Source organism: Balaenoptera borealis (genome assembly GCF_965194805.1).
Source record: "Balaenoptera borealis genome assembly, chromosome: 8".
In the NCBI taxonomy this organism is placed as follows: Eukaryota; Metazoa; Chordata; class Mammalia; order Artiodactyla; family Balaenopteridae; genus Balaenoptera; species Balaenoptera borealis.
Genome location: NC_138865.1, coordinates 113,685,197 through 113,826,688, shown reverse-complemented (window position 1 = coordinate 113,826,688; position 141,492 = coordinate 113,685,197). Strand labels below are relative to the sequence as shown.

General features: G+C 53.8%; 2 protein-coding genes across 7 annotated transcripts; one reads left to right on the top strand and one right to left on the bottom strand.

Moving 5' to 3' along the window:
* Positions 1-23,951: 23,951 nt before the first annotated feature.
* LMX1B (LIM homeobox transcription factor 1 beta) lies at positions 23,952-107,999 on the bottom strand. Of its 2 annotated transcripts, none has more exons than XM_082403329.1 (8): positions 107,704-107,999; positions 106,673-106,859; positions 33,660-33,892; positions 31,211-31,392; positions 30,941-31,018; positions 30,732-30,798; positions 28,554-28,718; positions 23,952-28,240 (listed from the first exon to the last, which is right to left on the bottom strand). In XM_082403329.1, the coding sequence occupies exons 1-8, from the start codon at positions 107,840-107,842 to the stop codon at positions 28,083-28,085; spliced, it is 1,209 nt and encodes a 402-aa protein (XP_082259455.1). In that variant the 5' UTR covers positions 107,843-107,999; the 3' UTR covers positions 23,952-28,082. The 2 variants fall into 2 exon arrangements, with proteins under 2 accessions (XP_082259455.1, XP_082259456.1); XM_082403330.1 differs by having other exon boundaries at positions 28,575-28,718.
* LOC309633920 (uncharacterized protein) lies at positions 107,079-140,445 on the top strand. Of its 5 annotated transcripts, XM_082403311.1 has the most exons (8): positions 107,085-107,187; positions 108,765-108,890; positions 133,164-133,313; positions 133,838-133,955; positions 135,175-135,303; positions 135,478-135,748; positions 135,865-136,059; positions 137,174-140,445. In XM_082403311.1, exons 1-8 carry the CDS (start codon positions 107,138-107,140, stop codon positions 137,506-137,508), a joined length of 1,374 nt encoding a protein of 457 aa, XP_082259437.1. In that variant the 5' UTR covers positions 107,085-107,137; the 3' UTR covers positions 137,509-140,445. The 5 variants fall into 5 exon arrangements, 3 of the variants coding, with proteins under 3 accessions (XP_082259437.1, XP_082259436.1, XP_082259435.1); XM_082403310.1 differs by lacking the exon at positions 107,085-107,187 and having other exon boundaries at positions 108,251-108,890; positions 132,616-133,313; XM_082403309.1 differs by lacking the exon at positions 107,085-107,187 and having other exon boundaries at positions 108,251-108,890; positions 130,975-133,313.
* Positions 140,446-141,492: the final 1,047 nt, after the last annotated feature.

Genomic DNA, 141,492 nt, shown 5'->3' with positions numbered 1-141,492 from the left:
AAAGTCTCTTAAAAAACAAAAGAAATACGAGGGGTAGGGAAAAAAGGAATAAATCTGACACTTTTGTAAGAAAATCTATTGAGCTAAGTCCTGGGGGATACAGAAGTAAGCAAAACAGTTTCTACTCTTACAGAGTTTACATCCCAGTGGAGGAGGCAGACAAAAACAAACCAATTTATAGTACGTCAATTCTAAAAAGAAAAAAAGGGGGAGAAAGAAAGAGCACTGTGTGTGTGCATGTGTGCACACAGGGGTCAGGGAAGACCTGACTGATTAGATATTTGAGCAAAGACCTGAGGTTGTGAAGGAGTAAACCAGGTGGGATAAGGGAGTTCCAGGCAGAGGGAATAGAAAATGGCAAGTGGAGGCAACTTTTATATGTTGTATATCCAAAGTATACACATTATCAGAACTAATAAGAGAATTTAGCAAGGTTGCCAGATACAAGATAAATATTCAGAAACCATTGGGGTTCCTATATAGCAGAAGCACCCAATTTGGACATAAAATGTGAAAAGGAAAAAGATTTCATTCACAATGGCAACAAAATCAACATAACTATGACTAAAAGTAACAGAAGATACACAAGACCTATGTATAAAATAAATTATATATCTTTATTGATCTAATAAAATCTACCAAATAATATCTAAATATATGGATTATGTTTATGAATGGAAAAACTCAATATTGTAAAGATAGTAAGCCTCCACAAATTAATGTAGAAATTAAATGGAATTCCACACAACATTGTAAATCAACTGTACTTCAATAAAAAAAGAAAGAAAGAAATTAAATGGAATTCCAACCAAAGACACAGCAAGGTTTTTAAAAGGAACTTGGTAAACTGATCTTTTTGGATAAGGGCCAAAAATAGCTAAGACAGTTTTGAGGAGGAAGAACAAGGGGACAGGGAAGTACTTAGCCATACAGTATTAGGATGACACTAGCTGCTGAAACAAACCTCAACATGTTTAAGGCTCAAATGTGATAAAACTTTATTTCTAGCTTGTTTAAAATCCAGATCTGATGTTCCTGATCAGTGGGCAGCTCTCCTTCAAGCAGCAATTCATAGACCCAGGCTTCTTCCATTTTAGGCTCCCATTTTTCAAGGTCATCATGCATATTTGCATCAAACTGGCAGAAGGGGAAAGAGAAGGATCATGCATGGGAGGTTTTATAAGCAATGCCTAGAAATAGTGTACATTGTTTCCATTCACATCATTGGTCAGCTTTCACCCACCTACTTGCAAGGGGGGCTTGAAAGAGGGTGCTGTGAGATGGAGCCCAGCTGTCATCCTAAGAACAAGAAAAAAGGTGTAGCAAAGAGTGAGCCAGTCTTTGTCACATCTGCCATGTATCAAGATTTCTTATATATAAATATAATCATCAAAACTGTGTGGCACAGGGATAAACGAATAGATCAATAGAACAGAAAGCAGAACCCAGAAACTGACTTACTTATGTTTAAGAAGTCTGTATATGACAGTGCTCACTTCACAAATCAGTGGGGAAATGGGAAACCATGTAACATAGGGTGCTTGAACAACTGGCCATCTGTATAGAAGCCAATAGAAAATAATATATAAATAATAATAAATCTATGGAAGGCCATATATAAAAATCTAGGTGACTTGAAGGCTAAATGTAAAAAAGTAGGGACCTCCCTGGTGGTGCAGTGGTTAAAAATCCACCTGCCAATGCAGGGGACATGGGTTTGATCCCTGGTCCGGGAAGATCCCACATGCTGCGGAGCAGCTAAGCCCATGTGCCACAACTACTGAGCCTGCGCTCTAGAGCCCATGAGCCGCAACTACTGAGCCTGCGTGCCACAACTACTGAAGCCTGTGTGCCTAGAGCCTGTGCTCCGCAACAAGAGAAGCCACAGCAATGAGAAGCCCGCCCACCACAACGAAGAGTAGCCTCCGCTTGCTGCAACTAGAGAAAGCCTGCGTGCAGCAACAAAGACCCAACGCAGCCAAAAAAAAAAAAAAAAAAAAAGACAGGCTAAAAATAACTGGAAGAAAGTCTTAGAGAATATCTTGTGGTGTTGTTTAGGAAAAGATTTCTTAAACGTGGGGGAGAGAGCAAACGAGGGGAGTGTGGGGGGAACGAGAACTAACCATGAAGGAAAAGAGTGATAAGTTTGACTGTCCTTTCTGCTCCATTGTTTTGCCTATTCCTGTGCCAAAACCACCATATACAAAGGCATCCTAAGTTTAAAAGATTTAAAAACCACAAAGTGGATGAAAATATTTTCGAAATAAAAATACTGTAAAGGATTAATATTCAGATTATATAACTTCTTCAATTCAATAAGATAGAAACAAACAACCAGCAGAAAAGTGGACAAAAGACATCAACAGCTAATATACAAAGGAGAAAATGGAATTTCCCATAAAAATGAAAAGATGCTCAACTTCACTAATAATTGGGGTAAAACACAAAAATGATCATCAATAAGACACCGTATCATATCCATCAAATGGGCAAACATTTAAAAGTCTGGCAGTACCAAGTATGTATTAATAAAGATGTGGGGAAATGACTCTTGCAAACGGCTGGTGGGAGGGCAAATTAGTAAATTAGTGCAACAACTTTGGAGAGAAATTTGGAAATACAGCTTGACAATGTACACACCCCAGGACCCAGCAATCCCACTCACTGCTTATTAATCAGAGATATTTTGCTCTTACAAAGAGACATGCACAAGGATGCTCATTGCAGGATCATTTGCAATTGCATAAGAAATAAGAAAGTAATCTGTACATCTACCAATAGTGGAGGAAATAAAAAAATTACGGTGTTTTCATACAATGGGTTACTCTTCCTCAGGTAAAATGAATGGACCAGGGCTACATGTATCAACATAAACAAATCTTAGAAAAGAATGTTGAATGAAAGCAAGTTGAAAATGATTCCATTTATGTAAATATGTACATAATGGTATGTGAAACTTATTTAAATATTAAAAATATATAAAATAATACTATATTTTAATGGACACCTCTATAGTAAAAGTATAAAAATGTGAATAGCAGATACACACCAATTTAGAATAGTAGTTACCTATGGGTAAGTAGCAGTGAAGAAAGTAATGAAAATGGATCAGGAGGAGGGCAGAATCAGATAGACATAATACTATGGCAAAATGTTAATGATTGCTAAATATGGGTGATGAGCAGAAGGTATTTATTATATTACTGTATTCTTTCATATATATGAAATATTTTATATTTTAAAATTTAATAAAATAACTTTTTAAAATCTCAGGGAAGGAGTCTAATTGGCCTATCCTGGGTCAGCTGCCCATTTTTGGACCAATCAACTGAGTCATGGAAGAACATGGCTGCTCTTGCTATAGCCATGTATTGGAAGGAGGCTGGGGATGGAGATAATGTCCTTGAGAAGGGAGGGGAGCTGCACAGACAGAACCAAAGATATCCACTGAGTGCCGGTGCTGGGGGCATAAGCAGCCAAGATATATGGGAAATTAACCAGGGTACACATTAGAATCCCCTAGGAGCTTCTTTCAGGACTCAAACCCAGACCTGCTGAGTCAGAATTTTCAGGCACTTACATTTCAAAACAGCCTTCCTGTTGGTTCTGATGGGAAACCCTAGTTAAAGAAAATCACGTAAGGCCTTGGGTTCAAACCACCAAGTTGAAGCCCCTGGCCCAGGCGAGTGGGCCTTTATGCACAAGGTAAAATAGGGACTTCTTCCCTCCGAGAGTCAGCCTGTGGACAAAGGAGAGGACGCACACAGGTGGACTGGTTTCTAGGAAAGCCCCACTCCCAGGCTTCATCCTTCAGTAAGTAATACCCTTGGCCTGAACCACCTGCCTTGGTTCCTCTGGGGTTTGGCTTTAGGAGGTAGGTTAGTGAGGAGAGGGACTTGAGCTTCCCTTAGAGGCCAAAAGTGTTAATGTTGGTGATTTTCCAAAGCCCCTTTGCATGGTTTAAAATGACAGTAGTAAAAACAATGACTTGCTAATTGCCAGACACTGTGCAGAAATGATTCGTCCAAAGTCCCTAAGCAAGGGGTTGGCAAAGTCAGGACTCAAACCCAGGTCTGTCAGACTCCCAGATCTGTGCCCCGGGGAATCTTGGGTCACTGAAGATTCTTCATAGTGTGGCAGCAACTGGCCTTCTCTCCTTACTGCCTGCTCTTGACACCCCAGAGTACACTCATCTCCGAGCACACCAAGCACGACCTGGTGGTGGGGACGATGCTGTCAATGGCTTCACGCCCTTCTTATTGTTGCCTTCTTTGCATGGTGTCCCCTGAGTATCCTTTCTACCAAACCATCTATGTGGCAAGTCCTCATGGGTCTTCAGGGCTTTGCAAAATGTATTGGGTAGACCAAAAGGTTCATTTGTTTTTTTCTGTAAGATGGCTCTAGTAGCACTTAGTGGTCTTTAACTTCATTCAAAACAATTTTTTTAGATTGTATGTGACAGCTGTCGTATCAGCGTGCATTTAAAAAAAAAAGACTTATCAAAATTGTGAATTTTTGTGTAGCCATTTTAATATTGAAGATGGAAGAAAACATTTTCAGCATATTATACTTTATTATTTCAAGAAAGGTAAAAACTCAACTGAAACGCACAAAAAGATTTGTGCAGTGTATGGAGAAGGTGCTGTGACTGATTGAACGTGTTACAAGTGGTTTGCGAAGTTTTGTGCTGGAGATTTCTCGTTGGACGATGCTCCACGGTCGGGTAGACCAGTTGAAGTTGATAGCGATCAAACTGAAACAATAATTGAGAACAATGAACATTATACCACGCGGGAGGTAGCCTACATACTCAAAATACCCAAATCAAGCATTGAAAATCATTTGCACCAGCTTGGTTATGTGAATCGCTTTGATGTTTGGGTTCCACATAAGTTAAGTGAAAAAAACCTCTTGACCATATTTCCGCGTGCGATTCTCTACTGAAATGTAATGAAAACATTCCGTTTTTAAAACAAATTGTGACGGGCTATGAAAAGTGGATACTGTACAACAGTGTGGAACGGAGGAGATTGTGGGGCAAGCGAAATGAACCACCACCAGCCACACCAAAGGCCCATCCAAAGAAGGTGATGTTGTGTAAACGGTGGGATTGGAAAACCAAACAATTAATTCCAACAAGTACTGCTCCCAGTTAGACCAACTGAAAGCAGCACTCGATGAAAAGGGTCCAGGATTAGTCAACAGAAGACGTATAATCTTCCATCAGGATAATGCAAGACCATGTGTTTCTTTGATGACCAGGCAAAAACTGTTACAGCTTGGCTGGGAAGTTCTAATTCATCCACCGTATTCACCGGACATTGCACCTTTGGATTTCCATTTATTTCAGTCTTTACAAAATTCTCTTAATTTCAATTCCCTAGAAGACTGTAAAAGGCACCTGTAATTGTTCTTTGCTGAAGAAGATTAAAAGTTTTGGGAAGATGGAGTTATGAAGTTGCCTGAAAAATGGCAGAAGGTAGTGGAACAAAAGGCTGAATATGTTGTTCAATAAAGTTCTTGGTGAAAATGAAAAATGTGTCTTTTATTTTTACTTAAAAAACCAAAGGCACTTTTTGGCCCACCCAATACAATACTGTTGGCTGCTTACCTCTCATCTCCCCCATTCCACTGTGCACTCCCAAAAGTGGGCACCGACTTACTGATCTCTGTATCCCGAGTTGATGAGCAGAATGTGAGGGGATGAGTGAATACGCAAGTGAGTGAATGAATCAATGGTAATGGCGATGGCAAGCAAATGGTAGCAATGCAGAGGAGGGGAGTGCGGGGCCTGCAACCATAGTAACAATGATGTTGCTGTGTGATAGTGCTAGGAAGATGGTAACCATGGCAACACTGATGGTGAGGCCTATTTAGACAGTACAAATGCTGCCCGCTGTCCATGCCAAACCTGACCCACTCGGTGGCCAAACAAGATGATGAGTACAAGTAGCAACTGTTGTCCTGCTCCCTGCTCTAAGACCCCCGCCCAGGGCTGAGTTTCACAGTGGTCACACCCTCTTCTTGAGTGACCCATGAGACTCTAGGAACACTGTGTTGGGGGCAAGGAGGTCCAGCCTGCCTGGGTGTGGGTATATGTGCACAGGCAAGAAGCAGTAGAATGGGCAAATGTATAAGGTGTGATTTGTGCTAAGGACAATCTTGTTCATGTGTGCACTCGTGCCTGCTGTGAGTGTGTTAGGGGAAGAGGGACAGTTCCATATATGTGTGTGGGGCACGGCCAGATGTGTAGAGGGCTAAGTGTGTGGGAAGGGGGGGGGGGTCCAGTCTGCCGCGTGTGTGGCTGCAGCGCGGTGTTTCTGGGAGGGGCGCCGTGGGGGGGTGGGGGTATGCCTGCTCGCACGCGCGCTAGCTTGAGCTCCATCGTGGGGGGCGGGGTTCCGGGGCTTCGGGCCGGAGGCCCTCTGCCCCATAGCGTACGGGGTTGGGGGGGGTTGGGGGGGGTGCTCTGCCCATCCGTCGCCCGGAGCTCAAAGAGCGAGGCGGATATCACAGTGTCACAGGGGCTCGGCTCGCAGATCTTATCCTCTTCATTTCCGCCTGAGCCAAGCCGGCCCGCACTAGCTCCCTGAAGGCTCCATCCATCATGGGGGGAAAGATGAGGGCCGGACGGGGGTGGGGGTGGACTCTCAGATGGCGAGGAGAGGCAGGGGGTGGCGGGAACCAGAAGCACCATCGGACACCCGAGAAAGGCATCGGCACAAGTTGGCGGGGGTGGGCATTTCTGGATCTGCCCTTCCCCGTGGGGGAGGAGATGCTCTCTCGGTCCTGGCCGGGGTGAGGGACAGCGGCCGGACTCAGCCCTAGCCTGGAACACCCCGCAGGTTGCTGGGGTCCGGATCCCTGGTGCCTGGCCTCGCTCTCCCAAGCTGGGGGGCAGTGTGGGGAGGGAGCGTTTCTCCATACCAGCCGTGGGGAGAGGGGTGTAGTAAGCGCGGGGCCGCACCTGGACCCTCCGAGGTGGCTCCGCGCTCGGGCGGCGCAGGCGGGGGCGGGCGCCCCGAAGGGAGGCCTTATTTCATTTCCCCGCACTGCTGAGGTTTCTGCGAAGTGTCTCTCTCACCTCTTTAAATTTTACGGTGTTTGGCTTGTGGCCGCAGGCCCCGCCCCGGGCAGGAAGTGGGTGCTGGGTCTGGGAGCCTCCCCGGCCAAGGGGTGACTCCACCAGGCAGGGCGTGGGTCAGGCCCGGGGCACCCGGACTCTGCGGGGCGGCCAGCCTGCGACCCCCTCTGGTTCCCCCGGCCTTCCTGGAGTGGGTCTGGATTGTCTGGGCCCAGGGGTAGGGTTTGCCTCGTAGCGGCTCAGGCCTGGCCCCGCCCCCTTTTCCAGGCTCCTTCGTAGGCCACACCTCCCTCCTCCTGCTCCCAGTGAGTGTTGGGGTGTGCGGGGTCGAGGAGGGATCCTGGAAGAGGGAATAAGAGGAGCAGAAGTGGATATCAGCTTGGGGCCCCGATCTCGGTGAGGTACACCAGTGCAGTCTGCAGATGAGGCAGGTAAGCTCTGGTCCCTGATGGACGGGCCTGGCTCCTGCTGGGAGATCAGGTTGGGGGCTGGAAATGAAGGGAGGGGGCGTGGGGAGGCAGCTGGGCCCCAACACTTCCCTCAGGAGCCTGCTATGACTCCTTACCAGGATCAATTAGTGGGGGCGAGAGTGTGGTCTTGCACTGGAGCGGATGGAGGGGAACAGGAGATGAGTGTGAACAGGAGGGGGGCTTGAGGGAGGAAAGAAGTGTGAGCGGAAGGGCCTGGAATGTCTGAGGATCCAGTTAACTGGGGGAGGCACTGCCCATAGACACCCAACCAGTTAGAGTCAGGATTTGAACACAGTTATGTCTGACTCCAGAGCCCCTTTTTAAGATTTGTAATCATCACCTTGATTTCTCTACAGTTTACTTCTTATTGATACAACCCCAGGCTACCCAATCAAGCAGCCACAGACATAACTTTGTGACAAGCACATAACCAGAAGGAAACAAAAAGCACAAAACAGAAATTTGGCTCCACTGGCCTGGGAGATGTGGAGCCAGTGGCCCAGCAGGGAGAGACACCAGCTTCCCAGACTGCCCCTTGTAGGGGGCTCTGGGACACCAGGGCTGGTTCAGTTCAGAGCAGGGCATGGGAGTGGGGGGCAGAACTGCAGCTGGAACTGCCCGCCTGGTGGTTGAAGCCTGCTGAAAAAGGCTTTGAAACATTCTTTTTCTGCGTTGACCTGGAGAGGACATGTCCTGGATAGCACACTCCAGGGAACTCAACCACCAGCATCTGTATGAGGAAAATTGGTCACCTCCACATGACCCGGCAAGGGTCTGTTGTGGCCGCCCCTCCCCTACTCCCACACATGCTCCTGGCTAACAATCCTGTCTTTTCACACTCCTCACAGCCAATCTCTCACCGAGTCCTATGGATTTGCCCTTCTAAACATCTCTCAAATCTGTCCCCTTCTCTCTTATCCCCTCCACCTCAGTCATCGTACTCCTTACTGTGGTCTCTCCTTGTGTTATTGCAACGAGCTCCTATCCATCCTCGATACTAGATGACAATAGGGTCCTGTCATACCCTTTTAAAACCCTTTAAGGGCTGCCGGCTGCTCCCAGGATAAAGCCAAAGTTCACAGCATTGAGTTCAAGGCTGCCTTTCCTGCTTCCCTCACTTCGTTTTACTAAAATAACCTTACCCCTTCATGCTTCTGAGCCTATTGCATGTGGTTCCCTCTGCCTGGAATGCCCTTCCCTCCCTTCTGTACTGGGCTAAATTTTTGTCACCCCAGGCCCAGCTCAAGTACCTCTGCTCTGGGAAGACTTCCTGGAGCGAATCCCTCTTCTGTGCTCATGGCCTCTGTGCTCCCTTGCCCCCTGGTTATAATTGGCTGATAGGATCTGTCTAGATCTTGCACTAAACTAATTGCTCACAGAGGGCAGGACCCTTATTTCACATAGGAGCCTGAGAACCTGGCAGGAGGACTCAAGAGGGGATTGCTATTGAATGAAAAAGGGGAACCGGTATTGTTTGGGACCTAGCACCGGATGGCCCCCAGCCTGTTTCTGGACTTCCTTGGACATGGGACCCCGAGTCCATGATACTTGGGGTGTGGGTGAGGAGGAAGAGGCTGGTGAGTGGCATTGTGGGCTTGTTTGAACATTATCCCTTCACATGAATTCTCTTTCCTCTGAATCCCTCTCATACTGCCCCCAACGCTGCAGAAGACCTACCTGTAATGAGGACTGAAGATTCAGGAATGTTCCAATCACTGCCTGTGGCTTTTGCGTCTTATTGAATAGGGTGACTGGTTGTCATGGAAACCGGAGTGCAGGAAGCTCCTGCTGGCTCCCTTCCCAGGGTGGAACTGCGGGCTGAGTGCCCTCTACGGCCTCTGGCTGAGCTGCTGCCAAGCTGGCAGCTGGTGCTGGATGGCTGGGGCCTACCCACTCTGGGCCAGACTGGGTCTCATCATTCCTTCCTCAGTAGAAGTTTGTGGGTTCATCCCAGAGTGTTGACCTGAGCCTGTACCACATACTTCAAGGCTGCAACCCTATAAACATGTTTCTTCTCCTTTGGGGACCAGCAAACCTCTGGATAAACTCAGGTTCAGGTTCTGGAGTCAGACAGCATGGGTTCTAGTCTTGACTCTGCCACTGCTTGTGTTGCTGTGTAGTCTTGAGCAAGACATTTAATTTTCTAAGCCTCAGTTCCCTCATCTGTAAAATGAGGATAATAATAGCATCATGAGATTTCCACTTTTGGTAAGATGGTGAACTAGTGCTCTGAAAGGCCCTCCCACTAAAATACAACTAGATTCTGCATGAATTACAAAAACAAAACAAAATAAAACAAACCATTATTTTTAATGCATTGCTGGGTTTGTTAGAAAGTAAGGGAAATCTCTAAGGACTAAATATCCTCTGCCAAGAAAAACTCAACAAGACAATGAGTAACTAAAACTAAAGCATGGAGTCATCACTAACAGGTAAACAGGAAAGTCAGGCTAAATGTTGAAATAAGCACTGTGATAGGCAAATTAAGTCTAGGGCAGAGGCAAGGTGAGAGAACTTAACTTGAGACTCCTGAATTGTGCCAAGGTCTCTTGAAGGTGGCTAAAGTAGTCCCAGGTTAATAGCAGCCCTGACTAAATGCAAATGCCATCAGCATGAATGTACCTCCAATTTAGGCCCTCAGGATTCCCACAGATTAAATTAAAAATATGAGCTCACAATCAGTGATCACCAAACTACAAGGAAACAAGCCACTATGAGTGAGAGTCAGCAATACAATAAACAATACACTGAGGCAATATGCCCTTCCTGAATACTTTGGCTATTGGTATTACCAAATACAGAATATAAAACGATTGTTTGTATATATTTTATGTATAAAATGTTCAAAGAAATACAGGATGGAATTGCATCACAAAAAAATATGTGGAATAAAAACCTGTCTACAATTGCCAGAAGATTTGAAAATAAACCAAATAGAACTTGTATAAATGAAAATTATAATCAATGATATAAAAATCTCATGAGATGGACTAAATAGATTAGATGCAGCTGAAGAGAAAATTATGAACTGGAAAGTAGATCTGAAGAAATTACCCAGAATATAGCACAGAGAAAAAAAGAGATGTAAAATATAAAAGGAGGTTAAGAGAAATGGAGACAAGAATAAGAAGGTCTACTATGCAGCTGAAACCCACTAGGAAAGAGCAGAGAAAGCTAAGGTGAGATTATATTTGAAGAGATAATGGCTGAGGACTTTTCAGAACTTGTAAGAGAAGTGAATCCACTCCTAGATACATTGTAGTAAACTTGCAAAAGACCAAACATAAAGATAAGAACTTAGAAGCAACCAGAGAATAGAAACAAACTGGTTATAAAAGAATGGCATTTAGGGGCTTCCCTGGTGGCGCAGTGGTTGACAATCTGCCTGCCAATGCAGGGGACACGGGTTCGAGCCCTGGTCTGGGAAGATCCCACATGCCACGGAGCAACTGGGCCCGTGAGCCACAGTTGCTGAGCCTGTGCGTCTGGAGCCTGTGCTCCGCAACAAGAGAGGCCGCGATAGTGAGAGGCCCGCGCACCGTGATGAAGAGTGGCCCCCACTTGCCGCAACTAGAGAAAGCCCTCGCACAGAAATGAAGACCCAACACAGCCAAAAATAAATAAATAAATTAATTTAAAAAAAAAAAAGAATGGCATTTAGACTAACAGTAAAATTATTGATACTTCAATAAAGATGTTAAAAAAAAAATTATCGATAGCCACAATAGAAATCCATAAGAAATGGGAAACTATTTTCAACGTGCCAAGACAAGATAATTATTGACCTAGGTTTGCATACTCAGTAAAACTATCTTTTGAGAATGAGAACAAAATAAAGTCATCTTCACATGAACAAAACCTGAGGGATTTTACCACTGACAGACTTTCATTAAAGGAAAGTAAAAATGATCCCCAAAGGAAAGTCTGATATACAAGAACAAATGGTGAGTAAAGAAGTGGTAAACAAGTAGGTAAATTTAAACAAAAAGTGTCTGTATAAAGTAGTGTTAATAGCAATAATAATGTCTACTTTGTGGGCAAAAAAGAAAAAAAAGGTAGAACTCAAATACTGGATGTCAATCATATACAAATTGGGAGGGGTGATTGGAATTAACGTGGTTTAAAGTCCTTGAATTATCTAGGGATGGCGGGGGGACTAAATAATTATTAACCCTAGACTTTTTTTAAAGTTCGAAAAATAAAATTTTAAGGGTAATTTCTAAAAAATAATAGAAAAGGAGTATGTAACTACCAAATCTGTAGAGGAAAAGAAAACAAGAACCATGGAAAAGATGGGTGGATCAAAAAGAAAGTACAAAATTAGATGGCAGATACAAATCCAAATTTATCACTAACTGTAAAAACTGTAAATGTGCTAAACTCTTTAGTAAAAAGACAGACATAATATTTGAAATATTAAATATTTTAAAAATCCAGCTGTATGTTGTGTACAAAAGTCACTGCTAAAACATAAGGACACCAAAAGGCTGAAAATAAAGGCATTCAAAATGATACATGCGGGGACTTCCCTGGTGGTCCAGTGGTTAAGAATCCACCTTCCAATTCAGGGGACACGGGTTCAATCCCTGGTTGGGGAACTAAGATCCCACATGCCACAGGGCAAGTAAGCCTGAATACTCTAGAGCCTGCACGCCACAACTAGAGAGCCCGCGTGCCACAGCTACTGAGCCTGCACGCTCTGGAGCCCGCACACTGCAACTACTGAGCCCGCGTGCTCTATAGCCCATGTGCCACAGCTAGAGAGAAGCCTGCGTGCCTCAACAAAAGATCCTCCATGCTGCAACCAAGATCTCGTGTGCTGCAACTAAGACCTGACACAGCCAAATAAATAAATAAATATTAAAACAAACAAAAACCAAAATGATAATGAGAAAAAATATCAACCAAAGGAAAGCTGGAGTGGCTTTATTAGTATCAAAAAAATAGTCATTAAGTTAAATATTATAAAAGATAAAGAGTTCCTAATAATGATAAAAGTTTTAATGAAACTGGAAGATAAAACAATTCAGTTCATAAAATAGCCTCAAAATATACAAAGGAAGAATGGACAGAACTACAGAGAAAAATTGGTAAATCCATGATTATTATGGAAGATTTCAACATATCTCTTGTAGTTATTGCTATGTCAAGCAAAGAAAAAATTAAGATATAGAAGATTTTAGCTACACAATTAACAAACTTGAACAAATGGATGTAGATAAAATCCTGAATCCAACAATTAGAGAATACAAATGTTTTCATCCACACAAGGGAAATGTATAAAAAGTGACCACATACTAGAACATAATACAATTCTTAATAAATTATAATAACTGATATACAGATCATGTTTCTGTAACCTGCAATGCAACTAGGTTAAAAATCAATGATAAAACAATGAGTAAAAATTTTTCCATGTGTTTGTGAGTTAGAAAAAAATCACACTGGAAAATTTTAAAGCCATTATGAATGAAAATGTTGCATATCAAAACTTTTGTAATGCAGTGTAAGTGGTAGTTTGAGGGAAATTTAGAGCCTTAAATGCTTATATTTTTTAAAAAGAAAGCTGACAATTAGCTAAGCATCCAACTTACAAAAATAGGAAAAGAATAGAAACTCAATGAAAGAAAAGGAAAGAATATCATAAATTAATAAAATAGAAAAATAAAGATAAAGTAGAGGGAATCAACAAAGCCAAAATTAGTTCTTTGAAAGACTAATAAAGTAGATAAACATCTGGCAAAATTTAAAAAGAATTTTTTAAAGGCATAAATCAATAATATTAAGGATGAGAAAGGAAATATTGCTACAGCTAGAGCAGAGATTAAAAGGATAAAAAGAATATTCTATATAACTTTGTATTAAATAAATTTTAAAACAGGCAAAATGCACAGATTCTTTGGAACACATGACTTATCAAAACTGGCTAAGAAAAAAAAAATCCTGAATAGTCCCATAACCACTAAACATAATTAAATAGGTTGCTAATCCCACATAGAAAACATCAAGCCCAGATGATTTCAAACATTCAAAGAACAGATATTACAATTTTATACAAACTCTTCCAGAGAATAGAAAAAAGGGAACACTTATCAGCTCACTTTGAGAAATGAGTATAACTTTATTATTCAAATCAGGACAACCTCATTCATGTGCCTAAATGCAAAAATTAAGAAAGAGTAGAAGACTGAATCCAACAAGATATTTAAAAATCATGACCAAACCAGGTTTATACCATGGACCTAATGAGGTTTAACATTAATATATATTATATATTAATATAATATTAATATTATTACTATATTATATATTATATTATGTATAGTAGATATTATATTACATATTAGCATGTATTACATGTTCTATAACATTATTAATATATACTAACTTGTAAATATGTGCAGTGACATTAACAGGTTAAAGGAGAAGATCTATGTAGAAGAAGCATTTAATCAAAATCAACATTCTTTCATGATTAAAATTCTTACCTTCCTAGGAAAATAAGGGAATTTTCTTAACTTACAAAATTTAGCAAAATCGTACTTATTAATAAAAAGTAAAAAGGATTATCCTTAACAAAACAAGATAAGGATCTTAATATCCTCCTAATCAACGTTTTATTGGAAGTCCTAGCCAATGTGTTTAATATTTTAAAAAGAACAAGAAGGAGAAGAAAAGGAAGGAAAGAAGAACATTGATTAGAAAGAAACAAAACTATCATTTCCAGGTGAGATGATTATCTACATTAAGAAATCCAAAATAATATACTAAGAGATTATTAGGATTAATGAGTTTATGAAGGTGGCAGGATATAATATTCAAAACTAAATTGCTCGTCTCTACACTTGCTTATAAAACAGTTCAGAAAAAGACAACATTTAGAATAGCAACAGAAAGTAAGGAATCTAAAAATAAATCTAATAAAAGATGTGCAAGACCTGTTGCAGAAAATGATACAACCTTATTGAAAGATGTCAAAGAAGACCTAATAAACAGGGAGATTTATCCTGTTCAGTTCTCCACATATTGATCTATAGAGTAATTGTCATTCCAATCAAAACCCCAATAGGATTTTTAAAAGTACTTTTTACAAGGGCTTCCCTGGTGGCGCAGTGGTTGAGAATCTGCCTGCCAATGCAGGGGACACGGGTTCGAGCCCTGGTCTGGGAAGATCCCACATGCCGCGGAGCAACTGGGCCCGTGAGCCACAATTACTGAGCCTGCGCATCTGGAGCCTGTGCTCCACAACAAGAGAGGCCGGGATAGTGAGAGGCCCGCGCACCGCGATGAAGAGTGGCCCCTGCTTGCCACAACTAGAGAAAGCCCTAGCACAGAAACGAAGACCCAACACAGCCATAAATAAATTAAAAAAAAAAAAAAAAAAAAAAGTACTTTACAAGCTGATTCTAAGTGGAAGAACAAAAGCCCAAGACTAGCCATACCCTCCTGAAGAAGACATGGTGGTTAAACATGCCTAAATGCAATCAAGACTTAATATCAAGTGTTAGTTGTTAAGATCATGTGGTATTGGCATGGGATTAGACCAATAGACCAGTGCAACAGTAATAAAAGTTCACATGTGTAGAAAGCTGACATACGATAGAGTTGGCTTTTCAGATGACTGGGAAAGTATTAACTATTTGATGTAAGGTGCCTGAATACTTGATTATTCATATGGAAAAATATGAAATTGGATCCTTATCTCACCTGTACTCCAAAATAAATTCTTAATGGGTTAAAATTTTAAATGTGAAAGTCAAAACTTTAAAATTTAAGAAAAAATGTAAGATAATATCTTTCTGATTCAGGTAGTGAAGGATTTTGTAAATAAGACACACAAAAAAAGCACAAACCATAAATGTATGATGAATCAGGCTACATTAAAATGAAGAACTTCTATTCCACAAGCTGGAAGAAATTATTTGTAGCACATAAAACTAGTGAAGGATTTGTATCTAGAATATATATATTTTTAAAAACCCTAGAAATAAATAAGAAAAAGACAAACAACCCAAAAGAAAATTGAGTGAAAGATGTAAATAGGCATTTCACAAAAGAGAAAACACAGATGGTGAATAAACATATGAAAAGATACTCAACCTCACTAATCCTTTGGGGCAGATCCAAATCGATAAGTACTGTCAAGGGTGGGGAGAAATGGGAACTCTTCTTAATTGCTGGCGGGAGTGTAAATAGTAAAATCACCATGGAAAATACAGACTTTGTCTGAGACAGCTGACCCTGTGCATATCCTGGCAACCCAGCAACTCCTCACCAGGTTATATTCTGGAAAGACTCTGGTATGTGTGCATTAGAAGTTATGTAGATGGACACTCATTGCAGCATTGTTTGTTTTAATGAAAAATTGGAAAAACCCAAATATCTGCAATAGGAAAATTAAAAAATAAATGGAATATTAGACAGCAGTGAATAATGGTCACATGCGAGAATGTGGATGAATGTTGGCTACAATATTGAGTAAAAAATGGAACTAGTAGAAGACTATGCATAGTATATTACTAGCATAAAGTTCAAAAACATGGAAAACAGCGATAATAATTTTATGGGATCAGGAATTAGTTTTTGTTTTTAAAGCAAGGCAATGATAAACACAAAATACAAGATAGTGGTTATCTTCAGGATGAGGTAGGAGAGGGATGGGCTGGGATACTCAGGAAGACTCAGTGGTCTTGGTAGTGTCCTAGTTTCTATCTTTCGTAATGCTCTAGTTGGGTTCACAGGTGTTTATCTTATTATGCTTCACAACTTATATCAGTTATAAGTTTTGTGTATGTATCAAATATAACAAAAAGAAAAATGAACTCCAGTTACACACTTCAAAAAAAAGTAAGATATAACCAAAAAAGAACAAAGAAAGAATATAAAATAAAGGGCTGGACAGAGACAAAGATAGTAGGTTAAGGCACACACAAAAAAAACAATGTAGGAGCACCAACATTATTATCAAAGTAGAATTCAATACCAAAAGCACTGAACAGGACAGAGATAGACATTAGCTAATGAAGAAAGATACATTCCCTGAGAAAGATAAAATGATCATAAACCTTGTACCAAACAACACAGCAGCCAACTAATATAAAGTAAAAACTCCAGGGAAAAAAATCTCAGTAGTTTGTCTTAATATTCTTCCTGTTTGGTGGTAGCAGAGTCCTCCCTGCAATGGTGCTGCTGGCCAGGCCCCCTCTTGAGCAGTGCCGTGGCTTTGAGGAGTCACCTCTGAGACAGGTGCCCACCTTTCCCAGTGATTTGCAAAGGCCTCAGGGAGTGTGGCCAGGCTCCCAGGGGTCCCAGTCCAGACTTCCAGCCCAGCTCCTGCACCTGCTTCTATATCTGGCCTCCCCATGGGTGACGCCTACTTCTTCCTGCTTCTTCTCCTGACCTGCCTGATGTTCATCAACTTTCTAGGCTCCTAATCTACAAGATTTCTTCCCTGGACTCTCCTGGCCTGGGGGGCATTTAATCTGTGAAAATGGACCCACCCTTCTCTCTTCCCTTCCCCATCTTCCCATCTGTGCCAACTGGCTGTGTGAACTTAGCAAGTGGCTGGCCACCCTGAGTTCTGCTGTTCCCTTTGCACAAGGCAATGGTGCAAGAGGCACAGACCATGCCTGTGATAGACGGGGCTAGCCATGAGAGGGAGGGTGGCTTTCTGGCTGTCAGTCTCCCTTTCTCCCTGCTTCTCTTGTCCTGGCCTGTCTGAGCCAACCTGCTGGCCAGCACCTGGGTGGCAGCTTAAGATGGGCCACACCTCTCGGCCTTGCTGTTGAATCCTCACTCCTGTTGCCCTGGGATGCGGCCTCCTTCTCTGTCTCTCAGGCCATTCCAAGGCACTCCTTGGCTTGGAGCCTGGTCCGGTGAAGCCCGCTCCACCCCTCAGAAAGGCAGAGTTGCAAAATATTTGGGGCTTTTCCTGTCTGTCCTGGCCTTCCTTCTAGGCAGAGTTGCTTGTTTACAGCGGTAAGTTGCTCTCAGGGTCTGCCACTCACTAGCTCTGTGACCTGGAACAAGCTCCTTCACCTCTCAGAGCCTCAGCGTCTTCATCTGTAGAATGGGGATGATGGTACTTTGAGTGAAAATGAAATGAGATCATATCTGAAGGTACTAGTCTATGATAAGTACCCAGTACTCAGTAGCTATCATTATTGTCCGGTCGTCATCACTATTATCATTATTATTTGTTGTTGGCAGAGTATTTTGTAAGCAACAAGACCCCTTGTAGTAAGCTGCTTTCTTCCAGAGTTGCAGCTTCACTTTGCTTTGCAGAGCATGACTCCAGGTTTCTGCTTTTGTCACAGTCGCTCTGTTTGTGGTCATTTTTGTGGTGGGTATAACTTGATTGTTTGCTTATTAGTAACTCAGCACCAGTAATTCACTTTTTCAATTGACCTCTGTTGCTTATGAAGTACCCCACTGCCTGGCCCTGCGGCACTGCCTGGCCCTTCCCAGTTCCAGCTGTGTGTGAACTGGAGGGGGTTCCCCTCTGTGTGTGTGGCACCAGAGGGGACCAGGCATGTGCTCATGGCCAAGAGCTCAGATAGCATAACTACCAGCATCCCTGTAACTTGTGCCACGAGACTCAGGCCTGGCTGACTGTCTGTGCCTCGATGCCTCCTCTGGTATGGCCCCTGAGGTCATGGGAGGCCCAGGTGTCTGTCAGCCTCCAAGCATGGGGAAAGGTAGGCTAGTGTCACAGGAAACCCAGCTCCTGGAAACTTCCCTGGCCTAAAGGGGTGGGGGAGCCTTGCCATTGTCAGTGCTAAGGACCACCCCCCATCCACCGCCTTCAAGGCCCTTGGGCTCCTCTTGGTTCAGTGTTCTGGGCTGAGTTAGCTTCCTGCGTAGGCAGAGTGAGGCGCACCCATGAATAATCTTAGCCCCACTGTTTGAGCACCTGGGGTTGGCTGAATCCTGTGCCTGGTCCACTTGCTCATGTGACCCTCATGATGGCTCTATGCTTGTCCCTCTGTTTACAAAGAAACCAAGGCTTGGAGTGGTTAAGTGACTTGCCCAAGGTCACATGGCCGGTAATTGGCAGAGCTGGGACTGGAACTTGACATCATCGCACTTACCCCCATTCTCTGAAGCTTGATGGAATGGGGTACCCTCAGAGCCCCAGGCCCCCACCAGATCAGTTGCCCCCCATTAGTAGGCCCCAGGGATTGAAATGATCACAATGAAATACTGACCCGCGAATCTGGGGATCCCAACTGTGACCTGCATCCCCTGTTCTGGAAGCATCCACAAGGACCAGCACACACTGAGGGTGGAGCTGGATCTTGCACTGGTGAGGGAGGCCCCCTTTATGTGCCTGGGGAACGAGGCTTCTCTGGGTCCTGAAGGAGGGGTGGAGGAGAAGGGGCCAGGCGGGACTGTGGGGGGTGCCTTGCAGTCCTCTATTCACCCCTGCGCTCCTCCCTCTGGGCTCAGGGAGAGGTGATTCCCCAGGAGCTAGGGCACTGAGGATACGAAGCCTCCTTGAGCCTCAGTTTCCTTATCAGTAAAATGGAAGTAGTGCCATTAGCTGCCTCACAGGTGGGTGTGAGGAATCAGTGAGATGGACAGACAAGGCTGGAAGTCGCTGAAGCAAGGGCTCAAGGAAAGGCTGCTATTTCCCCCCTCCCACCTCCCCTTGTTTTCCTCCTCCTTTGTCTGTGTCTCTGCCCCAGCTCTGGTTCAAATCGCAACTTTGCCGTTTCCTAGCTGTGTGGCCTCGGGAATGTTCCTTAACATCTCTGAGCCTACTTTTCTGTTCTGTAAGTTGGGAATGCTGAGGAATGCATGGTATCATCCTCGTAAAGCGCTCACACAGGGCGTGGTGCACAGAAGCCTCCCAGAAGGAGAGTTTCTTCCCTCCTTCCTTCTCTGGCCATGATCTGAAGCCTGCCCCATCTCTGCATTGTTTCTTGAGCCTAACTGATGCTTCAGCTGTCACCTGCCTGACTCCCGGTCGCCACCTCGTGGCCTGATGGGTGACTGCAGGTTCAGAAGCAAAATTCAAACTAGCTTCTGGTCTGTGTTGGGGATTTAATAGCAAAGCACCCCAAGGGAGGTAAGGAGTGAAAGTGGGGTGCTGCACACAGAAAGGCGCCTGGATGTTCCGTGCAGACAGGAGATGCACGACGGGCCCCCGCCACTGGGCCCGTTCTTGCTAGATTCTGTGCTGAGAGCTTCCTGCACTTCACTTCGTTGCAGATTTGGCTCCGATTTGAATCAGAGTTTTTCAAATGAAGAAACGGGCTTCTGGGACCATGGTGGGGCACATCAAGGGCTCCAAGGAATTGAAAATGTACGGTTTTGGTACATTTTTGTAACCTAGGGAACGGATACAGAGGTTTTTGGTTTTTATTATTCCTCTTTAGGCCACAAATAGGTACTTTACATATACTCCTCTCTATTATTCAGAATCTCACAGTGTGCTCACTTTATTCTCAGCTAAATCAGAGTATGGGATGTGTCAGTTGTCCTGTCACTGCCAAGGGCCTGACTGACCCCTGGCATGCCCAGTGTGGGCATCTCACCTCCTGCTGTCTCTGGCCTTTGGACCCTGAATTTAACCTGGGTGTGCCCCGCCTCACTGGTCCTCTGAGGCTCCAACCTCTGAGCACTTGTTCCGGCTGTTCCCTCCTCCAGGAGGCTTCCCCTGATTTCCCAGGCACAGCTGATGAACCCCCTCCCCCAGCTTTGAGTCCTTTGTGCTTGTCTCGCAGCTCCTTCTTATGCTTTTCCCAGGCGGGCAGGGTTCTGGGAGGGTCTGCCATGCAGGGGATGAAGACCAAAAGGGATGAGCAATCCGGGGGCTGTCTCCATTCTCCAGTCAAGCCCCAGGGGTTGCCCTGCAGTCAAAGCCATAATAGAGCCCCCTGTCCATCCGTCAGTGTACGGGGTCAAGGTCTGCCTGGTGTGGGGTCTGGGACACTCAGAGGCCAAAAGGGGGCATCTGAGGCAGAGCAGCGCTGGTCAGCAGGACAGGAGGAACTGCGGAGGGCAGAGTCTTCACTGTCAAGTGGACATTACAATTGTTTTCGCCCCACGGGGCTTCGAGGAGAAAGTGGAACGAGATATGCAAGGCTTAGCACAGCGTGGGGTGCACGGTGAGCATCCCTGAGGGCTGCTCCCAGAGGCAATGGGTGGAACCCCTCAGCCACCTAATCCTCTGCCTCAGTGCCCGTCGAACCTTCCAGCAGGTCAGCCATGGGCGAGCAGGCCAATTGCATTGCCTGAGCCCAGGGGGCGCCCCTCTCATCACGGTGGGGGTCTGCAGGGCTGTATGCAGCCACCCTCCTTCAGACCATCCTCCTAATGCCTGTTGGACCGCCTGTCTAACCGCGCATCTGTCAGGTAGATTCGCATTCCACGTAGCTGCTGCAGAGACCTCACCTTCTCCAATCCAGCCTCACAGCCCTCAGTTTTCTCAGGGAAGGCAGCAGTGGTGAACTCCAGAGGCAGGACGGGGCCGGGCCTCAGACCCTCGAAGACAAGTTTCGTAGGGTGGGCTCAGAGTCACGTTCCTCTCCTGGGACCACCCCTCTTCTCAACTCCCACAGAACGGTGGTCTAGACCCTCTCCAACCCCAGGTTCCTGGGAGGAATCACCCTGGAGCAAGTTACTTCTCTCCAAGCCTCAGTTTTCTCATCTTTGCAATGGGATAAGAGCTGTTCTTAGTTGTTGTGAGGGTCAGTGAGCTAAAGTCTGTGACTGGCAGTGGCAGGGACTTGGCTACTATTGGTCCTTTGGAAAGAGGGGCCTGGAGGGAGACCTTCTCCCACACCCTCTCTTGTCTCCATACTCGGCCTACATTTCCTCCCCCTCCCCTGACTTCACTTTCTGGGCTGCGGGGAGAAGACAAGCAGGAGAGAGGGGAGCAGTGGATTAGCACAGCCCCTCCCCTCCACCCCCTCAAACATTTTTTTTTTTTAAATGAAAGCTTCTTTATTTATTTATTTTATTTATTTTTGGCTGTGTTGGGTCTTCGTTTCTGTGTGAGGGCCCTCTGCAGCCGTGGCGAGCGGGGGCCACTCTTCTTCGTGGTGCGCGGGCCTCTCACCGTCGCGGCCTCTCTTGTTGCGGAGCACAAGCTCCAGACACGCAGGCTCAGTAGCTGTGGGCCACGGGCCCAGTTGCTCCGCGGCACGTGGGATCCCCCCAGACCAGGGCTCGAACCCGTGTCGCCTGCATTGGCAGGCAGATTCTCAACCACTGCGCCACCAGGGAAGCCCCCCAAACATTTTTTAGTGACAGGATTTTGTCGGCAAGAGAGCTGGCAGCCCACTGCTGGGAGTGGGGTGGGGGGTCTGAGCTGGGAGGCTCCTCTCTCAGAAGCCTAGGCCTGGGGCTTGGTTAGAAGACCCAGTTTAGTCCCGCCTCTGTGCTGTGCAGTCTAGGCCAAGTGACTTACTTTCTCTGAGGCCACTCTGAAGGTAGGAGAGAGTTTCCTTGCTCCCTGGGTCCCTGGGCCCGACCTTGAAGGACCAGGTTGCAGGACTGGAGAGTGTGGGCTTGGGGAGGCATCCGAGGTGGTGTTGAGGCCATGGGTTTACAGCTAAACCTGGTTTTGAGCCCTGGTTCTTCTGCCTCTTGTTGGCTTTGTCATATTGAACTGGTCATTTCCTCCTTCTGAGCCTTGGGTTTCCCTTCTGAAACATGGGACCTTGACATCTGCCTCTCGGGGTTGTGTGGGATGTGAAGAAAGCGATGAATGGAAGGGCCTCACCCAGAAGCCCCTGGGGCTGGGAGTCACCCGAGACTGCAGGAGAGAGTGGGGCGGAGCTGCCCCCAGGGGCGCTGGTGCCCCTGGGCAGAGGGAGAGATGCTTGAGGTGGCTTCCAGGTGATCCCGGCTGCAGGAGAGGCGAGGAGGCTGAGAAGGAGCAACCAGAAGGTGAGGGAAGGAGGAGCGCATCAGGACTTCAGGTCTGTGGGCGTGAGACCTCCCAGATGCACAACCAGGCAGATATGTGCAATGATGTACCCAGGTGTGGTTGTGCAAACGTCTTCACCGACACACGGACAGAAGTCTGAGACACCCAACTCCATACACAGATCTAGACAGCCAGCTGCACACCATACACCAATACGTGCAGACTCCCAGCTTCCTACACAATCTACCCAGGCAAACTGCCCCACAGAGCTATTTCCATAGACACATGGACACGCACGCACACACACTGATACTCCCCAAGGTACCCTGAGGAAACCTGAGACCTCAAGGAACATACTTTGAGAACCACATTCCTTGAGTCTCTGCCATCTCCACCCCCCCGGCCCCACCCCCACCCCCATCTCCCCTGGATCCCAGGGCCATGTCCAGCCCCGAGTCCTCAGGATTCCTCAGGATTTGGCCTCAGCTTTATTCTCCCTGTCACATTCCCCTGGGTGAGCTCGCCCACCTTGTGCCTCAGTGACCATCCCCCTGGTTGTTGAACACCTGGATACTCAGATCTGGTCCTTTTGAGGCTCAGCCCTGTCCAGGACACCTCTTGGATGCCCCAGAGACCCTCAGCTCCACGTGCCCCAGATCAGAGTGCTCCAGGGACCCCATCACAGTGATCCAGGAACCTAGATGTTGCCCTGACTCCCCTCTCACCTGTATCTCCAGGATCTGCCCCCTTCTTTCTCCCCAATTTTACCACCCTAGTCAAAGCCATTGTCATCTGTCACCTAGGTGACCCAGTTGACCCCAGTCTCCAGTCCATCTGACCTAATTGGATCTATTCTCCACTCAGCATCAGGACCCTGGATGGTCTGCCCTTGCCTCCAGCCTCACTGCTTCTCCCCCAGCCCCAAACTTAGCTATTCTTGCAGTTTAAGAGACTCACAAGATTTTGCCAGCCCCTGAGTTTTTGCACAAGCCTGGAGCGCTCGCAGACACTCCTCCCCATTCAGTGCCCCCATGCCGGCTAACTTCCCATCTCAGCTCAATATGTTGCTTCTTCCAGGAAGCCTTCCATGATGCTCCACCCCTCCAGATGAGGTTGGGTACTCCTATAACAAGGCTGCACTGTACCTCAACTGAGTTCACATCACACTGTCTACCTCCTTGAGGCAGGGACCAAGCCCCACTTCTCAGCCTAGCGGCTGGCACTTAAGGGGCCCTTCATATTGGTTGGTTGAATGAATGATTGTGTTGGGGAAAGGAATGGAGTGGGATGGGAGGGATGCATTTGTTTCAAGGATGGAGATGGGTCGGGGTTGGGATAGGACAAGGTTGGGGAGATGACAGTTATGGGGTGGGACAAGGGAATGTGTTCGGCTAGACCAGGGACCCCAGGCTCTCCCTTCCTGACCTGCTGTCCCTGGTGCCCATTGAGAAATCTGCTGACGTCTCGTGCAGGACTGGCTCAGGCCCCGCACAGCCTCCCCCCAAGGAGAGGCACCACAGGCGTGTACAGGTTGGTTTATTTACAAATATACTGATGTCTCATCTTTTTTTGTTGTTTCCATTTTCTGCTTTTGTGGGAAGAGGCAGAAGGTGAGAGTGGAGGGCAGGGCGGGGTGGTGATGTGGTAAACGCTAATAAATAATTTAACAATGACAAGTTATTAAATAAAATGTGTCTGGGGATGGCGGGTGGACAGTGAGAGTCTGTACAAGGAGAACAGCAATGGCCGGTGGCCCGGTCCCCACACCTGGCTGGGCTGAGCTCCCGTGGGACCCTGGAGGGGGCGGGGGCGCAGCAGAGAGGCCCATTGGAAATGGCACCGTCCAAAGGCCAAATGTTGGAGGGTCCCTCCTGCTCCCCTGGCCCCCAGGCGGCGTGTCTACGAGTGTGGGTCCGTGAGCCTTCATGTGTGTCTGGGTGTGAGTGTGTCTGTGTGCGTGCCTGTGAGCGTGGACCCCCTTCCCCGTGGGGCAGAGTGAGCCCAGAGCTGCAGGTTCTCCCAGATGGGAGATGAGAGTCTCACCCCAGGTGGTGCCCAGAGCTCAGGCTGGGCCCAGGCAGGGGTCAGCCAGTTCTCCTTCCCCCAAGCCTCACTGCTAGGGCCCTGCTCATCTGGACGTGGTGGGCCCCCCTACCTCATCCTCTCCAGGAAGCCTCCCAAGATGCCCAGCCCACTGGCACTGGCCCCTTCTCTATGGGCTCTGCTGAGCCCATGGTCTGACCCTTAGAACCACAGTGTCCCCTGTGTGGCCTCCCTGGAAGGCTCCATGGGGTAGGTGGTAACACTCGCTGTGTTACCTGGGGCATATTCCTTCCTCTCTCTGAGCCTCAACTTCCCCAAAGGGGAACAGGACTCGGCTTTTCTCCAGCACTCCCCCTGCCCACCTCTCACTTTCTCCCTCTTCCTCCGGAGACCAGACTGTCACCTCCCCCTTCCCTTGGGCTTCCCACCCAGGCACCATGTGATGGTGATCCCATATCACGGCAGGGGTGGGGGTGGTCCTGGCTACTCACGCCCCCCACCTCAGGTCAAGGCTGCACTTCCTGCGCAAAGTGGGAAGAGCCTGGCCACCTCAGCTAGCCCCAGACCCCAGCAAGTCCGCTTGGTTCTGCGTGCTTCTGCTGGGTGACCTTCTCTGAGCCTCAGGTTCCTCATCTGAGAAATGGGTCCCCAACAATGTCCAGACAGGCTTGGGGCGAAATGTGTATGCCTCTCCTCCTAGGAGAGAGCCCCTCAAGGCAGGGGGGCCTACATCTTGTGCATCTGTGTCCCCACACCTAGTCCAGGGCCGGGCAGAGTGGGCATCAGAGCCTGGGGGCAGTGAGCTGCAGTACAGTGAAGGTGCTACCTAAACTAGCTGATGGGGCATCTTTGGCATGAGGGGCTGAGGTCCCTCTTGCTTTGACAATCTGTGGGTCATCAGTGTGGGTGTCCTGTACCAGCTCCTGGCAGGGAGCAGTGTAATGGCAGAGGCAGAGCCCAGGCTGGAGTTGGGGTTTATGAGGCTCCAGAATGGCAATTTTACCAAGACGAGTCATGCCCCCTGACCTGGAGGTCGTTCACCAGACACAGGGGATGAGGAGCTGGCGTGGTGTCCCTATTCTCTGCTCCAGCTCTGTCCCTGACTAGTTGAGAGAGGCCTTGTCCCTGCCCCTCTCCTGGCCCACATTTCCCAGCTGCAGAATAAGGGGTGGACTAGTTGACCCATTCCTCAGGTTCCTTCCAACTTAAAGAGTCTGGGAGAGAAGGGCCAGGCCCACTGGTGGGGGAGAACATCTACCCCTGGACCTGCCCCAAGTGCCCCTGGCATGATTCGACTGTGTGTGCATAAGAGGAGAAAGGGGACCATCTCTCAAGAAACCAGAGTGGCTGCCTAAGGGACCAGTGGTGACCCAGGACCAAGAGATGGCACAGAACCTAGGTGGGCTGAGGCTGCAGAAGGACTCAGGACATCACCTAAGACCCTGTGGAAGTTCTGTGTAGAACAAGAAGAGCCCAGAAGGGCCAGGCTGGCTGCTTGGGCCTGAGGGCTGACTCTGAGCCACATCTCCGCTCTGACAGCTCTGCCATGGTGAAGAGTGTGGCAAGACGTGAGTGCAGAAGCCCAGGAGGGGCGGGGAGGTTGGCTTAGGACGCTCTGGAGGGACTGAGGTCTCCCCAGAGGACAGAGAAGCAAAATCACAGAGGATGTTGGTGAACTTCGAGGATCCCAGGAAGGGCCAGACAGAGGGGCCCTTCTCCAGACGGGTGGAGAGACACCCGTCATCCCATCAGCTCAAAGGCTGGACCAGGCAGACTTCTGCAGCCTAGGGCTCAGTGTTAGAATGGAAAGCAGAGCCATGAGCACTGGCTGAGGACACAGTGGCCTCCAGGGGCCAGCAAGGGGTCACTGAGAACAGGGCCCATCAGCCTGGCCTCACTTCCTCTTTTGACAGGGTTAGAGTTGGGTAGATTGGGGGCAGAGGTTGATACAGTATCTGGCTCCTAGCAGGGTGTTTGACAAAATGGTCCACATGCCTTGGGTGAGACACACAGGGCCGACTCCTTACATCGGCAGATGTGCTGAGGAGAGAGAACAAACCAGTGGTCACAGAGTTGGGGTGCAGAGAAACTCCACAGGCTGGACTGAATCAAATAAGAGAAAACGTAACAAGAAAAAAGTCAAGGTCCTTCACTGGATCTCCAGGGACCAGTATGTGCCCCCTCCACACACACACAGAAGAGAGTTGTGGCTTAGCTGTCACACATGTGTCAGGGTCAGGGGCTCTGGTTACAAAAGGGCAGGGTGAGTTTCCAAGGTTATGTGCCCTTAACCATTCACTGGATCTCAGGCCACATTAACAGGCAGGGTGCCTAAAGTTGGGGAGGTGATTGACCTGCTCACTTTGGCTGGCTGATGACAGTGGGAGGACTGGATTATATCTGTTCCATACCTTTAAAGGGAAAGCTGGAGCCAGGCTGGGCGGTACAGTTTAAAAGGAAGAGCTGGAGCAGCTGGAAAAGCCTGGCTTTGAGAAGTGAGGACTCAGGGCTGAATAGGGCAGAGGTGAAATCAGCAGAAAAGGCAGCTGACTTGGGGCCCGATGAAGTCACTGGAGGTATGCGAGGAGAGGCAGAAGTGGCTTGGGCAGGAACCAAACATCCTATGGAGTGCCAAGTGGGTGACTTTTGAGATGCTTTTCCGCCTGGACGTTCTGCCATTTGGTCTGATACTACCTGGTTCTGCGGCCTCTGTCTCTGCCCAGGCAGCCCCCGTCTGGGCAGAGGCTAAGATACATCTGTGTCCATGTGCTTCAAGCTCACCTTAACCTCCTCGCTTCCTCCCTCCCCTCCTATTGCTATCAGAGGGACTCCCTGCCCCTGTCTGGCCTCTTCCCCCTTCCTGACAGGGCAGGGCTGACCCGCAGAGGCCTGTCTGTCTCTTTCAGCATGTCCATATATCTGTGTGTGTTTCCGCATGGGTGTGCCTTTAAGTGTGTGCATGTGCATGTATGTCTCCATCCCTTTGAGTCAGCCTGGGCTCAACCTACCCGTCCCTGGTCCCCCCATGATTCCCCCTCAGGGCAGAGCTGTGGTGGGCTTGGCCCACCTGCCAGACTCTTCCCTACTCCTGCTCCAGGCTCCAGCTGGAAGGGGTGATCCTAGGCTGGCAGGCCTGCCCTCAGAGGCGGGGGAGGTGGGCACAGTGCAGGGCACAGGTACACACGCTTCTCACACCATCGTCTGGGGGCATGCACGGGGGCCCTGCCTCGACCTAGGCCCATGCCATGGAGGTGGCCTGGACAGAGAGAGGACATTTAAAAAAATAGAATTTAAGCTTCCCATAAAAGAGATGGGGAGGGGGAAGGAGGCGATGGAGGCCAAGGTGGGGTTGGGAGATGAGTGGCTGTCCGAGAGCTCTGGGTCCCTGGGGGTGACAGTCTCTGTGGGCAGGACACAGCCCCTGCCCAGGCTGTGCCCGTCTGCCTGTCTGGCTGTGCCCAGTGGGCACTTTAGCCAGGCCCAGTTGGCCGAGGGGAGGGCACCGTATGGCTGTCTGTAGAGTCTGTGCGGGTGGCGAGGCAGCCTCTGCGGCCTGCAGTCCCACCCCAGGGCCCTCGCCCAAGCGTCCGTGCGGCCCGGCTGGCTCTCAGGAGGCGAAGTAGGAACTCTGCATGGAGTAGAGCCTGTCGATGGGGTTCCCCACGCGGGCCTGCAGGGAGCCCACATCCGAGGAGCCGAGGAAGCAGTCGCTGAGGCTGGTTAAGGAGGTATCACTGTCGATGTCGTGGAAGATGGAGTCGTTCCCTGGGGGGCAGAGGCAGTGTCAGCACCGGGGTACAGGCTGGGGCTCCTGGGGGCCCTGTTGGCCCTACAGGCAGTGTGGCTGGAGGTGAGGGAGGGGACAGGATGACCTGCCGACGGTGCCCGACCAGAGGGGTTGGGGGGTGTGGGTGAGGTCTCCAGGGCGCCCCCTTCCGGTCAGGAGGAGGCAGGTGGGCTGTGTTGGAAGTGTCTGCTGGGGGCCCTGGGGCGGGAGGTGGCTGTTTCGGCCCCAGGCCTGCCAGGTCAGGCAGGGGGCAGGGGCGGTGCTGGGGCAGCAGGGGGTCGGGCGGCTTACCATAGGGGTTCATGTGGTCACCTGGCATTTGGGGCGGCGTGAGGCCCTGCTGGAAGGGGTCGCTGCTGCCGTAGGGGCTCTGCTCCATGGCCACGATCTGCTGCTGCGGTGGGGCCAGCGGCGTGTAGGAGGCCATCATGCCCTCCATGCGACTCGACAGGACCTCTGGGGACAGAGCACGCCCTCACTGACCGGCCCTGCCTGCCCTGTCCTGGAGACCTCACAGATGTACCCCAGGAGTCCCATGACCTCCCTCACGACCCCCCAGTCCAGGCTGCCCACTGCGGTCTCTCTGACCTCCTCCTTCCCAGCCCTGCCCCTGCTGAGGTTGCCTGTGGCCTTCTAGGGTCACTGAGCCTACATATTTGACCCCCCACCCCACCAACCTTCCCCAGACACACAGTCCAGCGTCTCTTCCAGAAAGAGCCCTCCCTCCCCACCTCCTCCCTTCCTCCTACAGCCCTGCCCTCCAGGAGCTCCCAGCCTGGGGAAGACAGAGGCTTCCAGTGAGCAGCTAGTATTGATTCGACAACATATGGGTGCAGTGAGTGCCCTGCATCTGGGAGCATCAAGGTGGAGCCCGCACCCCGGCCAATGAGGCTCAGGGAAGGAAGGCTTCCTGGAGGAAGGGGCCCTCCACCTCCATGTGACTTAAACAACCAGCAGAGGTTCAACCAGCCGAGCAGGGGGCAGGCATGCCAGGCTGAAGGGCAGCAAAGGCAGAGAAGAGAGAAACTGCCCCGTGGGGGCAAGGAGCCCAGTCCTTGGGGCTGGAGCGTGAGAACAAGAGAAGGTCATGCCTGGGGAGACAGATGGTTCCTTGGGGACCCGAGCTGAGTGGGGGCTCCCCTGAGGCTGTAGGAAGCCAGTGGAGGGTCTTAGCTGTGGAGGGACTGTGGAGAAAGGCTGGGAGGGTGGAGGCCAGAGGAGGAGACCATTGGGAGGGGTTGGGGTCCGTATTAATGCAGATGCGGGAAAGACGAAGAGGGGCATGAGGGACATGGGACAAGAAACCACTGCCTGATTTGGTGACTGAGCAGATGCGGTGTGTGTAGGACAGGACGGGGGAGGTGACTTCTGGGTTCCTGGTGTGGGTACTGGGGTGGTAGTGCCATTTGCTGAGACGGGGTAGGGGAGCTGTAGTGGGTGTTTTGTACATGTGGCAGCAGGGGCAGCGGTATGAAGTGCAGTATGGGCTGTGATGAGCTCAAGGGGACCGTGGAACATTCCTGGGGAGGCTGCATCCAGGGGGCATCTGGGAACACCGGAGAGTGAGACACAGCTTGGGAGCAGGCTGGGAGACCTGAGGCCGTGGCTGCAGCCCCAGAAGGCTGGGCCATCTCGGGAGAGGGGGCAGAGAGAGAAGACAGGAAGAGCTGGGCTCTGAGGCCACGGCCTTGAAGCCCAAGGTCCAGCCTGGGACACTGGTCTGGCCGCAGAGTTCTGAGTAGAAGGGGCTGCCCATCAATCCCTTGACATCTGCCTCAGAGACCCCGGCTCACCTGGGAGCAGGCAGCTGAGGCCCCTACCCCAGTTTGGCAGACTCAGGGAGCTCCCAGTGCCCTCCCTTCAAGACCTAGAAGGCTCCATGTCCCCATGGGGCCGGGGAGGCCAGCCCCAGCCCAAGTTGTGGAAACAGCATTTGGGCAAAGCCCAGTCCACTCTGGACTCCTCAACACCTTCAGACTTTCTCTGGAGACTTCTCTGGAGACTTCTGCTGAATTCTGCTGTGGGCAGTAGGGTGTATGGTCATGTTAAAAGCACAGGCTTAGGAGCCCTACATTCCGGGCTGAAGCCTGGCTGTGCCCCTTACTAGCTGAGTGATCCCAACAAGTCCCTTAGTCTCCCTGAGCCTCAGTCTCCTCATCTGTGAGATGGGATGTAACGATGCCCTTCCTCTCAGGGAGCTGTGAGAATTAAGTGAGACAGAGCGGTGGAACGGTGAGAACAGTGCCTGGCACACCGCATCACTGTTTTGAATATGGAAATTCTGCCACCCCTCTGGGCTGCCCACCCTGCCATCTCCCCTCCTGTGTCCCACGGCCCCCACTGCCTCTCTCCTTTACTGATCTCAGCAGGTTGCAAGGCAGCAGCTCCCTGGGCTCCGATCGCCCTGGCGGGAGGTTTCTTGGGAGTCTAGTTACAGAGACTGAGCCCCACCCCGGCCGCCCTGCTCACCCTGGCCCAGCCGCTGCGAGTTCTGCTGCTCCTGTTGCTGCTGGTGCCGCCGTGCCAGCTTCTTCATCTGCAGGAGACACAGTGTGTGCCAGTCTCCGCCTCCAGCCCCCCTTCGTTCCCACCCCACCCTCATCAGGCCCCTGGTCTTCTGCCTGCACCCCCTCCCCCTCCCACCCCTGTCCAGCGGGGTGGCAGGTGCCTGTACTCACCTTTGCTCTTTGGTTCTGAAACCAGACCTGGACCACACGCACGCTGAGGCCCGTCTCTGCCGCCAGCGTCTCTCGGACCTGCCCATAGAGAAGGAGACGGGTCAGGCCTGGGGGTAGGTGGGGGGGCAGCAGCTGGGAGGCAGCAGGTTTGTGGGGATGGGTGGGGAGGGGGAGGGACGCCCAGCCCCCAGCAGGAGCAGAAGGGGTGGTGTCTGGAAAGGCAGCGCGTGCGGGGGTGTCAGCCTCCACCCCACCCCAGCCGCCCCTCACCTTCCGGCAGGGCTTGGAGGAGACCTCGAAGGAGGCCTTGAAGGCTCTTCGCTGCTGCGTCGTGAGGATGGTCCGGGGTCGTTTGGGCCTCCGCGGGTCCTTCCCGTCGTCCCCACTGCCCTTACTCTGGCTGCCCTGTCCCTTGGCCGGCTTTATGTCCCCATCTTCATCCTCACTCTTCACTGTGGGGGACACACCCCAGCCTGTCAGCTTTGTATCCTCAGGCAACTTGCTACCTGATGGGATCCCGTCATCTCCTGCTAACACCTGCCACGACTCTCCAGTGCCCTCAGGGTAAAGACCACCCCCTCCCCCCGGCCCACAGGCCCTGCCTATCTAGTCTCTCCTCTCCCATCCGGGCCCTGTGTGTCCCCTTCCCCAGCACACACTCCTCACTTCCTTATCTTGGACCCCCAGGGAGACCTGAGCCAAGGCCCCCAGACCTGCTCTGCTGACCCCACAGGCAGACACGCACAGGAAGGCACCCTGGTGAGCAGGCAGAGACACACAAGCACGCATGCACTGCACACTCAGATGCGCACGCGTTCAGAATGGTAGAGATACAGGCCCACACGGGGACAGGTATGGGCGCTGCAGAAGCACGCAGGTGTACACGTGGCTGGACACACCGAAGGGAGCACAGGATGCTCACTTGTGGCCGATCTGCTGTCCTCATCAGGACCATGGCCCGCCTGAGGAGAGATGCTGGCATCTGTGTTCATTCTGGCCCTGGGCTTCCCCTGACCCATCTTGCCTGGGACCCACCTTGTCCTGCTGGCCTCCGGTGCCCGGGAGACCCCAGCCCAGCATGTCAGCCTTTGGGAAAGCCAGTTCCCACGGCACTAGCCCAGCACTAGCTGGGCCTCACAGCCCAGAGAGGAGGCTACCAGGGGCCTGCTTCCTTGGAGCTTCCAGGGACTAAGAATTGATGGGCAAAGACACACACTCCAGACGTTCTCACACAGGAGTACTTGTGACCATGACATGTGCACGCATGCACACACACACGTAGAGGTGCATGCTCACAGGCGGGGACATACAGACATGCACACATCTGAACAGACACACACACCTGCATGCAGAAGCATGTGTATTCACCCGGAGGCACACCCACACCCACTTCCATGCCCGAGTTGTGGGTCTCAGAGATGCCAGCCCCAGACAGATAGCAGAGCCTCCCTCCCACCCCCATGCCTCCTGCTGACCCTGAGTCTGAACTGGTCTCCTTTATCCTAGACCATCTTCCTCTGAGCATGAGCCCCTGTGGAGGGGACCTCCCTCCAAGAACCCTTCCCTAGGCCTGGCGTGAACATGCCAATGGCATCTGGCTGGCCTCTACTCTCCCACAGGAGCCCAGGCAGCCTGGCCGCCATGGTGCCCTGCCCAGGGATGGACAGAGGTACAGGTGGCTTGGGAGCTCACACCTCCAAAGGCTCTGGCAGGGACAGTGCTCCTTCGTGTGGGCAGGTCCTGTGACCGTGGGCTCCAGGTTCCCCACAGGGCCCGGCAGATCAGGGCGCCTCCTCCCCACGCCCCCTGCTCCAGTCCATCTTCGCCACCCCCAGGAAGGACAAGGTGCCAGCCTGCTCCCTGACTTTTCCTTCCTTAAGACTTGTTCCCGGCTGGCCCTGCCCTTCCTGCCAGGAGGGCTCCAAACTGGTAAAGTCTTTTGGGGGTTGGAGCAGGGTAGAGAGGAGGCTTCACCCCGGGAAATGGAGTCTCTCCCTCCACCACTGAGGGCCCCAGTCTCCCCATGCAGCTGGGAAAAAGGGAATAGCTTGGGGCTACTGCTCCCCACTGCTGAAGACTCTGGAGGGTGATGGAGAAAGACTGCATCAGATCAGACACCTGCAGCCTGCAGACCCGGTGCTGGGAGAGACTCCTGGGATGCTGTGCTGTCGTGGGGGGTGGCCACAGCAAGGATTAGAGAGGGGGAGGGTGGTGGGCCAGAGAGCAGGGGGTGCGCCAGCACGTGTGTGCAAGCTACAGTACATGTAAGCACGTAGATGGACATGTGCAGCCATATGCATAGGTGTTGACTCCGTGAGTGTGCTGGGGCGTGCGTGCACATGTTGTTTACATGGCTGTGGGCTTCTGCATGCTTGGGCATGTAAGCACATGTCTACACATGGACATGTGTCTGTGTATTTACACTCCTGGGCATGGGTATCCACACATGCATTTTATGTGCTTGTGTGTGTGCATCTGTCATCACATGCACCTACACCTGTGCGTGATAGCGTCCAGGTACATTCGTGTGCCTGTGGGGCTGTGCACACGTGTCTGTGTGCGCCCCACATGTGCACGTGTGTACTGAACACATCAGTGCGCGTGCGTATCGGATGTGGGTGCAGTGTCTGTGTATAGTGCAGGTCCTGGGGTCACGAGCGGGCTTCTCCTGTAGGGGCGGCTCTCCCCACCACCTGCCCCAGCTCCAGGGGCAGCTCACCGGAGTCAGACTCGTCGGGGCTCACGGAGCTGAGCAGGTCCTTCTCCTTCTCGTAGTCACCCTTGCACAGTAGCTGGCCCTCCTTGAGCACAAACTCGTCGCCCTTCCGTAGCTGCCGCTCACACACGCAGCAGCAGAAGCAGCCCAGGTGGTACACGCACTCCAGCGCCCGCATCACAAACTCAGTGGGGGCGATCTTCTCCATGCAGCCGCTGCACTTGGCCGCGAAGAGCCTGCAGGTGCAGAGTGGGCGCATTGGCTGGGCTCAGGGGTCCCTCCCAGAGGCACTGCCCACAGAGCACCTTTTCCTCCCTCCACGCTGACCCTCCAGCCCAAGTGGGAGAGGCCCTCCCTGGGCACAGAGCCAGACAGTGGGAGCCCTACCCCCTTGGCTCACAGGGCCCTGGCGGCCTCACGGTGGGCACTGGGCAACCTGCCCGGAGGTGCCTTCTCCTGGGAGCATCAGCTCAGGGTCGTTCCCGCTCAGAGACACAGTGGCCACTAGAGGGCAGAGTGCAGGTTCAGCCTCTGTCTTCCCTGGGAGCCAGGTGGGCCCCTGCCCTGAGGGGAAGGCCAGGCAGCCCACAGGTCCCATCTACCCTTACTCTAGCACCGGCTCTCCTCCTCTCTGCCCCTGCCTCTCCCCGACATCCAAGCAATCCCCAGCCTTGCCCAACCCATCACCCAGCCTGGGTCCCTCCTCTCCTGCCTGAGGGCTGCCCCAGTGCCCTCCCTGGGTTCCTGGCCTCTCCAACCCTTCAACTTACCATCCAGGATGAGAGCCAGAGGGATCTGTCTAAAACACACATCTGATCATGCTGCTTCCCTACTCTAGACTCTTCCATGGCTCCCTAGTGCCCTCCCGAGAACCTTCAAGTTCCTGAGTCTGGCACTCAGGCCCTTCACAGTCCTGCCTCTTCTCTTACCCCTCTGCTCCCCGAGGCTTCGGCCCCATGGGACAGCCTGCAGTCTCTCCAGAGCACCATCACCTTCGCTCTTCAACATGTTCTGGCCCTTGCCTTGGCTACCACCTGCTTATCCCTCATCTTAGCTTAGGAATCTACACCGTGAACAGATATTCACGGAGCACGTATGGTGTACCAGCCGCTCTCCTAAGCGCTCTGCATGCAGAAATGCATTTCATCCTTGCAACAACCCTATGAGGCAGGAAATATCAATCCCATTTTAGAGATAAGGAAACTGAGGTGCTGGGAGGCAGAGTCACGTGCTCAGGGTCACGTGGGTAGTAAATGATGGAGCCGGCTCTGTTCCCGGGCCTGATCCAGTCCCTCCGTGACAGGGAGGATCCATCTTCCATCTCCGGAGACAAAGCTGGGGGTGGGGGTGGGGGTCTTCGTGACTCCGGCGAGTGTGCAGAAAGAGTCTGAGCAGTAGGGCCCCGCCTCTGCCTGCACCTACTGACCGCTCCTCCCGGCCCCCGATCCCTGTCACGTGCCCCGCTCTGTGGGAACAACACTTTGATGGAAAAATTTATGAAGAATCAAATTATTGCTGCTGGGAGGGAATTAAAACCATTTTTCATTCCCCACGTCCCCGGGCCACGTCTGCGGGCGCCACCTGGGGAGCACTGTGCACATCCCATCCCTCTTTACGGCCCGCCATCACAGGCACAGATTACAGCTGCAATTCTCTACTAATCGGTTCTGGAACAGAAATGGCCATAAATGCAAGGCTCTCAGCCTGCCTCCCTTCCCGGGGCTGCCATCAGCACCACCCATGGCGAGCTGGTGGGATGCAGTGGGCAGGGCCATTCCGAGCTCTGCCTGCTGCCCTGGCACTGGCCAGGGCACTCAAATTGGGGACACCCCAGCAACCCCTGCCATCCACCTCTAGTCTACCCAGCAGGCTCCTACTCATCCTGCAATGCCCAACTCCAATGCCACCTCCTCTGGGAAGCCTTCTTTGATGCCCCAGTCTGGGGGAGGTGGCATCCTCTATGCTTATCTCAGGCCTCAGTTCCCTCTACTATAAAATGGGGATGTCAACAGGACCTCCCTCAAAGGGCTGTTGTCAGGATTCAATGATACTGAGCATTTAACTCAATGACTGAGTACCACATCAGAGTGATGGCACATGGCCCTGTCAGCTCCCAGTTCTACAGAGGTTCAACTGATCCTCAAGGAGGCCTCAGTGTTTGAAAAGGCCATGAGCGAAGGCTTGGGGGGTGCAGAGGCTCAGGCAGACAGGACCCCACTGGCCCACACAGTGCATGCCTTCACAACAGGTACATGAGATGGATGCAGCTCCAATTTGGCCCTTTGGCTGGAGACCTTTGTTCAGGGTGCAACCCACTCCACTGTCCATGTACCCTAAGCAGAGGCCCTTAGGAATCTGGCTGGCCCTCCAACTCTGCCAAGGGGCTAGGGAAGGAGCCAGGTTTGCAGAACCTGCTGCTCTGACATGGAGGACACTTCTGCCTTGCCTCTCTCACTGCCTCCTTGTCCCTCTCCCCACACTCTACCTCCTGACCTGGTGGCCCCACTAAGGGCTGCAGCCTGGCCTCTGTGGCCCACGGGTGGACAGGCAATGGCTGCATCTCTGTGTCACCATGTCAGGGCCAGGGCCCCAGGCTGGGTTGGCACACCTTGGGCGGTTCCCAGAAAGGAGGCCCTCTTAGTCTGTGGGAGGAGGCAGCGGGGGGGAGGGGTGTGTGACCCGCATTTGCAGGCGCTGCCACCATGCAGGCTTCGTTCAGAACAGCCGCGCTAATGCCTTGGCAGCAGGGGGTCGATTGCTACTTTCTCCAAACTCATCAACACAATCTATTATTAATACTTCTCCAAAGCCTCGGTGCCGCCATTATAGAGGCAGCGCCAGCCACTTGGGGCATCATCTGTTATCTAGATTGCAAAAACTCGGGAAATAAAACAAACCGCACACTTTATAAACAGAATGTGCCATCCGTTTGGTCTCCAAGCATCTCTCCACCCAATAAAACATCGGGGGGGATGCATGAAATACTCGCTCCCAATTATGGGGCTGCCTTTGTCTACCGTGCCAGGGTGAGAGCTACCAACTGCGTGTGTGGGAGGGGCTGGGGTGCCAGCGGGGTGCCCTCCTCTCTGTGAGCCCCCCACTCCCTCCCTCGATCCCTCCCACCATGAAGGATCGGTGGAACCAGCCACTGAGAAGCAGCCCCAGCTACAGGCGGGTGGCACTGGAATCAGATGGACTCGGGTTCAATGCCTGTTTCCACCACTTGCTGGCTTGTGACTGAGCAAGTAATTTCCTCTCTCTAAGCTCACTTATCTGTATAATGGGCTCAGCAACACTGCCTGTTTCTCAGTGTGAAAATGCAGTGAGTTGTCAGGATAAAGCTGTGAGCACAGAGGGAGTGATTGGGGGCTGGGGCAGGCCTCTCCGTGAATGCTGCCCAGAAGCTGCAAATACTGACCAGAGATGTAGAGTTGCTCAGGCTGAAAAGCTCCGGGCCACCCAGCTTCCCTTCCCCTCCTGCCCCAGAGATGCTCCAGAGCCAGATGTGAAAGGCCCAGAAAGCATCAAGGGCACTGGATTTGGAGCCCTGGTCCTGCTCTCCATCCTGACCGGCTCTGTGATCCTGGGCAAGTCTGAACCTCACTTTCCTCATCTGTGAGATAGGGACAACAGTCCCCACTCCCCAGCTGGGCTGGGGATTCCAGATGGGTGTGTTGCTGCTTCCCACACTTGGGCTGGGAGGCCAGGATGGGGCAGGCCCCGGGGTCAGGGGACGATGGGGTGCTGTGGGGCAGCTCCGAAGCTCTGGCCCCGGGGGGGGGGGCGGGGGGGGAGCTCCCTGTGGCTTTCCCTCTAGCTGCCCCGCCCTCTCGGTGCCAATCCCCCCCCCCCCGGCTCCTCCCCCAATCCAGAAGCTCCAAATCTAGATGGCAGCTTCGTGACCACAACACAGACACATAGGCTTGCTGGCAATCCACACATCCCCCCTCCCCATTTTTCATGTAAACCGCAGACCCTTTCCTCCTCACGCTGTGCCTACAACCTAGAACGCCATTCCCCCTCTCCCAGCCTCTGCCTGGCAAATATCTGCTTATGAAGGATTTAGCTTGGGCATCCCTTCCTCCAGGAAGCCCCCTTCTCCTCTCCAGTCTCAGATACTTCTCCTGAGGACTGCACTTTACGTATTTCCAGGTGCACCTTCCCCATGGTCACCTCTGTGTCTTCAGTGCTGAGCCTAAGTCCCTGCACACACTAAGGTGAGCAGTGAATGTTTGCTGAATGAATGCTGAACCATCCAATATAGCCCTGTTCAGCCCGTGAGGCAGGACAAGTCAGTCCCCACCCCCAAGCCGGTCTGTGGGAGCCTCACCCACCTGCCCTGGGGAGACAGGACCACCTGGGAGGGGAGCTGGGTGTGGGGCAGGAGGCTAAAGCAGGCAGCCTGCGGTTCCCTCCTGGCTTCATAACTTTTCCCTGTGTGACTTTGTTCAAGACAGTGAGCCTCAATTTCTTCATCTGTAAAATGGGAATGATGGTACCTACCTATGGGGTTGTTGGGAGAGCTGAATGCATGTAAAGCCCTCGGCCCTGTGCTGGCATGAAGAAGGCATCCCACAAGAGCTGGCTTCTGCCTTTCTCTTGTTCCACGTGAGTCCAACATGCTTTCATTGATTATCCTCGCTGGGGTCTCCCAGGGGTCCCTGGGAGCAGCCTTCCTGACGCAGGTCCCAACCATTCCCCCTTCTCATGACCACCCTGGATTCTGGATCCATCCTTCTAGCTTCTGTCTGGCCTGGGCTGGACAGAGCACTCCTGGCTCAATTCTCTGTCTGTCTCATTAATATCATTGAGCTCAGTTAACATCTAACTGCATCACCCCATTAAGTCCTCACAGAACCCTAAAAGGAAAACGTTTCCATCTCCGTTTCACAGATGAGCCCAGGAAGATGCAGAGGGCAGGTTCAAGGTCACACGGCAGCATCACCATATACTCCCTCCCTGCTCTGTGCATCCAAATGTTTCTTTGTTCATCAATTACCCTGGCCCTTTGCTCTGAGTACCATGCCCACGTCTGTCTGCCCTCAAGGCTCTGAACACCCCGAGTTCTTATTACTTGGCATAAGCCCAGCACCCAGTTTCTTAAACCAAACTGAACATCTCCCCCTCCCCCAGGATCATCTGTGATTGCAGATTAAGAAATTCCCTTTTTCGGGATGTCCTTCCCTTAAAGAGTCCCAGGCTACGACAACATGTCTCCATCTCCTTTGAGTTTTTATTGGCTTATTTATTTAATGCTCAATTTATTAAACTCATAAAGCTAATCAACGAAACTCAGAAAGCCAATTTTTTCGGGAGCATTTGAACATGGATTACAAAACTGATTAATTAATTCCTCTTAAACTATTGACACCTGCAGTGATGCATGCAGTACAGCTGATTCTTTTACCTCTGATAAAACTGCTTTCCTAATGTCCCGGGGCCCCTCCAGCCTCTCCTCACGGGTTTTCATCCCCAGATCTTGGAGTCCACATAGCACTCATTAGGCTTGGAATCCTGGCTCTGTCACTTCCTTGCACTGGAACCTTACACAAGTCCCTTCTCTCTGAGCCTCAGTGACCCCATCTGTCCAGTGGGGATGATGGCTGGGGGCATGAGACAGGCTCAACACGTGGGGATCATGATCACCGTCATCATCGCTCCAAGACTTTCCAGCACCAGTTCACTATCCTTGCGGAGTAGAAGCTCCTCGGCCTCCTCCTCACTGTACTGCCATTTCCAGACCCCCATTACTGTACTTTACAGTTTATGTAGCCCCTTGCTGGGTTCTCAGTCCAAGAGCTCCCAACAGTTTTAGGATAAGCCCAAAGATCTAATCATGGCATTCAAGGCCCCACTCTACCCCTGTCACACCTGGCCTCAGCTGCTCTGCTACAGCTGCCACGCTTCTCATTGTTCCCTGAACACAGCAAGTCCCTTCCTGCCTCCTTAGCACCTAAAATTCCATCTGACTCTATGACCTATCTTCTCAACCCCTTCCCTTTACTTCTCGTTGAACTCCTCTTCATCCTTCAAGACCCAATTCAAGTGTCACCTCCTCTGTGAAGCCTTCCCTGATACCCACAGATCCAGATATTTGTGTGTCTGAAGCCCCCACTGACTTAGAAATAAGGAACTGGGTCTAATTCAATCCCCTACCCTTTGCTCTGGCATTGAGTTGGTGGTTAGTGACTATTTGTTGAGTGAATGAATAACCTTGGGAGAAATGAAATGGGCAGCCAGGTAGGACAATAGAATATTGGCTACTCTGCTTCTGGGGGGTCTGAGAACACTACCAGCTAACAAGGTAAGTGAACTTGCCCTCCCGTGCCCCCTCCACAGCTAAACAACCTGGAGTCCAGTGTCCCAATTTTTTATCAACGAAGTTCTACACATCACTCCTGTTGGGCTGGGAGTTCTGCAGTAACACCCCCGACATCCGCACTGCACTGTCATCCATAGTTCACAGGGAAAGCCCTGGGAGTGCCAAGTTGGTATAAAATGACTTCCCTGACCTTTAAGTGATTGGGCCAGGCCTGGACACCTGACTCAAGGTGGGCCAACTGGACCCTCTGTCCTGTGTCTCTTCCTTCTCCTGCTCATTCAACGGCCCTTTTAACACCCCCAACCCCCATCCTCATCCTCAGAGGTATGGCTTTCCACATCTCCAACACCAGCTATGTGGCCTTGGGTCATTCACATCCCTTCTATGAGCCTCAGTTTCCTCTTCTGTAAAATGGGGGTGTTAATCCTTCCCTCACCTGGTGATGTGAGAAGGCCTAGTCCAGAGGGCATCTCGGCAGGTGTGTGCTCCCTCTCCCTCCCCAGTCTAAGTCTCAGGTGGTGCCCAGTGCAGGCTCTGGAACCTTCTCTTCTGAACCTCCAATTTCAAGTCTGAAGCCCCCATCACATCGTTGGGTCTGAGTTCTCCCTGAGGCATGAGCTTCTGTGAGACCCTCCCCCAGGGCCACACTGGGGACCAGGGAGATTCTGGACCTGGTTTCCCTTAGGGCCTCTCCAGGCCCAAGTCCCACAGTCCCTGGAAACACTCCCTCCATGGGGACCATGAAGCTTGGCACCTGGAACTGAAGCCCCTCTGTCCCCACTGTCCACACCTTCACGGATTCACCCAGCAAACACCCAAGGAGTCTGACTCTGTGCCAGGCTCATGCAAGATGTTTGGGGAACAGAGTCAGATCATATCTCGTCCCATGGGAGCTGGCATAACGTGACATGTGCTTTGATGGGGTACACTCAGCAGGCTGGGGTGGGCATAGAAAGGCATGATAGTCAATCTGGAGGAGAGCTGGGGACTTCCTGGAAAAGGTGACATGACACAGAGCTAAAAGAAATTGGTCCTGGAGGCAGAAAGAATGGTCTGAAGAGTCTCAATCCTAGCTCTGCCACTTACCAGCTGCCTGACCTTGGGGCCAGCCACCTCTACTCTCTGAACCTGTTTTCCAGTCTGAAAACTGGGACCACAATCCCCACCTAACATGTGATCATGCTCCCATGTTTGCCCTCTCTGTGCCACACCTCCACAGGCTGGCGTGGGATCCCAGGACGAAATGGCCGCAGAGCACTAGGACAGGCCCCCGTGTAGTAAGCGCTCAGGAGGTGGCTCATATTAGTATGGCTCCTGGGACTGTGGCGTCTATGACGATGCTGGTTGTGAGATGAGCTGGAGTTCACAGGAGCCGAGGGGACAGGACTCTAGACACTCTTGGGGGTCCAGCTGCTGCTGCTGCTGCTGGAGGCTGCCTGTCACTCGGAGGAGCTGATGCGGTGAGAGCAGGCAGAGGGAGCTGCCCGGCCGCCTCCCTCCCCGACTCGTTGACATCTCCCCCACGTGCCTGCCGCGTCCTTATCATTCCGCGCGTAGCTGGTTTTTATTTTGAGACAAAAAGGGGCCTGTTGATGGGGATCCAACTCAAACCAGCTGCAAACATCTGCTTTGATGCGGCGGCGGCGGCGGGCCAGGCGGGCGGCGGCGGGAGCCGCAGGCGGGGGCCCCGGTGCGCGCGCGTCAATCACGCGGCTGGAATGCTTGGCGTGGCCGGTCGCTGGGACCGGCGGCCGCCGGCGCGCGGGCCTCTCCGCAACCTAGCCGCGCCGGGGCCGGGCCTGCCGTGAGGGCTGCCCCGGCGCTTCCTGCGGGCGCACAGACCCAGCTGTGCGGGGCCGCTGGCTCCAAGGCCCTTTGATCCCGGCCCGGGGCGCTGTCGGGAGCCCGCAGCCGGGGCTCGAGGTCACGGGCCAGGGGCAGGGAGGGACAGGCCCAGCTGGGAGCCCGGGGTACCATCCAGGGGCCAGCCTGGCCAGGCAGGCACACATTCGGTGATTCCACACATATTTATTTGGCACCTACTACGTACCAGGCACTGTCTGGAGGCTGGGGATAGAGCAGTGAGTCAAATGGACAGTCTCTCCCAACCCCACGCCCCCCCCCCCAGCTTCCAATCTAAAGGGTGAGGGGACAGGCAACAGATAGATCTCTAGCAGACAGAGTGTAACAAATGGTGACAATGATGAATAATAAAGAGGCAAAGAAGAGCGACGGGGCAGGGGCGGGGTGTGTGTGTGTGTGTGACCAGGAGATTTAGAAAGAACAGTCAGAGACCTTAGTGAGATATCTGGGGAAAAGGGGTTCCCAGCAGAGCGAATAGCAAGTGCAAAGGTCCTGAGGCCTGAGTGTATCTGGGGTGTTGGAGGAAAGACAAGGAGACCCATGTGGCTGGAGCAGGTGAGCAACAGGGGAAGGGGCTAGGAAGGGGCAGGTAGAAGGAGGGGCAGGTCACGTGGGGTTTTGGAGGGAGGGTATGAGCAGAGGCGGGGTGTGATCTGATCTGCATTTTAACCAGGTTCCTCAGGTAGCTGCCTGGGGGCCCAGAGATGTTTTGGGAGTTTATCTCAATAATCCAGGCAAAAGATAATGTCGGCTTAGACCAGGGAAGGTGCTGAGTAGTCACCCTACCTGGGATGCATTCTGAAGGTAGACAGGGACACGAGAGGATGTGAGAGAAAGGACAGAGGCACAGGTGAGTCCAAGATTTGGGGGCCTGAACAACTGGAAGGATGGAGTCGCCACTAAATGAAATGGAGACCGAGGCGAGGTGGGGGAGGGGAGAGTCAGGAGTGCAGTTCAGGACATGTTACATCTGAGCTGAATTCTAACAGCCATGTGGATGTGTCCAGAGGGCAGTTGCATGTACGAGTCTGGTGTTCAGAGAGAGGCCCTGGGCTGGAGACACTGTGTGGGAGCTGCCAGGATGGAGACATACACGCTCATACACATACACACTCCTACAGAGTGAGTTATACGTGGCTTGGCACCTGATAACTAGTCTCTCACCTTTGGGGCTCTGACCCCTGGGGGTGTAGGGCAAGGCCCAGACTCTGCCCCAGGAGTATCTTTTCCATTTGGGGATATTGGGGCTTCTCCGGGAAACAGACCTCTCTTGGTGACATCAGGGAGAGACAATCAATGGTGCAGGGCAGGTGGAAGGTGGGGCATCACGACCCTCTGATCATCCCCCACCTGCCTCTTCCTGCCCTCCAGCCAGGGCCTACGTGCAGCAGAGGTCTGTGTGCTCCAGGCCAGGCCCCAAGCTAAGGGCTTTACCTGTATTATTTCATTAACCCTTGGGTTGACGCTTTTCCCTCTTTTTTCTGCCCTTCCCTGGTGAATTCCATTCATCTGATAATTAATTTATCCACTCATCCATCAACATTCACTGAGCACCTACTATGAGCCAGGCCCTATGCCTTCTCTTCCCACCTGCTCATCAAACCCCTCTGAGCTGATCCTAGGTTCCCTTCCCCCATTCTCACTGAGTCACCAGCTCCAGGTTGCCAAATCCAGCAGCCATTATTATTATTATTTTTTAAAATTTTCTATGTTTGATTTTATTTTATTATTTTTTAGAAACATCAATTTTTATTATTTTTTTCACATCTTTATTGGAGTATAATTGCTTTACAATGGTGTGTTAGTTTCTGCTGTATAACGAAGTGAATCAGCTATACATATACATATGTCCCCATATCTCCTCCCTCTTGCGTCTCCCTCCCACCCTCCCCATCCCACCCCTCTAGGTGGTCACAAAGCACCGAGCTGATCTCCCTGTGCTATGCGGCTGCTTCCCACTAGCTATCTATTTTACATTTGGTAGTGTATATAAGTCCATGCCACTCTCTCACTTCGTCCCAGCTTACCCTTCCCCCTCCCCGTGTCCTCAAGTCCATTCTCTACGTCTGCATTTTTATTCCTGTCCCAGCAGCCATTATTATTGTTATTTTTACTTACTAAGATTTATTAAGTGTTTCCTACATACCAGGCCCTGTGCCTTATTTGCACACAGACTCCGCCCCCATAAGACCCCTTAGAGACAGGCTCTGGCGCTCTTTTCACAAGAGAGGAAAGTGGTGCTTGGAGAGGGTAACACAACGGCTCAGAACTGTCAGAACTGGGGCTCCGGAGCACACCCTCGCAGCCTCGCCTCCTGGCTTCCTGGACCTCCCTGTGCGTGAAGCCCTCTCTTGCCTCAACCTCACCCTCCCTGCCCGCCACCTGGAATGACTCTGCACTTGCTCCGTTAGCTTAGCGCTGTGGGCCCATGACCTGGGCTGGGCCTGGGGGTGCCGAAGGTACAGATATGAGGGGCTGAAAACACAGGTGCAAGATAAGAAACCCCACACACCACAAGATGTAGAGGCCTTTGGATTTCTCTCCAGGGTCCTGAGTGGCCAGAATAGGCCAGGCCCAAGGCTGCGGCCTAGGAAGGGCTGAGCGATCCAGTACAGGGCCTGAGGAGGTGTAAGGTCAGGGGGGTGGGGGAGAAGGACTGACTTCCTGGAGAAGGGGGCTATAAAGAGTGTAAATAATTGAAAGGGGCAAGTGCTAGCTGGGATGTGAACAGGAGTGTGTCCCGTCCCAGTGTCTGGGCTCTGGGTAGGCAGGGGCAGAGGAGCAGAGAGGCCGTTCTGGGAGGGAGGGGCTGGATAAAAGCAAAGCCATGAAGAAAATGGAGGCCATTTTCAGGGTTAGGGAGACAGTGGGTCAGAAAGGTTGGAGCTTAGGTGAGAAAGGAGAAGGGTCAAGCCAGAGGCCTTGAATGTTGGGCTAAAGAAGATAGACAGGTCAGGTTTCTTTTGTTTCCATCTACTCATCCATCCATCTCTCCATCCACACACACACCCATGCACCGATGCATGCATGTCTCCACCCATCCACCTGCTGGGCTATCCACCCATCTCCCACCCATCCACCCTTCTCAGCCATCCATCCATCCAACGTATACTTAGGCACTCGCTCTGTGCCAAATCCTGTGCCATGATTCCTCCTCTTGAAAGCAGAAACTGCCTTTTAAGACTTACTGTAAGGCTTGTTCATTCTGTAAGCATTTACCTAACACCCACCATGACCAAGTGCTGTGCGAGGTGACTAGGAATCAACGGGGAACAAGACACAGGGTCACTTCCTCTCAGTGAGCTCCTGGTGTAATGGGGAACAAGATATTCCAGGGGAAAGGGGTCTCAGAAGGAGATATCCAGGGCACCACAGAGCCTAATAGCTGACCTCACTGATGTTTTGGCCCCGTCATTCTGACCCCAAGGATTCTGGACTCCCTATACATAGACCACAGCATTTTAATTAGGGTTATAACAACACTGATAAACTCCCTTTGAGCAAGTGTTTTCTGGAACAAACTCCATTAAGGCAATTTAATTTTTTGATCAATTTTCTTTCTAGTGCAGTTAAATAATTTACAACTTTTTCCATTTCCATTTTTATTTTACTAAAATTCTTTTCATTGAGATAAACTATTTCCCATGAAAAATTTTCGATAAAGGTTTGCTCCATTGTCAGGTTTGTGCCTGTATTGTATCTTGCTGATTATCAGGATTTGACTCTTCGGTTAATTTGTAGCCAGTGACACATTTTACCATGAGCAGTTTCACTGCTGTCAGTTGCATTTTGTACTGCTTAATTTACCAAGTTAAATTTACCCCCAGGCTCAGGTGGTTTCTAATGTTAGCAACAAAATCACCAAAGCTGATGACCACAAATTTTACCAGGCAGCCAATGAAAACATGCTCAGGGTCAAAACCACGGGTCAAGACAGCCTTGTGATATCTTACGTTGGGTGCGAAATGTCCAGCTTCAGCTGGGACCCCATAGACTGAGTGTGCTCTTTCTTACTCAGTGATCCCTCTCCTGACACCTCCCTCTCCCGCTTGTAACGCCCAGGTTCTGGTGGCTGCTTCTTTCTCTACACTCTGGTCATGAGCCTGAGTTTGTCAAAACAGCCCTTAAAGCTGGCACCCAGCAGCCCACTGCGCAGCACAGCCCTCCACGGGCAAGAAGAGCCGTCTCCTCCCTTATTCCCTACCGTATACTCCTCTTAAAGCGGCCAGAAATAACATTGTTAGCCCAGTCACTGAGGGCTTCACTGCCCAGTCTCACGAGATCTGGACCACCCCCCCCCCAGCCTCCCAGATGTGCGCACACGCACACACACACCTGTGCTCTTGCTGTCCAGTTTCTGAACCGCACCCCGGCATACATTCCCACTGTCACACTCACAGGAACCACACCAGCCCTGTGCTCATAGCTTCACAGGCAGGGGCTTCACCAGTGCCTCATGACCCCCCTCGGAGGCAGGAGTCCCTTCCTTACCAAGGTCACTCAGCGGGTTTCCTAGAGGGAGGGCCCCATCCCAGGTCAGCCTGGCTAGTAAAACCGCCTCTCTCCTGCTTTCCTGGAGATTAGGAAGCTGGCTGGGGACTGGGGAGCAAATGCCCCAGACCTGCTCTCGGCCAGTGGCCTGTCTGTGCCCGGCTGACACTGCAGGGACACAGCCATAGTGCACGGGCACAACACGTCCCCCAGCTGAGGGGCCTGAGAGACGATAACCCGAGAAGTGGGTGCAGGAGCAGAGTGGACTCCAGGCCCGGGGGAGGCCGGGGGGAAATGCTGGAGGAGGAGGCCCTCAGAGGTGTGGGTGGCATTTATTCCCTCCCCGCGGCCCGGGAGTAAAAAGAGGCTCTGGGAGACCGCCTCCCCGGGGCTCCGCGCTCGGGCGCTGCGGGAGGGTCCGGGCCTGGGCCCCGCCGCGCACCGCGCTCCGGCCCCGCCGCCCGGCCGCCTGTTTAGTGGGTAACTGATCGCCCCGCGCCCCGCCCCAGCAGCCCGCAGCCCGCCCGAGCCGCTTAATCACCGCCCGCCCGGCTGCATTAGCATAGTAATGGCCTTTAAATTGAGCCTCTTTGTTTTTTAATTAAGCTCCCAGCAGGTACAGAGAAGAGCGATTATTGAGGAAGCTGCCAGCGCTAATCGCCCGCAGTCATTTGACAATTAAAAAGCGCCTGGCTTTAACCCCTTCCCTGCTCCCACAGCAGCTCCCTCGGCATTTATCCAGCGCCGACTGTGTGCGCGCCTTCCCCGTGGGACCCCCCCGGCCCCGCCCCTAGAACTCGGAGAGACCCCTGCCAGGCCTCGATTTTGCTAAGGAGCAAACTGAGGCACAGAGAGGGCGGGTAATTTCCCCAAGACACACAGCTCAGCTTGAGCGTGGAGAGCGGGGCTGGCAGACCGGGTGCGAGAGAGAGAAATCCAGCTGCCTGGGTTTTGCGCCTGGCACTGCCCTCTGCTTGGTGCCCGGGCGCCTTGTGAGTCAGGTGGGCAAAATCCTCCTGCTTTAGGCCCAGGTGGACACCTACCAACCTCCATGGCAACAGCCCTCTCCTTGGAATTCTCAGGACATCCTCTGCCCTTGCTAGTTCACCCATTCCCCAAATACCGATGTGGTGTTTACTGTGTGCAAGGTGCAGTGCTGGGCTCTGGGGACAGCTGGGGCCAAGGCAGAAGTGGGCTCTGCCCACATGGCCCTACAAGCCGAGAAGGGAGACAAGCGAATAGGAAGATATCGCAATGGTTCATTAGCCAGCCCAACCTGGGGGGCGCATCAGAGAAGACCACTCTCCTGAAGACAGAGGTTTGAGACAGAGAGGAAGGAGAATCAGCCAGGTGAGGATGGGAAGCGACGGACAGTCCAGGCAGCAGAGGAAACAGTGCGAGCAAAGACCCAGAGACGGGACCAGCATTCACCAGAAATAAAAGCTGCGGAGATGCGTGTGTGGCAGGGGACGAGGGAGGCTGCAGAGTAGCAGGAGCCAGCTGGAGTGCGCAGGGTCTTGCAGACCATCTACTTTTTAAACTGGGGGTGTTTTAAAAATAATTGGACATATTTTTGAATAGGTAGTGCACTGCATGGTCTAATATTCAAATGTAAAGAAGGCTGTTCACTGCTCTCTCCTCTACCCCATCCCTAGTCCCTAGCCATGCAGATCCCCTCCCCAGAGACCAGCCAGGTCTTCCATTCAAGCCGCCTTCCTGAGAGAGCCCGTACACAAGCCCCTGTAGGTCCATTATTCCCCTTCCGCAACTTTTTTTTTTTTTTTTTTAATGAGGACTGGTTGGGGGGGGGTTGTCCAATTTTTTTTTTTTTTTTTACGCAAACACTACCTTACACACTGTTCTCCTTGTGTCCCGCCCACCCCTCCCCCGCCCTCCTGCATGACTGCTGGAGAGGACGCCACGTCTTGGCCTGGAGCACCTCCTTATACAGCTGCTTGATACTCTATTGTATGAGCAAACCCTAATTTATTTAACCCGTGCCCTGTTGATGGCCTTGCGGGCCATTTAAAGGATTTTTGTCTTAATCTCAAGAGCCATGGGAAGCCATTGAAACGTTTTAAGTGGGGAGTGGCTGGAGCGATTTACATTTTTAGAAGATCATTTTGGCTGCTGAGTAGGGACCCAGGGTAGGGGGGAGTGCAGAGAGGGAGCAGGGAGACCAGCTAAGAGGATCACTGTCGGTGCCCTGCCAGTGAGAGGGGCAGGGAGTCCCGGCCAGGGGGTGCAGGAGAGCGAGAAGGGGGCAGGTTATCCGAGAGCGATGTAGGGCGTGAGATGGGCTCTGGGCTGGGTGGGAGGAGCCCGGGGTGGCTCCCTCGACCTGACCCTGTCCGATGCCTGGTGAATGGGAGAGCCAAGACCGGGATGGGGACGGGTAGTGGTGGACGGGGACGGCGTGGAGACCCCAGGTCCAAAGTTACCCCGGTCTCACTGCACCGACACCCAGCGCAGCATCTGATTCATCCCTGGGTCTGGGATCTCCACCCCCCGCCCCGTCAGGCTCTCCGGATCTGAGCCTGGCTCCCCGACAACCAGCCTCAAGCCCCATCTCTGCCTGCTCTCCCTTTAGAGGGGCCTGCTGCTGGTGGCCCTGAACCCCCCTTTCATCCACTCCACGCTGAGGCTGTGTTTCTGGAGACAGGGCGGCCCGAGAAAGCCTGGCAGCTGACTTTTTAATAAAGGTAGAGGAGGCTTCTTAGAGCATGGATGTGGGGGTGAGAAGAAAGGCTCTGGACAGATCCCGCCCCTGGGCACCACTGGGGAGGGACACATCTTCTCCTCTGCCCTTCGCTCCCTGGTGGGAGGGGGGCGTAGACCCCCCACGCCCCGGAGCCCCTGGACCTTGCCCCTGACTCAGAGCAAGAGGTGTCCTCCCGGAGAGGAGCTGCGGTAGCGGCAGCCAGGACCACCCTCTGCCCCCTTGAACCCCACGGAAGGAGGCAGGGAGCACTGCAGCCAGCGAGGGGTTAACAGTAGGCCCACCCCCATCTATCAGCCAGCATCTCCCAAACAGACGGACAGACAAGGCAGCTGTCCAAACAGGCCTGTGTACCTGGCCACAGCCGCAAAGAGGACAGGGCAGTGGCTGTTTACTCTGCTTCCCTCCCTCATCACAGTCTCACACACACACACACACACACACACACACACACACACGCACACACACACACACACACACGGCCTCGCAGGGCATTTGCAATCTCCCCTTGGGGATGCGCCCTCCACCCCCTGCTCCTCCTACCACCCCAGAGAAGATTCCTAAATGTTCAACTCTGAGAAAAGGATGTCCTTGCTCAGGGCTCTGGGGGGCGGGGTGTGTGGGGGAGCTCCAGGAGTTGGTGACTGAAATGGCTGATTGGCCCAGATGGGCCACAGTCACCCTAGGCCCCGCAGAGCTCACTCCCAGGTGCCCACTCTCCGTCCAGGGGACTCCCGGCAATGCTCCCCGATGCCCACTTTCTGCCAAGAGCAGAAGCTGAGTGTCTCAGAATCTGCAGACCCGGTGAAGCTGGTGTGTCTGCGGAATCACCTTCTCAGACCACCTCCTGGGAATATGTCTGCCCAGGGCTCCCAAGGGGGACTCTCCAGGCTTCCTGGGCCCAGTGCCTTCTGCCCTGTTCCTCACAGCTCCCAGGCAGCTCCAGCTCAGCGTCCCAACCATAACGCCTCAGATGCCTCAAGAGAAGCTGACCTCACTGACTGGCCTTCAGACTGGTGTCTCCATATCCCTGAGGCCACCAGCAGCCACCCTGCACCTCTGCCTGAGCAACGCCTGGGTCCTCCCTCGCCCTCGCCACCTGTACCCACATTTGACTCACCATCAGGCTCCTATGTGGCTCTCGATCTGACCTTCCTGTCTGGTGGTGAGCTGTTTAGGGGACCTGGGTGTGTTAGGTGCCCACGGTGCCCGGCCACCAGCATGCCGCACCCTCCCCCTTCCTCTGCTGGTGGTCCCACTCACTCTCCCAGGTCCCCTCAAATGCCTTTTCCCTTGGGAGGTGCCCCCACAGGGTCAGGCTCTCCCCTGCCCCAGCACCAAGAGCACTGTGTACTGAGCACCTGCTGCGTGCTTGGCCCTGGGCTGAGCTCATGCATTATCTCTCATTTCCTCCCAACCCTGTAAGGCAGGGGAAACGACCACCCATTTCACAGATGAGTAAACTGAGGCTCGGAGAGGCAATGTGCCTTGTGCCAAGCCTCGCAGCTACAAAGTGTCAAAGCCCCAAATAAGAGAGAAGGTCGGTGTATGATTTGGCAAAGGACAAAAAGAGCTGCTTGCTTGGTATGTGAGCAGAGTTCCTGGCACTGTGCCTGGCACAGGCTGGCAGTGGGAAGTGCACAACTCTGACCAAGTCCCTGTTGCAAGGTGCCCCATGGGTCTGTGGACCTCATCACATCAGGCCATCGCTGGACTCACAGCTGGCATTGCTGGGGTGGAGGGGTGCGTGATAAAAACAAACGCTCCCGCTTACCCAGCGCTCTCTGTGTCCTGCTTTATGGAGGCCACCGAGGCTCGGAGAGGGAAGCTCTCGTCTGGGCTCATCGTGCCGAACACGGTGCAGCCAGGATTCTGTCTCAGGCTGTGTACACCCCTCCCCACCCCCGGGGGCCAGGCCCTGGATCCCTCCTCGGCACCCCACCCAGTGTGACATCTTTACGGCACATGCTGGGCCTGCGAAGGCCTGGATGGGGTGAGGGGGAGGCAGGACACCTCTCAAGTAACGGATTGTAAATTCCTAGGCCCCGGCTTTCCATCCCTAACAACCTCCTCCCGGGGCTCACAGCGCCTGTCCCTTCGCAGCCAATTTAAATGAGGGGTCCCAGACCCTGGGCGTAAAGCATTCCAGACTCGGGAGAGGGGGCAACTATTGTTTCTCTAAGAAAAAATAAAATAAAATAAAATCAACTGGGTCTCTGCAGCTTCTAATCACTCTCACATGTGCTGCATGGCTCCTGCCGAGGACAGCCCTCTACAGTGTGTGAGTCCCCCGGGGGCACAAACCCTGCTTCTCCCCAGAGCATGTGAGGAAGGCCCCAGATCCCCATTATACAGTGGAAGAAACTGAGGCTGGGGGAGGGAACAGAGAGCAACCGTGCCCTGATCACCCACTCACAGAGCGGACAAGGGGACACCTTGCTTGAGGTCACCAGCCAGCACATAGACGAGCCGGGACTTCCTCAGGCCGACAGGCCCCATGGGATTTGAATCCCCACCCTTCAGACTGCAGAGCTGGAGGCCTTTGCCCTGCTCAGCGTGGTCTCCCCACACGAGGAGCGGCGTTGCCCCCTTGGAAGGGGCCTGGTCCCTGCAGCCCTACCCTGGGCAGGTCCCCGCACAGCCTGCAGCTGGGGCCTGAGAGCATCAAGGCTGGTTTTTAATAAGGAAGATGAATTTTCTTGGATGCCCAGGCTCTGGAGGAGGGGGCAGCAGAGGCTGCGACCGAGGCTCTCTCTGCCCTTCTGGTGGGAGAGCAGCAGCGGCCTGGCTGCTGGGGGCTTGGGCTGTGGGGGACCGCCGCCCCGGGCCCGGAGGGAGCTGGCTCTGCGCGGCCTGAGCTCTCTCCCCGCGTAAGCCCACAGGATATTACACTGCCTTTGTGTGCCTGGTGACCCAGCTGCTGGTTATTGAAAAATTCCACCGCTCGGCACAGGGCAGGCCCGCTGACCCCTCATCCCGGGACTCGCCTATCTTTCAAAAGATACGGGATTAGAGCACCAGACCCGACCTGGAGCAAAGCCCCGTCTGGGGTGTCTGTGTTTTCGTGGCCTCTCGGGATACTGGCTGGAGTGGGCTCTTGGCGCAGGATTTAATTAGTTGGAATCAGCCTGTGATTACTGCGGCGACTATTTACCCAGCCACTCTGCAGTCTGAGCCCCGCTCGGAACAAAGATGGGCCCCTCGGCCCCACTGGCCAGGCCAGGGGCCCCAGCTGAGCCCAGGCCCAGCTGCTGGGAGGGGAGGGCCGTGGGCCTGGCCACCAGGCCTTCCGCTGGCACACCTCATTTAGCTGATATTTGTGGGTTTTCTCAATGCAAAACATCTAAGTGAAGCTTTTAAAAAATTAAAGCATCTCAAGAAATTTATGGTCGATTTCCGAGCCTGGTCCCCCTACCCCCGCCCTGCTCACAGCTCGGCAGCAGTGGTGGAGCAGAGCCGGGTTTACCGGGATGGGATTGAATCCTGGCCATTCGCAGGTGAGCTGGGCCTGGACGTGTGCCCAGGATGTCCAGCTCTGAGAGTGTTGGGGAGGTGCCCTCGCCCTGAGCTTCCGCTGCCCCCAACTCTGCCACCTGGACACCCCCTGGCTGTGTGTCCGTCTGTCCTGCACTCCCCACCAGGCAACCACTGTGCTCACAGCGAGCTTGGTCAGGGAGAAGAGGTCTACGCATACACAAGTCTCGTGTGAGCCCGCCTTCCACCACGGAACACAGGACTCCACACATACACACGCCTGCCTGTACGCACTCATGCGTGCATGCCTGGGTTGCATGCACCAATAGCCTACCGCCCCCCAAATCCACCTACCCAAGCCTGCCAATACGGATGTGTATGTTGGCGCTACATAGGCACACACACATACACACGCACGTACGGCCACTCACACCCTCCTGAACATCTGTATTTGCCCCACCCTGCTGTTCATGCCTGCATATACACACGAGTGCCTGCGCCACCGTGCACACATACTGTCCGCATATATTCACATACACACTAAGACGTGCCTCCTTTTAGGACTGCACATGTGCACAACTACATCTACAGGCTGATCTCTGAGCATGTTCACACGTCCTACCGCTGTGCATAACCATGGATGCACATACATTCCTACTGGCGGAGACACTGTGTAGGCGTGTCTAGCCATGGGAGGCCGTCGGGGCTGTTTCAGGGGTCTGCCCTTAGAGGGGTGTCACCCACATCTGCTCCAGTGACTGCTCTGGGGACACAGTTCTGCTGGCCTCCGTTCTGGGAGGCTGAGGCACAGGCCAGAGGTACTCTTGGGAATTCAGATTTAGGAGACCTCCCAGTGCCAGGTTTCTGGAGAAGCTGCCATGTTGGGGTCCCTGTCAGTCAGGCAGCTCCTGCCTGCAGCTGCCATCAGTCTTGGGCCCTGGAGCCCTGCCCTCAGCCTCCTCTGCAGGCATCCTCCCTCTCACCTGCTTCCCTCACCTCTGCCAGGGTCACTGTGGCTCCTGTCCTGCCTTGTGGCCCTGGGGGTTTTCGGGGGGGGGCATCCTGGGGGCAGGGAAGTGGGCTATCCAGTTTCCAAGGGACTTTGGGCTCCCTTTCTGCCCTGCCCTAGGTACAACTGACCCCCTAGCCCCAGCGCCACATGGCCTCATAAGTACACACACACACACAGGGACACTCATAACACATATGTATACCTATGGACACACATGTGGACACACAGTCACACACACCTAAGGTGACTAGAATGCCATCTACTTACACAGGGAAACCTGCGGGCACATACAAAGGTATACACAGGCACCTGCAGATACACAGTGTGCACAAACACACACAGAGTACACAAAAACCCAAGCATACACTAACACATAAGAACTTAAGAGATGCTGGACAAACAAGGACACAAATCGACACATGAAAACAAAGACACATAGGCCCACACAGGTGGCAAGGGACACACCTAGACATACAGTTATACACGCACACACGCGCACGCACACACATACACACACACACACAAACTATAGGCCCAAGTGAAGCTCTTTTTCAGAAGAAAACGTCTAGGAAGGTTTGGCTCTCCTAAAAGTAGCCACAGGGTTAATGCTGGGTGGGGCAGGAGGCCCAGGCTGAGAGGGAAGAGGCCAGCCCGCAGCCGAGGCTGGTTGGTGGCTAGTTCAGGGCCCCCAGCTCACTGACTGCCTCTCCTCCCGAACTGCAGTCTTCCCCGGGGCCTCACACCCTTGCTAGCCGTCCATCCCGGTTTCTGCCCTCTTGGCCCAGCCTTGCTCAGGCCTCCTTGCCCTCCATCCAGCTCCCCTTGGCCTCACCCCATGTCCGACACATGAGCTCCCAGCCCTCAGCTGGACCCTGCTCTGCTTCCCTGCTGCTCCTTGCACAAACTGTCACCTCTCCACCTTCACTCCTGCCTGCTGGCTCCCTGGAAGCCCGCCCATCTTCTCTGCTGTGCGAGCCTCACTTCCTCCCCAGCCCTCCCCGCAGGCTGCAGGGCCAGGGCCGCCCACTGCCCCACGTGTCCAGAGAGCCCCTTGGCTGGACTGGACCCCAGGCCTGTCACCGTCCCTGTGTCCATTTCTAAATGGCAAATAAATCTGACTGCATCTCGGTTTTTTACCCAACAAAGCCTCCATGGCGGTTTAAGAAAGGAGGAAAAATGCAAACACTTTCCCCACTCTGTGGGTAAAGGGAACCAGTTCCCCTGGGGTTCCTGGCTCTGTTTGAGCATCACTCCTTGCTAAGCACCACCCCAGGAGGGCCGGGGTGAGAGTAGGGGGCACAGAGCGGGGAGTGGGGGGCGCTTCTTTGGAGTCTGTAGGATGTGGATTCATCTTAGCTCTGTGACCCTGGGCTCATGACTTCACCTCCAGAGGCTCAGTTTCCTCCTCTGTAAAACGAGAGGTTACCACCTGCCTTTGCAGGGTTCTGGTGAAGAAACAAGGAGAGGGTGAGTGCTGAAAGCCCAGGATGGTGCTCAGGAAGTGACTCCCACACCCCCTCCAAGGCCCGAGCACCCCAATACTGAGGTCCCTGTGGGCCCCTGGCCTCACTAAGAGTCCCTGTCCCTGAGCCCCAAACTCCCTCAGCATCTCTTCCTCCCCCTCCCCCTCCTAACCTGCCAGGATGCTCAGCTCCCCGCCACCTCCTCAACCTGCCCACCTCTCCCTGTCCCTGGCCAGCCAGGCTCTGAGGAGACTGTCCACCCCCACTGCTACCTCAGCCTCACCTGCATCTGCATCCTTCCCCACGCAATCTGGTTTCCGCCTTCTCCACCTGCCCCAAACTACCGTTCAGCTGAAAACACACAACACCTTCCAGACCTAAGGGTCTTATTCATTCATTCATTCACTCATTCATTCCTTTAACCACCCAATGTTTAGTGAGCAGCTTCTATGTGCCAGGACTATGCAAGGGGCTTGACAGCCTCCTCTGCCATTTACACATTTCGCCATCCCTTTCTTCTGGTAACTACGAAGGCACAGGGTCTTGGTTTCCCCCCACATATTTGCAGCTTCCTGGTTCTCCACCTGCTCTTAAATGCTAGGACCCCCAGGGCTCTGTCCCTTTATGACTTCGATTGTCACTTTGATGCCAAATGCCCTCAAGCCACCACCTCCAGTTCTGCAGCACTGATCCCTCCTTCAGGCACCCCCTTCCTCCCCTGGGCTCCAGATCCCTTCGCCCACCTGCTTCCTGGGCTGCTGAGAGGAGGTGCCCCCAGGGCAGCACCACCCAATGTGTTTACACCCCAGTTCCCGTCATGCGGCACATGTGCACAAAGATATATGTACCAGGATGTTTGCTGATGTATTGTGTGTGTGACAGTGAAGCACTGGCTACAGCCCAAAGGGCTGTCAGTGGGGGAAATGGGTTAATAAATCAAAGCTCACCCATTCCCTGGACTGTTATGTCGTGGTTACAAAGACAGAGGTAAATCCACATGCACTGCAATGGGCAGATGTCCTCAGCACGTTGCTGAGTGGAGCAGGCAAGTGCAGAGCAGAGCAGAGCAGCACAGAGAAAATACGGATTCCTAAAAAGGAAAGCCAACTGCATGTGCACAGGACATGCTTGCAGAACATGCTCGCACACATGTAGGAAAGGTCTGGAATGTTCCCCATCAGTCGCTGACCGCCTCTGAGAAGGGGGTGGGGGAAGAGATGAGGACTGTCCCATTTTGCTTGACTTACCTCTGCTTGGTCTGGATTTATTAAACAAGCAACAAAGACTTTTATAACATAAAAAAGAAAGAACATGCCGCAACCCAATTCGTTCTTCTCCCTAAGCTCAGTTCATCTGCCCAGCTCTTCTAGAGGTGACAGTCACACCCCGGGCTGAGGTCCAGGACCGCACGACCTTGGTCCACTCTGCTTCCTATTCTGCCCACGTGGCACCTCTGCGGACCCCTGTCCCTGCACACCCACCCTGCCAGCCCTTACCCTGGCCTCCTGGACCTCTCTGCCTCCTCCTGGCTCTTTGGGAATGAAAGTCAAACGGTGTCACGCTGCTCAGACGTCTTCAGAGTCCCTCCCCTGGGCAGCCTGCAGTCTGAGTGTACCTCCGAAGTCCTCCTTGGCCAGCCCGAGCTCTCCATCCACACTTTGAATCCATGAAGCACCCAGAGCGGTGCCAGCTCAGAGGAAAGGCCAGACACCTGAGCTGTGGTCCTCATGATCGCGGCCACTTCGACAACTTCTCTTTCCCACTTCCCTCTTCCTTTTGCTGTTTCTTTCTTTGCCCTCAGTTTTCTGCCCTCTCTCTCCCTCACTGCCTCTCCTTCCTCTTTCTAGGAGTGGATCTGAGGCTCCAGCCGCACAAAGGCAAGCTCTCCCTGACCTGGCTCCACTCACTTGATCGGCCTCACTCTCGTGGCTACTGCGCACTCTGAAATTCTTCCTGGTGCACCTCTCTGCCTTTGCTTCCCCCCGTCCCTCCTCCTGGCCTGCCCAGAGCCCCCTCCAGGGCTGCTGGTCGAATGCTCTCTGTCCTTCAGGGCTATTCAACGGGTGCTTCCTCCAGGGAGCCCGCCCGCACCCCTGGCATCCTCCTTCGGGCTACCATAACACCCTGGGACCCTGGGAGGTGGGGAGCCGAGCAGCCAGACCTGGGTTCAGATCTGACTTCTCAAACCTCAGTTTTCCCATCTGTAAAACAGGGCAAATACAGCAGCTACCCTCACGGGTTGTCAGGGGGATTCCTGAGCTCTGGGGCACAGCACTTCAGCCCAGGGCCTGCTCAGGCGCCCCACACAGGGCAGCTCCAATGGAGTTGCTTCCTCTCCTCCCATCTCTGTTTCACAGGCACAACACTGCAGCCTCTCAATGCACGGCTCCTTCTGGGTTTTGGTCAGTGTTTGCATTAACCCTGGAGACAATGGTGCAGCCCTCAGGGAGGGCCCACACCCCGCCTCCTTGGGTGTGTGAAGGTCTCTGTGCAGGGGACACAGCTGAGATGCCCCAGGCTGGCATGAGCTGGCCCCGCCGAGGAGGCGGGCTGCTGGGGGCAGGTGGGGGGCAGCTGGTGCCTGATCTGTTCAAAGGCCAGCAATTCTCCACGCCTGTGAGGGGCGGGGGGGTGTCAGGCAGGCCTGCTCCTCCTGAACACACCCCACCTGGGGAGGGGGTGGTTCAGATCAGAGACTCGGCAACCCCGCCCTTGCAGCCCAGCACGGGAGCACCAGAGGGGCCTCTGTTTCTCTGGGAAAGAGGGGCCGCCCCCCCTTCTCCAGACGGCCCTCCTGGAGCAGCCCCACTGCCGCTGCCGGAGGCTGCACCGCCCTGAGCTGGGCGAGCCTTTTTTGCCAACACTCAGTAAATACTCAGTACTGCACTAAGGCAATAAATAGTCATTTTAAGGAAACCGGACTCAATTTAGCCACCAGAGTCAGGAGCAGCGGTTAGCAGGGCTGCGGAATGTCACCGCACAGCTGGCAGCTCCCCCGCCAACCGCGCGCGGCCCCAGCTCGAGGGGGACCCGAACAATGGGCCGTGCCAGGCTGCACCGCCCCTCCCTCCAAATCAGGTTACCCTGCGGGGGCGGGGGTGGCGTCGAGGAGGGGGACTGGGTTCAGGCAGCAGCTCCCTGAGCTGGAGGAAGCCAGAGAGGCAGGAGGGCCTGGTGGGAACACCCCACCCCCAGCTGGGGATGACGATAATAACACCACAGGAGCAACACCGAAAGCATCGCCACTGAGTGGGCCCTTGCTCAGTGCCAAGCACCCTGCTAAGCACTGTACATGCATCATTTTACTGAATGCTTCATCCCCTCTAATAAGGTAGAGACCTTTATCCCCATTTCACAGGTAGAAAAATCGAGGCTCAGAAAGGTGAATTACTTTGGTCAAGGACAGGAAAGATTCTGCACAACCTGTGCATTTATTAAGCACCTAGTATAGGCCACGTCACACGTTCTGTCTCGTGACACATCCCCATTCTACAGGCAAGGGAAGTGAGGCTCCAAGAGGGGAAGGGGCTGGGAGGTGACGCGGCTCGGCTCCCCGTCGATGGCCCCTTGGCCTGGTCCAGAGGAGGAAGAGGGTGCTGCCCCCCATTCTGGGCCCGTCCATCTGGTCAGCTTGGGGAGTGCGCTGGGCTGAGTGGGGGATTTGGGGGGCCGGGGCCTGTGACATGGTCCCCAGAGTTATGCGGACAAAACAAACAAGGCTCCTCTGTGAAGCACTAGGGGATTTGTGTTCATTGCCATGGAAACCACACAGAGCCTGCGGGGGAGGGGAGCCTAGCGGGTGCTCTAAGACCCCCACAGCCTCAGACCTGGGGCCAGCTGTGGGTGGCCCGGAGGCCGCTGGTGGCAAATGAGAGGTGGCTGCACAGGTGTCTCTTCCGCCTGGTGTCTCCCCGGACTGGGGTGGGAGGCAAGACCCTGGTACAAGGTTCAGGCCAGGTTCTGTGGGAGCTGCTGGTACAGGAGGGCAGAGGAGCCCCATCAGTCAGGACGTGCCAAAAATACCAGGAGAGAGAAGAGCAGCAACTCCTACCCATCCAGCTAAAAACAGTCCCACGCTGGGAGGCAGAGAGGCCGGGAGGGGCATTCCCCACAGATGGCCTGGCCCACACAGCCTCTGAGCTGTGGGTGGCCTGGTCTGGGATGAGCCCATTTCATGGGCAGGGCAACCGAGGCCAAGGCCAGGGCCAGGGCCCTAGCACGCTGTCTCAGAAAAGGCTCTCTCAATGGTGAGCATCGGCTCTGTGCCAGGCAATGCCTGGCAGGTGATGTGCAGGTCTGGTTTCATCCAAAACAAATCAGGATGATGATGATAATAATAGCGGCAGTCGTTACCGTTTATCGCACATTCATCACCTGCCAGGCACCACTCGAAACATCTCGTTTTTTTCATCTCATTTTAGAAATGAGGAAAGGATTATCATTATCCCCACTTTACAGATGAGGCAGCTGAGGCTCACAAAGATACCTTGCAAAAGGCACACAGCTCTGGGTAGTGACACAGCTGGGATTTGAACCCAAGTCTCTCTGACTTCAGAGTTGTTAAACCTTAGGTTGTTCCCTTGAGATCACCGAGGCTCAGAGGGGCATTCACCTGCCCCAGGTCACACGGCCACAGAGCCAGGATTGGAGCCCGGGGTTTTCTGACTCCCAGGTCCAGGTCCCTCTCCAGGTCCCACGCGGGTCACCACAGCTGACGCTGTCCTCCTTGCCAGCGGCGTGTGGACTGTGCCTGTTTGTTCTTCCCGCTTGGCAGCCCTGCCCCCACCCGAGCCTCCTCCGTCTGTCTCTCTGAGCTGAGGACACCAGCCTCCCTGCCTGTCCCCTGTGGCACAGCCCCGCCCAGAGGAAGGCCAGGCCAGGGCCTGGGGCTGCCCTGTCTAGACACTTCTCGAAACTCGGGGCCTAGCCTGGCTGGGCCCAGCAACAATGGGCCCTCTGTGCCCAGCTCAGGGCCTGCTCCAACAGGCCGCCCACCGGCTCCCAGCCCAGCCCCACACACTTCCGCAGTACCTCCCCAGGCCCCTGTGCCCACCCCGGGCGCAGGCATCCTTCCCCCTGAGGGCAGGGCGTGGGAGTCGCATGCAGCTAGATCAGGGAACTGGTTCTGCAGAATTCCCAGGGCTGTGCTCCCAGGCTGGGAGCCAGGAGGTTTCCAGGGACAGGAACCAGGCCAGCTGCCACGCACAGGCTGGGACATTTCAGTCCCTGCCACGACCCTCAAGCCAAGAGGCTCCTGGCCCCACTTTACAGCTAGGGAGAGTGAGGCTGAAGGGAATTTCCCTGGCAAGGGTCACTGGGAACTATAAATAAATGAACGTTTCCTGGGCAGGTACAGTCATAACTATAATTATTAGGCTCCCATGCACTGAGCAGTCACTCATGCCAGGCCCCTGCTAAGCACTGCACGAGGGCCATCTCTCTCGGTCAACACAGTCTCAGAGCACAAGGTACCATATTAACCCCGTTTGTACAGACAAGGAAAACCCAAGCTGGGGGGCTTCCCTGGTGGTGCAGTGGTTAAGAATCTGCCTGCCAATGCAAGGGACACAGGTTCGAGCCCTGGCCCAGGAAGATCCCACATGCCATGGAGCAATTAAGCCCCTGCGCCACTACTACTGAGCCTGTGCTCTAGAACCTGCAAGCCACAACCACTGAGCCCACGTGCTACAACTACTGAAGCCTGCACGCCTAGAGCCTGTGCTCTGCAACCAGAGAAGCCACGACAATGAGAAGCCGGCGCGCCGCAACGAAGAGTAGCCCCCGCTCGCAGCAACTAGAGAAAGCCCGCGTGCAGTAAAGAAGACCCAACACAGCCAAAAAAAAAAAAAAAATAATAATAATAATAAATACATTAATTAAAAAAAAAAAAAAAAGAAAACCCAAGCTGGGACAAGTAAGTGACTCTCGTAAGGCCATGCAGCTGGCAAGTGAGAGATGGGCCGTGGTACCCAGGTCTGTCTGACTGCAGCCTTCTTTAACCTGCAAGGTGCTGGGGGTAGGAGCCTGAGGGGGGAGGGGGCTCTACTGGCCCGTGGGTACCCTCTGTGCCCAGTGGGCCTAGCACTGGGAGAGGCCTGTTTCTAGCCGTTCTGCCTCCACAATCCCCGCATTGTTGATTCATTAGGTAATTTCCCTGGAAGCACCAGCTGTTCGGAGGGTGGGAAGATGAGTGATTGATGCGGCTGGGGGCTGCGAGGGCCACTGGGCCGGGGGCGCTGCAGGCCTGCCCGGGGGAGGGCAAAGGTCGCGCCTGGCCAGGTGTCCTCCTCCCGGCTGTGATGGCCACACCTTGCAGGGACCCCCTCTGAGGACAGTGAGGGGCAGGCCAGCCCCTCCCACCGGGGCCTGGCATCTCCAGGTGCCTGCTCAGGGCTGGGCCACAGCCACACCACAGGCTGGGGGGCGGGGAGGGGCAGGCAGGGACCCCACGGGGCCCCACAGAGCCCCAGGCTCTGGTGGCCCAGCTGAGCTGAGGCGGCTGGGGCGGAGGGAGGGCCTCCCTCTGCTACGGCTCCTCTGAGGGCCGCCTCTCCATGGCCTGCGGGCTGGCCCATTAAACCTGCTCCGCTGCCCAATAAACAGACCGCAACCATGTGCTGGGGCTCAGCTTCAGGGGCCCCCACGCGCCAGCCCTCCGCCCACCACCCGGAGCAGCTGCCCTGGACATGTCTGCCTGCCTCGTCCTGGGCTGCCCTGCTCGGCACCCGCCCTGGCCCTGCCAGCGCTCCTGGCAAGAAGCCAATGGAACTGCAGAGGCAGCCCTGCATTGGGGCGTCCACACTGGCCTCAGAGGTCACCCTGCGTGGGGTGTCTACACTGGCTGCAGAGGCCACTCTGGGTTAGTGTATCTACATTGGCCTCAGAGGTTGTCCTGTGTGAAGTTTTTCTACTCTTCTTCCCTGGGCTACCTCGTTCCCATCTTAGATCTTAGATCTTGCTGTTTCAGGGACACCTTCTGTGGGGTCCCTTGACTAGTTAAGCTCTCCTGGTCCGACTCTGCAGCAGCTGCCTGTGTCATCCCCCATCACGACACCCACCAAAGGCCCCGACGCTGCCTGTTTCATTGTTTGTGTCCCCATCCCAACCCAAGAACCACAGCAGGCATGGACCACAGCTGGCACGGCTACCGCCACAGCCCCGGCCCACACGAGATGCTCAGGGAAGGCTAGTGTTAGACTGAAGGAAGGACAGGATAGGCAGATAAATCCATTAAGCAAAGATTGCCCGAATGTTCACACGAGGCTGGAAATCACTCTGATCTCTTGTATTTCAAGCCCTGCTATGGTGCTGCGTTCTAGGCTTTGGTACAAGCGCTTTACAAATAATATTAACCCAGTTAATATTGTTACTACCCTGTTTACAGATGAGAAAACTGAGGCACAGAGAGGTTAAGTAACTTGCCCAAAGTCCCACAGTGGTCAGGCTGGGGTTTGACCCAGGCCACCTGGCCCCAGAGTCCATGCTAATCGCTTTATTATTAAACTGGCCTCAGAAATCCCTTCTTGGGCAGCTCCAAGAGGGTCTACACTGACCACAGAAGGCTCATATTGCCTTGGCCACACCAGGACAACCTCTAAGGTTAGTGGAGATGCTCACACATAGGACAGCCTCTGAAGCTAGTGTAGACCACCCCACATAAAACAACCTCTGAGGCCAGTGTAGACACCCACCCCCAGGACCGTCTCTGACGTCAGGCCAGTGTCTGCAGCCAGATGACTGAGCAGGACCCCTGCCCTGACCTGAACATGGAGGAAGCTGGATGGGCCAGGGCCGGCCTTTCTCGGGTGGGGAGGACGGGTGGGCGCCTGCAGGCCTAGCCAGTCCCTGGCCCAGCTGGGGCGCAGGAGGGCCTCCTGGGGGCGGCGTGAAATTGCCATTCGTTACTGAGGGGCTGCTGCTGGAGGGAGCCTTCCGGGCCCAGCTGGGAGGGGTCAGTGGGCGCCCCTGGACATGTTCCGCCCAGGCCCGGGACCCTCCTCACCACCTGCCACCAGAGCACTGGTGGCCAGCACAGGAACCAGACAGGCCTGGGGCATGAGTCGCCTGAACCTGTCATGCTCTGCAGGGGTAGGGGGTCCATTCAGGCCTGTGACAGGGCCCTTCTGGGGCCAGACAAAAGGCACCAATGAGCTCCCAGCAACAGAGAGTAAGGAGTGTGTGTGTGTGTGTGTGTGAGAGAGAGACAGTCTGCGTGTGTTTGCATGCATCTGTGTGTATGTGTGTGTGTGTATCTGTGGGAGCGTGTCTGCGGGTGTATGAGGAAGAGGGGGCCCTGGCAAACCCACCCTAACACCCCGGCCCCAGCCCCAGGAAAGCACAGCCCCTCAGCCTCCTGAAAGGCCCAGCTCAGCCCCAGGTCCAGCTGGCCCTGTCCCACAGCGGGGCCTCTGGGTGTCTCCGGCTGCCAGTACAGACTTCCCACCCCTGCCAGGAAGTCCTCGCGCCCCACCCCGCAAACGAGGCCTGAGAGAGGCAGGGGGCTCTCTTGACTGGGATGCCTGGCCTTTGCTGCTGCAATTAATGCAAATGACTTTCCGAGGTTTTGGCTTGATAATTTGATTATTTGTTCGGCATTTATCTTAAGCAAAGTGGATGACAAATAACTGCAAACTAATGTGATAAAAACCATTTATAAAGCTGCCTTGTTCGGGGGCCTTCCCCTAACTATTTATGACAAGGTAATAATGCTGCCGCATGCGTCCGCCTGACTTGAAATTGGTTACTTAGAGGCATGATGGATGAGGGGCGAGGCCCACCTTCTTCTGAGGAGAGCTCCTGATTTCTGATCTCGTTTTTGAGGATAATGAATTATATCTAATTAGTTCTTCCCCAATCTAATCAGGAGGTGGGAATTTGGACCAGAGGGAGGGGGCTGGCAGGCAGCAGGGAGGGCAGAGGGTCAGCAGGCAGGGTGCCCCGAGGCCCCTGGAGGCCTGGCTGCCTGCGGGAGGGGGCAGGCCAAACGGGAGGCTGCCTTGCTTCCAGCCCACTCCCCTTGCCCCGGCCAAAAGGATCTAGAGCTGACAAGTCCCGCCCTGGCTGCAGACCCTCCCCCCACCCCCCCTCGGGCCCGCAAACTCCAAACCTGGCATGTGGTGTCCTTTGCAGGCTCAACCCCTCCTGCCCCACTGGCCTCACTTCTCACCCCTCCCCCGACTCCTACAACCCTGCCACCACTCTCCCCAAAGACAGTCCTTATTCACGCCTCCTTGACCTTTGCACTCACTCTGCCCTCCGCATCTAGGACTCTGCAACAATGCTATCATATCCTGTAGCCCCTCTTCTGAGAGAATTTCTCCCATCCCACTGCTACTTCCCCCAAGCGAAGCCCCAAGGCCCCGTGTTCATCCCTTCACTAACCGTTAGCCCATGCTGGACCTTGATACTAAATGAAAGTGGCACCCCTTCTTCTGGCCAGACCAGGTGAACAAAGTACAAGATAGATTTCAGCCTCCTACTCACCCCCTTGGCTGGGTGCCCTTGTGCAGTGAACAACCTATACAACAGTTCACCAACAGCCTTAGGTGCTCTCACAAAACTGGGAGCTCCCCTGCTTACCTTTGTATGTTCCATGCCTAATACGGTGGCTGGCACACAGCACGTCCTCACTAACTGCTTGCTGAATGGATGAACCATCGGGATCCTCCCACTTCCAAAATTCTGGCTCAGGAGCTACAGGGTATCCGTGCCCCTGTGGAAGTGGCAAAGGCTCCACAACGAGGACGCCCTGCCGCCCTCCCTCATGAGACTTCTGGGATCCAAAGCCCATGGGTCTCTCCCTCTCTCACGGCCCCCACCCCTGCCCACTGCAGGCAGGCAGCCCCTGGAAACGAGTCACTGTTCGGTGGCAGACTCACACATACAAGCAGAGTTCTGTCTGCAGAGAACGAAAAGTATGGTCAGATTCCCAAGCACGCTTTGCCTCTTTTGTGCATTTTGTGTGTCATACAAAAATACCTGCCCAGGCTTTAAAAATGCTCTCCAGTGTTCTTAACGTACTACCATGTTCGTGTTCTTTAACATCATTATTTTCCTTCGCAACCAGACAGTCTTTTGTCCACTTTGTCGAGCTGGTGATGTGTACCTTTGTGAGAAGGCTGTTTCTTCTTACTAGTAGTAGTGTTTTTATTTTGACCATTTCCCACTTGTTTTACTTTTTTAAAAGCTCAGAACGAAATGTAATCAAGTAGTCCCCCCAAAATGCATACACATTGCTTAAAAGGTGGCCGTGGGGCCAGGTGAGTGGCTGGGAGGTGGCCAGTCCCACCTCACAAGAGTGAGATCCCTTCTTTCATCAGGTGACGGGCAAGAGCCGGGTCCAGGATGGAGGGCGGTTTGGGGTAACTGCGCACAGCATCTCCCAATGTGGCCACACCAAAGTGTAAGGCCAGAAGGCCTGGTGTCTCTCCAACTCAAGTGGTTCTCCACCAGGGGCGATTTGCTGCCCCCCGCCCCAGGGGACATCGGCGATGCCGGGAGGCACTGTTGATTGCCATGGCTGGGGGTGTGGTGCTAGTGGCATCTTGTGGGTAGTGGCTGGGATGCTGCTGAACTTCCGACAATGCCCAGGACAGCTCCCCGCAAGAAAGAGCAATACAGCCCAGGTTGAGACACGCTGCGGTCTAACCGTGGTTTCGACTCTCGCCAGAGAGCTCAGCACTAACAAGCTGAGGGCAGGGAGACCTCCACCCTCCCGTTAGGCTCCTAAGCCCTACCTGCCCCCGGGTCCCTCAAGTTCCCTGAAGCGTCACATCCCTTCCTTCCCCGGCGTATAACCCACAGAAAGGCCTTCTCCAAGCGGCTTCCTCGCCCTTCGTCTTGTCTGTTTGAAACTATGAGCTGGGGGGAGACGGTCTCCCCTGGAGACCTTGTTCAATATTTCACTTCATCAAAGGTTTAATGGGAGCCTCTGATGGGCAGGCACAAGGCAAGGGCTGGGGATTTGACACCTGCCCATTTTCCATTCTTCATATAAGACACCTGCAAAAAATGAATTTGGTAACAGGAAAAGAAAATCTCTCCCAATGAACTCATCAGCCTTCAGCGGTCAGACCAGGGGGATTCTCTACTCCATCCTATTTCCCCTTCTGTCTTGGCTGCTGGGGTGCTCAGAGCTCAGTGGAATCCTCGTCCCGGGAAAGTATCCGCTCGGGTGCTTGCTTTACCTCTCCTGCACTCTCCAGGGAGTTGAGCCACTGCTTTGGTTTCAAGAATCTGGGAAGCTGGCTCACAGCCTTTGAGGAAGTAGCAGGTGAGCATCATAAACGAAGAAGCACAGCCCCGTCCCTGAGCAGAGGAGCCAGTCACTCGGTAGATCGCTCACCCCTCGGTGTCACATTCAATGACCAAGCAGCAGCACAGACCTTGCGACTACGCTAAAAACCAGGGACTGCACACTTTGAAATGGTGAATTTTATGTGATGCAAATTATATCTAAAACAAAACAAAACAGCAGCAATATATTCCCATTTCCCACCGAGGCTTAGAGAAGTGACGTGATTTGCCCAAGGTTGATTCAGTCATTCAACAAATATTTTTGGAGCAGCTACTGCTCTAGGTACTAGGGATACACACATCGGTAAACAAAATAGCAAAACCCCTCCCTCCATGCTGCCTCCGCTGTGGAGAGCTTCTCAGCTAGTAGGGAGCAAAGCCAGGATTCCCATCTGGTACCCCCGTCATCCTGGAGCACCCCCCTTCCCATCTGCCTGTCCGCCCTCCTGGGACAGAATTCCCCTGCACTGGGCAGGTGACCCCCAACTGCTGGCGCCCTGGGCAGCCCCCTCAGCCCCACCCATCACTGCCCCCATCTTGCTTGTCCCTGTCAAGAGAACCAGCTGGGTGTCTGGGGCAGTGAGGACACTTAGACCTTCCCGTCAGTGGAGGCCACCGCAGGAGGGCTGAAGGGCAGGGCTGGCAGGGTCCTCAGGGCTGAGCTGGGGACAGCCTCCTGGCTTCGGCCCCAGGCCAGGGCACCTTTGGGGGCCTCCAAAAAGTTAACTATCCCAGGACAAAAGCACAGCTTTATCCCATTCATGCCCACCGCTTCCCTGGCTCCTCCTGGGCACTGCACACAGAAGGTATTATCGTAACCCACCATTTCACAGGAAGGGACACCATTTCACAGGATGAAGGGACTCGTCCAGGGTCACACAGCAGGCAAAAACAGACCCAGGGCTGTGTGTCGCAACTGCCCCTGCTCCCTACTCTTCCCGCTGGCTCGCCCTGTTCCCTGTGGCATGCTCCCCGCCTGGCACCCAGAAGGCACTCAATAATTATTCCTTTATTTCCTTCTCCAGAGCCAGCCGCTCAGGTCTTGGCACTCAGGTCACAGGAGAGAAGACAGAGGTCACAGGGGGAAGGCCCTGTTCTGCAACATGCAGCTATGGTTTGGCAAGAGCGAGTCTCTCCCTCCACTGGCTCCGACCCCCGGCTGTCTGTCCCCACCTGGGCACCTACCATCCACCCACCCGTCCACTGATCATTCATGCAAACTTGATTCGGGTGCCTGCTCCCAGCCGTGTAGACACCAGGCTCTCGGCGCTGAACCAGACACAGTCTCTGCCTTCAAGTTATTTGCCGTCTCTGGGGAAAACCAGTGAGTAAACAGATCACGACAATACATGGGATGGGGGCTAGGGTGGGGGAAGCACAGAGGGCTGCGGGAGCCCAGCCAAGGGGCAGCAAAGCCAGGCAGAGTGCTGGGGAAGGCCCCCGGGATGTGGCACTCCAGCTGAAACCTGCAGGAGGGGCAGAGTCACCCAAGAGGAGCAGGCAGCCGTGCGCGCTGGGCCCCAGCAGAGGGGATGGCTTGGGAGGGTGGCATCCCGGGGGCCCTGTAAGTAGCTCAGAATGACTGGAATACAGAGTGGAAGAGAGTGGGGGCTGGGAGGCGGGCAGGGCAGAGCTGGCCACGTGCTCCACGTTCTTATCCTAACAGTGGAGCTGTGGGACCTCTGAGGTATGCGGTGATCGGGCTGATGCTGTGTTTGAGAAGGAGGGCCCGGTTACAGCTACCACTGTGGGTGGGTGGGCAGGGCCCAGACTGGAGGGGCAGAGCCCAGGTCCAACGGAGAGATGAGCCAGTGATGGGAGAGTGAAGAGAAGGGGAGAGTTCCAGAAATGACTGGGGTTAGGCGATGCCCAGGCCTTGATGATTGGATGCACAGGATGAGGAGTAGAGACGAGGGGTACCAAGACAAAACGCTGATTTTCAGCTTGAGAGCCTGGTAGATAGAAGTGCCATTTTCTTTTTTTTTCTTTTTTTTTAAAGAAATTCACGTTCTTTTATTTATTTATTTATGACTGTGTTGAGTCTTCGTTTCTGTGTGAGGGCTTTCTCTAGTTGCGGCAAGTGGGGACCACTCTTCATCGCGGTGCGCGGGCCTCTCACCATCGCGGCCTCTCTTGTTGCGGAGCACAGGCTCCAGATGCGCAGGCTCAGTAATTGTGGCTCATGGGCCCAGTTGCTCCGTGGCATGTGGGATCTTCCCAGACCAGGGCTCGAACCCGTGTCCCCTGCATTGGCAGGCAGATTCTCAACCACTGCGCCACCAGGGAAGCCCAGAAGTGCCATTTTCTAAAATTAAAACAATAAACCCCAGTGGGGTAGGGAGATGGGTGTGGCTATAAAAGGACAACAGGCGGGATCCTTGTGATAGAACCGGTCTGTACCGTATCTGAGGTGGTGGATACAGGAATCTACACAAGTGGTAAAATTGTGAAGAACACACTCAAATGCACATAACATGGGAAATCTGAATTGAATTGGTGTCAATATCCTAGTTGTGACATTGTACTTTAGTTGCATAAGATGTTACCATTGGAGAAACTGAGTAAAGGGTACAGGGGATATCTCTGTATTATTTCCTACAACTGCATGGGATTCTACAATTATCTCAAAATAAAAAATTAATTAAAAAACATCTACTTGAAAAAAACACCAGGGAAGCAGGGGTTTGGGATGGCGGATGGGTCTCAAGCTAAGTCAACTCCTAGCACAAAAAAACCCCAGCCCCACGGCACCCTCCGGCCCACTGCTCTGTTCCAGCCTTTGGGCACCCCGGACCTGTAGCTGGTTTCCCTCTGCAGTCTTCCCTGGCCCTGGGCTGGACCAGTTCCCCTCACCTGATTTGGCCTCTCCCTCGGGTTCCTTCTTCTCCATAAACATCCCCAGGGCCTTACCTCAGCATCATGCCCCTCCCCACTCATCCTGCCCCTGCTGGACCATGAGTGACCTGTGATGCCACTTACCTACCCATCCCCTGCTTCCCACAGGAAGGTGCAGACTGGCAAAGACCAGCATCACCAGAGAAGCTCGATCCCAGGCACAGATGTGAGGCCCTTCCTTCAGTCCTCTGTGCAGAGCATGTCTGCTCCGTGCCCACCCACGTGCACAAAGTCACGCACAGGTGGAGATGTGCACGGAACCGGCACGGCCACGTGCACACACGGAGACACAGACACACAGGGCACGCAGACCTGCGCACGCAGAGACCGTGACTGCGCATAAAGATGTGTGCGCACTCACGGATCATGGGGACACGTGCACCCTGGAGCCCCAGACCCGCCCAGGCTGCCTCCCCCACGCCCACCTGCAGGAAGGTTTCCCTGCCAGGTGCAGCTCTCACGCCCCAAACAAATCCCAGCTGATAAGGACACTGCCTTTGAACCGAAGCCCTCCCCTCGGCTGTGATCAGATAAGCACACAGGGAAGAAAGAGAAAATCCCCGCTCTCTCGCCTCCTCGGGCTCCTGCTGCGCTGCCGCTCTACGCAGAGGGGCTGCCTGCGGGCCCTGCCCCCCCCTCTCAATCATGCCGCGGATCACAGGCACGGTGACAGGCCGCTCCTCCGGTTTGGGTTTCAATCCGGGGGAGCTGCAGCCTCAGGCAGCCTAGCTGGGGCCCCTACACCTGCGTCTGATGGGCCACTGGGGGCCTCTGTGTGGGGACCCCGCCTCAAGGGTCCTGGCTCGTGGGGAGCCCCAGGCCTCAGGCACCCTGGCTTGTGGTTTTTGTTTTTCGTCTCAAGAACCCTGGTTTATAGGATTCCCCTATTTTGTGGGGACCCCTAGGCTCACACCTTGGTTTCTGCAGTTTCCCATTCAAACTAGATTGTGGGCTCCCTCTAAGACCCTGGCTTGTAGGTCCCCACCGCAGCCCCAAGGGCGCTGGTCTGCAGGATCTGCGGGTGCACACCTTGGCTCGTTAAGCCCTCAGCTCAGGGCCTGGCTTTGCGGATCCTCATTTCAGAGACCCTGGGGACATGGTCCTGCTCTCTGAGGCTCTCATCTCTGAGCGCTCCGCCTTTCAGAATCTGGGTCTTCAGGATCCCGTTTCCCCTCCCTGTAGAGCCAGGCACTGAGAGCCAGGAGGCCTCGGGAGAGGAAACTGGGACCTGGGGGAGAGGGGTCAGGCGGGCAGGTTAAAGGGGCAGCGTTCCCACGGCCCTGCCTGGGGCTGAGGCATAATTAGAGGTCTCAGGTGTGTGTGTTGTGAGGAGGGGCTGGGCTCGAAGGGCCTTCATGTTGTTTATCTTTCACAAAGACCCCCACCAGGGGGCCACTGTCCCCCTTGAGACCACTCTGCATCTCAGCTCGGGCTGCCCCCAGTTCCCTGCATTCCTCCCCCTCGCCTTGCACCTGCCAGCTGCCAGGAGGACAGCGGCCCCTCAGGGTTCCAGGGACCTGCATGGGGTCCGGTGGCCGACAGGCCAGGCTGCCCTGGAGCCCAGGGCGGGTCGGAACTCTCTCCCGATCCTCCCAGCCCTCCTTCCAGGTGCCTCCCCCAGCTCAGCTGAGTCGACAGAAAACCCCATGATTTATTTATGCCCAGGAGCAGCCTCTGCCCAGGATGCAGATGGAGGAGGAGCCATTCAGGCCCAGGGAGGAGAGAGAGACGGGGGAGAGAGAAAAAGGAAAGAGGAGGGGAGGAGAGAGAGAGACACTCACACACACACACACACACACACACACACACACACACACACACACACACACACAGAGATACACGGGGTGAGAGGGGAGCAGGCCTGTCTCCACCCTGGAGCCCCTTCCAGGCCCCTGTCTCCATGCCCCCCACATCCGACTGCATCCTTCCCCATCACTGCCTCATCTGGGTCTTAGCAGACCCAATTACTTATAATAAACAATTCCGTTTATCTTTATCAGAATCATTATCTAAATTGGCTACATGACACATACTGTTCTCTAAGTGCGCCCCGGGGAGGAGGGGCCATAAAAGCTGGGTTCTGCACTCCGTAATTATCCCTCTATGGGCCATAAACCATTACACTGGTGTTTAAAATACGTATGGTGAGCAGTTTCCCAGCCCGCCGAGAGCCGCCCAGGGCACCCACGAAAAGGATGCGCTGGAAGTTTTGCTGCGGCCACAACTTCCAGCCGCGCGGCAGCTCCTAACGGGGCTCCCGCAAGGCCGGCCACGCTGTCCCGGGGAACCAAGGGTGTGAGGGTCCAGGCCCAAGCGCTGGGCAGCGAGCAGCCAGCCAGGAGGCTGCGCCACAGGGCCGTCTGGGGGCTCCCCCGCTGCCCTCTTGGCATAATGAATGTTCTCCCTCCAGGACCGCTGGCCCTCTCTCCCCCGCCACTGCTGACTTGGGTTTTCCTCACTGTTTGCAGAAGCGCCTCCACTGCCCGTGGGGCTGGTCTCCCCCTCACGGTCCCCAGGGAGGCCCACGTCAGCATCTCGCTCGTGATTAAAACAAAACACTGGGCGGCCCCCTCGGAGCCCGCCTGCCTTTCAGCTGACCGGTCAGATCTGCGGCTCTGGCCTTGTCTTCCCAGAGTCCTCTGCTCCCTCTGGCCTCTAGGAGGGCTGAGCAGGGTCTGCGCCCCACACATGGTCCAGACCCCTGGCAGACAGGTTCTGTGCTTGACCTGCCAGGACAAGCCACCCTGACACTTGGGCAGGGCACAAAGCCCCTTATCTGAGGCCTCCAATGCTTGGCCCTCATGGAGGCTCAGAGGTGGTTAGACAAGAGCTCCCGGTCTGTGGACCAACAGGGACAAAATGATGCTGTAAGAGAGGGGCTCCTGGTGGGCCTCTGCCTGGGCACATGGGGAGAGGATGGACAGGGGTTCACCAGGCTGAGAAGAGGCAGAAAGAACGGTCTCATGAGCAGCACAGCTGGTGCAATTCTTTAGAGGCAAGAATGAAACTGATGTTTGAGAACAGTTAAAAAAAAAAAAATTGTTCCTAGAATGGTGGTTCTCAAAGTGAGGTTCCCTAGAACAGGGGCCTCAGCCTGGAGGCCTGGAATCTTATTGGAAATGCAAATTTGCAGGCTCCACCCCAGAGGTATTGAATCAGAAACCCTGGGGAAGTGTTTAGTTTAACAAACTAGTTTGTACCAATTGTAGTTTGGTTATTTTAACAAGCCCTGGGTGGGGGGGGGTGGGCGGTGGCGGAGGTGGGGGGGGGGTTCTGACGCCTGCTCAGGTTTGAGATCCCTGGTGCTAGAGCATACACAGGAGGGGAGTTGGGAGGATGCAGGCAGATACAGCAGGTGAAGGCCTCTAGGAGGTTCCCAGAAGGTCTTGAATCCCTGGAAGGGTACTGGAGAGCATGGAAGGTTTTTAAGCAAGGGAGTGATAAAGTCGGATCAACATTTTAAAAAGTGCACTGACTTCAGGGTGGGGGCAGCAGCAAGCAGGCAGGCAGGGAGGCCAGGAAAAGGCTGAGGCAATGGTTCCAGGGAAGAAGGATGGGAAGACCTGGGTTGGGGATGGCCAAGGGGACAGAGAGAAGGGAAGAGGTTTGAGTGACAGTCAACGGGTCCAACAGCCAGGATGTAGGAGGTGAGGGAGAAGGAGGCATCAAGGAATCTGACCTAAGTACCCGGAGGATGACAGGTGCCTCTCACCAAGATAGGAAAGAGGGTTTGATGGGTGGCTGTGGGGACCACGACTTCAAGATCCGTGGTGTCTCAGGGACCTGCAGAGCCCTCATGTGAGGAAGTCAAGAAGTCTGATGCTCATCCAGGTGGAGCTCTGGGTTGGGAAGTTGCTGATGTGCAGAAAGGGCTGGAAGTCATGGCCTCCCCTCCACCTAATAACTTTTGGTCCTTATGGTCACAGCCTCCCCAGTCCTGGTGACCTCATGGTCCTGGGAAGCCCCATTGCTCACTCCCAAGGCCTCCACTGGCAGCTCAGCATCTCTCCACCTGAGTCCAGCATCACCTTCAGCAGGCGAGTCATCCACCTATGCATCTGTCCACCCATCTGGCCACCTGGCTCGCTGAGCCACCACTCTGCCCATTTCTGGGCTCCTGGCTTCATGTTCATTATTTTTCCCACACTCCCTAAGCGAGGGATGAACAACACCATTTTGCAGATGAGAAAACTAAGACTGAGAGAGGCCAAGTCACCTGCCCAAGGTAACACAGCAAACAAGTGAGAGGAGTTGAGATCTGAACCCAAGTCCTGCCTGCATCACCCCATCAAGATGGTACCTGTGTTCTTCCCCAGCAGCAGAGCTGCAGCCCTGGCTGGTTCTCCCAGGGGAGGAAGGAGCTAGTGCCCACGGCAGTGGGCAGACCCGAGGGGCTGGGACCCGCCTTTGAGGGAGGCCCAGGAGTCTCGAGGCCTCCTTAACGTGCCCATAACTCATTCCCTGGGTTCACTAATGTTCCCAGCTATTAGTGCTGAGCACAGCTAAGCAAACTACAAAATATTCCTCTGACTCAACAATCAATTTCCATATTGTTATAAATGGAGTCCACGCCTACCGCCACGGTTCATTTTTCTTCAAGGGCCTTTTTTTTTCCCCTTCCTTCTCTTTACCCAGTACAGTGAGGAAGTCATTACCGAGTGTTATGAGTTTCACAACGTGCTGAAAAAATAAAAATGCATACCACATCGCGTCAGGGCCACATGCTGGAAAGCTGCCTTTCCCATCACCCAAGGAGCTGCCAGGGTCAGGAGAGCAGGAGGGGGAGGACAGAGATGACAGCTCCCTGGAGACAGCAGGATGGAGGGTTGGGGGCAGATATCGGATCTCTGGGGAGAGAAGTCTATGTCCCCATGAGCTCATGCAGTCCATTCCCAGGACTGCCCTGGGGTGGCTGCTCCAAAGGACACAGGTGGGCTTGTGAGGCTGGGCCTGGGGTTGTGTGAGACCTCTGGGCTTCCCCAAGAGGCTGGCATCCTCATGCACGGGCAGAGGCTTCAGAGTCCTGAGCAGGCGCCCCAAGCCCTGAGCCTCCTCTTGGTGTGGCTTCCTGAGGGGATCAGTCAGGTCATGGATTCCCCCCAACCAAGGCACACAACACTTCAGCCCCCTGGAGCCACTGACCAGTGTCCGGACCAGGAAGAAGCCACTCCGTATCTGTGGGTGTTTGCCTTTCCCCGCAGGTCCATCTGGTGGTCCCCTACTCTCCCAGTCCACGGCCACATCCACTTGTGCGTCCGTGCAAAGCTGCTGCGCAAGGATGTTCACCATGGCAGTGTTTGTAATAGTGAAAATCAGATGCAAACCCCTTGTTTATCGTTAGGGGCTGGTTAAAGGAACTCCGGGCCAGAGCACAGTGAAGAGGGGGCACCAACAGGAAAGGAACTGCCCAGTAAGTGAAGAATGCAAGTTACCAAAGAGTATGTGCAGCACAATTCCATTCTGTCCCAAAGTAATGCGTGTAGAACTGAACATAACTGTGTAGAACAATGTCGGGAGGAATTTGTCCCACCTCTAAGGGAGTTTATCTCCAAGGGGAGGGGGCAGGAGGTGGGGAGAGAGCTTTTACTTCTTTGTTTAGACAGTCTATATTTGAATTTTTCCTAGCATCTATTGCTTTGGTAATAATAATAACGTTAAAAGGATATTTGCTCAAAAGAGTAATAAGTCCATTAGGTTCCTGTTACCTAAGACCTTCCCTGACCCACCAAAGCGAAATGTGTTTGTCCTTCCTTTTAGCAAACCCCAAACCTTGACTCAGGTGCTATCGGGGCACATATCACAGTCTGTCTGTGTCCCCTCCTTTAAACTGTGACTTTGTTCAATTCACCTCAGCAACTGCACAGCCAGCATGAGGTGTGAGCGTGCCCCCCCTGCCCACCCCCACCAAGGGTAGGGACCTTGCCTGCAGTGTCCCGGCACTAGGGCAGGGTCTGGCACAGGGGAGGAGCTCAAGAATATGTGTGGACTAGACCAAGAGTTTGATTCTGGGATCACTGGCTCTAAGAGCCGGAATCTGCTCATCCCCCAGAAATGGAACCCAGCAGCCAAGGGGCTTGTCTTAACAGATGTCCACACTGGCCCTGGGCTCATGGGACCGGAGTCTGCTGCACCTAATCACCTGTTTCCCCCACTGGGCTGTTGTCCGTGAGCGTAGGCTATGCGTGTAGGTTTCACTGCCATGTCTTCATTTGTCTAACATGGGGTCTGGTATGGAGTGGATTCTCAGTAAATATTAGATGGATGGATGGGTGGGTGGATGGATTCATGGATGGATGGAAGGATGTGTGGACAGAGGACAGACAGACAGATAGATGGGTAGATAGACAGGTGGGTGTGTGGACGGATGAACAGATGGATGGGTGAATAAATGAATGGGTGGACAGATGGATGGATGGCTAGATGGATAGGTGGGTGGATGGATGGATGGACAGATGAACAGATGGATGGGTAAACAAATGGATGGGTGGGTGGTTAGATGGATAGGTGGGTGGATGGATGGAAAGGGTGAGGTGGATGGGTAAATGAGATGAGAGGGGTCAGCATACCTTCCTGCTTTTCTAGGCACTCAGACATTCCTCTTGCCATCCACATTCTACTCTGGGGCATCACCCCATATCACAGAGGAGACAACTGAGGGTCTCTTCCTCTTTTCAAGAGGAAGAATAGAGTTTAGCCCAATGTTTTGCCCCGGTCACACTGCCAAGAAGCCAGGAATCTCTGGCCTCAAATGAGAAGAACTGAGCCAAGATTCTAACACTCTCCCCTGGGCCAATAATCCACTCAGGAAATACTTACCGAATGTGTACCAGGCTCCAGGGACTGTACTAAGTGTGCAGAACAGGCCAGGGCAGGCCCTGCCCTCACGGCGCTCCCACCCCAGAGCTACAGTGTCTCCCTAAAGCTCCTCTCGCATTGGCACACCCTCCTTGAAGCAGTTGGGGTGCCATTGCTCCCTTGCTCAAAACCCCTCTGGACTCTACAGTCAACTCCAACTCTTAACCATGGACCTGAGAATTCTGAGGACAAGCCCACTTCCCCTCTAGCTCCACTTGGAGCCATTCTCCACCAGTATCATCCCCTGTCCTCCCTTCCTGTGGCTCAAGGGCCCTGGGGAGCCGATCGTCCACCCTTCAGCCTTGTGAGCACCATCTCTGACTTAAAGGGGCTACATAATTGCCTTCTCCATGGATCTCCCGGGCCGCCCTGTACGCTTGTGTAGGTTGTTCACTGAACAAGATGCTCCTCAGAGTGGGGAGTGGGTTGACATTCAGTCTGTGCTCTGCTTGCCGAGCATGTACCATGCGGGGAGGGCTGGGTTAGACGTGGTTCTGCTCCCTGCTGGGCCACAGCGCATCCCTCAAGCACAGCAGGGATCACCCTGGGTTTGGTACCACCAGTATCCATATCTGTCTCCCCTATCAGACTGGGGGCTCCCCGAGGACAGGGTCCAGGTCTGAGTCCTCCCTGTGTCCCTCTGCAAGGCCCAGAGGAGGTGCCGATGAGGGGTCTGCCTAGGGCCAGGTGCCGAGTTCTGGAGCGAGGTGCCCGCTGGGTCGGGGGGTATGCCTATTTGAGAGGTGGGCTCCCTGGACTGAGGAAGGCTCTTCACTGGGACCTCCGGGGGGTGGGGGTGACCCAGCCACGTGAACACAAACCGGGAGCGAGCCGGAAGAATGCAACGAGGGCAATGCCTGCTGCCGCTGGGGCCAGGTGGGCTGGGAGGGCAGGAGAAGCCCCCGGGGCCCCGTCCCTGACAGCTCTTGTCAGGGATTCTGAGAAACTCAGAGAAACTCAGCGTAACTGCCGAAAGGGCCTGTCTTGCTCCAGAGAATCCCAAGTGAAACCTGCCCATCTCCACCTGACTCAGGGAGGTGCACCCAGGAACTGCCCTCAGCGTAGCCATGGAGCCCGGCTGAGCGCGCGTCTGAGTCTCCCGGCACAGGCACCCTGCACGGCGGGTAGTGGTCAAACGAAGCTCAGAAAAGGAAGCTGAGGCTCAGGGAGGGGCAGGCGCTCGCGCTCTGGCTCCCACAGCCAGGAAGTGGCAGGGTAGGATTCTCACTCAGTTCAGCTGGAGGGCAAAGCCACTCTCCCTCCCGCCCTGTCTCAGCGAGGGCCCTACCATGCCCATGTCACAACACAGTTCCGAGATGCAGGTGGCAGAAACAGGAAGCTTCCAAAGTGGGGAATAACTGACCCCAGAGATGGCTGTCCTGAGGCTGCAGGCGTGCCCCCATCCCAGGGAAGGGGACAGCCCAACAAGGCCCAAGCAAGTTATTTAGGAGAGGGGACTAGGCAGGGTGGGGGGAGTTAACATCTCCCCCTCACTTTCTGTGCCTGACCCCGCCATCCTCTGTCCGCCATTAAGCTTAAATGCTGACTTGGGAGGAGGCTTCCAGTCAATCAATAGCTCACCCAACAAACAGGTTTTTCAAAACCCGCAGCTTATAGATTTCTCTCCCCATCTCATTCTTTAAACCTGACAGCTGCTGAGCTGATGGGGGACGCCCTCCAGCCGGGAAACCAATTCTGCAGATGCCCTGCTGGCGGGGCGCAGGACACCGAAGGCCTGGGGAGGCCCACGCAGGCCCAAGAGCCGGCGGCCCGGTTACCTGGCAGGGTGAGATGGTTCCCACCTGGCCTCCAGATGGCCCTTTATCGGCCCAGCCTCCTCTCCCCTCAGCTGCTGGGGCAGAGGAACTGGCCTGACCTGGTGGGAATGTGGGTAGTGCGTCCAGTGGTTACATCTCCAGCTTGGGAGTCAACCAGACCTGCTTTCAGGCCCCAGTTCTGCTCCTTCCTGGCTGTGAGACCTTGGCAAGTCACTTGACCTTTAGGCAAGTGGGCATAAAAGTGGCACCTATCTCACTGGGCTATCGTGACAATCCCATGAGAAAACACAGTGCCTGGCAGGCAGTAAGTGTTACATAGTATTGTTTTTAGCTAATCCCAGGAGCCCTTTGCCTACCAACAAGCACTAGGGAAAGATATGGGAGCCCAGTGGCACACCTCGAGATGCCTTGGCCCTGACCCCTAGAAAAGTGCTTCATTGATAGGTGACTATAGATCCCAGGCTGCCTGGGAGGGTCCTGGTGTATATCTGTGGTCTCAGCATAATTATTAATAACATCCCCTTTCATTCTGCAAGTGTCCTGGTTTGGACAATGAATGGCTTGGTCACCTAAGTTTTGATTTGTTTCACTGTGACAGGGACAAACAAGATGTCACTAAATCTTGTCAACAATCCAGGAGTAGGAGTTGTGCTCCCCAGTGACAGAGTAGGCAACTGAGGTTCAGAAAGGGTGTGTGATTTGCTCAAGGGCACACAGCTGGGAAGCGACTGAGCTAGACTCACGCTGAGCTGTGGTCTGTGTGACCCCACTGAACTGCATTGCCTGCATTCATCCGTTCCCCTGGGCTCTACTGAGATGCAGTTGAAGGCTCAAGGATCAAAAGTTGGTGCTCCTGGGGGCACACAGAGGTCTTGGGACCCCGGTTCCTCCTGCAGCCGTCTCCACACAGCCCCTCAGCCCTCCACAGGCGGGTTACAGAGAGCAGATCCAGCTACCTGGAGAGCTCCCCCCAGTCATGCACACAAGTCAGCCTGACCCTGGATAACAAGCTGTGAAGATCTTATCGGGCCCCTGATGGCCGACGCTGATGCTAGCAGACTATCCCCCCCTGCTCACCGTGGCCGCAGCCTCCTCCCAGGCTGGGGAATCCTGTTTTCTTTCCTAAGTGGAACATCAGATTACTTAGGTCTGATTTCACTGCTGATTGGGTCTGGGAAGGGAGGAGTCCACTTAACACCCGGATGGCTCTCAGGACAGGGTGAGGCCAAAGCGGGCTGCTTATCCATCACCTGCTGACACTGCCCCTGTCCACACTTGGGGCCAACAGAGTTTCAATCCATTTTCCCTTCCACCCCAGGGTGGGAGTTGCTGGGTGAGCAGGAAGCCAATTTGTTTTAAACCTCCAGCCTGGGCAGGGGAGTTATCTGAGATGACCCACAGAAGTGTTCCTTCCCCTTGTTTCCTTCTTTTATTCATTCACTCAACAGAGCCTCCCCAGTGTCTGTGCTATAATGGGAGACTCTCCCTCCAGGTTATGCCAGGGCAGCAGGGGACAGTGGCAAAGCCATGTGATGAGGGCTGAGGCACTGCAGAGGCTGCCTGGGGCATGACCCGAGCTGGGTCATGCAGGCTGAGCGGAGTTTGCCTGGTGAGAGAAGGGGAAAGCTATTTGGTGGAGAGGACAGTGTGGACAGGGGCACAGAGGCATGAAAGAGAGTTGGGTGTCCAGGGAAAGTGAGACTTGGAGGTGAGAACTGGACATCTGGGGTGGGGCTGAGGGGCTGGCGATGGGACCTGAGGGGTATGCGGCAAGAAAACTATGAAAACCTTGGTACCTGGCATCCAGACTGAAATCTCTCCTGAAGGTGCCAGGAGATCTTAGAACGGCTGGAAGGAGAGGTCAAGAGTGTGGGCTCTGGGCCTTCACTTGTCCATTCATGCATTTGTTCAACAATCTTTCTGGGATCTGAGGGGTGCCAGGCCTTGTTATAGCAGCAGACAGACTATGAGCAGGACAGACCCAGCCCTTGCCCTGTCAGGCCTCTGAGGCTGGCTGGGGACACATATATGAACACAAACTGCCATGGTATTAGGTGGCATGAGACACAAAAGAAAGCTATGGAATAATATAATTGTTCTAACTGGAAGGGATGTTGGGGGAAAGCTTTGAGTCGTACTAGGCCCCTAGCAGGAATATGTCTTCTCTGATCCTCAGTTTCCTCATCTGTAAAATGGGGATAACCATGGTCCCTGCTTCATGGAGTTGTGGGGGAATGTGTGGGAACTGCTGGCCCAGGGCCTGGCCTGGAGTAGGGACTCATGAGTGTGAGCTCTTACTATAACTGCTCACATTTAAGTGGCCAAGAAGCTGGCGGGGCTGGCACTGTGGACAGCAGCCATGCAGAAGATGGACTGGACACAGCAGAAACCTGGGAGAGGCGGCAGGGCTAGAATCCCCCAGGAGGATGGGAAGGCCAGCCATTCCTTTCCAAAAGGTGCAAAATTCCCCCCAAGACAGAACCCACCCACTGTGCCTAAGCCAGCAGCCCTGTGGATTATGGGGGTAGCCTGGCCCAGGGACAGAAATGAGGGTCAGCTGCACTGAGGAGGATGAGCAGGAGGAGGAGGAGGAGGAGGAGGGAAGAGGAGGAGGGCCCCAGCTAGGGGGTGACATCTCTCCTGGCGCAGACATGCCCAGCCTGGCCCTGGGAAGAACGTACTATCAGGCACGTGGTCAAGAGCAGTGCCTCTGAAGCGACACACACCTGGGTTCCTGTTCTGGCCCTGCCATCACTATGGCCTCAGGCAGGTGCTGTGAAACTCTCAGAGCCTCAGTCTACGCCTCTGTGAAATGGGGATAACAATGGTATCTGCGCTTCCTGAGGATGCGATGAGATGATGTACGCAAAGTGCTCAGCGTGCTGTTCGGCACACAGTGGGTGTCCAGTAAAGCGCAGCCAGATTAGTTCTGCATCTCCACACAACTGGACTCCAGGTCCCCTTGTGCTCCAGGAAAGGGCACCTTCCAAACCAGAACTTGGGGTCTGCAGGCTGCAGGGAGCCTGGACAGACCCTCCCTGGAAGGCCTGAGGATGAGCTCCCTCCTTGCCCTCTGGGCCAGGCTGCCTGGCCTGCCCAGTGGAGCCTGGGAACCCAGGACACAGGAACTTAGTCTACCCGCCTTGGACCATTGTCCCTGCTCACTTCCAGGCATGCCACTTGGAAGAGCTTCCCGAGCTTTTCTGGACTCTTTTTCCCCAGAAGATGTTTTAGAAAATCTAGGGCATTTGCTGGTAGACCAGCCCAAGCTGTCCTGCTACAGGCGGGCAGCTCCCAGTAGTAGGCTGTCCCAGTGTCCTCCATGGCTGTACCCACTAACCAAGGGCAGAAGGCCCCTCCTGCCCAGAGCTCAGCCTGTGGACTCACTGTCAGGAAAGAAAGTGGCTCAGCTCAGGGGGACTGCCCCAAGGAGGTGGGGGTCCTCCACCTCGCTCTGTGGACCTCGGCTTCCTCTCTGCTCGAGTCCAGCCTTGAAAAGAACCAGCACGGCCTCCAGGAACCCAGGTCTGGGCTACGGAGCAGCCAGGGCCTGCCCTGGCCATGCCCCCATGCTTAGCCTTCCCAAGGAGGCCAGGAAGGAGAGGTGCAGGCAGGGGCCGAAGTGGGGACTGCCCTGACCCGAGACTTGGAACTTGACACATTTGGTGAATGTGGCTGAGGCCCCACAAGAACTTGTCACACAGATGACAGGCAGGTCACAAAATCACCCCTGGTCTCAAAGGCCCAGGACTGGTACAGCCCCTGCCCTCAGATGCAGGCCACAAAAACTGGTGGCAGTGGTAGGGCTGGCCTCTCTGACTCTGCAGCTGCTCAAAACTGGACAGGGCAGTGACCTAAAGCCACTCGGAGAGGTCTTGTGACAAGGCCTACATGCCATGGGGCTCAGGGCAGCGGGAGCAAAGGACTGCATGCTGGGCCCTCTGCCTGAGCCCTGGGCACCACCAAGAGCTCCCCTACATCTGAGCCCCAGCTCCCCACACCAGCCATCAGAGGTCACCACCCCGAGGCGGGCAGGCACCTGGGCTCCTCAGCTCAAAGGGACATCTCCCTTCAACGGACACATCCTTAAATATATACAGGGTGTGTTCTTTTCTCTTTTTTCTATACATTGGGCTCTAAAATCTGGGCCATCCCACCACCCGCATTAACTGCGTTAAGGAGGAATTATAAAAAGAAATCAAATTTCCCATAGCATTTGAACGCCATTAAAATGCCAAACAATAAACTACCAGGCTGCAAATTAGATCAGTGGAAATATCAAACACATTGAGGTATAAAATCCATAATTGCATTTAGTGGCAGCCGTCCCTGGAGAGGCCCTGCTAAAGATCATCACAGCCCCACATATGAGAAGCTATTGACAGAAGAATAAAAATCGACAGGCCAACCAAATAAACCGCGCAGCCTTCATTAAATATTCAGCAACGGAAATTTGACTATCCTGGACCTCTCCCCTTGGTCCCATCCTGAGCCCTTCCCTGCCCAGCTGGGTGCTCAGCCCCTGGCCCGCCCCAGATACCGACAGCTTGTGCAGGCAGGACCAGAGGAGGGGGTCAAGTGAGGGTGGTCAGAAGGGGGCTGAGGCTACAGCAATAATGGGGGGGGCTCCACCAGGATTATTATTGTTGGGCGGGTGTTATTAGCTTTCACGCTGGAGTAGGTGTCCCCTCCCCGCCCCGAGTCTTTAATTAGGTCATTACAGGGGTAATTTCCAGGGAGGTTTTAACTCCTTAGGAGCTGAAGAGCCTCCAGCCTGAGCCACATGCCCAGCGGGGGTTTAGGGCTTGGCCCTCCGGGTGGGTAAGAGTTGGGGATGGTCCCTGAATCCGGGGCAAGGCCTTGCTGGGGGCCCTCGGAGGATAGGGTTCACCTGCCCTCCCTCCCCCGCAACAGAGGAGCCTCCCTTGCCCAAACCTGGTGGGCCAGCCCCGGATTCAGCGGGACCCTCATCGGGCAAAGCGGGGGCCCCAGCCCCACTGGGCTCCAGCCCACGGGGACCCCGCCCTCCGCAAGGTGGCTCCTGGCTCTGGCCCCCGCTCCGCCCAGCCGGCCCTTTGCTCTCCCCTAGCGCCCCTCCTGGTTCTCTCCTCTCCACTTCTCTTTTCCAACCATCTCTCCCTTCCCCTCCTCTCCTCCCGGCCTCTCCCAGTCCCTTCCTCTCCTCATTCCTTTCCTCTCCAATGATCCTCCCAACTCTCTTTCCCCTCCCCTCCCCTCTCTCCTCCCCGGATCGCTCCCCTCCCCTCGCACCTAGGGGCCCCCTGCCATGTATAATGCATGCAGTGGAAGCACCCAATAGGATTAGGCACCTCCGCCCGTCTTTGCGGAGAGAAAGTTTATGTAAATGACTGATGACAGCGCTATTGTGTGAGGAATATCAATGGAGTAATTACAGTTACATCGGGCGCCCGCGCCGCCGGCCCGTGTTAATTTTTCACCGGCTCCCCCGGGAGAGATCGGAGCGCGCTCCGAAGAGCACAGCTAATAATGGGAGCTCGGAGCCGCCGCTGCGCCACGCGCCCTGAGGTCTTTCTGAGCAGACTGCTAAGCACTGGCTGTCTCCCCGGAGAGCCGAGAACAGAGATAAAATGATTAAAAACTGCCAAGCGGGCCTGGCAATCACTCGCTCCGCTGTCAGCCCCAGACAAGACAAATCTCTGCGATTTTTCTCTTCCCTCCTCTCCCTTTGTGAGCCCCTGAGCTGGGACGTGGGGGGCCGGGTGGGGTCAGGGTCAGCTCCCTGGGGTGGCCGGGCTGCCGGTGGGGCAGTGGCAGCGGTGGGAGGGCCCTGGCCTCCGGGCCGGGGGTGGGTACTGGGAGCCCTGGAGGCTCAGCCACTCGCACCACGGGCCCAGCGGCTGGCTCCGCTCGCTCCTCCGGGGGAAACTCGGTCAGGGCACACCTGTCAGGGCACACCTGTTGGGGGCCATGGGCTGGGGCACACCTGTGAGGACACACCAGTTGGGGCACATCCACTGGAGTGCACCTGCCGTGACCCACCTGCCAGGGACACCAGCAGGGGCTCACCTGGGCTGGGGTCTCCCTGGGCTTCCAGGCACCTGCCCCCTGCCCCGGCGCTGTGCCGTTTGACCCCTTTCTGTGTGTTTCCAGGCCCTGAGGCCCCAGCCTGGGCACCCTGATGAGGCTCCTTGACCATAGACCCAAAGTAGACCCCCGGGCAGGGCCATGGAAGAGGAGGGGGGTGTGTCTGTCTCCACCCAGGGTCTGGGTCTGACCTCTGGGGAGGGTGTCCCGGTATCCACACCTTTGGCCCGGGAGCTAAGCCTGGGCCCAGCACCTGAGAAGTGAGAGGAGGGAGACAAGGAGAAGGAGGAGGAGGAGGAAGGGGGCTGAGAGGCGCTGCCGACTATTCCCAGCTGGGGAGGGAGTGAGGAGGGCGCCCGCCTGCCCGCTTGCCTGCCCGCTGCCGGCAGCCCCAGAGCACCATCCGTCATCACACCCCACCCTCCACTCTCCTGACCGTGACAAAAGTGAGAGGAAATTCTTGCCAAAACCTGGGCTGGGCTCTTAAAGCTGCGGCCATGGACGTCACAGACCAGGAGGGGCCATCTGCTGCTCCACGCATCACACCCAACCCCTGTGTCCAAGCGCACACAGACACACACACACGCGGTGCCCTCACTGACATGTATGTACACCCTCCCCGTGTCCTGCCATATCAGCCCGCTGTGGCCAACACCCACACCTACACACGGCATCCCCCCGTGTGACGCGTGCACACACCACCCGCCATTGGAATTACCCATGTCCACACACGTGCACACACGGAGACACACTCGTGGCAGCATGCCCTCCCACGCTGACACACACAGACACAGGCAGACAGGTACAAACATACATGTGCACCCTGAGACCTGAGCTCAATGACACAGTGACGGGTAGGCACACTCTGTCACGGGCACAGAGGACGATGTGCAGGCACACAGACACACCTGCAGTGCAGCTCGCCCAGGCGCACAGTAGCACATGCAGGGACACACACACACACACACACACACACACACACAGGCGGCGTCCCTCCCCACTGCCCGCCCGCCGTATGCACTGGCATTCAGATGTAGGAGAATAAGCCAGGGTCCCCGAGGAGGCTCAGAGCTTGCCTCTCCAGATGCTGCCTGTTCCAGAGCGCTGCGTCCACCACCCGCCACCCGCCTGCCATCAGCTCAGCCTAGGGAGACAGGCAGGTACTGGGGCGATCAAACTGCTCGGGACAATTTACAGCGGCGATAACCCCTTGACAGATGACATGGCACTAAAGCTAAGCAGAGGCGGAGCTGACAGCCTCTGGCCAGGGGTGGGGTGTCAAGACCAGGTGGTATCTACCCAGGCTGGGCCGGTCCCACCAACTGGCCCAAGGCTGTTTGGGGCTCTCCCAGACAGCACGGTTGGACAGAGAGCTGCCACCGCACAAGCTGCCATGTGTGCACATACACGAATAGCCTTGAAAACACACAGGGACATACCACCATCACTGACAGACTCACACAGATGAATACCAGGTACGTGCACACACAGACGTGGATGCCTGGTGCCTACTGACACGTGTCACCACATATTCACCGAGTCCCCCTCATGGAGCTCAGGTCTCCTGACACCCGTGCAGATGCCCGTGCCCATCTGTGCTTACAGCCATCTGCATTCAGGTGTGCACACCTGAACACGGCCTCACAGGGCCCCCTCCCTAGGTCCACAGCTTCCTCTCGGGCCTCACCCTGCTCCCCCTGCAAACCACGCAGCCATCAGAGTGAATTTCTTCATTCAAATCTGACCATGACACTGCCCTCCTAGAATCCTTCCATGGCTTCCAGTGGCCCCCCGAGTAAAGGCCAGACTCCTAGCACGGCCTTTAACACGCTGTGTGATCTGACCTCTCCCTGTGCCCCCAGCACGGCCCCCCTCCAGGCCCTGGCACATGCTGTCCTCCCTGCCCAAAAGCTGCTCCCCTCCCCTCTTTACCTGGATAATCCCTCTGCTCTCAGTGTAGACAGCTCTTCCTCCGGGAAGCCCTCCTCCACACCCCCTAGTCTGGGAGAGAAGCCCTGTCCCCAGGGTCTACAATGTCCCACTCTTCCTCCATCAGAGCCTTCACCAAGCTCCTCGTCCCCCACACCCATTCCCGGGCCGAGGGAGTGAAATGCCTCCCACTGTCCACCACCGAAGGGCTGGCAGCCCACAGGGCAGGTGCTGGCTCAGACTGCCTGGGTTCAAATCAGGCCTTGGGCTCTCCCTCACTCCTTTCCGGGGGAGGCAGCAACCCACCGCACCAAGAGGTACAGCCCTCAGGCCTGAGTCCAAACTACCCACTTCCCAGCTGGGTGACCTCAGAGCAGCCACTTAAAGCTCTCTGAGCTCCAGTTTCCTCAGCTGTAACTTCAGAGACTTTTACTATCATTATTATTGTTATTACTTTAAAAATAGCAGTCACCATTTCTTCATTTGCTGAAAATCCTGATTTGGGCTTTTAGACTGCCCAATTTACAGGTAAAGAAACGGCAGTTAAATGGCAGAAAGCAATGCAACCAAGATCAGGACCACCAGGCTCTGAGACACACACTTATTCCTTTGAACCTCCAAGGTCAGGGTTTGATGGGGTCATGTCATCAGCTGTGTGTACAGAATTATTAGTATGGTCGGGGCTTGCCAGCCTCTCTGCCTCTGCCCAAGCAGTCCTCTCAGCCTGGAGCGCCCTCGCCCCAGCATCTCCTCTGATTGCAAGTGGGTTCTCAAAAACTTGTGTCCACCTCTGCCTGTACCTGCTCCCAATCTCCCCAGTCCCAAGAGTCCACACACCTTCGTCTGTGTATGAGCCCCAGGATGTCGTGCCTGTTCCCCATGTGACATGACAGGCGTGGGCAATGAGCGAGTGGATGACAAGCAGTTGACTAAAAGGGGAGTGCGAGGGATGGGGGAGGGGCAGGGGCTGGAGTCAGACCTGGTTGTGATGCAGCCGTGTGGTCTTGGGCAAGCTGCCTACCACTTCTGGGCCTCAGTCTCTTTACCTGTAAAATGGGAATGATAATCACACCTACCTCTCAGGTGTGTCATAGGGCTTCATAGGGTACATGTGATAAGCTTAGCCAGAGTCTTGCATGTTAGCAGGTGCTAGACCTTGAACCAAATCAGCCAAACTGCACTCACTAATCTGAGGGGAGGACAGCCAGGGACAGAGCAGGAAGGGAAGGGGAGGGAGGGGATTCTGTGCTTCACCAAGAAGGCCAAGGCCTTCCACGCCTCCAGACCTTGGCCCTCACCATTCACTGAGCCTGGAAAGCCCCCCTCCTGCCTCTCCCAGCTCCGTCCAAATGTCCCCTGCTTAGTAAAAGCTTTCCCACCTCTCCAGGTAGCATTCCTCCAGGTGCCCCATCCCTAAGGACCCTCCCCTCACCACAGCCCTCCACTCACAGGATTATCCTCACCATCCCTGCCTTTCCCTGGCTCTGTCCCCTGTGAGGCTGGAGCTCCAGCAAGGTCTGGACCAGTTGAGTCACCTCTGTTCCCTGTGCAGGGGTGGGGGTGGGAGCAGAGATGGGGGCTGGCCCCAAGGAGGTGGGAGGGAGGGGAGAAAAGGAGCTAAGTCAGTCTCTGGAGGGCTCAGAGGGGGTAGACTGGCCTTCCTGTGGTTTGTTTTGTTAGAATTCTTATTAATAACAAAAATAAAATGACCACCACAACAACAGCTGTAAGGAAACATTTCTTTTCTTTGCTCTATTTTTTTTTGAGTGATGAGCTTTGTGCTAAGCACTTCACATCCTCTTATGGTTAATCTTTCCAACGACCTGGAAAGGAGGAAAAGTTGCACCCATTTTACAGGTAAGGAAACTGAGGTTCAGAAAGGTCAAAGGACTCATCCAAGACAGCACTGTCATGGCATTAGGGAGGGCCTGGAGCCTGGCCCTCTGGGGTGCTAATTAAAGGGGCTGTTGTAGTAGGTGGACAACTGAAAAATTTCATGGGAACAGTCCCTGAGCACCTACTATGTGCCAGGCCTGCTCCTGGCATCTGTACTTGTCTTCCCTTGGTTGGACCCCACTCCACTCAGTTCCCCAGGGCCTGTCTGGCTGGGTCTCCTCCATGCTGTCTGTCCCCTGGATCATGAACTCCCCAAGGACAAGGCTTGCATCTGTCTTGCTCCCCAGTGCCCACGCGGGCCTGGCATGGAAGGGGCTCCACTTATGATTCTGGAATGTCATCTGTGGAGACTGGACCATCCAGGCCTCTTGACAGAGTCTGGTCACCACTGGGCAAGGAGGCTTTCCTGGTCTTGTGGTCCACCACGGAGCTTTCTGGATGCCCCCTCATAGCCTGTCCTGCCAGAGTCAGCTGCTTCTCCCCTGAGTTCCCCTGCGCTCCCCATCCCCAGGCACACTGGGCTGTGATGATCCTGCTCACCTTGGGTTCATGGTGTCAGCCCAGCCCTGCCTGGAGCAGGGGTCCTTCCAGTTGGATGGGGGGGGGGTGGGCTGGGCTTCATTCTACTCTCCTTCTCTTCCCCAAATACTCACTGAGCATTTGCTTTCCTGGGATATCACAAACAGGAGCCACAGGGGGATCAGACATCTCAGAGGCCAAATGGTGGAGAGATTGAGATAAGCTGTGTGGCTTTGGACAGCTGACTTCCCCTTTCTGTGCCTCAGTTTCCACATCTCTAAAATGGGAATAATAACAGACCCTGCCTCATAGACTTGTATGGGTTTAATGAAATAATTAAAGTCCTTAACTCAGTGCCTATGCAGTGTAAAGAAATAAAACCTAAAGCCCTTCACCTCTATCATGCTGTTATGATTGTGTGCAAAGAGAACCACACTGGGAGCAGACCGCCCTCTAGGAAGAGGGTGAGGGGAAGGGCTCTGCCTACTTCCTGTCTCCTAGAGGGCACAACCTACACCCTGGGGTTTCAGGGAGAGGGGAAGAACCCTGGCCAGCCAGAGTCCCTAGGATGGGTCAGGTGTCCTCCCAATCCTCCTCCAGATCCACAATTGCTGCCATCCCACCACCATTTAGAGTCACCCACTGATGCCATTCCACGCCAGGCAACAAGCCAGGCCGCAGGGAAGCTGCATGCATCAAGATGACAGACAACCACAGCTCATTCACTCACTTGGTAGACAGACACGGAGCACCTCTCCAGTACCAGGCCCTGTGCCGGGCTTGGGGGTACCTGGGGCAGAGGTGCTCAGACCCCAGTGTGCACAGGCATCCCCAGGGACCAGCTGGGAATGCAGATTCATAGGCTTCACCCTGAGAGTTGGAGTAGGAATCTGCATGTTTAACAAGCACTGCAAGACAGACCCAAGCTCCCCTCCAAGGGGAGTGGGGTGGGATGGAGAGAGCCAGAGAGACTCTGTGACACTGGTGACTCCTGTGCCAGGCCTTCAAAGGACTTTTCCAGAAGAAGATAGGATGATAGAGGCCAGGGACACATCCTGCAACAACCAGTACAGCCTGAGTAAGACCTAGATGTGGACAAGTGTCTGAGATGTGTGGGAACAGCAGGTGAGCTGGTGGCTGAGGTCAGAGAATGAGAGAAGAGGCAGGGTCTGACTGAGGAAGGCTTTGAAGGCCAAGCTGAGAGCCAGCAGGAAGAAGCCATCTGAGAACAAGCCTCGGGCCAACGGTAGAGAGGGAGGTCTCCTTAATTCCCGTAGGCCTGGTTCTAGCTTGAGCCCTCCCAGGCCTCGATTCCAAGAGCCCAGAGCCTGAGACTTGGGGACCGGGACTAGCTACATAATTTGCAGAACCCAGCACAAAATGAAAACGCAGGGCACTTGTTCAAAACATATTAAGAATTTCAAGAGGGCGACAGCAGAGCATTAAACCGAGTGCAAAGCCCTCCTAAGTGGAGGGCCCGGTTAACTTGCCCACGAAGCTGGACCTGGCCAGGACCCAGCCAAGTGGCTCACCCTTGCTGTGTCCAGCCCAGAGTGCTCAGAACCTGGGGGCTCCAGTCACCCCAGCTCCAAGCCCCAGGCCCCTCTGACTCTCGCTTTGCCCCACCCCTCCCCTCGGCCCTCAGAGCTGCCTCCTCAAGTTGGCTTGAACCTGTCCCCTCTCTAGTCCCCTCCACTGCCCTCGCCTCCCAGGTGGCAGCAGCCTCCCCCTGCCTGTCTCCAGTCTCCAATCCTGTGCACACGCTGCCAGTGTCATCCCCATAAAGTGCCTCTCCAGTCCTGTCACTCCCCTGTCCAATAACCTTCAATGGCTCCCTCCTGCCCACAGGATAAAATCCAAACCCCGTTGCATAGCTACTGGCCCCCGCCCCCCTCTGCAGCCCCAAGTCCCAGCAGCCCCCAGGCAGTCCCTCCAGCCAGACTCACTGTCTCAGCCCACTATTCTCGGCCCACCAATTTAACCCCTAATATTCCTGCTACCAGTGCCCCTACCTGGAATGCCCTCTCCAAACCTTCCTTGGCACCAGCCTCTCACCTCACAGGCACCTGCCCAGGGTAACGCTGTACACAGACCCTTGCTGTCTTGCGTGACTAACCAGACCCCTGCTCATTGCCCTTCTCGATAACAAAAATAGCTCACATCTACCAGGACGGCTCTTCGCATGCATCATCTCATTTAATACAACAACCGCAGAAGCTAGGCTTTTTGATTATCCCTGATTTAGCAACAAGAGAAGAGAGGCTCAGAGAAGCTGAGGAACTCAGCTAGAGTTCACAGCTAAAAGAAGGGTCACACAGCTAGAAAAAGGCTGAGCCTGGAGTCCAGCCGAGCCAGTCTAGCCACGAGCTATTCCCCTATACTTTCTTCCAATACTAACTGAGCACCTACTATGTGCCATGCCCTGTTCTAGCCGAGGCATGGTGCACACAATGAACTCTGGCAAAGAGACTGCCTGACACGTATATCCATAGCCAGATGCCTGTTCAGACCCAACACAAAGGACTATGGGAGCATCAGTAACAATATCAGCAAGAGCCACACGCACAACCTGAGGACGTTTCACCTGCTTTTGCCTTTAAAATCTCATCATTACCCTAAGGCAGGTGCTTGGTCCTCAACAGACTTTGAGGGAACTGAGGCACAGACAGGGAAAGCACCTAACCCAACGTCACACAGCCAGTAAGTGGCAGAGCCTAGATCGAACTCTGAACCCTGAAGCTCCAAAGCACTGGCATCTTTTCTCTGTCTACTTGGCTAAGAATCTGGTTAAGTTCTCGGCCTCCCAAGGAATCAGTTCTGGGGTCACAAAATCAGAGAAGAGGCCAACATTTCCAGGCACAGGGACTGTGCTGACATGATTTCTGCTTAACTCTGCCCCCACCCCCAGGACACCCATTGAGCCCAGGAGCTCTCTGAGGGCAGGGTAGGTCTGCCCCATCCTGGCCCAGCTTAGCCAGCACCTGGCTGAGCAACTAAAAGGCCCCTAGCTGGGTTCCTGGTAACTAGCTGCCCAGGTGCACCCGTCTCTTACCTAATACCCCTCCTGACTTCCTGCCACTGAGCAGTCACCAAGCAGGGCATGTGGTTGATTCTGTGACACTCCCTGTGCCCCAGGGCAAGATGTTTCCTTTTATAAGTTATTATTATTATTACTATCATTACGGTTATTTTAATTTAAATCTTTGATGTTCGGGGAGGTGTTTCTCTGCAGAAACAGAGCATGTCTGTGGGAGGATGGCACCTCAATGACTGGCTTGAACTCTTGCCACGTGGGACGGCTGGACCAGTGGGCGGCCTGCTCCATCCTCCTCCAGGGGTCTGTGCTGCTCACTTATCAGGCTGACATCCCACAGGGAGGCTGCCGCCCTGCCCGCCCCTCCGGCTCCAGGCCTGCCGACTGGAACCAGACCTGGAGGGGTGGGCGGGCAGGGACAAGTGGGAGGGGGCCGGGCCCTCACCGCAGGCCCCTTTGCAGTTCAAAGTGACAGGCTCAGGCGGCTGTCCCCTTCAAAGGGCAGACAGAGCCTGCCCAGAGCTGCTGTACCGGCAGCCCAAGCCCAGAAGGCAGGACGGGAGTAAAGGCAGCCCTGGGAGAGCTGGCAGGGATCCCATCCATGGGCTGGTCCTGCTCCCCTGTCTCCTTGCCTAGAGCAGGAGGGCACACCCTGGCCGGCTATATCTTGCAGTGTGACACTGGGAAAAGCACCTTCCCTCTGGGAACCGCCCTGCTGTGACTGTGTATTTGCAAAGCACTCAGAAGGCACTCGGGGACGGTCATGCGTGACGCTGACGATGAAGGTGGTGAGTCAGAGTCTCTCTGAGAAACCCTGCCTCAAAGCCGGGACACCAGAGTGTGATTCTCACCAGCTGCTCGCTAGCTGTGTGACCCAGGGCAAGTCACTTAAGTTCTCTGTGCCCTGGTTTCCCCATCTGCAAGGGGAGGCTAGGATGGGATGATGCCATGCCCTCGCAGCATGAGGCAGGTCACAGACATGCTTCTCCCGTCACGGCCAAAATATGCCCCACCTACTGCCAGGACAGTTGTTCAGCCCAAGTGAGACCCACCAAGAAGGTTGGTCCCAGTGCTCCCCCCAGCCCGGGCCCCTCAAGGCTGAGGAGCAGTCAAGTCTTGGCACCTACAGATGCTGGCTATGTGCTGGTGCAGCTCCCCACTGGCTATGTGACCCTGGGTATGTGGTTTCACCTCTCTGAGCCCCAGTTCTGTCACCTGGAAATCTGGGTAAACAATAGAGCTTTTAAGAATTCTCACTAAGATCTGGGGTGCCGAGGGCTTAGCCCTGAGCCTAGACTTAACATGTGCCCAGGATAGACGGTAGCTCTTATTGCTACCTGAAGCTGCGTGACCTTGGGGAAAATTGTTGCACCTCTCAGGTCAAGGTTGCGAAATGGGAAATGATGATAAGAACACCTGCCACAGGGCAGTGAGAAGATTCAGTGAGCTGATCCCCCTGAAACCTTTACCACTGGCAGCATGCTATGAACACTGGCCTTTAATTATGAAGCATCCATTCAACAAGTAACATTCAGCCCGGTGCCAGGCCACCACCAGGGCACAGCATGCAGCAAGGGGCCAGAATCTGCCTCCCAAAGGATTGCTGAAAGTTTTCTCCTGACAGAATGCCTGGGCTCCAACCCCAGTTCCACTTGCTAGCTGTGTGACGTTGGGCAAGTTACTCAACTCCTCGGTGCCTCTTGCCTTATCTGAAAATGAAAATAATAACAGCACCCCTGTCATATCTCTGGAAAGAATGTGAGGGGTTTAGAACAGCGCCTGACGAACCACGACCCCTCAACAAGCATCAGCTGTGATTATTACTGTTGCTGCTGCTATTGTCTGGGCTGGGCCTGCCCATCAGCAAGCCCCCTGCAGCCAGGCCCCCTTCTGCAGCTCACGAACTTGGGAAGTGTTAGCTCCTGAGAGGAGCTCCGAGTACCCTGCAGAACAGATGCTTCTGTGGGCTTCCTCCCTGGTCTGTTTCCCCAGCAGCTGGAACACTTAGGAAAAAAAAGCTCCCAGCCTGCTGGGCTTGTCAAAGCAGGGCCAGATTTACTAGAACCAGGCTTGGACGGTAATTTTGCGGTCATAACAACTATTTTCTTTACATGCTGCTATAGAAAGGGGAACCCCCGGCTTTAAAAAAAAACAAACAAAAAAACCTAATTGAAGACACCATCGAGCGTAAATATGCTGGAGTTTTTAATAAAAACATGATGGAAGAAAACATTCAAAGCTCAATAATCAGAAGCAATTTGCGTTGTGAGGGGAGATGTGTCATTCCCCCCCCCTTGGCTGTGCTCAGCGCGGGACTGGCTCTGGGGCTGGCAACTTTAGACCAATGGCAAAAATAATGAACAGCAGTGAGGCTCGGAGATAGCCTGAAAAATATCCTGGAAAAGAAAAACATATGCCAAAGAGTGTGGTGCAAAAGTCATATTTCATGCCTGACTTTAGAGAATGTTAATAAGGATTAGAACCATACTCCAACAGAACAACTATCAGTCAAGGCGGGTAATTAATTTTGCTTCAGATCTCTGCTTGGGAAAATGAAAGCGGTAAGTGTTACTTCACAGCATAGAGATCCCACCGCACTAGAACAACTCAAAGAACTTCCAAAGCTGTGTCCTGATCCCAGCTAAAAGAAAGCTGGCTGTCACTGGCAGTCTCTCCTGATCTGTTGCGGTGTCGATTTGGGGATCTTCTCCGAATTGTAACAATATCAAACTCTTTTTTAATTTCAGGATTGGTTAATAAATATGATTAAGATAACACGTCCCAAACCACATGTCCTCTGCTCGGCCTCCAACATGTGGAGGACAGATGTGTCTTCCGTGCACAGATGACCCAGTCGGCTGCTCCCCCAAGGCAGGGACCCTGGGAGACGGAGCCCTGAGAGGTCCTGGCAGCCCAGTGGCCCTCTGTGGCCCTGGCCAGGCTGCTGGCCTCCCTGTGACCTGCTGTAGAGAGGAAGGGCCAAGCCCAGGGGGTCTGGGAGTCTGACACTAAGAGGATGGAGAGGTGGTGGGATGTGGCGCTGAGCTCACCTGGCTCTTGTTCCTCAGTGTCCGAATTGAGAAGATAAAATTCCCAAACCCACATGCTATACAGAAAGCTCGCAGAATCGTTTCATCATGGAGGCCTGTTAGCCCCGCTCAAGAACCAGAATCATAGGACCTTCCCCTCTCAGTGACCTCAGCCCAGGGGGACAGACTAGGTCACTGATAAAGTCAGAGTCTGGAAGAGGGTCCTAGAAAGAATTGTGGAGTTGCCACATAGACTCCTAACCTGGCAGAGGGCAGATTGAGGTTCCTGCTTCTGTTCTGCTACAACTAAGATTTTGGGCAAGTCCTGGCTACACCTGGGCCTCACTTTTCCCATTTCTACAAGGATCTTGAAGAGGCCTTCAGCTGGGACATTCTAAACCAGCCCAAGGTCCTGGTGGTGGGTGTGGCCCTGGTCCTCTGAGGTCCCTGGAGGACAAGGAGAAAGCCAGGTCCTGGAGCCCAGGGCAGGGAAGACGGGGCATGCTGCTGTCCACAGCAGGACTCCAGCTCTGGGGGTGGGAGGCAGCAGGCTCAGAGCCAAGGCTGGTGTGGGTAAGCTCCTCTCCCACCCCAACTAAACAGGGCCCTGCCCCCAGAGCAAAGCTTTGGGCCAAGGTAGGAGTGAGCCCCTGTCTTAGCTTTCCCTTGGAGCTAGGAGGGAGGAAGGCGTTAGCCCAGGCCAGGCAGAAGGGCTAAAGGTGCAGAGAGAGGAAGGGCATTCTACCTTAGTGGTAGAATGAATGAATGAGTGAATGAATGTCAGAGAGAGGAGACAGCTTCCCAAACCCATCACAGCAGGCAGGCAGAGGAGAGGGTACCTCCCGGAGAGGAAAAAGGCTACTAATGGTCCCTTGGGGAGCCCCAGCTGCTGCAGGGCAGGGGTGGGGTAAATTCTGGCCTCCTGGCAGAGGCGGGAGGGTCTCCTTTCAAGATCACTCCGTTCTCAGAGGCTACTTAGGAGGTCAGGCTCCACCTGAGCTGGATGGGGTCAGGACTGCCTGGTGGAAGAACTCTGTCACTGGCCGCCTGGCCTTCTTTCAGCTGGGGCCCACTGGCCATTGACTGCTGCGTTTCTGGCCCCCTATTACCGCTCAGGCCTTGGCCTCCCTGTAAGACCCCAGGCCTCTCCCCTGCAGAGGAGCCCAGGCTAGCGGGCAGACGCTGCGAGCCCAAGGCTGGCCTGGCCCGGCTGATATGAACCATCTGCGTTGTCTTAGGCCGCCCCTCTGCCCACTGTCCCTCTGAACTCGGCCGGTTCCCGCGGGCCGTTTGATGCCTCGCAGGGTCACAGACCCCCGCACACAAATCACCGCCGCGGGGCTGGGGGTGGGGCGGAGGCGCTGAAACCTAATCCGCAAAGTTTGCTCTGCTGCCGCCGGCTCGCTCCTTCCCTCCTTCACTCGACCACCAACCCCCCTTTCCAAACAAGGCTTATTTTTCTTGCCAAAAAAACAAAGTTGGTATCAAGTGTTTCGAGGGAGAAAGTCTCTCCCCCGCCTGCCCCCGGCCTGGAAGGAAGGGCCAGAGCTGCTGGCTGAGCCCGGGACTGCGGAGGGGGTTCCGGGAGAGCACGGGCGGGAGGTGAGCTCCGGGTTCCCAGGTCCGTTGGTCCCCTTCCCAGCTCCGGCTGGTCCCCATGCCCTGCTTAAGAGCCTCAGACCCGACTGTTTTTGACCCTGCCCTGTCCCCCTGGTTGTCCCCTGCCCAGATGGGGCTCCCTCCTTGGGGCTCTCTGTCCCAGAGTGGCCAGAGAGGGAAGCATCACTTCCTGCCCCTTCTCCCTTCCCATAAAATAGCCCTTGCCTGTCGCTTTTACGAGGTGACACCCTGCTTTCAGCCCGATCCTCCCCACGCCCGGAGCCTGGGCTCGAGAGGGAGGAGACTGCGTGCAGTCAGGCATCTCCGGAGCGCTCCCAGGGCGCACTGGGGTCCCCGGGAGGCTGCCCCGGAGCATAGCCTAAGAGCTTTAAAAGGAGGCCAAAGAGTCGGGTGCATTAGAGACAAATTCCTACGAAGTCCCCCCTCCAGCTCCGTGGACTCTGGGGCTTTGGGTCTGAGATCCTAGAAGCCGGGCGGGAGGTCGCCGGCCTGGTCCTCTGGAGGGGGTAGCGGAGCCCTGGGGGTGCGCGGGTTTCATTTGCTGGGTGTTGGTTTTGCTTTTGGTTTTTTCAGCCTGTGCAGCGACCCGGAGTCGTGCGCGGCGGCTTCTCGACACCCGCGTCTTCCCACGATGCCCGGAGGCGAGCGCCAGCAGCAAAGGTGCGCGCCTGCGGCGCCCGCTGTGGGGCTGGAGTTCTAGTTGTCGGAGCTGGCAGCCAGGGCTCGGGCAGGGAGGCGACGTCGAGGGCCTGGTTGGTGGACCTGCCTGGATCTGGGCGGCCCGAGAGCCGCAGAAAAGATCTGCACACTGTGGGACAGGGGTGGCGGCGGCGGCGGTGGCGAGAATAGAGGCGCCACTGGCCCAGCAGAGAAGCAGGTTTCTGCAGGGGTTGAACAAAGGAATTTGCCCTCGAAGAAAGGGGCCCAGCGAGCGGCCGGGAATGGTCAACTCGCAGGAGTACCAGCATGGCGACATCAGTCCCAGGGATCCAACGAAATCCGCCCCGCGGAGGACCCCAGCCTGGCATCTCCCTTCGACCTCTCCCTGCTTCTCAATCCTGCTTTAATGGGGATGGTGGGTGTGCACTACCCAGTGCCACTTTTCCTGGGAAAAGGGGTCAGATGGGGCCTGTGCTCTCCGTCAGTGGAGGCAAAAAAATCCCACCAACCTGTATCCTCTGTATCCTGAGTCCTCTGCCCCATTTTCCAGAAGCTGACAATTGAGGCTCCCCCAAAGCAATCCCTTCCCCCACCTTTGGTGCAACGCCTGGCGGGCCCGGGAAACCCTAGGGCGATGGGAAATGAAAGGCACGGGGGGGGGCAGGGTTAGAGCCCCCCTTCTCCCTGCGCCCTCGGAAGGGGTGGAGGGGACACGGTTGTAAGGTGCTCGGCTTCTTTTCTCTGCTTGACATGAATAAGGGGATTAGGACGGCAAGTTTCCGTCGTTCACTCCGTCGGACAAAGGGCCCCGCGGTTTGAGCGGCGCAGCCTCTGATTAAACGACAGAGCCCTGTCACTCAGCACCATCCTAGGTACTTGTGTTCGTGACATAATCTTATTAGAAGATAAAACCAGCGAAATCCTTTTCATAATGAAAAGTTACATTTAATGGCTGCACTCGCCCCCCACTCCCTCCCCGGACCCTGCTCGCCTCCCCCCGTTGCTGTTGGATATGGCTCGCCTGTAATTGGCATTTAAAGCACCAAGTCCGGGAGAAAAACGGGGTTTAGGGTTTTTGTAATCCCCCTAAACTGTCTTTGTTCGAAATCTCCACAGATACAAGTCTGTTAAGAGTAAATATTTGTGGATTGATACAACCCCATTTCCCCCCTGCAAACCGAATCTGAAAAAAAATCCGCCCTCCCGCCGTGGTGCGGCGGGGGCGCCGGAGGGAGGGGGCTGGGTCGGCCCCAGTGTCCGCGCCGGGAACTCGGCTCTCCGGGCGCCTCGCCGCCTCCAGGAGCTGAGGGACTTTGCACATTTCTCAGGCGGGAAAAAGGTCTTAGACTCTTTTTTTCAATTTTCTATTCCCTCGATAAACAAACCTCCCGATCTCGCCGCTTTGGGGCCTGCCCGAGGGGGTCGATCGGAGGGCTTGGGGAGGGGCGAGGGCTTTGCTCAATTCCGAATGAAAATGCGAACTCTCTCCACCAGCCTTGCTCCCTACCAGAGGGTTTAAGTGGCTCGGAGGGAACTCCTGGGCCGCGGGAGGCCCCGCCCTGCAGAGCTCCCCGAGTCCAGCCCAGGAGAACGCCCGCTGCCGCCAAGGGCCCCCGCAACGACAAAGAGCCCGAAGGCTGCCGCGGGGGCCCCGGGCTCCCGGCTCCAGCCCAGCCCGTCCCGGGATCGGATTCCTTCATAAATCAGCGGCTGGGTGAAAGGGCTGCGCTTTAGAAAGGGCAGGACCGTGTGCGCGTATTAGAGCCCGCGGTTCCCAAATCCGGGCTAAACCCCTGGTGACACCGAAATTCATCAACCGCCGCGGGCGCCCGCGGCTCGGCCAAGGAGCCTGTGCACGGCGCTGCCCCACTCGAGGGTAAAGGAGAACGAGGAGCAGGAACCCTCCGAGAGGTGGGCCTGGAGGAGAACGCGGGTGGAGACCGCTGAGAGCCGTCCCGCCCGTGCGCCGGAGAGGGGGCGCTGAAGGAAGCTCCCCGCCCGGAGAAAGGCAGTTATTCTAACCTTTTTCCTTCCCTGGCAAGGACTGGCCTTACTGGGGGCGTTCCGTCGGGAAAAGGGCAGTGACCCACCCACCCCCACCCCGTGCACACACCCACCCACCCACCTTCCAAGCTGGGTGCTCTGGGGAGAATCACGACCATCCAAAGTGGGAATCTGGGGCTTCCGGAAGATCAGGAGTGAGGAGGGTGGCTCCCATCCGCTTTGGGAGTTAGACCCGCAGGGGGGAGAATCTGCTACAGAGTAACTTCGGATCTGAGGGAAGTGACTTAACTCCCTCAGCCTGGGTTTGCTCACCCTTACATGGAGCTAGAGCAAAAAAGGTCAGTGCACGTGCAGGCACTCGAGAGACACCCATTCCTTTCCTTCTAGGTGCACTGCCGTGGCCTGCCCCTCTGGGGTTAGTAAGGCTCTGCTCCTGCCACTGCACATCTACACTGGCCACGCTCAAGAATCTGTTGGGGAAAATTGGGGACTTACGTGCCTCAGGAGTAACGGGGGCCCATCCACAGGCTGCTGACTGCCTGCCTGCCTCCAAGGACCAGCTTCTGACGGCCAGACCTGCCCCATTCCTTTTGCAAGGAAAAAATTCAAAAACACCAGCCCAGACCCGGGTGAGGAGCAAGAGGGTGGGCAAAGCTGCTCCAGGAGGCCTGCTTAGGAGGCTGTACTCTCTGGGCCTCCCACTCAGGGCAGACAATGCATTCCTGCCAGGCAGGGAGCCTCCGGCTTACTTCCCAGGCAGGCAGGAAGGAAACATACATTGACTGAATGCCGAACGTAGCCTGGCATCTTTGGGTTTGTTTCACTTTCCTCTGAGCAACCCCGTGAGATTGGAATTATCACCCCTATTACACAGAGAAAGAAACTGAAGCTTGGGAAGAGGCACCAGCTTTCCTATATGCCCTTGGCCTGTGTCACTGGGAGCCAGAGACATTTTCGATCCAGATCTGTAATTGCAATCTTGCTGTTTCCTTTGAGAAAATGTGCCCCACTCAGAGGGCCCTCCTTTTAGAGGAGGTGACCCCAGAGCACCGTGGTCCTCTCCATCTCCACAGGCTCGGGCAACTCCAGGCCGGGGCGGGTGCCCACACCCAGGCAGCCCAGCAACTATGGCAATTCCGGAGTCACATGACAACAGTCACTGAGTCCCGGAGGAGGGGGGGGGGGAATGGCAGTCACACCCAGCTCATCTGGACAGTGCAGCTCCTCCCCTCTCACCATCGTCGCTGCTGCAGCACCAGCAGAGGCACCTGGGGGTGGGGAGGCACCCCTGGCAGCACAGTGTTCCAGCATGCTCACTCATCTTCCTGCACCTAGCCAGCTGCTCGGTGGTCTCCTGACTCCTGTCGGCCCTGGTGGGCACCCCTGTTGCTCTGGGCAGCCTTCAGGACCCTCCCCGCTGGCAACCACCTCACAGTTCCCAAGGAAACCTCTCACAGCACAGCCGGCTAGGAAACAGCAAACACCTTTGTTTCTTCTGGAACCAGATTCCAGGAACCGGGTTTTTCCCCCCAGTTCACCAAGTGCCAGGCCAGCCAGGTGCTCCGCCATCAGCCGGCGCACTTGGTCCAGGTCTGGGCCTGGCTCCCAATTGTGACAAAGCCCCCTCCCCCCAGACCCCTATACTCCCCCACCTCCCTTCAGGGCTCCAGGGTCCACCAGGCAGGTCCAGCAGCTGCCAGTCAAGAAGCTGAACAGAAATGGATACAACATTGCCCCAGGAATAACAAAGGAAGGGCCCACGCAGAAATTTATTTGTACTGATCAGGCGAGGGCAAGGTAAAGGGCAGCGAGGAAGTGCTGTCAGCCAGGCCTGAAACTCAAGAAAGTTGCCATTCGGAGCACAGTGGCCCCTTATACCCCTCCACTGCCAACACTGCAGTAGTTAAAGCAAACACAGGCCCTTCACTGCCCCGTCAGTTACACCTTCCCCCCAAAATTACACAAACTTTGAAAGATTTTTCTGAGAGAAGATGGATGCTTCAGGCGACTTGAGGTCAAGGCTAGGCTGTTTAAAGTATATTATTAACAAATAAACATTTACTGCACACACAAAAAAAAAGAGAGAGAGAAAAAAAAAGGAGAAAAACTCTATAGGCCACCGGGGAACCAAATCATGTTGCTTTTGGCTTCAAATGACAGGAGACATTTATGACATGAATGGAGAACACCAGCCGGTCGATGAAATGGCAAACGTCTGCCACTTTGCTTCCTCCGCCTTCGTGAATCAACTTTTTCAAATATGGTTTTCAGCCTTGCCTTCCCCTCAATACCACCGCCTCCCCACTTCTGACTGCAGTGGCAATAAATATATATAATTTTGGTTTTGCTCTCTGCTGCCATCAGCACAGAATCTGGGGGTTGGAGAGGGCTGGGTCAGCCAGAGAGCCAAGGGCCTTGGGTCCTCCTGCACCCTCAACTGACTGACAGCTCACAGCAACTCCTTGGATGAGTGGACCATCCCTCTCTTCTTCCCTCCCCTAAAGCTGGGGCCTGACTGTGGTGTCCAACAAATTGGAAGTTATAACTCATGTCATTGAGAGTATCCTCCATCCCTCCGCCTAACTAATGCCAAAGTAGGACCGGGTGGTTGTGAGTGTGTGTGTGTGTTTTCCCTTTTCTGTTTTAAAAACCTCACAGCTGCAGGGTAGAGGAAGTTCCCTGGGGAAGCACTGCCAGCTTTCATGGACCAAAAATACCTCCTTGGGCTGGAGGAGCCTTCTGACTGCCCAGGCTGGTGTCTCTCACCTGAAAAACATACAAATCCTTGGATCTCTCCCTCACACACCCCCTCTTCTGACTCTCCCCTGCAGCCTCGGAGATGTCGGTTGAGCTTTATTTTCTGTCGTTTGAGTCACAAAAACAAATGAGCGTGAACAGTTTTCCAAATATTAAATTATATTATTGTGTGCTTTTCCAAGTTATATGCAGACCAGGGAGAGTCCAATTGTTCCCCAGGGGAAAGATCTTTGCTTTAGTCCAACCTCCACCCCCTAAGGAGAAACAGGCCAGCACACCAGGCCCACCCTGATGCCTGCCCTTCCTGCAAATGCACAGTGGGTATTTGTTTTCACTCATGTAATCAGAAGCTTTTCTGCCTCTCTAGAAGAGGAGGAGAGGATACTGGATCCCATGAAGTGTGAGACATTTACTGAAACCTCCCCACCCCCACCCAGGTACCTTGTGTAATCCTCACAACCACCCTGAGAAATTATATCATCACCCCCACTTTGCTGATGGAGAACATGGGGCTCAGAGATGGGCAGCCACTTGGCTAAGATCACACAGCTACTGCGTGCTGGGGCTGGGAGGTGAACCCAGGTCTGTCTCACACTGTCCCACTCAGGAAAAGGGAATGGTTTTCCCAGGGTATCCCTCATCTTCCATGCACAGAGGCTTATGGCAAGCCTAGCATGCCAGCTGCCCCCCTCTCTGGCATGGAACCCATGGGCAGTTTGGTGTGTGGCCTTGGAGACAAGGCATTCCTTGCCACGCTGATGGTGATAAAGTAACAACAATAATTTCCAGAGTATTAACAACATGCCAGGCAAGATGCCAGGTCCTTTGGGGCATGTTATGTCCAATCCTTACAAGAATACTTTCCCCCGGGTGGCTATGTCCCCCATTTTACAGAAGAGGCTCAGGGAGGTGTCAAGGCTCTGTGGTCCTAAGCCTGGCTCCAATGCACAGACAGGAGGGAGCTGAGGGTCGCCAATCACATACCCCAGAGGAGAGCCTCACAGCCTGCTTCCCCCACTCGAGAAAGACCCAGCAAACAGATTAGGCTATACCAGCCCAGAGCCTAGGGAATACAGGGTGAGCCGGGAGTCAGCTGTGAATAATGCCCCTGTTCAGCAGCGGAGAACTGCAGCCTCAGGAAGGCCTTTGGTTACCCTTCCGCCTACAGCCAAGGTGCTGGGGTTAAATGCAGAGGGGCCCTCCCAGGAGCCAGAGGGTCCCCAGACTTGGGCTGGCAGAGTGAGCCTTTCAGCCCTTAGATCTCCAGGAAGAGCACTACGGAGGCCTTTTAATAAGGGAAAGCTCTGGCTCTTCCTTCCAAGGAAACCCACTTCCAGGACAGGCCCTCTGGCCCAGGCTGTGGGCAGGGGTGTCTGCAGCTCTGAATTGGTCTGATGGGGGCCATGCCAGCTGGGGTACCCACTGGTGGAGGGGATGCTGCTGGTAACTGGCACCCTACAGCAGGGCCTAAGGGAGGTCGCCCAAGCTGGGAGAAGCAGCAGCCAGGAAAGGCTGGGGCCTGACTTTGCTCTACCCGTGCGCCACACCCGCTGCTCCGAGGAGAGGTGAGCCTCCCAGGAAGCCCTTTCCCGGTGTAAACACTTCCCAGGAAAGGAATGTGCTGGGAAGAGCGGGGTTGGGCCACTGGAGCCGCAGCCAGCTGGGGTAAATTTAAAAGAAAAAAAAAAAATCACCCCAGGACTCAGACGGCTTTTTGTGAAACTCAATCAAAGCTTCGCTGCCCCACTCCTGCTGCAGTAGGCGCATCCTACCTGGGCAGGCGAGGCCCAGGGGACCGGCGCGGGCTCGGCGGCGGAGAGGCGAGGCCGCCCGGGAAGGCCCCGTGGCAGAAGGGCGCCGCCAGCCCGGGACGCCGAGGTAGGCGCAGGGCGCACGCAGGCTCCGGCTCGCACACCGACGAGGCTCGGGTCGCCAGATCTGGGAGCTGTCGTACAAGCGATTAGGCTCCATTTTGTGACAGATTTTTGGACTCTCCACCGACCCTCCCCCCTTCCGGAGCCTCCTCCCGGAATTCGCCACCTCCTCGGGATAAAAAGATAGAAACCCTTTCCAGACGAGCGACAGACGGCAAGAAAAGAGAGTTACATAATTCTATTTGGCCAAGCGGCGAAGAAAAAAAAATGAGGAGGGGGATTTATGTTGTCATTTTTTTAAAATGCGTTCTCCGGTGAAGGAAGGAGAGAGGTGTTCGTGATTTTGCGTTTGGAGGCCGCGTTTCCTCCCGGTTTCTAACCGGGTTTTCTGTCCGAGAAGGAGCTCGGGCTGCCGAGGGGCCAGAGGCTCGGGCACGGGAGAACGATACGATGATTTTTTTTTTTCCCCTGAAGGAGCCCCCGAAAAACACGTACTGAGAAAAAGGAGACTTCGAGTTATGCGTGAAAATGCCCAAATGCCGTGGCCTGCGCTCCACTTTGCAGGTCCAGGACGTGCGGGTGGATTTTATCAAATGCTATTAAATGCGCCCGAACGTCAATTAATCACCCCCGTGGTGCGTAAAATAACGCTGTGCCTCTGGGTCTGTGTCCCGGATCTTTAAAACAAATCGAAAGGAGGAAGAGGCGCTTAATAAAAATAGCAATCTCTTTCCAAGGACCGAGCCCAGCAACTCCTATCGAGACGAAGAAACGTTTTTCAAAAGTTATGGCGGGGGTGTGTGTTAATTTCCCAATACCGCTGACGCACAAACTCCACAAAATTGAGAAGGCACGTTTCTGCGCCCACTTGCCTGGATTCTCGTCTGAAAAGCATTTACGCACAGATGCAATAAATATGCATCTGCGATCCTCAAAGAAAAAAATAAATCGTGAAATACATTTTTACTGTGCAAAGAACATCGCTTCCCAGTGAGCCCCCGCCTGCGTTTCTGCGCTGGCTCTCGCAGAGAAAAGCTGATGCGAGATCCGACTGGGTATTTGTCCCCAGAATTGTCCTGATAACAACAATCCCCCTTCAGCCCCCAACTGGCCAGCCTAGTGCAGATACCTAATTGGCATTATTGGGAGAAAGGGTGGGGGTCGAAAGAGGAAGGCACCGTGAGAGGCATGAATAATGCCCGCCTGCTGCCCTCAGGACCTAGACTCAAGCTGGAGATTCGCCCTGAACCAAAATTATCCCGCAAGCACACCCCTACTGCACAGAGGGAGAAAGCTCTTAGGCGCCTTTTTTTCTTTTTTAAACAAACATACTTTCGGCAAAGCAATAGCTGTTTAATGTTTAATTGTTTTGTAAAATGAGGGAGTTGGCCATTCAGCTTTAAGGGATCATCCAGCTCAAAATTTGTGACTTTACAATTCTGCGCTCTGAAGAACCAGGGGGGCATCCTCTCCTTGTTTTAAGGAAAAGCTCTGTAAATGACTGAGGGGTGGGGAGGAGAGACTGAGCAGATATGTACAAGAGGTTGGAAAGAGTCTTTACAAAATGTAAAAAGATTTTTTTTCAAAAAATTGCACAAATGACTCGGAGGCCCATTTCCAGTTTTCTGGGCCTCCGGCCCGCACGTGTTAAGTAATCCAGGCTGAGCTGTGCGGGGAGTGGCACTGCCACAACCGCGCTCGGGGTCAGGCAAACAGAGCAAGGCGAGGGGTGCAGGACAGCAGGATGTGTGTGGACTTGAGGCCGGTGAGCCCTGCTGAGGGGCCAGCCCCAAGCCTCCAATCACATCTACCCCAAACTACTTTCTTCGCTTTATGCTGCTGTACGCCTGCCTGTGGCTGAGCTGACCGGTGGCCTCACTTTCTCCTGGAAGTAGAATCATATCAGTCCGGGGCACAGCACAAACACGATCAATGGCAGTGTGCCTAACCTGGGGTGGTCCAGAGGGGGAGGTCTCTGGGACCACAGAAGAGCTGACTCTGAACAGGGTCCCAATTCCTGCTCTCAGTGCCCCCCAGCTGGCAGGAAGAGCAAGGCAGAAAAAGCAGCTCCTGCTGGGCCCCCAGACCAGGGGAGCATAGTCAGAATAGGTGCTAGCGTAGGGCTCACACAGAGACTTCTGAAGTAGAACCCGATGCCCTCTCAAGGGCTCTGGCCTGCAGTCCCACCTAGTTCCAGGTCTCAGCCAAGCTGCTCCACTTCCCATCAGGGCCTGGATTTAGCGACAGTCCCTGGGCAGAGCAGGTAGGCTGCACTTACTACCAAGCACTGGCAGCCCAGCCTTTTCCCAGAGGCTTGGGCACACACAGCCCCCTCTGAGGCCCAAACCACTCGAGCAGCCTACCCACCCTACAGCCCCATCTGAAACGGTTTTCTGGGCTTCGCTAGAAAGTTCTCACAGGCACCCACTTGTCTCCAAATTGCTGCCCTGGGCATCCCCACACCCCTCTTCCTGGTATTGCTCCTCTCTGCCTCCCTCGTAATCACACTGTCAGGCACAAAACTTCAGAGGGTCAAAAAAACAAAACAAAACAAAACAAAACCTGGATCTACTCTTATCTGCCAGGAGCCCCCTGCCAGACAAACCCAAGTCTCAGCTAAAAGCAAAAGTCAGTAGGTAGGGCTCAGCCCACAGTTTCTGGCCTCAACGCTGAGACTTGGGCTGCGCCAGGGCGGAGCAAGCCATCCCTCCCCAACACATACACATGGCAAGAAAGAAGGGCTACTGGGGAAGGCTGACTTGGTCAGCTCCTCACCCCATGGGGAACCCAGGTTGTGGTTTCCCACCTCTTAAGGTCCTCTTCCTAGACAGCTTCTCCAGCCAACAATAACTATACGAGCAAAATTCCCACATGGAACGGTTTGGGGAGAATGCACACCCTTTTCTCTCCATCAGGGACTGAAAGTGCAGCAGGGAGCCTGGCAGGAAGGGGGCATCCTTGGCTGCTTGGGCACTTCAGCACCCCGCCATTCCACCTCTTTGCTTCAAGAATCCCAAACCAACACAAACCCTGCCTTTGGGCTGGGGAAGCACACCGCCAGTGCCCGGCTCCCTAAAGCACTGCTTTCGTTTGAAAATCAATTCTCGGTCCCCAATGCAGGCCTCAGTGAAGCCAGCCCCTGTCCCACGACCGCAGCATCGTACCCCCCAGTCGGCCCAGGGCCTTGTCCCGCACCCCGACTGAGCGGCCCAGCACAGGTTTCCCGGACAAAGGATGGCAATAGGGGCTGCCGGAGGGTCCCGGCCACCCCACCAGTGTTGGCCGGGCTGGGACGGCTCTGCCCTGCCGGGAGACGCGCAACCCGCGGAGTTCTCGGAGCTGACGGGCCCAGCGGCGCGCAGGGCCGGCGGCAGGGCGGACGCGGGCCCGACCTGGCAGGGGGGCGGCCGGGCTGGAGTGCCGTGAGGCTGCGGGAAAGGAGGAGGACGAGAGGCGCTTACTGTTGGTAGTCTTGTTTGCAGTACAGTTTCCGATCCCGGAAGTAGCAGCTGGTGGTGAGGGCTTGCTGACACGCCGCGCACTGCAAACACTCCTCGTGCCAGGACGACTCGTTGACTCGCATCAGGAAGCGGTCGGAGATGGGCCGCTGGCAGCCCTCGCAGACGGCGGGATGCGGGCAGTCGGAGCCTGCAGCGCACAGGACGAGAGCCGGGCCGTCAGCGCCGACCAGCCCGGCCCAGCGTCCCGATCGCGCGGTGCCCGCAGCTCCGGCCCCAAAGGCGAAGGCAGCCCGGGACCGCCGTCCGCCGCCTGCGCTTCCCCAGCCGCCGCGCCAGGGGCCGGGCAGCCTCAGCTAGTTCGTCCCAGTCGGCGGACTCCGCCGCGGAGAGGCCGCGGGCCTGGAGCCTCAGCTCGGCGCTGCGCGCTCCTCTTCTCCGGAGATCCGGCGCTTGGTGATAATACATATGAGAACGAGCACGGCGCGGGGCAGCCGGCTGGGACCGAGACAGGAGAGGTGAGGCTTAGGCGCCCGCTGGCTGACACGCCCCACGGTGGCGTTCGTTGTCTTCTCTCCCTCATCTCCCCAAAATCTGTGGTTTAGGTGACCCAGGGAACATTTCCCTCTTAGAGATTCCCTCTCCCCAAGTGACCTGGCACCACTCTCAAGCTTGCCAAGGTGACATCTTGAGTCCTCCATCACCCCTGCCACCCGCCTCCTACCTCTCGCCCGGAGTGGCAGCTCTAGAACTGAGGCCCGGTGAGGATGGGGGGTGGCGGCTGGAGCTGTCCTGTCCTCGCTCCTCCTAGGTGGTGTCCCTGCATACCTCTGTCCCCTCAGGATGCCTGTCTAGGCGTGCCTGCCTGTTGCCCCTCTGGTGATCACTCCAGGAGTTTTCTCTCTGTGTCCCCCACGCTCGCATGTTCTAAAAACCACTGTCTTTATCCGTTGGCCTGGACCCCTGTGTCCACCTCGGGACGAGGCCCCTGTCCCCTGCCCGTGACCACTCGGGCGTTCCGACCCCGCACTCACCCAGCAGCACCCCCAGAGTGGCGGGCCCGGGGCGCAGGGCGTGCTCCTCCATCTTGATGCCGTCCAACATCTTAGCGCAGTCCGTCTGCCCGCGAGGGAAGCACCTCTCCAGCGATTCGGGACCTGTTGCTATATCCATGGGACGCGGGGCGCGCTGCGGGCCCCGCCGGCCAGGGTGCTCGCCCGCCCGCCCGCCTGCCGGCTCGCCGCCGCCGCGGCGGCCCGGGAGCCGGGGAGGCGCGGCCCCCGCGGGTTTGGGGCTGCGGCTGGGGCCGCCGGCTGTCCCCGGCGAGCGCGGAGCGGCGACGCGCTGGCCCCGGGCCCCGGCGTCGTGCGGGCGGGCCGGGGCGGCTGCAGTCCGCGCCGCGCTCTCCCGAGCACTCGTAGCCACGCGCGCCGGCTCCTCTGTCACCTGCTTGTCAGCCCCGGAGCCGGGCTGCAGCGGCGGCGGCAGACGGAGCCGCGGGGAGGAGAGGGCGGCGGCGGCGGCGGCGGCAGCGGCAGCGGCGGCGGGCGGGGGAGGGGGGGTGCAGGGGCGGCCCCGCGGGCTGCGGGGGGGGGCGCGGGCGGCGCTGCGGGGTCTCGGGCGGGGCGCAGCGGGCCGCGGGGTTCCAGGCGCGCTCCCCGCACTACTCTAGTGCCATGGTGCGCCCGAGGAGCCGCTCGGTTTAGAGCTGGAGCTGGCGGCGGAGGGATACTCCGGCCGGGAGCCGCCTCACCCCTCCTCAAACTTCCTGACATTTGAACTCATTGGTGCGCCTCGTATCCCTACGCCGGGATGAGCCGGAGGCTCCACGTCAAATAGTGCCGTCGCTGCCCCCCCGTTCCCCACGGGAGGGCTTCCCGCGCCCCCGGCGTGCGCCCAGCGCCGTGCCCGGCCCCGAGTGCGGGCCCGGGAGCCCCGGCCAGGCCGAGCGCCCCGCTGGCCCCTCGCAGAAGTTTGGGTCACCTTCGAAACAAATCCTTCTGCCCCACCCCCTTGAAAAACTGATTTGGGAGTTGGGGAATGAAGGCTTTCTTTTTTTCTTTCTCGCCTTCTTTATTATTAATATTTTGTAAAGCTTCAGCGCTAAGAGGAGTGGCCCTGAGCGAGGCCAGACTGCACGGACGGCGGGGAGCGCAGCGGCTCCACCAGGGGACGGCGCCGGCCGGGAGTGGCCGCCCGGGGCCCCCGACTGTCGGCCGAGGTAGGTCGCACCAGGCTGAGTTGGCGTCCCCCGGGTGGCGGCGCCTTCCCGGAGCCGGTTTGGTCCGTGGAAAGGGCTGGCTGCCGGGACCGAGGGACGCGGACTGGCAGGAGGGGAGGACTGCTGGCTCAGGATTTGCCCAAGTCCTGGCCCGGGGAGAGGGGGATTTGGCTCCAGATTTGGGGTGTGGGTCCGGGAAAGCGTCAGGCGTGGCAGAGATTGGGTGGAGAGGTGAGCGAAGATCCCGGAAGGGCCCCGGGATCAAGGATGGGAACACTGGGAAGGCAAGAAAGGTGAGGCCCGGTTTCAGGCGACCTAGAGTTTAGAGAATGATTAGGTGTGAGAAAGGGATCGCGGGTACGGGTGGGGGCAATGGACGAGAACCTGGCCTCACAGGATTGGGAGTGAGGGCCATGGGTAGAGAGTGGTGGCTCCAGGGTCGCGGACTGAAGGCCCTGGAAGATGTGCGTTGGGCTGCTCGAAGGAAACCGGATTGATCGCTGGGATAGGCGACCTTTGGTGGCGGAGGGACCCTGCCGGGGTCGGTAGGCCGTGCCCGGCGGGGACAGGGCCCTGGCCAGCCTGGGCAGCGTGGGCCTCGGCACTGGGGAACGAAAGGCCGGAGAGACCAAGCGGCCGAGTCCAGCGCCCGCCGGGCCTGGCACCCATCGGGCCAGGCACCCGCGCTGGGTACGCAGGCCGCTGCGTCGGCTGCAGTGCACCGCGCCCGGGCCGGCTGTGTCTTCGGCCTCCGGGGTCCCCATGGAGTCGCGGCTCGCCCGGGAGCAGGGGGGCCGATGCAGCCCCGAGGCAGGACCAGATTGACCCTGCGAGCCGCTGCGGGGCAGCCCGGGCCCCTCCCGGAGCGGAGCATTGGCGCGGAGCGGGGCGGGGGCGGAGGGCAAGGGAGGCGGGTCCCCTGACCCCGCTGGAGGCGAGAGGGCGGATCGGATTTGGAGCCTGCGGGAGGCTTGGTCAGAAGTGGCCCCCTGTGCCGCGGGGCCCCGCGGAGGGGCCCGGCTTTGTGGAGGATTAGAAGCTCCCGCCCCAGCCCAGTACCTGCGTGTGTGTCGGTGGGTATCTGTGTGTGTGTCTGTGCATGTGGATGCTCCCGCCCCGGAGGCTCTTCCATGTCCATGCACCCGTGTCTCTGTGCACACACAATTTTGCTGCGTCCCTGCGACTGTCTGGGCTCCGAGTGGCTCCGAGTGTGTGAATCTGTGTCCCCAGCATCCGTGTGTGTGTTTGGATGTGAATCTGCTGGGCCTTACATGCCTCCATCTCTTCCGTGTTTTTGTAGGTCTTTGTGTGTGTCCCTGTGTCTGTCACTCTATGCGGGTGCCACGGTCTTTGTATGTCTTTCATCCTCCGTATTGTGTCTGGGATCCTTTTCTGTTTATGTGTCTTCGTGTCACCTTTGTGTGTCTTTGTGTACCTCCGAGTTTCCGAATGATTCTGTGTGCTCGTGTGTCCCACAGTTCTGTTTGTGTGTGTGTCTTTGTGTCTCCGCGCGTTTCTTGGCGTCTTTGTATCCAGGACGGTGATAAGTAGATGTGGAGTTTCTCTCACACGCCCTTGGTCCCCTGTCCTTGCGCAGCCTGGAAACCCCAGGCCTTGAGCTCCCGAGGCTGGGCCTGGGCCTGGGCCGCCCTCTCCGGGCATCCGGGACGGGGGCTCGGCAGCTGCCGGGAGAAGCCCGGCGGACGAGTCTCGGGCGCGCAGAGCCGGGCGGCGCAGAGCCCGGAGCAGGGCTGGCGGACCGATCGGGCGCATTCTGCCCTCTGCTGGCAGCGCTCCATTCTTGCACCCTCTGTCGGGCGACTGCCTGCAGGCGAGAGGGTCCATGTTCCAGGCCCAGATTGATCCTCTCTTCTCCTTCAGAGCGCACTTAGGAATCCTCTTCCATCGCTTAGGAATCCTATTCCATCACAGGCCCTGCAGACCCACCCCAGACTCCAAATTCCCGGTACAGCGTTCCATCCCCCTGCCCCTGTTTCCCACTCCCCACCTTCCGTGTGCCAGGCCTCTTCTCCACACTTCTCTTCTACCCTTTGGCGGAATGGGGGCCTCTGTGGCCCGGCCTCTGAGGTTTCTCTGACTCCCTGGCTGGCGTTCAGAGTCGTCGAGACTGCCCAGGGTCGCATTCCCAGGCCGCCCAAAGGCCGGGTCTCCAGGCAGAAGGACGTGCAGGCGGTCCCCTCGGATGCCACGGTTCATCTGTCCTGGGGCGCACAGAATCTTGGCATGTCACCCCGTGCCCCTGCCGGCGTCACGGCCCACACCACCAGGGCCTACATCAGGAGGGCCAAGGCAGGTGCTCAGAGCTGCCCGCAGCTGCCGAGGTGCGGGGCTGGACCCAGGCAGCTGGCTGCTCTCTCTGGTCTGGAAGTGGGGCTGCTCAGGCCGCGAACGTGGGGTCCTGGCTCCTCGTCCTCCCCGCTCACTGTGCATTAATCCCCCCACCCACCCCCACTCTGGATCAACCCATAGGTCCTGTTCCTTGCCCTCTGTCCCGGCTCCCCGGTCCCTCATTCCCCTAGCTGAGTCGGCGGCGTCCCGGCTCCTTCGCACACGCGCTCAGACGCCCCAGGTCTCTTTCAAGCACAATCGTGGCTCCTGCACCTCCCGACTGCTTCCCCTGCTGAAAACGTGGCAGACTGAATGGTAGAAACAGGGCCTAGGCCCGAAGTCGGGTACTGCCCACAGGCGGCGAGTGGCATCTTGCTCCGCCCGACGGGAGCCGGTGTGATCCAGGACCTGCCGATTCCCCAGGGCAACCCCAGGCGCTCCGGGCGATCCGGGATTCTCTCTGGCTCGGACTAAAGCGTCAGAAACAGCTTCAGATTTTCTCCACCTAAGGAAGACCGAGTCGGCTGTTTGGAATCACTTGGGAAGAAGCAAGATCTGAGATGGAAGCTCTAGGGCGGGAGTCAGCTCCCCCAATTCTGCAGACGCCTCATCTCCACTGAGCCCTTCCCTGTGCCTCCTTGCTCCTTTCCGTAGGGCTTTGCACTCCCGAAGCCTGCCTTCGCTACCAGCGGCCCACAGGCATGGCCCTAGGACCCTTCTCTCCCCCCAGCGGAGGCCTGTTGGTCCTCCCTCGAGCGGTGCTTTTGACCAGAGCCAGCCCCGGAGTCCCCTCCCAGTTTACAACCCCAGCTGGAAGTGAGAATCCTGGGCAGGGGCGGAGTACAGGGAGCTGCCGAGCCGAGTGCTGTGCAGCGTGAAGGCGCGATTCCACCCTGCCAGCAGGGAGAGTTGGGGCTGCCAGAGCACCCAGACCCGTCCCGCGCTGCCCGCCCACCACTGGCCCTGGGGATCCTCAGATCCGCGGGAGGGAGCCAGGCTGGACCAGAGCCGCCCCCAGCCAAGGCCCGGGCTGGGGGCTGCTATTCCCAGGTCGTAGCCGGGCTCCGGAGACCTGGGTGCTCAGGAAGTGGAGCCGGCCGGCACTGGAAGAGGGCGGGTGTCCCGGCCTTTGGAGCCAGTGGTGACCACCCTTGGCTCCTTGGATCGCGGCTGTACTTGACCCCAGGACACGTGGGTCAAAGGCTCAGTCCCCTTCTCAGCTAGCACAGAGATGGATGTGTGCGATAAGTAATCCGGTCACCTTCCCACAGCCCAGGGAAAAGTGTCTGTGGTCTTCCTGTGCCTGCGGAGAGCTCAGAGATTCTGAGCCCTGTGGAGGTCCACAGAGAGGAATGACTGGGGAGGTCCAAGCTGGGGTCCCTCTGACACAGGACTGGGAGCAGGTTCTCACTCTCCCATCTGCAGTGTTCTAGGCTGAGGTGGCAGGGAACAAGATTTTAGTGGGAGCTTGCTGATGAGGCCCAGTGTTTGTGGCTCTGAGGCTGTATGCTGATGTGTGTCTGTATGCAACGTTGGGACCGCCCAGCTCCAGCAAAGTCCTTCTGCCCTCTCTGCAGCCTAGCCCCACCCTCAACCAGCTGGTGGGGTCTCTGGCCACAGACTCATGACTTCTCAGCACAAGGTCTGGGTCATTAGTCATGGGATTTCTCCCTGGTGGGTCAGGAGATCAGGCTCCCTCAGATCCAAAGGCTACTTTGAGCCCTCAGGGCTGGCGAGGGACAGTGCCCTGGCCAGGTGGCTCAGGGCTAAGGTCTTTCACTGGCCAGGCAGTGGTTAGAAGTGGGGTCAAGAGCAGGTGTCAGGGAGTCACCCAGATCTGGTTCAGGACCTCTGGAGAGTCCTGCCCTCTCTGTCTACCGCAGCTTTCTCGTCTGTAAAGTGGGCATAACAGCATGTATTCCCACAGGGTTGTTGAATGAAATTCAAGTGCTCACCACAGTGCCTGGCACTTAGCAAGTCTCTACTCAAATATTGGCTGAAAGAGAGTCCCCAAGACTTAAGGAAATCACAGCTGCCTCCTCCCCCTCCAACCAGGGCCTGAGGGGAACCAGACACATGCTGAGCCCAGCAATCTCTCTTCCTTTAGGGCAGGTGAAACTCAGGTCCAAGCAGCTGTGGGCTGGGCACAGGAGACCCCCCAGGCAGTGCCCAGACAGCCAGCACAGACCATCTCAGCCTTCACTACTTGCTCGGGCTGTGGAGCCCAGGCTGGGGTTTTTTGGAAGGCAACAAAATTAAGGGCTTCAGCCAATGCATCAAAACTGTATGTGTGGGACTCTCAAGGTGCCATTTATATTTATTTCTTAAAAGGCACTTTCCTCAAGAATCTTTGCATTTCTTGCCAAATGGATGGGTTGGGTTATTTCAGCAGCCCATCTAGAACCAGGGGCTTCCCCGACAGAGGACCCAAACCAGAACAAAGAAAAGGCCAAGGACCATATTTGGAGCCATAAAACCCCCATTAGGACACTAAGAATAACTTGCAGAAAGACATTTTATATGAATTGGATACAAATTCACAAAAGCAAGAAAGTTCATTCGTCTCCACCCCGAGGGTCCACGGCTGGGGAAGGGGACTGGGTGTGATACGGGGGTGAGCGCCCATCCTATTTAACCTTTATCTTAAATCCACTTCAAAAGCTGGGGATCGGCAGAGTTGGAGATTTGCCTCTTCCTGTAATTATTTGGTGTCTAGTAAAGTTTTTATGAGTGTCTGTGCAAATAAATGTATTTGATGGGCATTTGTTTTGGCTAGTGCTGCTTTATATAGGAGGCGTGTGCGTCTTCCGTTGGTCCTCAGAAAAGAATGAGAGTGAAAATAAAAATAAAATCAAGATATCCGGCCCAGGCAGAGGGGCGGAGCCGAGGCAGTCCCACTGCAGACCAACACCCCTCTGACAAGGGCTCGTGGGCACCGGGATGCCGCCAAATGAGTTTGCAGCCTTTGGGTTTCCTGTGTAGAGTTGCTCAGGGCTGGGAGGCGGGCTTGGTGAAACACAGATTCTAGGAAGGCTTTTTCTGGAAACAGAACTCTGCCTGCCTTTTGATTACTGTCCTCTGGGTATCCTTGGTGAAGAAAAATGAATAATAAACAAGGGTGAGTTTTTGGGGTGTCACGTTATCATTTAAGTGGCAAGGTAAACCTACTTCTCTGGAATTGGAGCTCAGCAGGATCTGGTGGAGCGGCAGGTTGAACGGACATATGGCTCCCCAGCCCTCTCCGGACAAGGCGGCCGGCGGGGGGGACAGGATAGGTGTTCCTCCTGTGTGGCTCGGGGAAGCAGGGGTGCTCCCTAAGGACCAGGAGCCAATCCAGGGTGTCAGGGGCTAGGAGCACCCATGCCCCTGTCTCACGTGTCCACCTGGCACCCAGGATGCAGCCTGCAGGTGCATTCCGTTTAGCCCATGCTGGCTTGTCTCTCCTCCCAGCACTGCAGTCCTGATTTATTTGTTCTAAAATTATTTTAGCATTTTATTGAAGTATGATATACATATAGAGAAGTCACAGTGCATAAATTTACAAAAGGGACACGGTGATGCCCCCAACACCCCAATCAGGAGAGAGAATGTTCTGGCTCCCCAGAATCTCTCCTCATCCCCCGCCCCCCCCCCCAGGCACTACCCATCCCTTCCTCCAAGGAAACCACTCTCTGGTTTCTAACACCATACATGAGTTTCATCTGTTTTTGAATTTTATATAAGTGGAATCGTAGAGTATATGTGTCTTACCATACTTTAATCATGAGATTTTGCATGAAAATATGGATTTTTCTCGTGAAACATCAGAGGTCTGATTATCTTGGACCCTTATTCCAGCAGGGTGTTGATAATCTGGAGCTGAATTGTGCCCTTCCTCCCTCCCCGCAATTAACCCCCACTCCCACCCTGCTCCAGGCAGGACACCTGCCCTCTTCAGTGTCTGGCTTGGTGACTCCTGCTGTAAACCTATGGCTTCTCCCCTGATCTTCAACCCCTCCCCAAAAGGAATTACTGTGTGTACACTGGGGAAGTGCATCCAGAATCTTCTCTTATCCCAGTCCCTTCATCTACATCCAGTACCCTCTGAGGTAGAAATCATGAGACCTTTTAGCAGGTGAGGAAATCAGCACCGCAGAGAGGTGAAGTCACTTTTCTGGGGTCACACAGCATTGTAAGTGTCAGATCCTGGATTCAAACCTGGATTGGCTGAACCCCAAACCTCAGGCTCTTGTCACCTCCCCACACGGCTCCCCTGGGCATCCAGGCCCAGGCGTGAACAATCCCCTTCTGCCTCCTTCCAGCAGGGAGGAAGCTGGACTTTTTCCAAAGGAAACGCTGGGAAACACAAAACCCAAAACAGAAAACAGGGCAGGGATGGTTCCCAGGCCCCGGCAGCCTAACCTCGGGTGATGCAAGTCTAGTCTGGGACGGGCTGGTCTGGACTGGTGCAGCCTCCCCAGATGCAGCAAAGGAGGGTGGCATCGTGCCAGTCACTGAATATCCACCATGTGCCAGGCGCTTCCTGTATGTCATCCCCAAATGTTCACAAGGTGCCTACGAGGTAGGTATTATTATTTAGCCCCACTGTACAGATGAGAAAACTGAGGTTCAGAGAGGTCAATGTCTTACCTTGGACCACAAATGTATGAGTGGTATGTCTTTGCTCTGTACCACATTGGCTCAATCTTCTTATTGGAGCCCCCTCCACTCTCCTGTTATGATGAGGGTGCAGCCAGATGCTTCCTCTTGGGTGCTCAAAGATTCTGGAGTCTGGCTGGCATGGCTTGGGGCTTAGTTTCAGGAGCCACATGATAGTTCATAGGACCTCAGTTTCTTCATCGGGAAAGTGGGGATAATATTACTACTTTTCATGACAATTTGGAGGTTCAACGAGGTCTGTGGGCTTTTGAATCTGGAAGAAGTAGCAGTGGTCTGTTAGAGGGGGCAGGAGGGTCACTGGATATGCAAAGGTCCTGAGGCAGGAAAGAACTTGATCCATTGGAAGCCTGTATGGCTGGGTCAGAGGAAGGACGTGGCTGCAGGTGTGGGCAGGAGCCTGACCACAGGACGTTATAGGTCACAACGAGGAGTGTGGACTTGAACCTGAAGGCAGTAGGGAGCCATGGGAGGGTTTAAACAGCATTGTGCCACGGTCATGTTTGTTTTTTAGGAAGATCTCTCTGGCTGCGATGAGGGGTGAGACCATAGGCAGGAGGCCAAGTGATAAGGCCTTTGGGTTTCAATATCCCTTTTGTATGGAATGAGGTTGGGCGGTCCGCAGAGCAGACCTTATCCTCTAATTTCCCATAGAGGTTGTGTTTCCAGATTCAGGGTTTCATGTTACACAGAGTTATTCTTTCTGGAATGTGTCCCCCGAGCAACCCCGCTGGACCCTCTGTGGAAGGAGGGGCTCTTCTGAATGCAAGATGCACATTTATGCAAAAAAGTAGAGCATCGCAGTCCCGGGGCTTGGCAGTGTCTGTCCCTGAAACAGTCCAGCAACCAACAGATGGAACAGCGTTTAGGAGTTGGGACAGGCTGCAAACATCAATAATAACAATACTAGTAAAGATAACAACAATGAACCTTTACTGATGACTTACCATACCAGGCCTTTGTGAAGTCTCTAACATCTGGGATCTCATGGAATCCTAAAATAAGCCTGTGAGTTAGCTGGCACTTACACCCATTGCACAGATGAGGAAAGCGAGGCCCAGAGTGGGGAAGTGCCTTGCTCATGGTTACTGAGGGGCAGAACCAGGCTGCCACCTGTGGGTGCTGGGCCACCTCAGAAGGGAGGCAAGCTGGCGTGTTGTTGAACTTTGTGGGATCCAGACAGCCCTGCAACTGTTCCCAGTGCACAGAAAAGCCAGAAAATTCCAACCCAGCATCCTGGCCTCCATCTACACTTCAGCCCACACAATCTGCCCTGCAAAGTTATTCTCCCTGGAAGAACTTGGTAATTCAGGCTTTTCCAAACCCAGGAGAAGCTTCCAAGTCTAGAATCCTCCCAATGGCCTCTAAGGCCTCTTGGCCCGTGTCCACCTCCCTGGCCTCATCCCTACCTCCTTCCCCTCCAGGCTGCACTACATGCCAAGTGTACTGGCCTTATTTCAGCTTCTCAAGCAGCTCCTACTCTCTCCTGCCTGCAGGCTCTGAACAGGCTGTTCCCTTTGCCTGGCAGGCTTTCTCCACTCTCTATTCCTAGCTTACTCCTATTCATCCCTTCTGTCTCAGTGTAAATGTCACCACCTCCCAGGAGGCTTCCTTCACTCCCTGTACTAGCTTAGGTCTACCTCTTACATGTTTTCAGCAACGTGTGTTTCTGCATCTTGGTGAGATGGGTTATCTGTCTTCCTCACCCTTCTCCCGTCCCCGTGTGGTCTCAGGAAGGAGTGATGGGGAGCACATCCTCAGTGTCAAGGCAGTGAAGGGGATCTGTAAGACGGGGAGGGGACAAGTGCCCTTGAAATATAACACGGTCCACATTGTGCTTGCTCGGTGGTTGGAGCTATGCGTCTCCCCTGTAGACCAGCTGAGGACTCAAGGCAAGAAACGACTTCTCACAGCATAAGATGAGTCTGATTTCTTGTACTGAATGAGCGTCCCATTTCGTCCCCCCTTCGCTGCCTTCCCTTCTCCGGGGGAGTGCTAAGAATGGGGAAGAAGAAAGCTTGGACTCACAGCCCATGCTGGAGAAGACGCAAATGGAGACTTGGGCTTGCTAGATTCTAGGGGAGGGTAGAATGATCTGGGGAAACTGAGGCAGCAGGGTCTTGGGGATGGGGGAGGAGCTAAGGGGCCTGGGGGTGGGAGATGGCAGAGGGTGAGGAATGGAGAGGCTGTTCTCTGTTTCTGGGGATTCTTTTTTTTTTTTAATTTTTAAAGATTGAGGTATAGTTGATATACCTGGGGATTCTTGATGGCAACCATAGAGGCAACTCCTGGGGGCGCTGTGGTGTCTCAGTGCCAGCGGACAAGAAGAGGTAGCTGGGAGCCTGGTCCCCATCATAAGCACCGAGTGCATGGTGGTGACCGTCAGGGCTCCAACCATAAGGCCTCAAGCCCTTGTCTGCCACCCCTGAGCGGAGGCCAGATTCCCATGGAAGGAGGTCATTGTGTGGGCAATTGGAAGGTGACAGCCCTGAGGGGACCCCGCAAAAGGAAACCTGTGTTTTCAGGGTGTTAAGGCATGGGAGCAATTTTAAAAATCTGTTTTCAAACCATTTCTTTGAGAAGCTCATTTCTTTTTAATAAAAGAACGTTAAGAAGTACAACACAAACAAGAGCCTTTTATTTATTTTTATTTTTATTTTTTTTAATATCTTTATTGGAGTATAATTGCTTTACAGCGCTGTGTTAGTTTCTGCTGTATAACAAGGTGAATCAGCTGTGTGTATACATATATCCCCATATCCCCTCCCTCTTGCACCTCCCTCACACCCAAGCAAGAGCCTTTTAGACAATAAATGTTTTCTGCATTTAGGAAGCGCCCCTTCGGGGGGACGGAAGGCTTCATGGGAGTCTCAGGGCCCTGAGCTCTGAGTTCTAGGTTGTGTGGGAGCCCAGAACAGTCCAGGCTGCCCAAGGAGAGCCAGGCTGGGGGACCGTGGTGATGGGAGATGATTCCATTATGCCCTGAACATGTGAGGAGGGATGGAGAACACCCTGCATTTGCCTAACAAGAAGATATTCCCAAATGTTTTTGGCCAATTTGAGTATAGAAACTCCAGACAAAGAAACTGTCAAATGCCTACTTAAATTATTAATTTTATGAGTTGGGTATTACCTGCAAAATTATAATAACAGTTTTTATTATTATAATTTTGGATGTTTATAACAGTAACCTGACAAACGGGTTAAAAGGAGATAGTAAATATAAATATTGTTTTTTTCTTGCAGTTTCTGAGACAGTTTAGTTTCAGACTCTTCACTTGCATTTCTTCCTTTTTTTATTATTGTTTTTAATTGTGATGAAATACACATAACATAAAACTTACCATCTTAACTATTTTTACGTGTACAGTGGCATTAAGTATATTCACACTGGTTGTACAGCCGTCACTCATTTCCAGAACTCCTGTCATCTTGCAAAAGCCAGGACATGGAAGCAACATAAATGTCCATCGACAGACGAATGGGTAAAGAAGATGTGGTACATATATACAATGGAGTATTACTCAGCCATAACAAGGAACGAAATTGGGTCATTTGTAGAGACGTGGATGGACCTAGAGTCTGTCATACAGAGTGAAGTAGGTCAGAAAGAGAAAAACAAATATATATTAACGCGTATATGTGGAATCTAGAAAAATGGTACCGATGAACCTATTTGCAGGACAGGAACAGAGACGCAGACATAGAGAACGGACGTGTGGACATGGGTGGGGGAAGGGGGGGTGGGATGTACTGGGAGGCTGGGATTGACATATATACACGACCATGTGTAAAACAGACAGCCAGCGGGAACCTGCTGTGTAGTGCAGGTCCGTGGTGACCTAGAGGGGTGGGATGTGGGAGTGGGAGGGAGGTCCAAGAGGGAGGGGATGTATGTGTACGTATAGCTGATTCACTTTGTCGTACAGCAGAAACTAACACAACATTGTAAAGCAACTATACTCCAATTAAAAAAAAAAAACATGAAACTCTGTCCCCAGTAAACAATAACTTCCTATTCTCTCCTTCCCCGACCCCCTGGCAACCACCGTTCAACTTTCTGTCTCTATGAATTTGACTACTCTAGGTATCTTACTTAGGTGTAATCATACATATTTGTTCATTTGTGACGGCTTATTTCACTTAACATAATGTCCTTGAGGTTCATCTGTGTTACAGCATGTGTCAGAAATTCCTTCTTTTTTAAGACTGAATAGTATTCCATTGTACATATATACCACATTTTGTTTATCCATTTATCTGTCAGTGGACACTTGAGTTGCTTCCACCCCTTGGCTATGGTGAATAACGTGGCTATGAACATGAGTAGACAAATATCTCTTCAAATCCCTGCTTTCAGTTCTTTTGGGTGTATACCGAGAATTCGATTTGCTGGATCATATGGTGATTCTATTTTAATTGTTTTGAGGAAGCACCATACTGTTTTCCACAGTGGCTGCACCATTTTACACTTCCACCAACAGTACACAAGTGTTCCAATTTCTCCAACTCCTCTGTTTTTTGATAGTAGTGTCCTAATTGGTGTGACGTGGTGTCATCGTAGTTTTGATTTACACGTCCCCAATGAATAGTGATGCTAAGCATTTTTTAAAAATATTTATTTATTTATTTATATTATTTTTGGCTGCATCGGGTCTTAGTTGCGGTGCATGGGCTCTTTGTTGCAGTGTGCCGGCTTCTCTCTGGTTGTGGCATGTGGGCTTAGTAGTTGTGGCCCGCAGGCTTAGTTGCCCCGTGGCATGTGGGATCTTAGTTCCCCGACCAGGGATTGAACCCATGTCCCCTGCATTGGAAGGCTGGTTCTTAACCACTGGACCACCAAGGAAGTCCCAGATGCTAAGCATTTTTTCATGTGCTTATTGACCATTTGTATACCTTCTTTGGAAAAATGTCTATCAAGTCTTTCCCTCATGTTTGGTGGGGTTTTGGGTTGTTGTTTTTTTTTCTTAATTTTTGTGTATTTATTTATTTATTTTTGGCTGCATTGGGTCTTCGTTGCTGCATGCAGGCTCTCTGTAGTTGCGGCGAGCAGGGTCTACTCTTTGTTGTGGTGCGTGGGCTTCCCATTGCGGTGGCTTCTCCTGTTGCGGAGCACGGGCTCTAGGCGTGCAGGCTTCAGTAATTGTGGCTCATGGCTCTAGAGCACAGGCTCAGTAGTTGTGGCACACGGGCTTCAGTAGTTGTGGCTCATGGCTCTAGAGCACAGGCTCAGTAGTTGTGGCGCACGGGTTTAGTTGCTCCGTGGCATGTGGGATCTTCCCGGACCTGGGACTGAACCCACGTCCCCTGCATTGGCAGGTGGATTCTTAACCACTGTGCCACCAGGGAAGGCCCGGGGTTTTTGGTTGTTGTTGAGTTATAGGAGTTCTTTATATATTCTGGATATTAACCTCTTATCAAATATATGATTTGCAAATATTTCTCCCATACAGTGGGTTGTATTTTCACTCTGTTGATCATGTCCTTTAATGCACAGAAATTTTCAATTTTGAGGTCCAATTTGTCTATTTTTGCTTTCGTTGCCTGTGCTTCACCTGCATTTGTGAAGCTGTGTCCTTTGTCATTATGAAGCCACTGTTCAAAATGTTCAGCATCACTTTCCAAAACACCTCTCTCCACTTCTCTCTAAGTTGTTTGACACGCAAATTCATGCTTAGTGCGGTAATTATCCCAGCCACAAATACCACTTTGCCACACATTATGGCACTGGTCTCTACTTATTCTCCTTGTAGGTACACACTCATAATCTGCAGAGCTTCTATACTGCATCATAAAGTGAGTTGTGAAAGGCTTGTTTGCAACAGTGTGCAACCCCTGTGTGTGCCAGGCCACACTCCCAGGAGAAATTCTAAAGCTACACGAAATTACTTTATCTCTTTTAGCCCTTTTGTCAGCTTACTGCGATTAACATCCAAAATGAGCACCCAGTGAGGTCATTTCAGGCTAATGCGTCTTCCCCAAACAGTGTTCTGTTGGTCAAATGAAATAATTGAGAGAATATCCCATAATACAACATGCTTTGGAAAGAGGCAAATATAAGGAATAATTTTGGGGGGAAAAGCTCTACTTTCTATTCTAGCTGTAGAATAATTAATATAAAATAATAACAATAATAATAGCAGCAGAAATAATCACCATTTGTTGGGAGCCACTCCAGCCTGGCTCTGAGCTCATTGCTTCACACACATTCTCACTGAATGCACACACCAGCCTTACGAGGAAGTTGCTCGCATAGTTCCCCATCTACAGATGGGGAAATTGAGGCTCAGGCAGTTGAAGACACGTGCTGGGAGAGCTGGGATTTGAACCTATGTGTTTCAGAACCCAGGCTTTTAATCACTACACATTTCTGCTTTTATCTACCTGGTTTATGCCAGGCTATGAGCGCCCGGCACTGGTGTGACCCAGAGAGGAACCTGCTCAAGTGGTAGTGGGGGTTAAAATCCTCCTACTTCGCTCAAGCAAAGTTGGCTGCAGGGCTGGGGCCCCTACCCAGCTTGTTTCCTTCTGCCTGGTGGTTGGTAGCCCTTCCCAGGGTACAGGCTGATATGGGGAGGGGGCAGCACAGGTGGCCCCTCCTGACCTCTGCTCAGGCAGGTTAGAACCAACTCACCAACAGGCACTTGGAAGGAAAAGGGGAAGAAAGTTACCAGTCAGGTCAATTTTACACAAAGAGGTGACAACATGAAAACATCAGAGGCACAAGAGACCCTGGGTTGCCTCTGGCTTTGTTAAAAGGAGCTTATATTTTTATTTTTGGTAAACTTTTTTTTTTATTATGGAAAATTTCAAACATATATAAAAGTAGAGAGAATAATATACCTATCACCCAGCTTCAACAATTATAACTCATGCCCAATCTTGTTTCATCTACATTCCACCCCAATTCCTCTATCCCAATGGATTATTTTGAAGCAAATCCAGATACTCTAACATCTCAACCATAGCTATTTGGCTATATCTTTCTAAAAGTTAAGAAAATCTTTTTTAAAAAAGAAGGCTATAGCCATAATACCATTATCACAGCTGGAGAAATTATTATCATCACACATATCTAGTCATTGTTTACATTTCTTTGACGGTCTCATAAATGTTTTCTGTACCTTGTAAAAACGTCCATATATGTCCCTTAAGTCCCTTTTAATCTATAAGCCCCTCCCCCCCCACCTCTCTGCCCTTGTCATTTATTTGTTGAAGGAAACTGGTTGTTTGTCCTGTAGAGTTTTCCTCAATCTGGATTGTATTCCTGTGAGTTCCTTTAACATGTTCCTCTGTCCTCTGTATTTCCTGTAATTAGATCTAAGGCTTGATGAGATTCAGGTTCGATTTTTGGCCACAATACTTCACAGGAGGTATCCTGTCCTTCCATCAGGAGGCCCATAATGTCTTGTGATCTCTCTTTTTGTGAAGTTAGCAGTCATTGATGTTCATTGCCCAAGTTCATTCTTTCATTGGGGATTGCAAAGTGATGATATTCTAAATCTGTCTTCCTTCTTCATTTATTAGCTGGAATACTTGTAAAAGCGAAACTTCTCTTCTTCAACTCTTTAGTTACCCCAAGGTACAGTACAATATCCTTCATACATACAATACAGATAGTACAAAGACTTGATTCTTTAATAGTTCTCAAATACTGAGTTGGTTTCCTGACATCCTTGGAGTTATTTTTTATTGAGTTATTATTATTTTTTTTTTAGTATCATTATGAACATAGGGATTTAATGTTATTTGGTGTGTTTCAGTCCCCTGCAATTATTATTCTTATTGATACTCAAATGATCCCACTTGACCAGAGTGAAGCTTTTTGGGTTGGCTCCTGTAGCCTTTTGACCTCAGTAGACTTTGATAACTTCTTTGCTTTCTGGAATAGCAAGATGCCCAGGTTTGTCTTGGACATTTTCTGCTCCAGACCTGGAATCAGCCATTTCTTCAAGGATCCCTGGTTTCTTTGAGTGGGGAGTGGTATTTAGAGACCACAATCAAGGTTTAAGTGATGCTTATTGCCATTGGGTTGGTCATTGTTTCTGGGCATTTTCAGTGGACAGAGCTAGGAAATACATTTTTTTTTTTTTAAAGATAGAATATATCGTGAGTCATAACTACCAAAACTTGGAAGCAACAAAGATGTCCTTTAGAAGGTGAATGGATAAACAAACTAGTATATCCACACAATGGAACGCTATTCAGTGGTAAAAAGAAATGAGGTATCAAGCAATGAAAGGCATAAAGGAGACTTAACTGCATATTGCTAGGTGAGAGAAGTCAATCTGAAAAGGCTACATATTGTATGATTCCAACTATATGATATTCTGGAAAAGGCAAGACTCTGGAGACAGATCCGTGGTTGCCAGGAGTTGGGGGGTGGGTGGGAGGGGTGAATGGGCAGAACACAGAGGATTTTTAGGGCATGGAAACTATTCTGTATGATACTACAATGGTGGATACATGTCATTATATGTTTGTCAAAACCCTTAAAATGTGCAGCACCTAGACTGAATTGTAATATCAACTGTGGACCTTGGGTCATAATTATATATCAATATTAGCTCATCACTTGTAACAAGTGTACTCCACTAATGCAAGATGTTAAATAATGGGGGAAATTGGGGGAGGCGGAGATGAAGGGGTATATGGGAAGTCTTGGTACTTTCTATTCAATTTTTCTGTAACCCTAAAACTGCTAAAAAAATAAAGTCTGTTAATTTATTTTCAAAATATGAGTTCAATTGACATTTCTAATTTAAATTCAGGGCTATAGTGTTTTTACTTAGTCTCATCCGTCTTACGTCTGCATATCCTTTCTCCCATGCTGTGTGTCCTTTCTTCCCAGTTCCCAGTGAAAGATACACTCATTTGCTAAGTCCTACTCCACATAACACTCTCAGATGAGGATACCAATACCACCAAAAATGCAATTATTGATTTTTTTCTTTTGCAGTTTTTTAATTTTTGCTTTGCCTTTAGGGAATATCTTATTAGGGATGGACAGTCAAAACTGCTGTGTTTTAGTCATTTGGAGGAATTCCTCTCCATGTATTTATCACCAACTTGCCATAAGTTAGCTTTTTGTTTGTTTGTTTTCCTTTTGTTATTTGGAATTTCTTTTCCAAACATTTAACATGTTTAAAATATGGTTATGTAGAATATTTCCATGGTTTCCAACTCAGGTCCACAAATCATGGAATATTACAAGTAGTCTAGTTTCTGTCTCTGCCCCTCTACCCTGTTCCCTTTCTCTCCTGTTAGATAACTTTTGCTGCTTCAGATTTTTAATTTATCCTTTCATTTTATTTATTTCTTAATATATTTTTTTTTATTTTATTTTATTTTTGGCTGTGTCGGGTCTTAGTTGCGGCACGCTTCTCTCTAGTTGAGGCGCACAGGCTCAGTAGTGGTGCCGCATGGGCTCAGTAGTTGTGTCACGGGAGCTTAGTTGCCCTGAAGCACGTAGGATCTTAGTTCCCCGACCAGGGATCGAACCCGCGTCCCCTGCATTGGAAGGCGGATTCTTAACCACTGGACCATCAGGGAAGTCCCTATCCTTTCATTTTAAAATGTAATGCCTCCTCTTTTCTTAGATAAATAAGAGTATAGTATACACACTCTTCTCCAAATTTTAAACCAAATTTCTTTCTAGTCAAGCTCCAAATACTGACAGAGGAAGGCCTGACCCCAGACTTTGTACACGGTCAGAATCCACCCAATTTGAGATACATTATTTCTGTTCTTTGTTGAGGGCCTACTGCTATTTCCAGGTTTGTATAAAAAGATTTCTGTGTGTTAGTTGAGCCTTTAAACAATCCCATGAGGTAGGTATTATTCCCCTATTTTGCAGAAGTGAAAACTGGAGCTTAACGAACTGGGATTTGAACTCCTGTCTCCCTGATTTCACCCATTTGTTCATAAGTATTTCCGAAGCTCCTAACTCTGTTTCAGACCCCATCCCAGGTACTGGGATTCAGAGATGAACCAGGCAGGGTCCTGTCCTCATGGGGCTCACATCTAGGGGATCATTCATGTCTGAGCATCTGTTCATCTGTCGGTCCACCACTGCACAGGGAACGCCTCAAGGGAATCTGTCTGATCCACTCAAAGTGAGAGCCCCGCACAGCAGAAACCAGTGGATGTTTGTTGAATGAATAAATAAATAAATGAAGAAAGAAGGTTGAAAGGAGAACAAAGCTTGTGGTTGTTATGGAAGTTTTATGCCTCTTATACTCAGAAACCTTTGTTAAAAATTTAATAACTTTTAAATTATGGATATAATGCACCTCATTATAGAAAATTTGGAAACTATAGAAAAGCGCAAATGAGAAAATAAAAATAATCCATAATACTAGCCCCCAAAGTTAGTCTTTTTGTGTATTCCTTTGGTCTTTTTTATGTATGAATATCTTTTTTTTAAGATACAACATTTGGATCTTGCTATATATCTATATCTATATCTGTATAGATAGATAGATATATCTGTAGTTTGCATTTAAAAAACTCACTAACGATGTATCATGAACATTTTCCTAATCGAACATCTTTTCAAACCTAAGTGTCTACTTAGAGGTTGGATTTATTTTCACCAGTGACTACATCCTTTACCATATAAAATAATTATAAACTCAAGACTGAGGTTAAATCATAATGAGAAGAATATTTAGCAGGCTTCTAGGCAGCGCACTGGGCCTCAGCCATGACCATACAATCTTTCCCCGGCAAACGCCCAGGGAAATGCCTTGAGAATGTCAGCTGGAGGCGTCAGCCTTACTTGGCTCCTTTAATACTCGGAGTTATATTATCAGCACATTCACTTTCTACAGTTCTGATCTCTGCAGATACCACTAAAATTCTCTCTTGGCTGCAGAGGAACTGTATACAGGCATCAGAGTGTGATTAAAGGCTGTCTCGGGCTTCCCTGGTGGCGCAGTGGTTGAGAATCTGCCTGCCAATGCAGGGGACACGGGTTTGAGCCCTGGTCTGGGAAGATCCCACATGCCGCGGAGCAACTAGGCCCGTGAGCCACAATTACTGAGCCTGCGCGTCTGGAGCCTGTGCTCCGCAACAAGAGAGGCCGCGATAATGAGAGGCCTGCGCACCGCGATGAAGAGTGGCCCCCGCTTGCTGCAACTAGAGAAAGCCCTCGCACAGAAACGAAGACCCAACACAGCCATAAATAAATAAATAAATAAAAATTAAAAAAAAAAAAAAAAAAAAAAAAAAGGCTGTCTCTGGAGTCAGACTCACCCTAAGCCCGGCTCCACATGAGATGGCTGTGTGATCTCGGCAAGGAAATTCACCTCTCTTGGCTTCAGTTCCCTCATCTGTAACACAGAGCAGCACCTGTTCACACCTCCACTGGCGGTCACGGGGACTCAATAGCACAATGCCTGGCACATGATAAGTCACCAATAAATATCAGGTATTATAACTTGTGTTTGGAGCGTTTTCTCTTCTATCCAAGTGGCATTTGCCATTCTCTGGTGTGAGGGTTGCTCTTGACAACTCGTCTTGATAGAAAGATATGAAGCAACTGGATGACCAACCATCTTAGAAGGAAGCATTGGACACAAGGGTCTCAGGTGTGCCCTGACCCCACCCTGACCTTAAGCAGTCAGGCATCCTAAACACATTGACAGGGGATTATGGCTTTATTTTGTTTCTAAATTCATCAAAATACTACACAAGTAATCATGGAAGCCAATATCACATAGTAACGAAGTTTCTGGTCCTTGGAGCTAGACAATGAAGGTTCAAATCTCTGCCTCCTTACTTACTATCTGTATCATTTTGAACAAACTATTTCCCGTCTCTGAGCTGCAGCTTCCTCATTAGTAAGTTGGAGATAACTGCGGGGGACAGATTTTCCCCCTCCCATCCAGCATCCATTACCCTGCTTTTGCTGTTGCTTTGGGAGAACCAATTCTCTCCTACCCTAAACTGTGATTTCACTCCCTGGCTCTGTGATTGGGGCATGTGACCTGGGCTTAAGCCAATCAGTGCACCCATCACCTGACCACAGAGATTGGTTGGTGGGTGGTCATGTGACCCAGGCCAGTCCAATGGAGTACCCCTTAGGGCCTTTGAGAACCACTTCTTCTCCATAGCCTTGCAGTTGTGAGGGTGTGACTGGCTCCTGCTTCAAAGCCATCTTGCTCCCAAATGGAAACATGCTCCAGGGGAATAGAGTCAAGAGAAACGAGTTGTGGACAAATTTTGAGCCCCTGCTTGAAGCCCAATCATGATTTTCCATTGACACAAGTGAATTAATCCTCTTTCTTTGCTTAAACCAGTTTGAATTGGGTATTCAAACTGGGTATTCTGTCACTTTCAACGGAAAGAATCCTGCAATTGTACCTGGGTATTCTGTCACTTTCAACTGAAAGAATCCTGCAATTGTACCTGGGTATTCTGTCACTTTCAGCTGAAAGAATCCTGTCTCCCAGAATTGTTATAAGGATTAGATAAGGAAACATATAGAAAGCCCTCAATGCAGTACTTGGAACAAAGTATGTGCTTAATAAATGGTAGTTATTTATATTGTTGTCATTATAACTTTGTAGAAAAGCAAGAAAATCAGATAAAACAAAAAATATCAGGGAAAAAAGTCACATTATTCCTAATTTCACCTCTTAGGGATAATCAAGTAAACATTTTGAAATATTCTTCTTCCAGACATTTTCATATATATATATTCATAAAAACCAAAATGGGATTATTCTCTAATACTGTATTATAACCTATTTCACTCAGAAATCAAACACATCACAAAGATATATCTGCACAGCACAGTCGTTCGTAACAGCGGCATAGCATTCTATGTATTTGTTGAAGATTCAGATTATCTCCAAGTTATTTTTGTATTAATGATGTTGTGATGGCATTTTCTATCATCTGTCAATCGATTGATCTGTATCTTGATGCATTTCATAATTTTCTAATGATCAGTTTCTAAGACTAGGATTGCAGAGTCAAAGAGTTTCACAGATTTAAAAACCTACCTTGTAATTTTTATTGGAATGATGTCTTGGCCTTTTCAGGATGCTATAACAGAATACCAGAGTCCGAGTGGCTTATAAACAACAGAAATTCATTTCTTACAGTTCTGGAGGCTAAGAAGTCCAAGATCAGTGGATTTGGTGCCTGGTGAGGACTCTCTTCCTGATTCATAGACACCTGTGTCCTCACGTGGTGGAAGGGGTGAGAGAGCTCTCTGGGGTCTCTCTTCTGTAGACACTAATCCCATTCGTGAGGATGGAGCCCTCATGACCTAATCACCTCCCAAAGACCCCACCTCCAAATACCATCACATTGGGGATTAGGCTTCAACCTTGAATTTGGGTGGGGATACAAACATTTAGCCCGTAGCAATATTATCAAACATTTAAATGTCTTTCCCAGATGGCAGGGATCCCAATTCTGTGGGCTCCAAATCTTCTCTGCATCAGACACTCTTACAGGTCTGATGTCATGAGTTCTCATGACTCCCCCAGAGGGGAAGGACGGTGATCCCATAACTCTGATTGCATCGGCCTAGGATGACAGGAAGCAGGACCTTGCTAGCTCAGAGCATCAGGAGACCTAGCACCTTGCAGGGCTCCATTCTTCCTGGTGTTTCAGGGAGACCCCAAGGGGTGTAGAATGTGCACCCACAGGTAAGTCCTGGTTGTCACTTTACTTTGAAAGGAAAATATAGAATTGATTTATTTGCAGATGACATGATCATCCATGTAGAAAAATCCAATGTAATCTACAAAAAAGCTGCTAAAACTAATTATTGAGATATAATTCACGCAAGTCCTGGCTGTCGTTTGACAATTCCTTCACCCTCCCTCACCTCCTATGCCATTGCCCTGTGAACAAACTTCACCACCGTGGCCACTGGCCACACAGAGACACTCCTCCCCGTGGACCTCCTGTGCGCTGTGTGATGACCTTGGAAGGGAAGGGGAGCTCATTCCTCCGGCTTTTGTTTGGTTAGGGGCATCCGCAGCAGCTCTGCTTGGGCACGCGAAGGGGCAGAGTTTAGTGACGTGAGGCGTCCTTCCGCACAGTTCTTTTTCTCCCCAGGGAGCAGTCACACTGTCAGGAGAGCTGTGTCCACGTGGCTGCTGAGCCACACTGCCACCCACGGCAGTCACATCCTGCCCACGCCCCGCTCTGCTCCTCAGGCCCTGGGCTCAGTCTGGCTCTTTTCCTCTCCCAGGGGCCCACTGCTCCTCCCCGACACTCTGCTCCCATGCTCCCCCAGGCTGTCACATGTCACACGTCCGAACCCACAGTGGGTGAGCTTCACACCTACGCCAGGATGCTGCTGCGTCCTCAGTGGGCGCAGTGGCAGCTGAGCAGAGGCGTGTTGCTGAACTTCGACGTGGCTGCCCCCAGCAGGAGGGGCCGTTCCCGTGATGCAGATGCAGAGATGGTGGTCCAGAGAGGACCGCACCTGCCCAAGTTCTCACCTCAAGTTATGGCGGAGCCAGAATTTGTGCCATTTCCCTCTGATGCCAAGTTCTGTGCTAGTTCTGCCGTGTCCTCCAGGACTGGCCATTTCCCGCCAGCTTCTGAAACCCACGAGGGGAGAGGCTCTGAGCCGGGAGGCGGGTAGGTGAAGGGATGTGAGAAGCGTGAATGGCATGGCGCTCTGCACAAGGGTAACTGGGCAGCTTCTCCCACCCACATCCCTGGACTCCAGTCCCACACACTCGGTCCCCAGGGCCACCCGTGGGAACCTTCTCTTCCTCAAATCCTACTACCAGACCCAGCTTTCTGCCCCTGGGGCTTCTGGGTTCGGGGGCCCTTCACCTGCCTGAGCCCTGGGTGGTGTTGGGATGGGGTTGGGCGGGAGGGAGGCTGGGTGTTGACAGGCAGCTGGGCTCACCGGGCTGTGGGCCTGGCCCCCTCCCCCCGCCCCTCCTCCCCATCCCAGCTGGCTCCGAAAGGGAAGCGGGGTGGGGGCAACTTCACAGGGAAACTTTTGTTCTTTGCCCAGAACAGACACAGGCTGGGGACCGAGCTTCCCCTTGGCTGCCACGGAGACCGGGGCCACTTGAGTTCATGTTTATTTTCACAGTGTGGATTCCATGGAGATAATCGGCCCTGACAGGGCAGCCCTGGAAGAGGGCTCGGGACTCTGTGGAGTGCCTACTATGCGCTAGGCCCAAGATAGGCAGGAGCCAATGAAATCCTAACCCCCAGAGATGAGATGCTGAATCACACTTGACTGAGGAGGAGGCCGCCAAGATGCAGAGAGGGGAAGCCACTTGCCTAAGGTCACACAGCAGGTTAGCAGAGAGCTGGAAGGGGAGGCCACATGCTCCCCTGGGCTCTTTCTACTTTATGCCTGAGCTACTGGCAGAGAAACTCAGCCGCCCTGGGGCTTCACGGAAGAGGCACTGCCAAGGGTTCCCCACAGGCCGGGATCCCTGAAGCAGGATGGATAAGAGTGTGGACGTCTCTTCCAAGGGGCCCCAATCCAAGCCGAGCCCTCGGGCAAGCGGTGTTCTCTGAGCCCTAGTCTCCTCCTCTGTGCAATGGGACTAATACCAGCATCCGTCTCGTCAGAGCCGTGCAGCCTGATGAGGAGTGAGAACTCAGTAATAACCATTGTGACTGTTATTGTGATATTATAACTGCTAGGCTTCCGTCTCACCCAGTCCTAAACCCTCAGGCTCACCGTGGGCCCAGGAGTCTCCTGCAAGATGTGGCAATGCTGTTCCCGAGCGGCAGCTTCTCCTGCCGAGGCCGTGAGGGGCGTGAGGGGGGGCTGACCTGTGTGTGGATCCCGGCTGCTTGTCATCCCTGGGAGCAGACCAGGGATTTCACAAGGAATCGCCCCCAGCCCCTCCCGGGCTGGGCCAGCACCCCTCGCCCTGCCGCATCCTCCTCGCGGGACCGCGGGACCATCCACCCCCTGGCCCAGGCCCTCCCCCAAATCCACCCTCGCCGTTATTTAATTTTTTTTCTGTATTTACTTTTCCCACCGCTTCATTTCATTCCCGAAATACACCTCAAAGCCCCAGATAGACCCAACTCACCAGGCCAGTCATGAGCCCGCCAGTAAGACCGGCATCCGACGTGTGAAGACCCGAGGAAACAGCCGAATCAAAACCCAAACATGGAACCAATAAAATCTTTAACCTGACGCTACAAACTTCCCACAGACTTCAGAGAAATACCTCGAGAAGTGCACGACCTTTTAGTTTCTCCCCAAGGCTACCACCTCCTCCAGCGGGGTCTTTCTAAAATACAGATTTGACCTTGTCACTTCCCGGCTTCAGAACCCTTCGATGGCTCCTCATTATTTATTATTCTTATTCGCTTGCATTTATCGAGGTCCTCTGCTCGCTGGGTCCTGTGCTGAATGCCTTTCATGCATTTGTTCCCATGGGGCAGGGACTGTTGCTGTCCTGGTCTCAGGGAAGAGGGAGCAGCGGTGCGGGGGGGACCGCAGGGTCACGAAGCTGGTGAGTGGCGGAGCTGGGGTGCAGACTCAGGTCAGCCTGCGTCCGGAGCCGGGGCCTCTCCAGCTCTCTGCGGCCCTGTTGGAGGCCTCAGCCCGCCCTTGACAAGCTCCCCAGCCCGGTGTCCGGCCGCTTTTCCCTCCGCCCTCTCTGGGTTGACCCTCCCGCTCATCACTCCTGTGGCTCAGTCTCAGTGTGGGAACCACACTCCCAGCACGGGCTCCAGACCTCAACCTTGGTCTTCTCCGCAGGGACCTCCTTGTCTCCAGTAACCGATCAGCTCCTGTGACTTGAACTCCGGAATCGCCAGCGGCTCTTCAACTGCCCCATTTTGAGATAACAGCCCTTCCTTGACCCTGAGGCTCCCGCTAGCTACCACCTTCTGTCTCTTTTTCCATCTCCTGCCAAGCTTCTAAAAGCCCAGTGTATGGCCCCCCCATATGCCCGCCTCCTCACCCCCACCCGCCCCTCAGGTCTTTGCACTCTGCTCCCAAGTCTCCCCCGAAATGGCTCCGGGTGAGGCCACCTCTGACCCCTGGGTCCTCTCGTCCACTTGTCCGGCTCTTAGTCTTCATCTTACCTCCTCCTTACCCTCTCTCTCCTCTGGTTCACCACCTTCTGGCTGCTTCTTCTCCAGCTACTTCTTGGCAACTCTTCCTTTGCTCCCTGTCCTGAATGTTGGTGCACCCACAGCTCTTCCTGCATGGACCACCCTCCCTGGGGGGGAACTCAGCCACTACGACCACAGGGGTGATGTCCAAACCTGCACGCCAGCTCTGGCTTCTCTCCTGACCCACAGAGCCAACCGCCTCCTGGTGTCCTGGTGTCTTCGCTGGGACACCCTTCTGGCCCCGCAGACTCAGCACGTCCGCATCGGAACACCTAACGAGACTTCCTCTTGGGCTGCCCATCTTGGGGACATCACCGTCAGCCGCCAACCAGGCGTGAGGTCGGAGCATCCTGTAGACTCCTCCCTCTTCTCCTCTGTTCTTCACTCCTCCTGCTCCGAGTGGGGCACCAGGTCCTATCACTTCTGCCTTCTGCACGTCCTCTGTTCCCCCTCGTCCTCCGCATCCCCCTGCCCACTGCCCTCGTTCAGGCCACCATATTCTCTTGCCTTCTGGCTGGTCTCCCGTCTCCAGCCCTGCTCCTCTAAACTCTTCTCCCTACTGTACAGAGAGCCACCTCTCTCAAAAGGCAAATTTGATCCAGTTATATCCCTTCAGTGGCTCCCCGTTGTTCTTGCAATAAAACCCACCTCAGTAAAACCCACCATGGCCCCCGCCAGCCTCTCTGTCCTACTTTCTCGTTGGGGCATCTTGGGTCAGCCCACTACCCTCTCTTGCCAGTCTCCCACGCTCAGTATCAACACGAACTGTGTGCAGATCCCCATCACTCGGGGCTTTGCTGCCTCCACGCTTTTATATGGGCTGTTCCTTCTGTCTTGAACACCCTTCCTCTCTGGTCCTCCAGGCAAACTACTGTTCCTTTTCAAGTCTTGGCTCAGATGCCACCTCCCTTTGACTCCCCTGGAAGTCTCAGGTGCCCCTTCTCCTATGGTCCTAGTGGAGCTTATACAGGCACCATGAAAGTGAGTATTTGTTATATTGTAAGAGTCTTGTTACCTCTGTCTGGCTCCCTCACCCCACCCCCACTGGATGGGGAGTTTCTTGAGGGTTGGGCTCAGGGAGAATTTAACTCTGGGCCTCTAGTGCTCAGCCCAGGGTCCAGCATGGAGAAGGAGCTCAACGAATATTTGTTGGATTGCCTCCAATTCAGAAAAGGAAAGAAAAGAAGAAAAAAGAAAAAAGGAAAGAAAAGAAAAAGAAAAAGTGGACTAGGAGTTTGGAAGATCACCTGGGTGGGGCTTGGAGGACCAATAGCCAAAGGCTAGTGAATTGAGGCTTCAAGCCCGAGCCAGACTTGGAAGGGGTCTCTTGGGCTGTGTAATCCAACATCCCCCCAACACACATCTCAGGGTGTGGCGAGTCCTGCAAACTCTGGGGCTAGAACTGGGCTTCCAGCTTCCTGGATGAGACCTGCCCCAGCTCTTGGAGCCAAACACATGTGGCTCTAAACTTCAGTCCATCTTCCCAGCTGTGTGACCTTGGGCAAGTCCCTTCACCTCCTCCAAACCCATCCCCCCTCTTGCAGCTCGACGGTAATCTCCACAGGGCTGCATGGATTCAATGAGGTGATCTCAGTAGGGCAGCTAGGCTAGTGCCGGCACCTAGTGGATGCTCAGGAAATGTTTTTTCATGTGGTCAGGCAGCCTTGGGGACCTCCCTGGTGACACCGCCACCCCCTATCCCCTGGGGAGACCTGGCCTGACAGAGGGTAACCATCAGTAATGTGCCAGGCACTGTGCTTGGTGCCCTACTGCATTATCCCATACCATCCTCTCCATTTACCAATGAGGAACCTCAGGTTCAGAGAGGTCAGGCTACTTGCCCAAGGTCACACAGCCAGTGAGTGACACCGGGATTTGAAATCAGGATGACTTCTTAATGGCTGGTCTGGTCTGTGTGTCCCTCCAGGCCAGGCTCCCCCAGACAGCTCCTGGTCCCGGACAGGCCCAGGTTCCCTTGAAGCTCTCCCAGCCAGGCAGGCTCTTCCCATTACCCCCGCCTCCCCTCTGCCCACCGCTAGATCTGTTTAAACTAGCTGAGCAGGGTGAGGTGGGGAGGCCGCGGAGAAGGTACAGAGATGTTTGTTTTCCTTGGGGGTTTATATCAACATTGGTCTTGACATTTCGCCTGTTATTATGTGTGGTTCTTTAGAGGGTGAAATAATATTTTCTTTTGCTTGAGAAAAGGACAAAGTTCAGACAGAGCTCTTGGCCCCAAATGGATTTTCCTCCTTCTCTGCTTTCCATGTGCCGTAGCTACTCCGAGTTCCTTGGAGCCATCACTGCGAGCAGACATCCTCCGTGGCCGCAGGTATCCTCAGCAAGCGGTGCATGCGCCCGGGTGCTGCAGACTCGCTCTGTGCTGTAAATACCGTCCGTTTGCTGGGGATGCAGTGTGTGGGCTGCGCCTGGTGTTGCCCCCATGTGCACACGTGTGTGCCACGGGCTCTGTCTGCATCCTCCAAATTTGTTCTCCTTTCCTTAGACGCACGTGGCGAGCTGCGTTGGTACACACCATGCTGTGTGCCGTCACCAACTTGGACATACCCCAGGGTTGGTGCACACAGGTGGCACTGATGGTGTACACTGCGGACTGTTGGTGACTCCCAGACATGACTGGGTGTCTGGAGATACAGACGTTCTCCTCGATCTGAGGAGAAAACCCCCGAGCTCCAGACGCAGCCTGGGCGCTGAGTTGTACGTGGGTGCCCTCAGGGGGTGGAGGCCTCTGTGTGCTCTGCATCTGTTCCCTTCAGGTAATGACGAGCCCAGCCACCGGATGGCCATAGCCCCGGATTAGCTTGCTAGGGCTGCTGTAAAACAGAACCACAAACTGGGGGGCTTAAAATATCCAAAATTTATTCTCTCACAGTTTCCGGAAGCCCAAGGTCTGAAATCACGGTATCTGCAGAGTTGGTTCCATCTACAGCCCTGGGAAGAATCTGTTCCAGCCTCTCTTCTGGCGTGTGGGGTGGTCATGATTCTTGGTGTTCCTTGGCTTGTAGCTGTATCACTCTGACCTCAGCCTCTGTCTCCACGTGGCCTTCTCCCCATGGGGGTCTCCTCGGTGTGTGTCTGAATGTCCCCCTCCTTTCTCTTATAAAGACACTAGTCATTGGATTTTGGTCCCACCCTAATTCAGTGTGACCTCATCTTAGCTTAACTAATTACACCTGCAAAGACCCTATTTCCAAATAAATTCACAGACTGAGATTCCAGTTGGACATGAATTGGTGCGGGGGCGGGGAACTATTCAACTTAGCACAGCCCCCGTTCCTTAAGCTCTTTTTGAGAAGAACTGAGTTAAACCCTATTATACATTATCTCATTTAATCCTCCTGCAACCTACAGAGATGGGTGTGGCCTTCCCCATTTTATAGTCGAGGCAGCTGAGGCTCGGAGGGGGAACTTCACTTGCCCAAGGATACACAGCCAGTCAGAAGGGGTCCAGGCTTCGGCCCCAGGTCTGCTGGGGACACGTTGCCCTGTGCAGCAGGGACAGTTCCATACACACCCTGAATCCTCAACTCAGGGTTTCTCAACCAAGCTCTACGGACATTTGGGACTGATTAATTCTTCATGTGAAGGGCTGTCCTTGCTCTGGAGGATTAAACATACTGGCTTCTACCCACTAGATGCCAGTAGCACCCTCCTTCCAGCTATGACCACCGAAAATGCCCCCGGACATTGCCAAACGTGCCCTGGGAGGGTGGCTAACATTGCCCTTGGTAGAGAACCCCTGCTCTAGACCCTGCATCCTCTGGTACGGATGTGGTCTGTGTCAGTGGACCGGGGCTTGCCTCTTAGGTCTGACAATGAGGTTCAGGGTCCTAGGTGGGAAGAATAATGAAGACAGTGCCTATGTCAGGGGCTCCTGCATGCGGTATCTTACTTGGTTTCCACCACAACCCCTGAAGAAGCCCCCCCTGGGAGGCTGGTGAAATCAGGGACGCTCAGTACTTTTAGTACCTTTGCCATTTTGCAAAAGGAAGTCCATGTCATCAGCTCTCCCAGGCTGCTCTCTGGGGCATTGGTGATACTTCCTAATATCCCAGTTGACTTAGAAGCTCAAGGCCATCAAGGCTCCAGGGGAGGATTATCTGTCCCCAAAACTGTTCCAAATGCTCTCTGACTGGTGGATTTCAATACTTGCTTCTTTGTTGACTTTTATCACCTTCAAGGGCAAGGTTCTCTCTGGGTGGATCCAGAAGGTAACATCCTATTTTTCAGAAGAGCAGCATCTTCTCTCCCCAGGATGAAGACCTATCAGCTTACGAGGTATTCTGTTCTAAATATGCCTGACCCAGCTGATGCATGCGGCGTCCTGGCTTTTCAGTCTAATGTGCTCAAAGAGGAGCAGTCAGACTTGGTCGGGGTCATTCCTTTCAACCAAGCACCAAGTATGCACCAGGCCCAGTTTCAGGTGTTGGAGATGGAACCCCATGGAGCCTGCAGTCTAGTTGGGCAGAGAGGAAAACACAAGTCAAACAAACAAACACAATCGTCAGGAGCATAAAAGATGCTGAGATGGGGGAACCAGGGGCTGGGAACGGGCCGCCAGGGAGGGACTCTGTCTTAATCTGGGCTCCCCAGAAAGCAGGGCCTGAGACAAGGCATCAGTGCAAGTACTTTATGGGGAGCGTGATCCCAGGGAGGATTGAGAGATGCAGAATGAATCGGGGAGGAGGGAGAGTCAGTGTGAGGGCCTGTCATCAAGCTGGCCTCTGCTATCTAGGGACAGTGTCTGCTCAACTCCATGGGACAAGTGGCAAGATGGGGGAAGGGATTGTCCACCACACCAGTCCCCCATTACTCAAAGGTTTACCCTATTTTCTGGTCACTGGTTCGCCCCACTGGGCATTATCTCTTCCTGAACGTTTGGGTTGCAAATGTGTGGGCTCCAAGTGGGTTTCCACCATGCAATGTGCAGGGAGAAACCCCAAGGCAGGAGGTGAGCTGAGGGTCGCCCAGCCTGAGTGAGGCATTGTCCTACCGCCCCTACGCATCCAAAGTGTTCAACGGTGTCCAGACAGCATCTCCGAGGAGGTGACATTTGGGCTGGGACCTGAGATAAGAATGAACCAGCCTTGTGCCTGACCCTCTGAGCCACCTGTGAGGAAACCTTCCAGAAAGAACGTGTGGTTGTGGCTTTTATGGGTTGCGTCTTGACCTTTGGGGAGACCTTGGGCCAAGCCTCGTAAGCCTAGCTGGTTTTCTAATGCCTACGCAGAACCAACTCTGGGTCCGGCAGAGTTAGCTCCAGTAAGGAGTGCCTCCTGGGAAGTTAGAAAAGATGTCTGGTGACATAAACCAGGAGTTGGAACCTTCGTGTTTGATGATAATTGTTGCTACTTTGGTTGCTCTGGAGCAGTTTTGCAGGGCTGTCCGATCGAATACATAAACTATATGCAATTGAAAATTTTCTAGGAGTCATATTAAAATAGAAACAGGTGAAATTAATTTCAATAAAATACTATTTAATCCAATATATCCAAAATGTTATTATTTCAACCTAGAGTCGATATAAAAATAAATGAGATAGTTTATATTATTTCATTCGTATATGTGTTCACAATCTGGTGTGTATTTTATATTAGCTGCATGTGTCATTGGTGCTGGCTGGATTTCAAGTGCTCAGTGGCTACATGGGGCTACGGGCTAGTGTCGGACAGCACAGCTCTAGAGGTTAGAAGTATAGTTTTTTGTGTGTATTCAGATGGTGTGTTTCCATTATCACAAACTGGAAGACTTTTAGTGGACAACTGGCCCATCGGCAATCACTGGCCCAGGAGTCAACAGCCGAGGTTAAGGTTAGGATAAAGATTAAACAAGATAATTCATGTAAAGTGTTTAGCAGAATGACTGGCGAGGAATATGTACCTGATAAACTTTAACCGAGATAAAGTTATTTACAAAAGTGAATTTGGGTTTGCTTTAAATGCACAGAAAGAGGAGGATTAAAACCTCCCAGTCCAATGTCACTGAGCAGAGATTTTTATCCCGGAGATATTTCAGACTGGGCTGCCCAGGGTCGTCCACTGGGAAACAGAGGGTGGATTCAAACTTGGGCCCGTCTGACTCCAGGTTGTGGACATTGCGCCATTTGCCCTGACGTCAGAGGCTGCAGGCAGACCACCCTCACTGGCCTGATGGGTCCCAGGACTCTCAAAGGAGCACTCAGAGCCCACCTCCTTGGTTCCTCCCCACCCCCATGCCTACCTGCTGGCTCTGCCCACCTGGCCCAGCCTCTGCTTTGCACCACTCACTCCTGCCCCTCTGGGTGGTCAGATCCCAACCCCTGCAGTGCCAGGAGCTGCTCTCCCTGTGCCTGTGCTGGGGGGGAGGGGGTGACAGCCCCTCTGCCCTGATGCACTGCCCGAGCTGCCCAAGCTGCCTGCACTCAGTGGCATTTCGGCAACCACTGTAAATTGTCACTCACCGCACAGCCCCATCCTCCACTGCACCCACGTGCTGCCCTCAGTGCATGAAGTTAAAGATCAACCTCCACCCCACCCAGCCCGGTCCTTCCACGACCTTCCCCATCTCTACACAGGGAATTCCTTCCTGCCTCTTACTGCGGCCAGAAACCTGACTCTTCTCTCTCACCGCCTCCCAATCCACTCCATCAGGACACCTCCTCACCTCTCCCTTCCACCCTGGGTCCCAACACTGCCTCACGCCCCTGGGCGGGTGCCCCGGGGATGCCCCTGAGTCTTACCCTCTAGTTGGGTCCTTCATATGCCATCATTCCCAGGAGAGCCATGGAGATGGCAGGGGATCATATGCCAATTCAACGAGGTCCTTCTGTGTGCCAGGCCCTCACTGGCTCCTAACATTGACCCTGGGATGCAGGTCCCACCATCGACCCATCCACACCTGGGCCCCTGAGAGCTGAACAACTTGCCGATGGCCCCCAGCAAGTGCCAAGTGGAGCTGGGTGTTGACCCCAGCTTCCTGGTGCCAACACCTGTAGTGCAGAAAGGTTGCAGGAGTGGGGGGGCTTTGGGCTGGTGTCTGCAGTTCGGGGGCTACCGCAGGATCTGCATGCCTCTGTGTCCCCAGAGCCACCTGCGGGCCACCTAGGATGCCGTGTAAACAGGAGGCTGGGTCGGGTGGAGGTACGTTCAGTTCGTCCAGGTTCCTGTAGATGCTTCCAGGGACTCAGCTTTGCAGAGGCTTCTCCCGTGCCCTACCAGCCCCTCCCTTGGGGTTCCATCTGCTTCTGAAACGTGGGGCTGCAGGAGCTCTGGGGAGCCCCACACTGTGGGCAGCCCTGTGAGTCTGGGGTCTGGATTTCCCCTCCCACCACATAGGGACACTGACCCCTCAGAGTGTGGGTGCTGTCACGAGGCAAGGGCATGGCCAGAGCTGTGGGGACACAGGGACAGCAGGGGTCACACGGTGGCCAGGGATGTAGGGCACAGTTAGCACGAGGCTCAGCCCTGAATGGTGGGAGTGGGTCTCACCTAGACAGAGTCAGGGACACAGAGGACTGTGGCGGAGACACAGCGGGGTGGACACGGCTCTGGGGGAGCCCGGCCCAGAGCTGTCCCTGGCCCCCACTCCCCTCCCCTCCTCAGGTCCCTCAGCCCTCCCCACGCACCCCACCCCTGCCCTGCCCGGTCCAGGCGCTGCTCATATTCTGCCGCTGCCACTGTCTGACGCGTCTTTGAAATCTTATCTCTCATCTTGTTCTCCGTTTCCTCCCTGTCCCGGCCTCATCTGTCTCCTGCCTCCCATCCACCCCCCACCTGCTTCCCATCTGTGGCCCCTCCCCCTCCCAGCCCGAGGGCCTCAGCCTCTGTCCTGTCCTGTCAGCCCGGCAGATTTCAGCGCTGTGGGTTAGGACCCTGCCCACTACCTCCTGTGTACCCTGAGCTCCATACCCCAAGCCCATTCGCTCGTCCTCCTTCCTTCTACTGGGGGTGCAGCTACAGTCCCCAGGCCAGCTGTGATCCAGCCCCCGGTCCCCTGAGGCTCCCCAGTCCACCCCTCCAGCTCCTGGGGCCCCTTGCTCCTCTGAGCTTTGCCTGGATCGCATGAGTCAGAGCGGCCTGGGGTTCTGCTTCACTTCAGTCTGTGACCTCCTCAAGGGCGGGGACAACTCCACCCTGCATCCTTTACAGATGAGGCTTGGTGAGCGGGTGTGCTGTCTCCGGTTCTTCACAAGTCTAGCTCTGTTCCGTCCTTCAGGACTCAGCTGCAATGTCACCTCTTCAGCGAGGCTGCCCTGACAACTCGATCTAACGTGGCTGCCTCCCCCGCCCCGGCCCACCCAACCTGCATCCCTGCACCCTGATTTCATTTCCTTTGGGAGTTCAGCTTCTGCTTTACAGAGGAAACAGATAGGAACCAAGGGCATCTAACAGTGGGCCAATCTGAGTGCCCACAGTGCCCTGGGGGCCCCAGCAGAGCCCTCCAGCTTCCTGCTCCCAACCAAAGCCAGGCTTCCCTGGCTCTGTCCCTGTCCCAGGGGTCCCAGCTACCTCTGAGAGTCTCC

Bases quoted from the DNA above. Each gene is read 5' to 3' on its own strand.
- LMX1B (XM_082403329.1), bottom strand. From the start codon at position 107,842: ATGGATATAGCAACAGGTCCCGAATCGCTGGAGAGGTGCTTCCCTCGC. The intron at 106,860-107,703 runs GTGAGTGCGGGG...TGTGCGCTGCAG, and splicing joins CACTCTGGGGGTGCTGCTGG to GCTCCGACTGCCCGCATCCC. The intron at 31,019-31,210 runs GTGAGGGGCGGC...CTCTATGGGCAG, and splicing joins CCTCCAAGCCCTGCCGGAAG to GTCCGAGAGACGCTGGCGGC.
- LOC309633920 (XM_082403310.1), top strand. From the start codon at position 132,805: ATGCCCGCCTCCTCACCCCCACCCGCCCCTCAGGTCTTTGCACTCTGC. The intron at 133,314-133,837 runs GTCGGAGCATCC...CTGGTCCTCCAG, and splicing joins AGCCGCCAACCAGGCGTGAG to GCAAACTACTGTTCCTTTTC. The intron at 136,060-137,173 runs GTGTGTGTCTGA...ATCACCTTCAAG, and splicing joins TCCCCATGGGGGTCTCCTCG to GGCAAGGTTCTCTCTGGGTG.